The sequence below is a fragment of the Nesoenas mayeri genome, assembly GCF_963082525.1.
Source record: "Nesoenas mayeri genome assembly, chromosome: 6".
Lineage (NCBI taxonomy): Eukaryota > Metazoa > Chordata > Aves > Columbiformes > Columbidae > Nesoenas > Nesoenas mayeri.
This window is the reverse complement of record NC_137545.1, coordinates 10,531,171-10,675,349: the sequence shown is the minus strand read 5'-3', so window position 1 is coordinate 10,675,349 and position 144,179 is coordinate 10,531,171. Positions and strand designations below refer to the sequence as shown.

At 41.7% G+C, this 144,179-nt stretch overlaps 1 protein-coding gene across 1 annotated transcript; it reads left to right on the top strand.

Annotated features, from left to right (window-relative positions):
* Positions 1 to 39,249: 39,249 nt before the first annotated feature.
* DRC11 (dynein regulatory complex subunit 11) lies at positions 39,250 to 137,606 on the top strand (the record flags this gene model as incomplete). Its single annotated transcript, XM_080346695.1, has 19 exons — positions 39,250 to 39,257; positions 42,192 to 42,516; positions 45,769 to 45,882; positions 47,769 to 47,957; positions 48,674 to 48,745; positions 60,131 to 60,318; positions 83,645 to 83,732; positions 91,080 to 91,193; positions 95,929 to 96,004; positions 102,094 to 102,200; positions 102,414 to 102,509; positions 109,326 to 109,387; positions 112,156 to 112,238; positions 115,077 to 115,184; positions 118,509 to 118,708; positions 127,359 to 127,445; positions 129,749 to 129,926; positions 132,897 to 133,135; positions 137,499 to 137,606. 19 exons carry the CDS (start codon positions 39,250 to 39,252, stop codon positions 137,604 to 137,606), a joined length of 2,442 nt encoding a protein of 813 aa, XP_080202821.1.
* Positions 137,607 to 144,179: the final 6,573 nt, after the last annotated feature.

Sequence of the window (144,179 nt, the reverse complement as noted above, 5' to 3'; positions counted from 1 at the left end):
GGAGAAACACTGGTTGCACTCACTGTAGCTCAAAGATGAAATCCTGCTCCTGGCTCATGCTAAGGGAAGTTGTACCATTAACTTCACTGAAGATAGCCTTTTTCTTCTTCCAGGAGCTTTTTTTATGTTCATTGGATAAAGCAATTTTTCAACCAGCTGATACTTCCCAGGTGTGTACTGCAGGGAGCCCAAGAGATGTTCCCTACCCACGCTGCAATAAATCCTCAGAAAGAAGCAGCAGATCCCACCACCCTCGACTCTCCTCCTTCCCAGATCTCAGATCAAGAAGCAGCAGTTTGACTGACTAGCCCTTTGCCCAGACTCATAACACATACCCCATCCAATAAATTTTCCAGTCTCTCAACATGGTTGGAGCTGCTGGTTGTCCAGCAAACGCTCACGAGGATGCTCTGCCCACCCGGCAGTCAAACCACAGTCATTTGGTAACTTTACCAAAGTGAACACTTTGAGAGTGCAAAGTTGTCCTACGAGGGTCCAACACATACAATCCCAGAACAAATTTGGGATAGTAAAAATATTTACTGGTCCTTGAACATGATCTTTTATTGTTTGTGATGGGTGTCCTCAGGGCTATCCCCAGCTTGAGATTGCCTGTGTTTCCAACCTAAAACAGCTGGCTCAACTCAGGATAAATATTAAATGCAGTTCAGTCCTTTTTCCTGCATTCACTAGCCACCCCACTTTGCAATAAGGATCTGGTCAAATCCCTCTAGTCTTTCCAGTCCCTTTCCATCATGCCCTTCCCTCAAGCATGCAAAGGGACAAGACACCTTCTTGTGCACTTCTCCAGGGCAGCAGCAGAGAGGCTCAGCTCACCATGGCACTGAGATGCACAGGGCTGTGCCCAGGAGCCCTGGCAAGACAGATGGGGCAGAAACTCCACTGAGGGTACATCTACCCAAATGAGAGAAAACAGACAAATGAGACAAGTCTGGCCAGAGTAGCTGCTCACAGGAGATAGAGCCAATCTCTGTGGTAAGACATAGGCACCACATTCCCCATCCAAGTGCAACTATTTCTAAACACAGCCCAGTGAAAGCTGCATATGTATTTTATTTTTATTTCAATAAACCCCATTTTATTAACTAACTTGGGCTCTAATGTAGATGATGCCTTTGTTTATAGAATAAATTATGCTCTTTCTTCCCATCTCCCACTGTGATTTCATGATTCCTGGTCAGATTGTATAATGTTTGATCTAAGAACATATAAACTCCAGTAAACAAAACTGGAATAGAAAGCTGAATAATAAGTCAAGACTCTGACCTCTCCAGGAGAAAAAAAAAAAAAAAAGGTGGGTTTGAAAGTAACATGCTGAGAGAGCTTGGGAACCTTTCTCATGAAATAAAGTATTTTAAAAGGGACTCAATATTCAAACTCGGCATTTCACATCGGCACCCTTTAAAACTGTCAGGAACTTCACCCCTGATTCAAGTGAAATCTTTGCAAATTAGGATTCTTTTACCAGCGTGTGAAAATTAACACTTTCAATTGCAATTAGCAGTACCACAGCCTGCTCACGCTTTTGCTCCAGAAACAAGTTGCACATGAATATTCACAGCCACCCGATGCCATCTAACAGTAGCTTTTGAGTAAATGCCCTCCCAGCACACGTCTGTCCTCCAGATGAGGAATGAGAGCAGCTCCACTTCGCAGCCCAGCTTCCCTGAGACACACATTTGCAGGACCAACTTAATTCTCCTTTTGAAAAGTCATTTCCACCTAGAACAGCAAAAACATGCGGAAAAACAGTCCTGGAAATTTTCCAGCCATTGGCAGAGGTCACAGTAAGGAGACCTGCACGGTCTTTCATCTGTTACCTGCCCCTTCTCTGCTCAAGTGCATCGCAGTCAGAGTATCTGAGCCCTTTCTGCGTGGTATGACAGCTAGCACCAATCAAACTAACTGGAAGTGGGAGAGAATTATTGATTTTAATATCCTAAGTTTGATGAAGCAGGAGTTAAGTGTTGCTTTTAATGCAGCAAACAGTCTTCAATTTAAAGCTGTAGCCATTTCAATTCCATCTCTCCTGGCTGGTGTAATTAATTCTGAAGCAGAGGAAGCAGGATAAGAAATGCAAAGAAGGGAAGTCACTAAGGAGAAGAAGGCGGTATGAAAACCCCTGGTACTACCTCAGATTTCAAAGCACACGAAGAAACCCCTAGTGAGGCAGCAAAAGCCAAGCATTCCCTCTTAAAAAAATAAAAAGTTGTGAGCTCAGCTACAAGCCTTCCCAGTGCATGCTGACATGCAACCAACCAGACCTGGACCAGGAACTCTGCCTAGAGCTTTAAAAATGCAAGTAGAGTACCATCCCGTGGTGGTGTTTCATCCCCATGCCAGGCTGAAGTCACCCACAGAACCTGATGGAAGGTTGTTATGCCATTGGGAAGGAGGCCATGTGATTTATTGGGGAGCCAAAGGGGCTGCCCCTTTGCAGGCAGGATGGTCCATCCCCTCCTCCTTCTGCAGGACCTTCTGTTTCCAGGGTCTGCTCCATCACCTTTCAGCTGCACTGAATTTGTGAGGCAGAAAAGAAAAAACAGTAATTGTTTTCCAAGAGTGATATTACTGACACTTGTCAAAGAGAAAAAGCAGATTTCCCGTGGCCCCTTTCCACTCTTAAAATAACCAGAAATTGTTCTCCACCAGAATAGCTTTCAAATGAAAGGCCAGAAAGAAATTCGGAGCCAGTCTGAAGTCTATAGGTGTAAATTGGTGAAGCCCTTGACACCCTCACGGAAGCCAGGAGAGTGGAAAAGCAAAGAACCACATTCCAAGTTTAAAATATTTACTTAAAACTGGATGCCAGAAAGGTGAACAAAAAATAATGTTTGAAAGGAGAAGGTGGCTATTTAAGAGATGGAAAGATTATATTTACAGCATTATGGGATAGATTTAACATCTCATTTGAAACAAATTGAGAACCAATTAGGCACCCAAAATTAAACAAACACCTAAGCCATTTATTAACTCCTGCTTGTGCTTTCAGAGGAAATTCAGCTTTAAAAGCAAGTTGCAGATGGCTCTGGAAAATGCATTCTCTCTCGGTAGAGACTTTTATAAGGACAAACCAGGTACTAAAAAGTTCCTGACAGCAGTTGTTTTGCTTGGCTGTCTCAAAAAAGCAAACAAACAAACAAACACGCCAGTAATGCCCTTTGTTGCCTAATGGAAACTTCAGGCTAGCCCTGGAAAATTCCCTGGCCCACCAATAGAGCTGGTGGGGAGCTTTCCAACAAGCAGGCTTCGGATTTAAAAACAAAAACCAAAACACACCCAGAAGTTTTCATGTTGAGTTTCAAGGAAATATTTTGATTTTCCAGCAGGAAAAAATTGAAGGAATGACATCTTAATTTTCAGGCAAGGTTAAGTCATCATTTGGTCTGGATCAACTGCTACTCCCCACCCTTTATGGGTGAAGCTTTTTGCTGGAGCTCCGTTAGCATGAGACATCCAGCCCTCTCCCAGGAGAGACATTGCTTCCTTGGCATCCCTCCTGCATCTTGAGAAACACAGTCTGGCCAGAGCAGAACGGAGGCAGCTGCTCCAAGTGGATTACTTTTCTCTTGCATGGGTCCATCGTGTTTCTTGCACAGAAACAGGAGGAGTTTATCATGTTCTTGACACAAAAAAGATGCATTTGCTTTTGTAAGCCAGGCTCCAGTGATGAGAATGAAGATGCTGATGTCAACCAGAGTAGTGTAATTAGCACACACCCACAACCGGCTCCAGAAGCAAGGGAGGGTTATTAATGAATTATTACTTGAAGCCAGGAGACAGAGCTGGGAGCAGCAGAATTGCCACCAGGCCAGCTGCAATTTCTGCTGGTCGGTCTAAATCCTCTGGATCACTGAACAAGCTATTAAAGTCCAGACGGATAAAAGCAGGGTTCAAAAGGCATTTCCAATAGGTCTGCAAGATCTTCACCAAGCAGTTAATTGTTCAAGGCACGAGGCCCACACATCAAGGACAATTGGTCTTGCAAAACAGACATTACACACCCTTTTGGGACTCTTGTTTTTTCAAGGCAGGCTTTTTTTTATTCTTCAAAATTTGGGCATGAAGTATTTATTAGCACAGACAGGTGTTTGCTTTGTGAGGACAGCCAACCACCATGGGGCAAACATCTGGAGCCCATGACCAGTCGCTTCAGAACTACTTCTTGTGTGAGTGAGGACAAGCTGAGAGGTCATCAGCAAAATGAGAATGAATTCAGGGCAGTCAGTGTAACTCATAATTGGTCTCATAAGCATGCACAGTATGTTTGCACAGAGCAAAAAGTACCGCTTACTGTGTGCGTGCTGTAACTATCAATAACGCTTTGTGACTGCCCAGAGATCAGCGTTCCACTGTGACTGGTATTTACTTTATGCTGCAAGGGATACGACCGCTACCAGGTCTGCATCAGCTAATATAAGCAGACAGGGGGTGTGCTGATGATATCTCGACCTCTCAACATTTGTTTTGCCAAAGGACCACCATGCCCTGCCTTACTTACAAGAGTTTGCTGGCATTTCAGTAAGCACTCCTACAGCAGCAGTTAGCCAGAAATCGCAACATCAAGCCAGAAATAAAGACTATTTCTCTATGTTTATTTACTGAACAGCAATCTCTTGGCCTCCCCATTCAAGAAAAAACATGTCCTTGTAAGATTTCCACCAGCATTTACATCCCCATAACAAATCCACACAGATTAACGCAGAACTTTAACATGGAATGCAGCCAGATTAAGTAGCTATGAGTGTTTCTGAGCTCATTACAGTTAAATAATACATAATACAGATGATAAAGAGCACTGAAAAAAAGCAAAGTGACAGTTTAGAGAAATGACTGAAGACAAAACAGCACATCTGATGCTCTCATTCAAAGCCTCAGATGTCAATAACTTGAGGATCTCTAACACACGGTTGCTGAGCTCTGAGACTCTCATACAGCAAAGCCCCTTCTGGTGCCTATCATTTTAGAAGTCAAGAGCACTCTTCCAGCAAATTTCATGCAGAGCTTCTCTCAAATAATACAAAACAAAGCCATTTATTTACTCTCAAAGACAATCACAAGCCTCCTTCACCAGCAAAAAGCAATGGCAGCTTTTCATCCCTTGCATACATTTGGTCACTGAGGTCCTCTCTGACCTAAAACTTCATGCTTTGGGACAGTCACTTTCGACATCCTTTAGGACCTGATGCTACCAGTTCAACATGAAACATCCCATCAAGTACTAAACCAGAAAGAAGATAAAACGATGCTACGGAGAGTCAAAACATGCTAACATATAATAACACATATAATAACACAAGTTATTGTCCAAGCCATCCAAGGTTAGACCTTGACAAACACACTCTCATCACTGACAGTAACGCTGTATAGATTTAAAATACAAATGATCTTGCCCACAGAGAAAGATGCTCTTTGAGAAAAGGAATGGCTCACCAAACACTCCAGGGAAAAAATGAGCTGCTCTTTGCTTCTGTGGCTGAGAGTCCCCCCAGCAGCCGTTGTACTTGCAGAGACTCTCCACAAATGCCTCTACTTCTCAAAGGAGCAGCAGAGCCATTAAATCTTTCACCTTTGCCTCATCACCAGGGCACATATTAGCACAAATTGGGGGATGCAAGTACTGATGCTAATTGCTCTCAGCAGTTTGGCTTGCACCTGCCTGTATTTTCATCAAGTCAGGACAGCAGCTAAGTTCAGAGCATGAGCCACAACACAACAAGGAGAGATTTCAGTGGGGACCCCAGGAAGAGGATTCAAGAAGCAAAATTACCATGTTTATAACTTTTTCATGAGCTTCAGCAGCACACACTTGCCACATAGGCTCAGGAAACTTAAGACTTATTCGTATCTTTCTTTTCTCCTTCCAGCAGATGATAAAAGGGTTTTCATGCAAGGCTGGTGCATGTCAGTGCCATCTGTAAGGACCCTCATTCCTGAGTATTTACAAATGTTTTATTGCACAGCTGAAAAACATAAGAAGAAATAAATCACAAAGTATCCCAAGTGATCGTGCACTCCCATGAGGCATTTAGGATACTTACAGGAGTAATTTACAACTGTGTTCTAAAATCCCTTGTCCTTTAAAATGATGCTGATGCTGCAGAAAAATATAAAACAATACCGCAAAGGGCTTTCAAAACTGCTGTTTCTTAGGGTTTGAGTAGGCTATGATGTCCAAGTTAAATGTGGGGGTTGCATGCCTAGAAACCAGCTATGTTCTTCCCTTCTATGGGCTTTAGGCTGTCAAATCAAATGCAGAAATAGCTTCAAAAAGGGTTCAGAAGATGGAGGCACACCCCAAGAACCTGAGAAATTGTGCCTGCTCTTACAGACACAAAGCCATCTGAACTACTGAGGAGCAGGAAAGCTTTAACACATGGAGAGTTGCAGGCTTTTGGTGACACAGAGCTATTGGCAGCTGCCCAACTCATTATGCCCAACCATCCTTTGAAAGCTATCATCTTGTGAAACAGAAATCGATACCCCATGTGCTGCCACAAGCTGAGCCAGGGGGTCACGACATTATATCACCCACAAAGCGAAGAGCAAAGGGATGTGTCGGCAGCACCGGGTGCAGTTGGTTTCCCCTCGGCACGGGTAACGTGCAGGTAGGAAGCGCAGCGTTGGTTGATCCTGCGATTAGGAGCAAAGGAGGGAGCTCCTAACACAGCCCCTCCAGGTCACTGCTGCAGATCTGGGTAGCATCAGAGAGCCTGGACCGCTGTCCCTGTGGGCGAGCACACAGGCAGATGCTGCTGATGGGTATTTGCAATAGCTCTGCATGGCCAAGCTGACATCATCAGCCCAGCGTCAGACCGATGACTCCTACAAACGCCACCTCCACTCAAAAAACACAGTAACTTAATAAAAGAACATTCTTATATCATGAGAATATGGTTACAAAGGAAAAGCACCTTTAGTGAGCCATTTTAATACTGATTAACACAAGGCAACTGCGTTAGCAACAGATGAAAAAAAGCTTTAATCACATCTGATGGATCACTGTTGTTCAAGTCTTTGGATTTCTTTGTCACCCTATGAAGACACTGCACCAACCCGCTGGGCTCCAGCCACTCGATGCCACAGGGTGGCTTCGGCTGCTTTTTCTCACTGTCTAAGAAATTATCACAGGAGACTTTGTGCAATTAGGCCTCAAAAATGTGGATATCAGTCCTCCAGGGGAACTAAGCCTGCCTCATGAAAGCTACTTCAGCCTTTGCTTTCACTGCACAAGGCAGTGTTGGTTTTTTTTTACCCTCAGGATTTATATCAAAGCAAGACACTAGTCAAGACGCGGCAAGCCACTGTAGTTTTTACCTCTTTGTAGCTTGTCAAGGCAAATTTCAGTGGGAAAAAAATCTCAGAGGTGACCAGGCACAGAGATGGCCATCTAAAGATACATACCTCGGTACAAGAAAAATAAAAAGCCCACCCCTATGTTTTTAGTAAAAGCAAACCTGGTCTCTTTCAGCGACAGGGCACCATTTAGAAATCGGCGACGGGAGGGTAATGAGCTGCACAAAGGCAGGCATCTCATACTTCGCCATTTCTCCCCGCAGACCGAAACCTCTCTCAGGATCCACCGCCTTTTTATGACCTGGCTGAACGCTGCCCATGGGTGCTGCACCTTTCAGTCTCCATCTGCATTTTCCTCTTAGCTGGCCTGATGAAGGATTTTTTTTAAGGTGATGTTTCTCAGGGTAGCTCTAGCATCTTATGGGATTCAAGGTACATGCTGCAAAGTGCTGATCCCGCACACAAGAAATAACAGGGGGAGGATGTACAGGGATAATATTTGTACTGAATATATGTTTTTCAAGAGTGTACTTAAAAGCCAGCTGTGTAAGCAAAGCGAGTAAGGAGAACTATCTGTGGTTGAGCCCAGCTCTGCAGCACGTGGGCTGGAGGGCAGCTCAAGAACAAGGTGGATGGTGGATGAGGGAAATTTAAGGCTCTGGATCGTGTGCTCATTTTGCCTGACCCTCTCTGATCTGTGCAATTTCTCAGCTTAGCTTCTTGCAGAACAAACGAAATAAAAAGGCTGCAATGACACAACTGCTGAACCAAAAAAATAAATTAAAAACAAAAAAAGAACACTGAGTCCAAGTTGCTCTATTCTGGCATGTTTGACCTACCTGGACAGGAAGTAGTGCCCCAGAAAGATATACCATCTGAATCCAGATGATGTTTCCATTTAAGCAGACACCTCTTCCTCAGTTCATATTGAAATCCCAGGGCTGACAAGATTTGGAAGAAGAGACACCAGTTCTCACTCACCACTCCCTTTGGCATCTTTCTCAGAAAAGCCTAAGGCTTGTAACCGGGCAAAAATATATCTTGCATGTACTCTGATTATGAAAAGCAGCAACAAATTGAAAGATGGAGTAGAATGGAGGTTTTCTAAAATAATCAGCCTCATAAAACTCTCAAAAGTTGCAGCTGACACACCCACTGGACAGATCCCTGCCATTACCGAAAAAGCACCCAGAAGGCAAACAGTTCCATCTAGAAAAATGTTGCATTTTGGATGAGCTGGATGTATTTCACAGGCAATTTATGCCTATGCAACAGCCCTTCACCTGGAGCATCCATGACTCCTTCAGCTACCCAGGCATCCCACAAAATGTGGTCCAATCCCTCCTTTTTCCACCTGGATATGACTTTTCTTCTGAGCTGAAAACAAAGAAAAGCTAAATATCTACCAGCTTGAATGACTGCAGGATTTCACTACAGAAGTTTCAGTCAAAACATTTCTTAAACAACTTCACTCAGCAAAATAGGGCTGAGGTTTTAACTTCTTATTGTGCTTTAAATTTTTATTGCAGCTCTGAAATAGAGACACTGTAAAAAAGAAAAAAAATAGCCTTCCTGTGTTTCTTTCCTAACTCTATGTTTAGGGAAAACTACAAAAAGAACTAAAGCAAAAATATACAGATAAAAACCTGTATTTAGTTTTACGCAGGGATGAAGCTCTTCACTGCTGGACAACTGTTTTGACCTAGATGTTTCCTTACTGTGGCTGATCCAAAAAATATCTGCAAAATTTTGCTTTTATTTTCAGTCTGGATATGAAATGCCAGTGATAGAGAGGATATCAGAATCTGTAAAATCTCTGTCCTTTCTGACCCTCGCCAACAAGCAGAAATTGTTAGAAAACAAGAAAGAAAATGAGAAATTGATTCTTGACTGAACTACAATTAAGTTGTAGCTTTCCCTTAACTTCCAGAGCCTTATTACACAGATTTTATTTGATGAAATCAATTACATGGTACATTGGAGATAAGTCAGTGAATTAGATTTGCTTATGCTAACGCCTATCACTTTGGGGCGGGTTTTGCCCAGCAGAGAAGATGAGGAGAAGGTATAGTATTGAACGTGATTTGTTTAGGCAGGAATGTGCCTCATTATTGCAGGATGGGAAGATGGCTGCAGCGGGACAGAGCTCCTCAAGACCATCACCCATGGCATCTGGGTGCAGGTCCCTGCATACTCTAACAGCAACAGTGCTCACTGGCTAATGTATTTTTCCAAAATCCACAGTACACAGAAGTTTTTTGACATTTTCAAGCACTGGGGTGAGTGGGTGGGTGGGAAGATGTCGACATCCTGTGGGGCTTTTAGTTGATTTTGTTTCTTGGGCTGAGTTTTGGCTGATTATTTGGTTTTAATATTAACTAGAACAGGTAATTATGACTCAGAATAATACAAGCAGCACTGGAATGGGGTATCACAGAGCCAGGAAATCTGCTGGTGCAAGGAGAGGTGAATTGCTTTCCTCTCTTCTAAAAATGGTGTGTGCACCCTAATAAAACATCAAGACCTAGAAAAAAAGGAAAGGACAGATTTTCACAGTTGCTATTAACCTATCTCATCTTGAGATCCTTGGGAACTAATCCTCTCTGGACAGGAGGGAGAGCCTTACAGGACTCATTTGACACTGGACAAATCAGAGGCAAGTCCAAAGGTTTCACCTGATTTCAGAAGGTGACAATTATCTGCTAATGACTCTTGCTGCAAGGCACACAGTCACGCTGAGCTGGGTACAAAGCTTAGAAAGCACAACAGTGCTGGTGCTGGAGAAAGGTGTCACCTCTCCTTTAAACTTCATTAGTCAGAGACTGCTAATAAACTGGATACCAGGGAGAGCAGCGCTCTCATACCCCATGCTGCAAAATGCCAAGTACTGTGGTTCTGATCCAGCAAGCAGGTATGTGAAACAGCTTTCTCCTACCACTGGTGCTGGGTAAAATGATGGCCACCAGGCATGAAGTACTGCAGGATGACATTGTTGGTGACACTAAGTCCCCCAAATGCTGAATCTGTAAGAGGGTGCATTGATCTGTCCCCAGCTGGCTGGATCTGACACATGGAAATCTTTATAGAAAAAAGAAACTTCTCAAGTGTTCTATTGCAAACCAAGTTTCTGGAGGCTTCCTGCAATGCCTGATAAAACAACACATTTCCAGAAAAACAAAATGAGCAAAATCAAAACCAAGGTTTTGTTTGCTTTAGCAAACGAACCAACCCCCAGAAGTGAAACCTTATCTTGTGCCTCTGAACGGGCTGGATTCCTGTCTTCACTTTGCTCCTAGACTTTCTCCCACCAAGGCTGGCCTCTGACTGTCTCTGGAGGGTCCTTCCCCAGCCACATGAAAGGCTTTTCACACCCCTCCATGGCACCAGCCTTTAATACAGCCTAAAAGTCAGACCAAAGTTTAGATCCCTTCCTGCTAGATCCGAGCTCAGGCTGCTGAGCTTTAAGTCTCCAACACAGACATGGAGCCTAAATGTACCGTGAAGAGATGTGGAAAGAGAGGCACTTAGGGTTTTCATAAATGGAGATTTACCTAATTTGAAACTCACCATCGGATTTCTGCTGTACCTAAAGTAAATACTATGTGTTAATGGAAGAAACATGTTGGGTGGTTTTTTGTAAAAATAAACACACAAGACATTTAAAAGCTACAGCCCTTAAGCTTTCTAAGCACAGTTTCCAAAAAATAGTACATCTACATGTTTTCAGGCATGGAAATGCATTAGACTGCAAAATAATGACTGTTCCAGAGCTATGCAATTGTTTTCTCCAGCTTCATAGCAATAATGCTGAGTTTGAGTTTGATTGCCCAAACCAAGGCTCATCAGGGGAGTTCCTACAGGCTGGCACTGGTCCCTGTGCCAAGCAGGCTCACACCTACCCAGGGTGTCCTGCTGGGGCAGGTGCGAGTGGAGGAACAAGACAGACCAAGCAGGGTGTGGGGAGCAAGCCTGAGAAGGTGGTGGAAAGTTAAAAAAAAATAAAATCAAAGCTTCCTGACTGAGTTCCCAGCTGATATCAAATACCAGCAGCAGGTGGTTGCTAGTGGATATAGTCCATACAAAAACAAGAGGTCTGGTTTCTATAATTCACAGCAAGAGACTAAGCCCCACAGATGCAACGACCGAAGCTTTTCTTTGGGGAAAGCATTTGCAAGGCAAGCCGACCCTTCTTTCCACACACCAGCGAGGCACACCTGCTTATCACCAGCACTTCTGTGCTGGCCAAGGACAGCGCGTGATGGCACCGGGTGACAGAGGCTGGTGCCTGCAGACAGGGAGTAGGCACTCACGTTTCTCTGACAGCATAAAGTAACACAAATCCCCATGGAGTGCACCCACTTGCATGTGTTTTAACCTCATTTCACGCGCTGCTGCAAGTTATTCTTACATGTTTCACCTTCCCAGACTTCCCCACCATCTATAATAGCGTTTCTGACAGGTCCCATCACCATGACCTTTCTGTTGCCCTTCGCCTCCATCTGTGTATGTGAATGTCACCTGCAAAATACAATCTCAGTCAGATCTCCCTGACCTGCCTGCACCATACAAAAATTCCTCATGCTAACATTAGACATGCTTGAATTAGCAAGGAAATGTAAACAGGCCACAGGAAAGAAGCGGGTTGGGGGAAAAGATGAAGATACATTGCTAAGCAACCATGTCAAGTCTCAGCCAGCCACATCTTGTCAGCCATGCTTGAGAGTTCCTCGTGTCAAAACACTACCTCTGTTGCAAAGGAAGAATCCTGCACGCCCAGTCCTGCAGCACTTTGGGCTCTTTTGTTTGGCACAGGCTCCTTCCACGTATCGGCATCTACACATCCCATAAGCTCCACTGATTTGCACTGGGAGAACCTGGAAACCACTGAAGGCTCAGTCCTGTAAAATTAATGTTTTCATAGATGCTTTATGAAGTTACTATGCAATTCTGGGAAAGGAGATTGGATAGGAACTAATGAATTTTGTTTGGTAATAAAAAATTGGAAAGTTCTGATAAAGCTAATGAAAATTCCTGACATTTCCAACCTGTTTCCAAAACAAGTTCATTTTCCCCATTACTACTTCTAACACAAACACCAGAAAAGATTCCAGCACCAGTACAAACAACTATCTTATCCACCTCATAAAAATGGCTCAAAGTGAGAAAATAATTTTATTGTCTTCTAATATCTCCTCAGCTCCCTTTAGTACTTGAAGATCTCAGGAGACAGCACAGAGGTGAGGAGAACACTGATAACTCCCTTTTAAGGTTGATTAAATTGTGGCATTGAACAGTTTCTTTGATTTACCAAAGCAGAGCCATAATTCCAACTTATTTGCATGTGAAATACTGAATACTCCTGAATTAACCCAGGCACTTGAAAAATATGACTCTGTGGGGGGCAGAGGGAACTGTCATTTAGAATATGTATATTTATATTCCCTAGCTCAAGGGGGTGTAAAACTATTTCCAATACTCAGTATGCTCATTTCATGAATGTATTTTTAATACTGTGATGTAGTTTGGTATTTTTTTCACTGTTAATGCCCTTAATAACCCATCTCCTCCAAGCACCCCTTCAGCAAAACATGAGCTGCAGGAGTGAAAATCACTACTGGGAGAGCTGGGATCCTGAATACACAAGGTTGGGCTGCATCAGTCTTTGGCTCTTGGTAGATTAATTAACTGAGAAATAAGGAAGACTTTATCCCCTGGACAGACGATTTTCTCACTGCCACATAAACTAGAAGAGTCTCTTATGTTAGGGGACCTTCCCATCAGTTCTTCCTCAGCTCTCCAGATCTGACCATGCTGTCATGCTGTAGTCTTCAACATAATATGGAAAGAGACAAGTGAAGTGATCACCTTTAAAATTAGCTCCACAGATTATAACCTTGGGAGAAGACACTCGAGAAACATTAAAGGTCACATTTAAATCCAGAAGTACCATGAAATGTGTAGCTACAGATGAAACTCCCTTCTTAACAGACTGGACCAAATTCAGTCCTGCTACAAACCACCCAGCAGCTGATCCTGGCCCAGCCCTGGCTCACATCTCCAGTCATAATGAAAGCTTGTCCATGGTTTGAACCCAGCAACAATTAACCTTGACAGGGGGAGATAAGACTCAGGTTTCAAAGAACAAAGTTTACTGGGGTTTTGTGTGCTTTCATGAGGTTTTGATTATTATTTTAATGTAGTTGTTTGTGGTTTGATTTCCTTTTTTTTTTTTTTTTTCCTCCTTAATGGTCACATTGAGAAGATAAAAGTCCATGTACTCATGGCAGGAGCCAAAGGATGGCCCAAGTCCAACCTACCTCCACCCCACCGCGCTCATCTGATACGCTTCCAGAGAAGGGGGAAATCAGACAAATAGATGCTGTGGATAGTTTGGGACTGACTCGTCTCAGACTTTTTGGATAAGGGAGACTAAAAGAAAAGCCAAAAGTAGTTATGAAAGTACTCTTTTAGGGGACTACAACAAGAAGCCAACATATCTTTACATACTTCCCAGCAGGAAGCCTACAGCTATCCATAACACTGCTGATAGCCCTCCATGCTTGGCAAGGCTCCTGCTCAACCATCTGGAGCTCATCCACCGAGGTGCAACTTTGAGGAAGGAGACAAGAGCCTGGCAAAGGTGTTCAGAGAGCAGCTGGGAAGAGGGGTTTGGCTCCTGAGCCTCAGCACAGTTCCACTTGACAGCAACTGAAGGCCCATCTCTTCTGCAGATAGTGCAGCTGCAGGTGGCACAGACAGTCCTAAACTGGCTTGAAGATGACTAGCAACCACTGCTGACAGCAGCAGCAGAGTTCAGCGTGTGCACTGAAACCCTCCCGAGAGGCTACGCAAGTGGTTGGGCCGTTCGCCCAAGTGGCTGCTGCACTTTTATCGGTACCAAAGCTACTTAAAGCCAGTTCATCTCCTGTCTCCAGGAACCACAAAGCCACCGCAGCTTCTGCATCGTAGAGGAATACCTGCATCACTTCTCACCAGCTGACGTTTTGATCTTGCTGATGTCTTCAGCAGAGCTCCATCCGACTGAGGGCCAGCAGTTTGCTCTGCACCTCCGTCTCTCCTTTGAAGGCAGCAACGATATTCACCCTCCTCGAGGGCAGTTAATGAGAGCGTGTTCTCTAGTTAGGTGGAAGTACAGCTCTGAAGCCTCTACCAGAGCTTTTCCAGACAATGCAGCCACAGGAGGTCTTTAAATAAGAGGGAAGAATCAAAGATGGGGAGTGACCTGGTCAAATCAGCTGGGGAAGAAGATGTAGGGGGGAGGTGGGAGAGAGCAAGCGCACTGGAAACGTTGCAGTTTTCTTCCCATGTCCATTAGACAGCAAGCAGCAGCGGCGTTAGAGTTCATAAGCGCTCTTAATATTGGCAAATATCACGTGGCTTGCCACCTATGCTGCCAGAAAACATGCCCGCAGTGTAAGAAAAAAGCAAACTACAATGCAATATAATGCATATCTATATGCTATTTATAGCCTCTCCCAACACACATACACACACTTGTGTCCCCACAGTATCTTCTTGGCGGCACTTAGAAGCCCTGCTTTGCATTCACACAGCATGTCCTGAAAACAGCTATTAAGTTAAACACATAGACTTTCCTTTTCTTATCCTGAAGTTAACTCAGAGGACACCTTGCTGGAAGTGTGGGGAGCAGTGGTGACGAAAACAGAGGAATGCCAAAGGGACATGGTTTCTGCCGTGAGGGCACCACTAGAGCATGTAACCGCCACCCACTGCAGCAGTGAAAAGAAGGCTTAGGTTGAGCTGTTCCTCCTTAACACACATCTCTGTGTTAAGATGAAGTTGCCACATCCTCCCTTCCAGCCCACTTCACACCTCCTCCCCATGGAAGCCCTCAAAGGTGCAACTCACCCACCTTCAAGCAAAGCTCAGTCCTCTCGTACCCACAGCATCTCCTCAAGACTTTTTCCCCTACTTTCAGGTATTCTGTTCTTCATTGGCATACTGGAGGCACACTCAGTTCTCTCCTTGGAGCTCCTGCATCTCTCCAGCCTCATGCTAGGAGCAACCACTTACTCTTTGATGACCACACTCAGCCAGCACCTGGAAAACTCTTTTTCCGAGGGCTGTATAGAGCCCCGGACTACAACATGGCTTTTAAAGCATATTGTTTTCACTGAGACCACGAGCAAAAGGTAAAGCCTGTTTTCTAAACAGCAATCCTACAAGGATTTGCTACTACAATTTGAATCACCTGGCAGAGGAGACTGTGGGGATGAGAAGGTCAAGACCCAGGGATGCACGTGGCCAAGCTCTGTAGAAAAGACGCGCATAGAGACAGAGCTCAGCCTCCTCCCAGAGCCTGAAATGGCACCAAACCCACAGCTGAATCGTGTCTTATTTCAGATCTTCAGCCACTAAATCAAAGGACAAAGGCACAAGGGTACAGTAATGATTTGCAGTCTGACCTGCCCCAGATTTTTTGAACTACCCTGGAAAGCTACTGCAAGGGCTTCAGGGAAGAAAAAAAAGTCCCAATTACACAGAAGAGCCAGGTTTCAATATTGCGTGCATCATGGTCTAGCTCACAGCAGGTCACCAACTTTGGACAAAACCTGGTTAGACAGGAGTGCCTTTCTAGTGGTCTAGGAGCCTCTGAAAAGGGAAGCATCGCACCTCCAGAAAAAACAAGACCCACTAACAAGCTGACTGCACACAGCTCCCAAGACATAAATGAGCCATGGACAGACTTGTGTTTTATGAAGAAATCGGTAATGGTTTAGCGCAGACCTAAAGAAACAGCTCCTGGGGCCAAACCACCAAACTAGGACTACTTAAATATACCACAGCTTGTGAAACCTCGCAGAGCAGCACTCAGACCTGCTGCTGAGCATGGGATGATTCAGCCTCTGCCACATCCTCCCCTTTACGGCTTTAAAGTGCCATCCAAGCACAGCTTTTTTCCTGCTGCTTGATGCTTACAGATCCTTGACCTGGTAACAATATCACATCTGTTAGCTATTATCAGAGAAGGAAAAAGGCTCTCCCTTCCTCTCTTCCCCCCTGTATGCAAGCCGGTGTGAACCCAGCGCAGCACGGTGTTGTGTCTGTGAGAGCCGAGAGCCGTCAGGTTATAATTCAAACAAATCAGATCTAATCACAGTTATCAGAAGGGTGATAAAATCAGCAAAATTGAGAGGCTATGAAAACACGGGGAGGGGAGGTGGTATTTGGTGATGGGCACAGAAAGCCAACACTTCTGAAGAGCTGTCATCCTGTAAAGATCCCACCCCACAGAGGACATCAGATCACAGCAGGGCTTTGCTGAAGATCAGGGTCTGTACAGGTTCTCTGCCATCTTTTGCAGACCTAAAAAATGTTATTTCCCAAATTCTGCTGCTAGAAGAGGGATATGAGACACAGAGAGCTGCGTTCCACAATCCCCCATGGCTCCCAGATTTTGGACAAAACAGTCATAAAACCAGTATGTAAAACCACCACGCTGGCCAGATGCTTAATAGGTGCAACAATGTCCAAACAAAACACAGAGACCAATCCAGGTGCTGCGGAGGTGACCACAAGACTTACTTTGTTCACACACCCCCCCAGCCCAGAGTTGGACCCTGGCACATGCACACAGCTGGAGATGAGGGTTCTCTGAAACAGAGACTCCAGAGGACAATACAGTCCTAGATGTTCCGAGAAGCACAGTGGGGCATGGAGCAGTATCCCACGGCTTGCCTGGCCAGCAAGCCATCACTACCTCCACGGCACCACACCATAACGGGAACAGTCCTTGGCAGGTTTCCTACCTAGAGCTGTTTGTACTTTCCAAACCAGGGTTGCAATGCAATTTTTCTGGTTAAGGTCAGCTCCAGAGGAACCACCTGGAGTCCTTGGCCAGCTAAAGGAGAACCTCTGCCCTCGTTATGACTCACCTTCCCATTGCAGAAGAGCCTGAGAGGCATTTAGGGGAAGAGCGCTTTGCAGGATGAGGAGCATACGAGCACACAGACAGACAGGGAACTTCCTGACACCCGCCCCGTAACTGTCTGTTAGTCACGACAGCCCTGACCTCCCTCCAGTGAGCGTGACGCAAAACAAACTCCGCTTACCGATTTCAACACTAGCAGTGAATATCACAGTGATGGAAAAATAAGGGTTGGAACAGACCTTGGGAGGTCAGCCAGTCCAGTTCTGTGCCCTGTGGAAGAGTGAGCACTGTATCACCCCCATCAAGCACGCATCTAATCTAATCTGAAAGGCCTCTGGTAATAAAAGCAACATTTTCTAGGCTTTTACTATATATATCATGATTTTGAGCACTACTTGAAGAATGGAGAGCACAGAGGAAAAAAGCTGCACTAACAGCTAAACACTGCATTACAGAAATTTCGCAGGACTGGGTGGGAAGCTGCTGAATAGATAAGTTTATCTCAGCCATACATCAGTGCAAAACGAGGGCGGGACCACCAGCAAGGTAACATGGGCATGAGAGCGGAGTGCCCCAACATATCTGGCCAAGCCACCTAGCAGGGTTGTGACATCTGGCAGAGCTGGCAGGGACCAACCCTCCTTCACTGTGCAAGGTGAAGGTACAGACCTCGTCACTGCCTGGATCCTGCAACGGCTGCCTCCCACAGAAGCTGGTGCGCCATCCTCCTTGGGGATTAAAAACAGATAAATAAAAAATAAAGCCGTGTTCTCAGCTGCACGGAAGAGGATGTTTCAGCAAGATGAGGGTCTGGACATATTTACACAAACATGCAGGTTGTTGAAAAGAACAGTGGAAACGCTTTGCACAAAATCCCATTAGCAAATAACGGGATTTCTGGGAGCACCATCTGTGCACCACATTGAACACTTGCCCCAGAGCACGGAGACTAAAGCACGTTGCACATAGAAAGCCAGACAAAAGAATATACAATAATACACAAAGGTGGGGGGAGCACATATAGGATGGGGGAAGCAGCCAGAAGAGATGTTTTCCTCCCCATCCTCACAATACCCGAATCCCATTACCCACCCCAACCTCCTCACAATGGTTCCTGAGGCATCTCACGTCCCTTCTGTGCCCACTGTGAGGCCCCACGATGCTGCCACAGAAGGGAAAAAAGCCTCCTCATGAATGAGAATCAGCTGGCAAAGCAAAACTGTTCAGTGTGAGGCGATGAAGAGGTCTAATATTGGAAACATTTATTTTCCTCAAGCGTTTTCCAAGGAGGTCTCCCATATTTCCAAGCCAAGAGGTTACCTGGAAAAGGCTCTGTCTCACCTGCGAGATTCTTCAGCTCCATCCCAGCAGAAAGGGCCCTGGGAAAAGTCCAGAAGTAGCCACACTGAGATAACTCTGAAACAAAGCAAGAGAAGATTTGGTGTGAGTGGGTTTTGGAGAGCAAAACAGACCCTGCTTTACAAATCAGCAGCTTGAATGAACCATCTCCAGTGACTCAAGCACCCCTTCTCCTCCGCACTTCCAAACATCTCCCTCTTTTGTCCTCCCTCTGAAGGGCTCTTCAATAGCATCCTCCAAAATAGCTATTACAGCAATTACTGCAATTAATTGATTTGCATATCCCCAAAGCCCTGTCATTAGTGCAACACAGCCAAGCGTGTTAGTGTTTAATAATATCAAGCAACAATTATTCATAACATCCCACCCCGGCAGACCTAAATATAGAGACAAGCATTCATGTGAAAACAAAAAGGAAAAAAAAAACAAAACCAAAAACAAACAAAACCAAAAACCAGCAGCTAAACAAAAGAATTAATTTAGAGCAGAATTAGGATCATAGAAGCAAGACAGACAAGAGACAAGGTCAGATTTCTCACTCCCAGCTCATGTGCGACTCTTCCAATCTGCCTCTCTCAGTTACTTAGCTGACTGCAACTACGTAAAGTGATTTTCTCCTCAAGTTAAATAGCCAGCAAGCTGCAATGAGCGTAGACACAGCAGGGTAGAAACAACAAGAGGCGACTTTCAGAGCCTGCTGGCCTCAGTTCAGAAAAACACTTCAACAAAAGCTCGAGAGAGTCTCCATTCAGGACAACACTTAATTTAAGCAAGTGCTGAAATTTAAGTACATGCTTAAATCCTGCTCCTCCTCAGGCCAGATGCTAGCAAAAGGGAAAGGCTGCTATCCAGTTTTCCAGGCATTTTGAGCAATACAGGCTGCACGTCTTAGGGACCGTGCGCTCTTTGCTAACCTCTGGTTTTGGAGCCAAAGCCCATTTGCTTAATGTGTGAGCCCTTCAGTGGCCTTTGCATGCAGGGATGGGGAGAACCTCACACCAGCGCTGGAGCCCAGAGGGACCATCATCATGGAAATAGCGTACACCTCCACAAGCCAGTGAGAAAACTAGCACCAAGGCTGCTCATTATCAATGCATTTTAAATGGTCCAAAAGTAAACTAAGGCTCTAATTACATCTGAGACCTTGCTCATGAGACAGGTGATTTGGTGAAGGAAGCACACCTAATCCAGATGTTGTTCTGGAGAGCCAGAAACCCATGCTACCAGCACAAACCTGCTGTATTTCACACATCAAGAGGAAGACTCAGCCACCTGAGCCTGGTCTCCCTTCTCTGCAATGCAGTACCCATAATTTAGTCATTTGCCATTACTTGTGGTCTCCTCTCTTGTTATGGGACCTCCTCCCCAGAAGTGCAGGAATTAGGTGGTCCACAGCCTATTCACACACTACACATGCCCAGGGCCAAGGTATTCTACAGTGGGAGAGTGAACACCTGGACAAGGAGCCTTGTCAGATAGTACATTTCCCTCTTCCAGTCATATAAAGCAACATGAGGCTAGTGTGAGACCATCACCACTGACGTGACTGCACACTCACACAAGGACATCAGCAAGCTGATAGATCTTCACCATCAAGTGCTTTTCGCATGGCCTGGATGTCCCCAGATCCCCCATAAGCTGCTTCATCACTCACTCCCCAGTGATCATCTCCATCACCATCTTCAATAGCAGGAGAAAGTCTTTGCAAGAGCCCAGCATCAGCTTACATTAACATAATAAACAAATACATTAACACATACACTGATCTAGCAAAGGGAATGGCATCTTGCTGTGAAATAGCCACCAAGAAAAGTTCAGGCATCCAGCTCTTCCCCTGGGGTAAACTGATGGAGCACAACAGGCACCAAAGGTGTGAGTTAGTCTGCACCACTGTAGGAGCTGGCATGACCATGGTGATACAAAGCCACAGCCTTGCTGCAAGTCACAGCTTTTCAGCAAACTGGTGGAGTCCCACTCTGACATGACATCTTATTATTAAAGAAATTAGGCCAGGAGGGGCTCCATGGGTGCTGCCCACTCTCATGGATGTGGCCAGACAGCTGGTGGGGCAGTGATGTCTCTAGTCTTCATCAGTCACTGGGTCTCTTTAGTTTGGAGAAGAGGAGACTGAGGGGTGACCTTATTCATGTTTATAAATATATAAAGGGTGAGTGCCACGAGGATGGATCCAGGCTCTTCTCGGTGGCAAACAATGATAGGACAAGGGGTAATGGGATCAAGCTGGAACACAAGAGGTTCCACTTAAATTTGAGAAAAAACTTCTTCTCAGTAAGGGTGACAGACACTGGAACAGGCTGCCCAGGGAGATTGTGGAGTCTCCTTCTCTGGAGACATTGAAAACCCACCTGGACATGTTCCTGTGCGACCTCACTTAGGCGTTCCTGCTCCAGCAGGGGGATTGGACTAGGTGATCTTTTGAGGTCCCTTCCAATCCCAAACATACTGTGATACTGTGATCCCAACCATCCAGCAGCATGCTGGGCTGTGGCTTCAAAGCCATCCTGATCTTCCTTCATCCTCACTCACTACATCCCAAGGTCCTGCAGACAGCTCTGCTGGCACAGCCACCGGGTGGCAAATGGTCCAGATATTGTAGAGCACAGCAGAAAGGATAGACCTGGTCCATCAAGAAAAATGTCCCTGCAAGCGCGTGTGTGTGGGGAAGGAGCAGCTCTGCCCTCGCATCTCTCCCTCTGGCACTGAGACAAGCTCTCTGGCACACGTTTCCCTCTGCTTTGGCTCCATCCATCCCGCAGCTGTGCTACAGCTATATCCCAATGCTGTAAATCACACCAGCTCAGAGCCCAGGACTCATATAAGAGCAACCACCAGCTACCGACTGCAGACTAAACAAGGCTTGCCTTTTTTTGTTGGTTTTTTTCTTCTTTTTACACTGCCTGCAGTCTGGACCCCAAACTGGAGACTCATTCAACATGAAATCGCCTATTCCCATTTCCTTCATACCCTTCTCCCCTTCCTCCCACCATGCTGGTGCGGGGGGAGATATTGCACCTTGATGGTAGGAAGGAATAAAACGCAGTGTCTCGTTAGCAGCATTCTAAATAGAAAAAGAAATAATAAATAAGGTTTTAAAGCGCCCTTGCCTTTTGTTGGCTTTCCAACTTCCCCCACTGCCTGTAACCACACACACCACGCCGGGAGGTGTGCCCAAGAAATGAACTGCTGAAAGGGTGAGCAGGAAGCAAGGCAAACTACAATTGCAGCAAACCACTTCAGAAAGGCTTCAGTTTTGCTCAGAATCGGTTGAAAGGAAACTTGCTGCTCACGGATGTTCAGCCTTCATCTTTCACCCATTTCAAAAGAAACACTAATCTGATTGCTTTTCTTGGGAAAAAAAAAAGGTTTCTGGAAGGTAGGGTGTAAAAGCAAAACATAAATAAGAAATATAAACACTTCCTTAAAACCATATTTGGTTGGTTTGTGAAAATAACCCAGCAGCTTTCACTGCCTCCCAACAGCAACTGACAGATTTTAGGGGAAAAGACATTAGTGCCCACAATGCTATTTTGCAGAATAACATGGAAGGGGAAATCCAAAAAAACGAAGTGCACAATGCTGAAGACCTAGACAGAGATTTGCCTGGGGCAAACATCTCCTAAATGCTGTAATTACCATAAAAGGTCATCAGGGACACCTCTGCATGCAAGCTGAAAAAACCATGTAAGCATTTCATGTGGTTAGTGCAGCTTTTTTAGCAAATGTAGCCAAGCTCTGACTTTGAGCCATACAAGATGATATCAGCAAAGAGGTGTTCTCCTCAGAAAATACATGCATAAGAAAGCTGAGGACATTTAAGCACCTTCCAATTCCTTGCTATCTTGCTCTTAAACACAGTCGTTAAAAAGAAAGTTGAAACCAACCAAAATGCAAGGTAAAAAGGAAAGGCTGCACATGCAGGACTTCATGTTGACTGAGCCACATCCTGAAAGGAGTACAAAAGAGTTCAGTCTGCAAATATAATTGGATTTAAGAGCCAAATTCCTCCCAGGTGCTGGCTGCTGAGAGGTTATCATGTCCCACTCCCAGCCCAGGAGGGTTCCCCTTTGCTCCAGCAAAGGTCAGCGGGTGCCAGCTCTCCTGCCTGTGGTGCCCATGGGGTGGCATCTTCCCGCAGCCGGATAACAACATGCATGCTACGTGCTGCTTGCTCCGTGGTCCAGAGACAACACATGCTCCTCTCGGACATGGACATTGACACACACCAGCACGCTGCTCTGCAGCTTTTTTGCATGTGGCTTAATTAAAGACAGATGCAAAGGGCGGTTTGCACGAACATTTATCCTTAGGTGCTTCCCTCCCTGAGGCCAAGGACTGAGATCAGGAGGATGGATCCCCCTCCCCAACACCCCACGGGACTGTCCATGGCGTCATGCCGCATGTGGAGCAGTGTCCTGTCTTCTAAGACACTCCTAACAGCTCAGGGAGTGCTGAAGGACATGTGGGATGCTCTGAGCAAGGAGTCCTCCAAAACCTGTCCTCTGCCCTGCATGACATCTGGGGCTGCCAAGGAGCTGGCCACATGTGTTCAAGCAGGATGAAGCCATGGCGCACACAGGTCTGGCCACTAATTTTACCTGTCTCAGGCAAAATTATTATTTTGGGGCTGGACTGCTTCCTTTACAGTTCCAGATCTCATATTCAGGGGTGGGGGGGAAAAACCTTTGACCCACTAAGTGCCTTTGTAAAGGACTCGCTGTTGGCATCCGACTCTCTCGGCAACATAAATATACAGTCATTTAGGTTGGAAGGGACCTTTGGAGGCCATCTGGTGCAATTCCCCTGCTCAAAGCAACAGTAAATAAATCGTAGCTCATCTCCTCTGCTCCTGCAGCCAAAGGCACAGGTGGGGGACACATGAGGAGCGGGGAAGCACGAAAGAGACCTCAACACAAGAAAAATCCCCCTTACTCTGAACGACACTGTGGAAAACACATCTCCTATCTGAGAAGAGGCCGTTAAACCACACATTGCCCTGACTGACCACCACAATCCTCTGACCTCTCCGCTCCAGAGCCAGGGAGGGTCTCCTCTCTCCAAAAAAGCAGGTTTTAATCCTCAAGTCCCAACCAAAGAAACATTCAAGTGCGTAGAAGGTGTTTAACTGACCTGTATCTGCAGAAACAAGTGTACTTGGTGCCTTTGGTCTAAATTTTACCCCTTTCTTCAAAGGGCTGGTGACATTATTGTACACCTTGTAAAGCAGTCCTGTCCCAGCAAAATGTCTACCTGACTTCATTTACCCCGCATAACCAACCTGGGAAGAGTTGTAACTGCAGTCTCAAAGTGTTACACCACCATATGCTAGTGTCAGATTAAAAAAATACTGCAAAGCCTCTGTTTAACTGAACAAATTCACCTGTTTCATGCTTCAATCTTGATGCAGGAAGCAGAAAAACCCCACGCGACCCTTCAACTTAAACAAAATTTTCCCCTGTGCTCACTCCCAGCTACAGACCTGCAATAGTTACAAGCTGTTTCTTCTGCCTTTTTATTTCATGTATTTCATACCAAAAGCAGAGACAGGCCTGGAAACTAAACTGCAGACACCAGTTTCATTCATAAATTTGGCTGCATCCTTGCAAAGTGAACTATTGTTGTTATTTCTCACCGTTTACCACCTCAAAGCCAGAGAGTATTGTTTTTATTGCTATTGTGAGAACAAGAGCAGGGAAAAAAATAATCTTGAGCTTCCCTTTTCCTCTCAATCAAATATAATGGGGAAAAAAAATAGAGGACGGATGTCAGATACTCAAAGATTTTTTTTTGAGCTATCTACAGGAGCTCAGCCTGGTGCTGCAGGTTACAGAGTCTGAATTTTATCAATGGGCTGCACTGAGCCCATTTGAAAGGACAGCAGGTGTTTGAACAATGAACCCAGGCTGCCTCTACATCTGGGCTACAAAAGCCATCGCTGTGTTTACAAGAAACAGGATAATCAACAAAACATCCTGCCACAGGCACCTAAAAAACTACAGGCCCTTGTTATTCATTTTTCTCTCACACTGCACCGTTTATTTATAGCACAAGAAGTTGAACCGGGAGGAGAAAGAAAAGGAAAACAAAAAAATTAGGTTTCACACTCATTTCCACGCAGAAGTGACGCATGTGCAACGTGGAAGGGACGGACAGTCAGACGCTTGGCTTATATTGTTCCTCCACCTCTAGGTGGGATGTTATTAACCCTTAAGCTCTTGCTGTAACTAATGAATTAGCTCAGCATAAGTTCTTAGTTTTGCTTCATTGATGCAACCATGTCAGTCAAACTTAACTCATTCTGGGGCACTCCAGATGGAAACTGAGTCACCGCATATGCATATGATGTCCCTAGAGCCTAAACACAAAGACATGGGTAATTATGGAGGCGGGATCGGGTAAATTACTCATCCATCTTAGTCTTCAGCATTTCAGGATGGATCCCGATGGTCAGAAGATTAAGATAGGCTCTTTCAGAGCTCAGAGACAACATAGAGTGTCCCCACCCAAGACATCCTCTGGAGGAACATCTTTCCCTGCACAATGCATCAAGCTTATCTGCAGAACCAAAGGTTGCCATCAAATTTCAGCTGCTGATGGCTTGCAGCTCCCTACAAAAATCACTGTAGTTTTGGGTTACTTTCTACTGACATTTTATTCTGCTTTCTTCCTACTTTTCAGCAAAAAATAAAGCAGGATGCATCCAATTTAGTAAAAGGCTGGGGTATTTTTTGTTTGGTTGCGGGGGTGTTTGGTTTTGGTGGCTTGGATTTTGTTTGTTTGTTTTTAAATCAAATCAGTTTCATTGACGATGCATCAAACTAGAACCTCTAGAACGTTTCCCACTATCCTCAAAAATGATTTGGGAAACTCCAAGGTATCTCCCCCTTCCAGATTAACTTTTGTGACTCAGGCCATCTTTATGTGCTGTAAAATTAAGTATATCCTCTCCTTGTATCCTTCCCTGCCTGCTTTACTAGTTTCACTTCTAGAAGGCCTTCAAAAGACATAAGAGAGAACCAACCCCCCCCATAACCCTGGGGAAATGAGAGCTGAGCTGCTTGGACTCTCAATGAGTTTGACTTCCTTGTTTTTGAGTTGAATCAAAGAGGATTAAGTCAACAGGTGCTTTACTGGAGAGTGGGAGGGAAAACAAAACAAAACACAATGAAACAACAGCGTACGTGCACGAAAAACAGATGAATTCCTCCTCTTCTTGGCAATATACTGCTAAAGCAGATGGATAACCTCTCCTTCTCCTTCAGACCCAAGTCACTCTCAGTTGCTGGCTTTAAAGACATCAGGTTCTGGAGCTCAAACACTTCCCTTCAATCAGACAGTGGGTCTGGAAGAGGATCTTCCCCATCCAGACTTGACCCCTGAAGGGTTGAGCTGCCTTCCCTGCCCCTTACTCATGGTCTTCTCTACCCTGGTCATCCTCTGAAACACCAGCTCCTCAGCTGGAGAGCAAAGGACTTCAACAGTCTCTCCATCTTATGCACTGAGTAGGGCAGCCAAAGCCAAGACTGCTGCCCCATAAATTCACAATAATGCCTCATAGCTATTTTTTTCCATCAACAGAAAGCCCATCAAACAGCACACATATAAACTGGTCACATCAGAAACCGGCATCTTCATCCTCCTCCTGCCAAGCAAGTGGCACTTTGTTGTTCTGAGTTCTCACCAGCCCAGGCTGCTCCCACCAAACCTCCTGCCCATTTACAACAGCAGGAGACATGGGGGCTCATGTCAGCTAAAATCCCACTGCAATCAAAAGAAGCAGGTAGTGGCTTATCTTGTGTAGCATTTTCTCCTAATTTGTTTAAAAACATGAGAATTTTTGAAGTTTTTGGTGACTGATATGCACACGTAGCCAGTATTAACAATCAAAATTTTGTCATTTTTCCATCAAAATCATAAGAGAGAAACATATACAACGCTTAAATTGCTGACTGGTGAGCCTGTAAGTAAATATTTGGCTAGAGGTTCTGTATATCTTAAAAGAACTAAAATAAGTCTGTCCCAACGTGCCATTTCACATACGATATTTACATCTTCATATCACACAACCAAAAGAAACGTTGCTTGTTCACAATATTTGTTTTGCTGAATACTAGAGAAACAACCTTTGCCCTCCTAAGTGACTAAAGCTTGACACAGCATTTGTGTTAATTTATTAAAAATTTGCTGGCTGAAGCCATGTGTTCAAGCGAAACAGCTCTCAAAAACCTCTGCTAACAAATTACTTGGATTATTGCCAAAAGCCTGAACCTGATTCCTTTTTCTATTTCCTTCTCACAAAAGAAAAAAAAAGAAAAAAAAAAAAGAAAAAAATTCCAGTGCATGTTAATTGTCAATCTGTATCGACTGCAAGATTTATGTTGGTCGGCATCTTTAAGAACAGCATCCTAGATAATTAAGTAGCTGAGCACCAACAAACAATTTTCAATACAGAAAAAAGTCAATACGCTCCCCGATGTTTCCTAACAATAGAGAGCTAATGCTATTTGAACTGGGTTCTTTTGAAAGCTTTAATTTTATCAGACAACATTATTTCAGGAGAGATGATTTGGGGTTTTACTTTTTAACAAAGAGAGAAGTAGAGTGTGGCATGGCATTTAATACCTGGCTGAGATTTAAAAGGCACGCTCCTTATGAAGTATGACATTTTATACCTGAAACCACAGGAACATTTTACCACATTTTAAGTGACAGAGCAAAATTCTTTAAATTAGATTTGAACTTTATACCTTCTAATTCTGCTCCAATCCTCCTCCTCCATGTGCCATGCTCGGGCCTGATGAACATGCTGGTGCTATATCAAAGCCTAATAGACCTGACTACTGACAAATCCCCTTCACTTAGCCTTGAAGCCAGCAGCAAACCTCCTGTAGATCTGGTAGTTAACATTAACTGGAAAAATAGCTCAGCGACTGATGGCAAAGCTAAATGAACTGGTCAGCGCAGCCCCTTCCAGCAGAGCCGCCCTCCTGGATGTCAGCGTGAGCTGGGAGCCAGCACTAAGCCCCGAGCGCCCAAGAGTGCCCAAACTTGCATCAAAGAGCAACCCAAAGTTCCTTTACACACTTTAATCCAAGCCTAAAGGAAAACCAAACACTTACCTGGAAGGAAGCCCTGAGCAACATCTCCCCAAGCTTGTCCATCAGAGATCATACTTCTCACCTTCTCAGACTCACAGATCTGCTGTGCAATTCGATTACAACCAGATCCTCATTTGGGAACAATTGCTTTGCTGTAAGGGCTGTCATAGACACTGTCCCTGGCAGCAGTGCTCCTCTGTTGGGAGGGACACCAGTGCTCCGGGGTAGGACTACAGAGCAAGGTGATTTTTCAGAGCGAGATGAAATAAAATGCACCCTCCCGGCACTTCTTCACAACCCAGGCTTTATCCAGCTCATTAGTAGCACACAAACAGCCCCCTCCAATGACTCCTCCTGTTGGCAAGAGATGCCTCATAGAGCACATTGGACCTTACACCCCAGAGAGGTGTCCCCATGGCCAAACCAGCAACAGGACCCTTGCCTCCCAAGCATGGCCCAAAGGCTCAGCTCATCCATCCCGTGTGAGCATTGTGGGCCCTCACCCACAGCCTCACCCTTTGCACGCTTTTTGGGCCAACATACAAAAACAACCCCATTCCTCCTTCCATCCTGTGCCTTGAGGGACAATCCAGATCTTTGTAAGTGCTTTGAAATATGAGTTGCAAAGGCAGAACGTTTTTCCTATTATGTTCCTTGCCTGACTTAAGCTCCTACTCAATAAGGGACAGGTGCACTAAGCTCTTTGCCAGGGACCTGTGTTTAGAGAAACACGGCCCTCCAGTTTTATATGTTATCCCCTTGCAAGCTCACTAGTCACCTCTTAAGCTCATAATAAAAGACTTTTTTTGAAAAATGATGGCACCTAGTTTCCAAGGCAGCAGAATTTTTAAGCTTGTGTTTGCAAGAGCCTAAGGAATTACCAATGCCAAAAGGAACATGCTGTATAAAACCCATCACCTATTCCTGCTGGATAGATTAAATAACGTGGTTTTATTTTTTAATGTAACGTGACCTGAACAAGGAAATCATTATCAATGTTATTAAAAAAAAAAAATATATATATATATATGTACAAAACGTAGAATAACAACTACAAATTCCTTTAATCTCTAGTGGTACCTAGAGACCTCAGATGGCTTGGTACCTGTAGGGATTACTAGAGATGCACGAACTCAGACCAGGTCCATTGACTGACTGTCAATGGACCTCAGCTACAGTTCAGGCTCAGTGCTCCAGGGAAGGGACAAGAAGGTAGGTAAAGGAAAGGATTTGAGAAGGAAGCTAGAGATGAGGATGGAGAGTGGCCATGATGAACCTGAAGCAGAGGCACAGCCACAGCAGCAAATACACCACAGGGCATTCCTCTGAGGATAGCACTGTCCCAACAGCCCAGGGAGACCTGCCTCATCTCACTTCAAATTACTGGCAAGCTCAAGGATTCAACTGGAAACCTACAGCAAACCAGAACATCTCATGCTTCATACCTTCTGTTAATAAATATCTATTTTCTTAGTCTAAACCAATTACTTATTCTCTGTCATAAGCTACTCCCATCCCAGCTACAAAGCAGGCTCCTTTCCCATAAAAAAAAAAAAATCATAAACTCTGCTTATTTCATAATTAATTTTACTGTGTGACTTTTCCCAGCAACGCAATTCATTATTTTAGTTCCCTACAAACTGATGAAAATAAAAAGCCCCTCAGCCCATGCACAGTCTCCCTGCATGCTCTCACGCACATCATTTTTTTGTGGCTTAGTTTCTCATTTTTAAAAGGAAGATGTTTGCTTTCCTCCAACTTTTGGGGTTGGGGGTGGATAAGGTCATAGAGAAGTGAGCAGTTAGCATTACTTCATCTTTAATACAGTTCCCAGCACAATCAAGACCATCCTTTACGCTGTGGCACTAAAGCAATACTATAAAACAATAAATTCACATTAATAATTAACATCCATATCATATCAAGCAATCTTGTTGTTCTCAATTCAATTGCTCCAGAAAGCTTCTGACTTTTCCATTGCAAACGCATGTAATGGGTTGCTGAGCTATTAATTTTAGAAGCTATTTTTTGAGCAATACACTGCAAGAAAAAAAAAACTAACTGAAGCAGTTCTTTATTCTGACTCCAATTCCAGAATTTACTTATTAAACAGCAAGCCTTACTACCTTTCTCTTGGAGATTTGAGAATGGTATCTTGAGGCATATGGGAAAAGGTATATTGCTTAGGGGTTAAGGCCAAATCGGTCCTTAAAACCACATGCGCTGATGGAGGCAACACTGCTGGGACTCTGCGGGTAAAACTCTTGGCTAAAAAAATAGTTCCGCAAAAAAAGTGATATACAGATGCCTGCATTAATGGAAATAAAAACATGAGGTTCCCATCCAGGCTGTGAAGACTTGGTTAAGGCATTAGAGAATAAAACACAAGTCACTTACTGCTTCTGAGACTCCCCCGACCTGCAGATGGGCAAGAATCAGGCACTGAAAGGAAACAGACAAATTTCCCATGTAAATTGCATCAGCATGAGGAATCACTTTCAGAGTAACACAGTTAATTACGAGCTGATTTTACATGATTTTCTGACACCCCACCCTGAAACAAAAAGCAGCAGGTACTCAGCTCGCTTACTCGTATAGCTTAAACCCCCCGATCCAATACACCCAAAAGAAATCATGCAACGGGCACAGCTGCCATATGGCTTAAGAAATAAGATGCCTTCAATGCTTTTTGTTATGGTCTTGACCCTTCAAGGTTCACATTTTCAGTCTTTTTCTCCAAAACCATGGGGGCTAGGAACTTTATTTCAAAAACTCAATAGCCAAGAGTCTCACCTAATTATATGAACTCAGGCTTCAAGGGGAAAAAAAAAAGGATAGAGAGAAAAGAAAAGAAAAAAAAAAGGGGGGGAGGGCGCAAAGGAACACAGATACCCAGAGATTTATGGCAAAAAATGCAATTGTTGGCAAAACACTCACTGCCCCAACTTCTTCCTTTTTCCCTTCCTCATCCGCCCTGCAAAGGAGTGCATTTTTTTTTCCCCCGAAATACACGATGTGTTGTAATCCTGTCTTGCCAGCTTTGATTTTTCTGCTTTTAAAATAATCTTTTAATGTCCTGCAATGGATGCTTCTCACTCTACACACAGGCAATAAATTATTTTTTAAAAACTCCAGCTTCACTACCAGCTAGACGTCATTTACAAGGAGACAAAACAGCTGTATTACCCTCAAAGCCAGCCTCCCACTGAACCAGGGCTCAGAAATTATAGGTGTGATTTTACAAGCAGCATCACAACATGCTTCTATTTACCCCACTGCTGATATTTTTTTTTAAGAGGAGGGGAAAAAAAAAAAAGGTGAGGGAGAAAAGGAGAGAAAAGGAGAAGGAGAGAGAAGGAGAGAGAAGGAGAGAGAAGGAGAGAGAAGGAGAGAGAAGGAGAGAGAAGGAGAGAGGAGAGAAGGAGAGAGAAGGAGAGAGAAAGAGAGAGAAGGAGAGAAGAGAAAAGGAGAGAAGAGAAAAGGAGAGAAAAGGAGAGAAAAGGAGAGAAGAGAAAAGGAGAGAAGAGAAAAGGAGAGAAAAGGAGAGGAGAGAAAAGGAGAGGACAGAAAAGGAGAGAAAAGAAAAGGAGAGAAAAGGAGAGAAAAGAAAAGGAGAGAAAAGGAGAGAAGAGAAAAGGAGAGAAGAGAAAAGGAGAAAGGAAAGAAGGAAAGAGAAGGAAGAAGGGAAGGAAGAAGGGAAGGAAAAGAAGGAAAGGGAAGGACGAAGGGAAGGAAAAGAAGGAAAGGGAAGGAATGGAAGGCAAGAGTAAACCCTGCTAGGAATGATGAAGTGCCAACAGGTGGGATGGAGACAGATGTCCCCAGCCTCAGCAGTCGTTTCCCAGCTGCCCTTGGTATACAGATGTGCTCAGTTTGGGGATGCAACTGATAGAGGAAATGTAACACGTGGTGCAGGTTTCCAGCTGTTGGAAAGAATAAAAATTATGATAAACTGGGCTTTGAGTGGTAAGGGGAATAGAAAAGCACTAGAAACTTAGCTCAGCAGGTACTTAGGGAAAGAAAAAAAAAAGGGGAGGGGGGGAGAGGAATAGAAAGGAAAAATGTGAATGTAACTAGGACAACCCCTCGGGAAGAAAAATAAAGAATTAAAAAAAATAAAAAGAGAGAAAAAAGAGAAAATAACACTCATTTTCTTGCCGGGAGAGGTCCCGAAGCAGCAGCAGGGAGGAATTCCCCCCCCGCCCCGTCTCTGCGGTAACGGCGGGGCCGCGCAGGGCGGCCGGTTGCCCGGGGCACGGCCGAACCGCCACCAGCCGGGCCGGCTCCTTGCGGTGGCTCCGGGCCCGTGTGCGGCGGGGCAGCCCGGGCACAGGGGACGGGACGCGGGGCCTCGCCATGTCTCAGGCGTGAGTAGCGGGGGGGCCAGGTGGGGCGAGGGGCCGCGGGTGCCCGGGCGGGAAACTCGGTTAAGGGGGTAAAAATATATATATATATATAAAATAAAAGACACCGCCCCCCTCCATGTACCTCCAGAGGAAAACACCTGCCGGTGCGAACGCGCTGTAAGCGGCTGCACCGGGCGTTGCTCCCAGGGGAAGCAGCGGGAGGTCGGCAGCCAAAGAGGGGCGGGATTCAGCCCCCAAACTAACCAGAGCACGTCAAGGTTTAGACCAATGTTAATATTGTTCCTAAGAAGGCACTAGGCTATGGTTTTGCTTGCGAAACATGCTTTTTCCTCTCTTACAGATTAAAATTTACACATACTGGTTGTGTTTGTTTTGGGGGTTGTCTGCTTGAGCTTTTTTGTTTTGGGTGTGTTGTTTGTTTTTTTTTTTTCTTATTATTTTATTTGAGGTTGTTTTGTGTGTGTTTGGTTTTGTGAGTGGGGGTGTGTTGTGTTTGGTGTTTTTTTCTTTTTCCTGTAATGAACTCCTCCTGCTTTCAGAAAAACACAAAGCTGTAAGAGTTTATTTGCAATAACCAGACACTGACAATGGCATTGGATCAAAGTGCCTGCAAGGAGCCACACTCATTGCTCCAGAAATATCACTAAGATATCAAGCCCTCGTATTTAGAATGTGTTCTTATTGCTGCACTCTTAGTTGGGAACCAAACTGTGGGTACCGTTCATGACATTATCCCTCAGTGTTTTGCTGTGTGTTGCCTCCAGGTCCCCCAGTATGAGACCCTTGGCTCAACCCAGTTTCAGGCAGCTCTTATTCCCAGTTCTGAGCTGGACATGGCTTGTTCAAGTTCATTAAAATAATAGTATGTTAGGGGAAAAAAAAAAAAAAACACAACACACACACAACAACCACCACCACACACAACAACCACCACCACACACAACAACCACCACCACACACAACAACCACCACCACACACAACAACCACCACCACACACAAACCACAATTCAGGCAGTATGTGCTGCCTGCTACTGCTCCTTTCCTGCTCTGACCTGGTCAAACCTCTCAAAGCCTCCTGTTTCCAAACTCCAGCTCTTCACCAGGTAAAACCTCTCAAGGCTCTGAAACACCCTTCCAGACTCAGAAGAAGTGCAGCTCTTCTTGTCACCTCCAGCCAGATTGCGTTTGCAATCCCAGCCAGACACCACCACCAACTCCTCAGCTTTCCAGCCAGGCAGTTTCCTTGTCCTTGCTCTTTGGCTCAGGAGAGAAGGGTGAGCCAAGAGGAATAAAGAAAAACATCACCAAGGGCACAGCAGAAGCCGTTTGGGAGCTCTGACTAAGAACACAGACCCAGCACAGCCTGCAGCAGCCCTAAGTGTGAGGAAGGCTTGGTTAGATCCCCGCCTAATGTAGGGCTGGGCTTGTAGCAGCACCAATCGTGCCTTGCACTGGGCACGGTGACCCAGTTAGGGAAGTTCACAAAGTAGTGGATAGTTATATCAATTGCATTGTTTAAAGAAAAAAAAAAAAAAAAGGCAAAACAACAAAAAAACCTCACAAAAGTAGCATTTGACCTCTTCCAGGGAGAGTTCCCAGAGTCTGTCATTCCTTCTGAGTATCTCACTAACACAGTTTAATTTTAACAGAGACAGGGCTCTTCAGCACGTCCTATAGCATTGCCAGCATTGAACAGCAAATCCATATGAACACTGTACACATCTCCACATCACATGACAAAAATATCTACAGTTCTGTTTCCAGATGGGGTACCAATGCTGGTAAGGGACTCCAGTTTGTCAGTGATGCTACTTGACTTGTTTAACTATAATCACTCTATAGGTGTGCGCAGCATGACATTTATAGCTAGGCTGATACAGTCCTTATAGATGCAAGTCTGAATACACATGAGTTCATCACCTGCTGCATCTGTGGAGCTTAAGTTAAGCAAGGGGCTGTGTAGCCTTGTTAACTCTATTCTATACCTCAGTCAGTGTACCACATTTTCTGGACAGTTTGTGCTTTTCTGTATTGCCCAGCAACTCTCTTAAAAAATAAATAATATAAAAAACAACAACAACAAAAACCCCCACCCACGACAGACCAAACAGCACACCATCAGCACACAGAAAAAGTGTGATTCAAAAACACTCTCAGGAAAATAAAAAGTACTAAATTCTTACCTAAATATACATGGCCTTAGAATTTTAATTTCATTATTTTTAGATGGTTGCGGCTGAGAATGCTAATACATGGATAAAAATTTTATAGATTAATAAACATTAAAATTTTTTTATGTTATTGTTTACTATTCACAGCCTTGTGCATCCTCCCCAGCACAGAGCTGATTTCCAGCCAATGCTGGCAGTTAAATAGGAGCATGCTTTCCTTTTGTCCTAGGCTATCTTGTTTTGCAAGGTACAGCTCAGCTGGTTCTCAAGTATGTTACTGAGGCTACTGTTACGTGATTGTGTGTAGTGAGGTTATCCTGTCTGTGTAGCATAAATCATACTAAATTAGAAGTATTTTAAAAGCCACATGACAAAAATTTCTTATGACAGACTGTTACTTGAAGCAAAGAGCTAATAGTACATTGGGCTTATGAGAAAGAACTTCAGTACTTCAGGCAAAAATATTTTAGGGGACACCATGTTATTTGGCTGGAAATGGGGTGGCTGCCTGTCCTGCCAAGTACAGACTCCATTCTACAAAGAGGCAGGCACATCAGTCGCATCCGAGTCTATAATACCCATTTTTCAATACCATACAGTCACATCCTGTGTCCTGTATAGAAATGCACATAGCTTTTTTTTTTTTTTTGAGCTTGAGGTAAACAGCTGCTTTTTAGACATCTGAAAGAACAGCTGCTACACGCACAAGAGAAATTGCCTGTGCCTGGTGCATCTGGTTGGACGTGCTGGACGTACTAAGTTTGTGCGCAGGGCACTTGCCTTGTGTGCATCCCAAGTCTGAGCGGTCACACAGCACACAACAATTTACGTGGCTGGGATTTCAGTATTTGCAGTCGGTTAATGAGCCGCGTTCACCATCCTCAAGGCCCTGTGATTTTAACAGAGGTGCAGTCTAAAGCTCGCGGAAACATGTTATTCAATTGCTTTGCTATCGGAATAGAGGCAGGACACTCAGGAAGCGCTCAGCTATATTGTTTTAGGGTCAGTAAGCTCCAGCAGCCAAGCAAAAGAAAAGTCAGCGTGTCCAGACATGCGTGACATTTTCTAAGGACAGCCATAGTGCTCACGAGAGAGCGTACCCATTACATTTGCTGTAGGGTTGATTAAGAAGTGCTGGACTTATCGCACTTCCTAAAGTACTCAAACCCCAGCATTTGCATACAGATGTACATTTTGTTCCAGACATTGAACAGGAGATTTACATAGATGTTTTTGCATTTGTGTTTTCCTGCTGCGTTTCCTCCTCTTATGAATTTATTAACCATTTACTTGACCTGTAGGATCTTGACCAGTAATTTCTTAACTTGCACTAACAACCCTAGTACAGACACATTCAAAGCTCTGTCTTGGCACTGCTACCATTTGTACCAGGTTTTAATCAGCTACAAGACATTTGCCACTGCCACCAAGGAGCCTTAAACAATCAAAAAGCTTTAAAATTTAATCTCATGTCACAAATAGAACCGATATTAAGTCAGTGGCTAAATATTAATCTAAGACAAGATCTTTAATGTCTCCCCTTCTGCTTCTGACAGAAACAGCCAAAGGAGAGCTATGTATTTTATCTGATATCCCCCAACGTTCAGTTAAAGAAAGCGAGGGTTGCAAACCCAAACATAAGAAAATGTCAGTGCAACTTTTAATCCCCTCTCCTCTCCCCCACTTTATGTGGCTGCATTACTATGCAGTTTCTTATGTTTTGATCACCTCCTATTTTCTTCCCATGGGGTCACAGCCTCACTCAGCGATTGGGCTGTTGTTGAACATTTCTTTTTATCCCCTTATTCAGCATGCAGCCTCAGGCCATATTCTTCAAATTCCATCCAAACACCACAATTATTAGCTTCCTCCTGGGCATTCCTAGCATGTTCTCTCTCTCATACATCTCCCAAGCATTCGCAGATTCGTCTTTGCCCCTCTTTCCACCCCTGGTGAGCATTAGCATGTTGTCCTGCTTATGTTAAAGCAGGAAAACAGAGACAGAATCAAAATGATCACAACTCAGACTCAAAGCTGCAACTCCCTCCCATGCCTCCTCAATGAGCAGGTAGGAAAGATGTTGTGTATTACTTGTACATTGCCTCCTTTGGGAAAAAGAATTGTCAGTGGAAATATCCCAGCAGCACTTGTACTAGAAAGAAGTAGAAACAGAGGCTACATTTTTCAACTGTGTAGGCAATGTTAAATTGAAGCTTAAAGCCTCCTCATCGCAGCAGAAGTGGAGCAGCACCCAGACACAGCATTTACCCTTTATAAATGCAACTGCGGGCAGCTGGACAGGCAGTTTGCTCTTGCCTTTTCTAAAGCTGAAGCAAAAACAAGCAAACCAAGCAAAACAAACACACACATATGGTGGTTAATGCTGAAATAAACTTCATTACCACACCATGTGTGGAATAAGCAAATGCTGCTTGGAGCTTTAGTAGGTAAGGTCTTCTCAGATCTGGCTTATTTCTGGCCATCCATCTCTCAACTAAGAGCTCACTGCATTATCTGCTGCAGCAATGCTGCACACAGTAATTGGATAGCAGTTACCAAAGCTCTCCTTCCCCATCCTTTGATGCTTCCCTGGCCAGGAGGAATACTGCTAGCAAAGCAGAGGAGGCTGTTCTCCTTACCTCAAACAAAGGGCAGCCTCTAGCCCAGGGAGGAGCTACAGCCAGCCAGCCAGAAGGATGGCCCTTGGAGCATGCTACAGCAAAGTTCAGCCAAGAATAAGAGAGACATCCTCAGCCTTAAATTGCTCCACAACATCCTCCTGTAAGGAGACAGCCATTTTTCCTTCAGCCCTGTGAGTCTGGCTGGAGCAGGTGGCTCAAGACCTGCTAAGGTGCAACGCTGCAACCACTGCTTAGCAAAGCAGGCTTCCTTGCCTTCCCTCTGGTTTCCCATTACATTTCTGCCACAAAAATCTTGTATCTTCTATTCACTTTCTGTCGCAGTACCAAAGACTGCAATTGGAGGTGACAGAGGCATAGAGCCGTTCACGTTAACAATGCCAGCAGCTGAATGTTTTCTTCCCCTGTCACAACCAAAGCCTTTTGAGGTTTATCCTTTATTTTCCCCAGACACTTCAAACCCTGTAAAACATCATGGCTAGAGCAAGCACGCTTAAATCATCTGGCAGCGTTAAATTCACACCAGCTAAGAAGTTTGTCATAATTGTAAGGCTAATCTTATTTTAGGAGCAACACAGGCCTGACCAAGGTCAGACCTGCAAGTCAGCGCTGCTCCAGGCTGCAGGCTAAAGGTGTTTGGAATTGACTCCGACAACCTTGGCTGTGTCATAAGGCCACACTGATCTCCGTTTCTGTCCGCATCCCCAAAATCTTTCTGTCAAATAAGACCAAAAAAAAAAAATGAAAGAGAGGACTGCTTATATATTTAACCCAGCTATCTGCACGCAATATCTGAGCAAGTTGTGGTGAAGGAACAGGTAACTGCTGTCTTGAACAAGCCAGAAGTCATTTTAAGCCTGGTGATTTTTAGAAAGAGAGAAGAAAAAAAGAAAAGCAGCAGCATTTGTGTAAGCCCCTTTTCCTCTCGGGGCCTCACTTTCCCCTCCCAACCTTTGTCTCTTGTTTCTTTATTCGACAGAGGCTGCAGGGCAGGGTTTCCCTCCCCTGTGTCTGCCCAGGGCTCAGCACAATGGCTGACCTGCCAGGCCCCCAGTGTCTAAAGGAGACCCTGAGCACTGGCCCTTCACACACTTCCTTGTCACTAGACCCACATCTCGGTCACCTCCTGCCTGCTCCGTGACTTGATCTATTTTAAAACACACACGTTTTACTACTCATTTAATGAAACAGGAGTTTTTCTGTTAGGTGAAGAGAGTTGGGCCAAGTCAAAGTCAAATGTTTTCCCTTCCATCACGTGAGAAATACAAGTAGGGCCCATGCAATACTACACTCTGCATTCACGTGATTAGCACATAAGATATTTCTGTCCTTAGAGGACAGACAACTCAGAAAAAACGGGCCTCAAAGCAACATACATTCAGCCCATATACAAATCCAGAGATGGACGCAGGTTGGAGTGCAAACTGTGCCTTGTCCTAGAATAAAAGAAATAGTGTTCCCTTTGGCAGCTAACTGAAATCACCAAGACACTTCAGCAGAAAAAAGAAAAACCACACACACAAAGGTAACCCCAGTGAAGCCAGATTCCACTACTGGCTCAAGAGCGGCCTGAGGGTCAGTTTGCGTGCTCAGCACAAATCTTTCCAAAAAGGACATGCTGAAGTCTCAAAACCAGTTCAACACAAGTAAGCAGCCTAACCTCAGTCATACTCAAAACTGACACGTTTATTCTAAGCGCAAGAAGAGATGGGTCAAGAAAATATGTGGAGTTAGAGGGCCCTGAAATATTAAAATGAGGCGATGAATAATTTGGCAGGATTTTAAACATCTCTTTATAACTTGAGCAGAAAAATGTATTTCTAAGCTTTGCTTTAAATAAGCAGATCAGGCTTTATTTTGAATAATAAAAGTGAGATTCAAACAAGAAGTCATACTATAGCACGATAGTCATCTTAACTCCTTGTTTTAGACTCCATTTCTACTTTGTGGGAGTGAAGAGAATGGACATCAGTTAGGAGGTAAAGCTTTGACCTTCCCTCCAAGCTGTGAGCTGCCAGAAGACACTCTGGGGGCTCTGGATTTAAGTCACTTTATGTGTTTTTTCCGCATCCCATTACAGCGTTCCTTATTTTCCCCATAACACTTGTGTTTTGTAGTTGCTATGACAATTTGCAGCGTTACTTACACTGCTATACACATGCAGAGATCAAGAGGCAGACTTATTTCTTTTCCAGGATTTAATAATCTAATGTCTTGAGTAGGAAAATTATGTTTAGTCCTGCTGGTTACCTGCACTAGTAGGCTAGTTAGATGCTCTAATCCCCTCTAATTCTGATCCAATATCATCCTCAGGCATGGATACAGCTCATGACCTACCTGTTACAGAACAGGAACAAACCTACGAGATGGACCAGTAACTAAAGCGCCAGAGTGCTCAAGGCTGCATTGTAGTCCCTGTCAGTGCTTGGAAGCAATTTTGAGGGACTTTACAACTTAATGTAGAGAAAGACTGAGCACATAGGCAAAAATTAAAATAGGAGTTTAGGGGTTTCATACTGTCTGATTACCAGGTGAAGAGAATCAGTCCTGTCCTTTGCTTGTAATGTGTAACTCCTTACTCCTGACTACCCCTGAACATGTTTGTCAGCCAAAGCTGAGAGGCTCCTCAGGAATACAGCAGCTCTGCCGAGTCCCCCAGAAACACCTATAAAAACCTAGCACATCTGATCCTTCAAACTAGTCCAGAAGGGGTCCTATTTGGACACTAGTAAAACCCAAAATAATTATATTAATCCTTTTTGGGGAAAGGAAACAAATGGCTCTACATGCGTCCTCTAGTTTTTAATCATAGTGAACCAAAGAAACACTGAAATCATATTTCTGTTTGCACTGTACAATTATCATGCATCTGCTGTTCCCCATCACATGCCTAATGACTGAGCATTAGGGCCAGGTCCCCCAAGTTGTCAGTCACCCTGACCACAACAGGTACTATCAGCCTATCACAGCTGAAAATTTAGCAGTTCCACATCAATCTTTTCCTTCAATACTTCATTTCCCGGTGGACCTCTCCCTTCTTTTGCATTCAGTTACACAGAACATCACTACTACAAGCTAGAAATATACTGTAATAATCATAATCTTAACATCTGACCCACAGCAACATGCTTGCAATCATCGTAATGCTTATCTGATAAACTAATGCTTTATGGAAGCAATTATGTTCCCTCTATATTGCGTTATGTTAACATACTCTGAAGGGCTAGAGCACTCTGTCCCCCTTCTCCCTCAAAAAGTCATTCAAAATATAAAAAGAAACTAGATATTAGCTGGCTCAGCAGGAGGAACCACTTGACATTCCTCAGTCAGAGGAGGCAGAAAGGGAGATTATTGTAAATTAGAGTGGACAATCGCAGAGTTGGTTCTCTTTGGCAGTGCAGTCTGTTGTCTCTATGCAATAACCTGCATTTGAAATGCTCTAGCCTGAGGATACCCACTGGTCATAAATCACTGGTGTGGTTGGGGGGACAACCTCCAGGGCCAGGCTTCCTCCAAGATTTATAACCTCCCTATTACCAAATGGTCCTTGAGTAGGCACAGCTAAGTAAGTACAATATCGCGTTGTTTCCTTCTGTGCTGGAAAACCCCGTGAACCTCACACCAGTGTATGTTCTTCTGTGTCCTGACTTCAGAGGAAGTACACAAAACTCGCATTGATCAACCAGCAGAGCTGTTAGGTCAAAGCTAATGCTAGTCTTATTTGTGCCTATCTTCTCCCCACTCTGCTGGTTTTATTTTGTTTATCTCCTGCACCTGGGTTAATTGCTGCAATTGAGTGATGGGGGTGGTGCAATGAGATGTAAATGAAGTAGGGAAAAAGGAAGGGGAAAGACCTGGGTGGGCTGCAGAGGCATTAGGAAAAGCCAGGCCAGCTGCATCCTGCAGAAACCCAGGTCAGCTGAAAAATATAATATGCACTTTAAAAAGTTAATGGTGCAAATTCAATAGCGGGGTTCAGATTTTTGGTGTTTTTGCTGACAGCTGCGGGGAGTCTCGGCAGCCCTGTCAGCATCCTGGATATGCAGCACCCACCCCATGCTCAGGGAGTTTGTCCTGTCTATCCCCCTGGTCCCTCTTGCAGCACAAGCCTCAGGCCACTCGGTACTCCAGGACTGGGAATGATAAGATCAGCTGACAGAGCTCCAATTTAGGCTTTTATTATCAAGCACAAGCAATGTTTACAGCTGTGCAAGCTTTATTGTCAGAATTAATAGACAAGCACTCCCTCGATGCTGCTCAGAACAAGAGGTCTGCTCTGAAAGCTCATCTAATGGTGGCAGGGTCTTTTGCTGTCTTCATCCTTCTTCGAGAAGCTCTAGGAACAGCAAACAATATCTAGGTTAAGCACCTGGATGGGTCTAAATTGCACCATTGAGGCCAGTGGCATTTATTTCTAGAATATTCTCTCTGTTCTAAGAAACAAAAGTCAGCTTTCTCTATTACCTTAGCCAGCTGTCTGGACCCCATTTCTTGCTCCTGTAGGATGATTTCCCATAAAATTCTGCACTGATCTGCTTTTACCATGAAACCCAATGTCAGCAAGTCCACACTCATATCAGAGCTCCACCTATTTATACCAAAACTACCCAAGTAAACAGCATTATCACTTCTGGAAATGAAGCTGGCCTTAGGTGACATCTTCCATTGTCACATAGTCCTCTAACTACTAGACCAGACATTTAACAATTGCTTGGAGTGCAACAGTTGCTGCCATAGAAAGAAATCATTTTCCTTCCTCACTTCACATTTGAAACAGTGCCCACAGCTACACTCTAGCATTGGCACCAATACAGCCTCTTCCCTTCAGTTATCTCTGAGCAACCACTTTAGAAAGGCAGAAGAGCAACACATACTTTAGAGACATCAATTGGTCCTCATGCCAAACATGGGAAGTCCTAAAAGACACCTTCACCCATCATAAGGGCTTTGTGGGGAAGCACATTTTCTATTAAACCAACTTCTCAGCACAATTAAATGAAACTTGTGTCACTGTCAAGCATGTGAAGGATGCTTCAGGCACGTTAAAGATGAAGTTGAAAAGTGTTTAAATTCTAAGCTTCCATTAATAAAACACCATTTTAAGATTCCTATTTTTAAGACAGTCAAAAAGAGAAACTTTTGCTAATGGCTTTAAAAATACGTTGTAGTTAAAATCTCTTTATAAATATAACGGCTCACATTTCAAGGCTTGCTTTTTTGAGAAATCCACACACATAGAGTCTTGTTATCATTGTGTACTAACTCTTGCTTTCATGTCAGTTTAACATAGTCTTCTCTTTTCAATTAGCACTTACAATAAGATGTGGGCAGATGCCCAGAAAGACCTCGATATTCAACTCTGCAAAGAGAGAGGAGAATTCCTCCAGCCAGAGAAGGACCTCGTGAAAGTATTCAAGTTGTTAGCCACTTCCTACATCAAATACATACAAATCTTCCGTCACTTGGAAACAGCCCATGACCAACTTGTTCACCAGCAGAAGCAGGCAGTGATTCGGCAGGTGCTAGATGGGGTGATTGGCCGGATCCTGGAGGTGAAAAGGGAGATGGTGAAGCTGGAGAACTCAGAGTTTCATTACATTGATGATATCCTGCAAGATCTAAAGCTTCTCCCGGTACGTCTGCCTCTCTTATGAGCAAATTCATAGGAACTTTACCTATCCTGTATTTTAAGGACAGCCACATTTATTTGCAGTCTGTGGAGTTTCACCAAGTGATTTAGCTTCCTGCATGTTCACTAATGTACTGGGTGATCAGTAATTATGGCATTTTTGTTAAAGATCAGAGTATATTTGATCTATGATAAACATTAGATATTGGAGCAAGATTTTAAAAGCTGATCTGCCTGATCAATATGTTGCATTTCCACTTCTCTGTAGATCTTTCACTTGTGCGTGTCACGTGAAGTCATGTTAGCTTAAACAGCTTCACTATTAATGGCAGCAACTTGACTCTGCCTGGTTTGAGTGTGGGATTAGAGATTACAGGTAATGCTAAAAGTTGCATAGTCTGGTTTGCTAGTTCATACTACAACAAACTACGAAAGTGAGAAATCTGAGATGTGTCTCATATTGTAAAAGAGGCAGGAGCTGGAGCATCTTCAGCATCCAGGGTTCAGGAATTTCTGATGCAAAAGCAGCCCCCTAACAGACAGCTCACTGAACCAGGTGAATTTGACAATAAGGCAAAGTCTTGAAGCTGTACTCTTAAAGCAGTGAAAAAATAGCTGCAGGAAGGTGGTTACTTCTCTCGCAGACAGCTCCACCTATTGTCAAATTCAGGTACGGCTGCTTTTCTAAAGAAAAATAGTTTGAGATTTAATTACTGCTGTTTTCACGATACCATTTATAACAGGAGAAATTGCCTAAAATCATTATAGCATTATTCTGAGATTTACAAACATGTTACTGTTTGCAATTGCATGTATATTTCGCTCTTTACCTTCTATATTAGTCATAGCAGAGAGCTATTTTAAACTGTGAGAAGGCTTATTAGAGAGTATAAACACATCTCCAGGGAAATTGATCTTTCAAATCATATTTTGAAATCATTAAGCACTTTTTGTTGGACTAGATATCTCCAGAGGTCCCTTCCAACCCCAACCATTCTGTGATTCTGTGCTGTGTTCACAACTTACCCACAAGCAACAAAAAGTTTGCAAGTCTGAAAAGTCACACTTGACATCTGTTAAAAAAACAAATTCGAATTCCTGCACCACACCTTAATTTTAAGGCAGCATGACATGCCTACTACCAAAAGGGAAAAAAAAAGGGGGGGGGGGGGAGTCTGAAAATATTTCAGGCTTTTTCAAAGAAAACATTATTTTTCTCTAGTAGATAGGAATACAGATTTATGGTTTCTTTTAATAAAATAATCACATGTAATTGTTTCCAAAACAAAATTACTAGCCAGTACTTGACAAATTACTTCTGTTTCTTAAAGAATCTGCCTAGAAAAGATCTCTAGTCCTTCCTTTCACAGGATTATCATGGGCTAAAATCCAGCATGACTGTGGGCAGAGAACACAACAAAGTCTCATTTTATATCTTATGCCAAGATATTACATACTTTTTGCTATGTCACTATAAGGCCAGACTTCATCTTTCCTTAGTTGTGCGCCTCATATTTTTGTACAGTTGCCTTCCAATACTCAGTCACTTCATTTCCTGGGGTAATTATAAAGGTATTTGGATACACAAATCCCATGTGGAGCCAGGAGCGGCTAAAAAGCTGCAAATTTAACTTGAGGATAAACATCACAAGCCTAACTTTTCAGTGCTGGGCCCCAAAAAGAGATGATGAGGAGAAACAGGCTCCCTGCTCCCCATCCTTTCCAGCCCCAGTATTATGGCTTTGATCTCATCTTTATAACCAGTAAGCATCACATTCCAGAGTCACTGGTAATTAAAGCCCAGCTTAGGCTACAGTGACTGACCCACACTAGTGTGACAGTATAAAAGCTCTGTCATCCTACACCAGGGTGTCCAGACAAGCTGCTTGATTTCTTATACCTAAATACAGACATATTTGTAATCCATCCTAGACTGATTTGCAGTCTTAAAGTACAACGTATAATCATTTCCATGAGCAATCAAGGATGTTGGAAGGTGCAAACAGGGAGCTTAACAAGACAAATATTTAGAAACTTTAGCAGACCAGACCTTTGCGTCATTAACATCAAAATGGATAAACACAGTCCTACTCGGAAACTTTCTTATGCTGCCATAATAGGGAAGTCTCAGTCCACACAGTGTGCAACTGAAGGAACTAGTAATTAAATCTTTAAGTTGGCAGATCAGAGGGGCTATTTTCAGTGGCCACAGCCTTACCTGCAAATTCTTGCCCTAGAAATAGGAAGATCTTCAAGATTGTAAGCAGCACATTTGCCATGTGCCTATATCAAGGCAGAAGCGGTGACTGTTCTTTACACCCAGCACTTTTCTCTTCTGTATCCATCCAGACCAAAGCTGGCACTGATGCTGCAAAGGATCAAGTTAAAGGTTTCCCTGAGGAGGTCAAAGCCCCTCAGTTTCCATAGCAGACAGAACAGGGTGCTGATAGCACAGCATCAAGTCTCATACCTCTGTTGGGCTCCTTGGGCAAAAGGACCAAGTGTCCACATATATCTGGGGACAAATTATTGTGTAACTAAACTGTGCAGCTCCTCATGAATAACACCACAGGGTAACTACTGCTTGTCTCCCCCATCCCTCCTTCTATCCTCTGGGTAAATAATTTGCTTGAGGAGATATTCTAGATGTTCCTGAAACAGTATAAAGGGAACACAGCACCAGAGCTATGAAAACATTCCCTCTCCCCAAAGAAATATACTTACAAGTAATTATTCCTGAAGAATTGCCTCCAGTCTTCAGTACAATACCAAGAACAGGTTATGTCACTCTGCAGCAGAGTGTTCCTGTAGAGGAACAGAATTTTGCTTTGGTTCCTTACAACAGTTTAAAAAAATATACAAGACAACAGATCTGTTTTTCATGTTGATTAAACTAAAGAAGTGGGATGATCATACAACTAGTGGTATTCACTTCAGTGGAAATAGTGTTTGAATTTCCGGCAACCCTGCCAAATATTTTAACGGTTTGATAATATAATTGAGCCATTATAAAAAGAAAGATTTCTGGGCTGCCATGGTTCAGAAACCGGGTTGATTTATTTGTTTTTGTTGAATTAGGCCTTAAGTAATTGCAAAGTAAAAGCTCAGCAGTTGTTACAGAAGTGAAATTCCCCAACACTCCAAAATATTCAACAATGTCATTCCAATTTAATTGCTTTGTAAAGGTGTTCAATTAATAAGTAATGCAATTTTAATGCAGTTCTAAAAAGTATCTCATAACTATTTCTTCCTCTAGGAAGACACAGAAGTACCTATCCCAAGGTATTTCATTAAAGAAAAGCTGGAAGTCCTGCAGCAGAGGGAGAAAACCCTTGATCAGATTTTGCTCGATGCTGAATTGCAAATAGAGGTAAGGACACCACATACCTACATAATAACATGCTTAACTTTTTTAGGTTATAGCCACACATGTCTGAACACAAGCCACTGAAATTAAAAGTACTTATATAGCACTTAAGAACTAAAAGTCTGTTTACTGATAAGGCACAAATAAAAAGGAACATTAAGTTTTCCTAACAGTATCCAGTCACATCTTGAGCCTGTTTAAGACCGAAATGAATTGACTCTGTTTTACGTGTGTGAGAGTGCCAGAGAAAGGGCAGCACTTTGGCCAAGTTTAGTAGCTGCTTTGTTTGTCTAGCAAACTCTCATCACATAATCAGTCCTACTGAAATCAAGTTGGGCTTAAGTTTTACTGAACCAGGATTCCTAACTGAAACAGACAAAACTCAGAGTTCAGGTCAGCACAACTCTTAGCATTCAGTTGTTTATAACCTCTTAACAATGACTGCAGTCTCTTCTGTACAGCTATAGAGCTGCAGCTGCTAGGAGGAGTAGAAAATTGAGTTTTGGCAGAGCAAAAGTCATTACAGAGAAGTACATGAGCACTCCAGTGTTCTGGATTTGATATACTTTTGACCTTCTGGAAATGGCACATTGCCTACAAGCAGTCTTTGCTAACCTCATAAAATATTCAACTGTACCTACATGTCTGGGTGACTTGGATTCACTGACGCTGTAGCCGTCAGAGCACAAGATTACGCATATTACATCTTTAAGCCTTTTTGTTTCCCACAGCTCTGCTCTTTCCAGTATGGTATCCACTACAGATGAGGCCAGCTGGTGTGCAGCCAGCTCACCTGGGAGCACCAGGCTCTTGCAGTTGGGGCTCTGGTAGGGTGCAGGTCTCTCTTTGCCAGGATGCCACAAGGGAGCCACAGGATGGAATAAACATGAACAAAATAATCTCACCTAGTCTGAGTCAAATGCCCTGTGCTGCACTTCCAGTTCATTCCCTGCTGGGATTGCTGGAGGGTTGTCAGCACTTGTGCATGCATCGCAGCAAGCTGTGTACGCTCAGGAAATCCTAACTGCTGTATTCTTCGGTGTCTGTAGCAGTGCTGTTACAAGCTGTCTAACATAGACCAAAAACAGTGGAGTTCAGAGGAGTCTGCTTTGTAAGTCATTCGTCCTATGTCATTCTGTTAGAGAAAGCCCCGCTGAAAGTATAGTACAGTGAGCTCCATACGGTATATGTAGAAGCATTAAATTGTGAACTGTCTCTAATTGAAGGGATTAACATCAAGGACAAAAATTCAGCTTTTCCATAGGGAGCATGAGCAGGTAAGATTCCTCAGGAGAGAGAAGGGGGAGTCCCTCTCTCCAGCTGTGCTGTTTCCATACTTTTTTCCACAAGCCTCTTCTGTTTGGTCCGGATTGACCAGGCCTGGACTAGCTCAGAGCAGCATGTCTTCCCATTCAGCAAGAGAGCTGGGATCCTAGCAGCTCATCCAGAGACCCATCCCTTTGGAAAACTAAAAGGAAGATTTACCATAGCCTAAGAAATTTTCCTTTTAATAGGACAAAGCCTTATGGTTCTTCATTTCTCCTTTCTCAAATAAATCATAAAGTTCAGCAGAATACATAAGCCATATAGAGCCATTCTTGCTTCCCAACTATAGCATCAGGCTTTGCTTGTCATACATCAACACATGAGGTTCACTTTCTCCTAAAGGTGCTCAGAAAAAACACATCTCTCAAGATATCAAACTTTCAGGATATTGCAAGATAGTGCTGAGACAGGAGCCTCCACAGTTTGTGGCAGGGATTATTTTGTCTTAGAAAGTTTCTGCAAGAAGTTAATTTGTTGTTTCATTTGCTGAGGTGGGCAATCAACAAAACACATAACCCTAATAACTTTGCTTTGTCCATTCCTTTTTGGCTGTGCTATTGAAGGAACCTGTCGAAGCCATGACACCTGAAGAAGGCGTTAGAATCATCCAGGTTGCAGAACGCGCTCGCCAAGGCCGTCGTCGAGCAGCATTCATGAAGCGAATTTACCTTAAAGAGAATAAAGAAAAACAACCTAAACTTCAGGTCCAGATGGGTCCAAGTCCAGACGATGCTGCCACTTGCATTCAAAAGGTGAAATATCTGATTTAACAACAGTTCTGGCAAAACCAAATGCCAATGTCTTGTTCAGAAGAACAGCAGTAGACAGAAACACAGCTCATAGGATGGGAAACATTCTGAAGTGATGGCTTTCATGGTATTTAGCAAGGTGAAATACATCATTTAAGCCACTCCACAAAATGAGACAGGACTCTAGATGTGAGATCAATAGAAACAGTCCTACACTTGAAATGCAAGGTGACTTTATAACCTACATGTTTTTCCATTCTGATTTTTGTGACCTCAGTTGCTCTTTCTGGCATCCCCATGGAATCCAGTGCACCTTGGAGAATTCATTCCTTTTCCTGTGGTCTCCAGGAAAAGAGTTCATTCCATATCTTGAAAAGATAAAGGAGATTACTGCTAAATTCCAGAAAAAGTCCTTACACATGAATAATTCAGACAGTTCAGCCTGATGAGAACAGGAGCTCAGTCTAAATCTTCAGTCGAAACACTTTCTAAAATTCTGATTCTGTTGTGTTTGGGAGCTAGATGTACCAGTGTGAAGGGATAACAAACCTCAGAATTTGTTTTTTAAAAAAATAGCAGATAGCAACCTGTTAAAGAGTAATAGTTTCAATTGCATATTGTGCCTTTCCTTCCTCTATTTGTTTTTTCCTGTGTCTGCCACAGTAAAGGAAGCTGTAACAAGGCCCATTTATCTCATTAGAGTTTTGTTTACAATTCAGGTTTGGCGTGGATATATCCAGCGCAAGAAAACAGAGAAAATGAGAGAAGAGGAAATGATATTTCTGGGGATGGTAAGTAGTGCTGCCAAGAGAATAGAAAATGCCACAGTCTGTTTGTTCTTCAGACTTTAGTAATTTAGAAGAAGATGAAAAATTATTTTCTAAGATTCTTCCTATTTTAAAAGGAGTCTCTAAGGAATACAGAACCAAACTGAAATGATAGATGGCACGGAAGTAGCACAATTTGTCTTCTCCTGCATGCTTTCATGCTATATATACCTAGTCCTATGTATATGGTAGATGTAGAAACAGGCAGTGTAGAATTTGCCCCAGGTTCCAGGGAATTTGACCCAGACATGACAGAACAAGGAAATTTTATTAATCAATTTTTAGTTTGTAATTCCAAGACACTTGAGCTGCCTTATTCCTGGAGTAGAATTAAAGCAACAGAGTCATCTTCGCCCCCCTTTTTGCAAGCCACTGCATATGTATGTCAAGAGTAAGGTAAAGGACATTAGAACTGCCATATTAATACATTAATATTTCCATAAGCACACACAAAAATAATCAAAATATTCCTCACATCGTAGTGCAAAAGAACAGGGAAGTGAACAGCTGTCTGTGGTCAGATTGCATGGGGTGAAAAAATATTAATGAGAACACCCTTTCCAAAAGGAACCTCTTCCTCCAGCAACTAAGGATATGTCTCCTCCCACCAACATCTTCCTTCCTAGCAAGTACCTGAGAAAAAGGATCAACCCTTTACAGTTGACACCACCAATTCTTTGGGTGCCTTCATTAGGCACTAATGGGTCTTAAGTCTCACAGCTCTTCCACTCCAGCTACAGCAGCACAGCCCTCGTACCGAGTTCTAGTAAAGCTGCTTCACAGCACCACGTCACAGAAATATTCATCACCGCCTCATGTTGGGTAGGTTTATTTATAGTTCCATGTTCTGCAGTTCTTAAATGATTCATTTCTAAACTAATCTTTTCATTTTGAATTCAAACATGTTTTCTGCTTCTCCCAGACAATTTAGATTACTTTCTTACCCCAGCAATGGAATTACCTTTAGCAACATCACAGGTTTATGAAAACTAATTGTGCCTATAGCATACATCTGACAAACATGTATCATCAGTTAAAAATGACCTTAAAATCTTATATTTAGGAAGTAACATGTACATTTACTGAAGTTTGACCATGTTAAATACAGATAACACCTTCTGAATTATTTTTAACATCCACTGGTCATTAAGTAAATGCAGCCAGCATAGCTGAACAGAGCTTTGAGTGCCAATTCTGCCTCTGTTTAAGACAGAAAGTTCCCAGAGATTTTAACTAGTGTGGACCTAAAATGGTGAATATATGGGATGTACTGAAGATGAATTAGAAATTATACCTTTTGCCAAACAAGGGATTGTTTCCTATCAAATCCCCGACAGTTTCTGTCAGTTCTTAAAACTAGAGTCTTAGAAATCTAAGTCTGGTATCAGTTATTGGAGGGTTCACAGCCAAGTGTTCTTTTCATGATGGCCGATGGTAGGAGTAACTGATAACTAGAATATAAATAGCCTGGTTTATGGGGAGGAAATCTATATGATCATAGGGATGAAGGGAATTCAAACCAAACACATATAGTATATTCATTTCCTGACCTCCATTTAGGAGCAAGAGAATTGATGTTTGCAACTCTGCACTCAGACTCATTACTCTTTATCAAGTATATCATCAGAGGATGTAAGGAAAAAACTGATACCTCTAAATAAAAAAATCTGGTCATCTCTAGTGTTTTTGTATTCCCCATTTGCATTTCCCTCTTACTTTCATGCTGCATTCCCTTCCATGGTCTCCAAAGGAAGTGAGTGGTAAGCAGACATTGGTTCACACTGATAGATAGGCAGCAAGCTCCAAAGGTCAAGTCCCTTTGATGTATGATCACGTCAGCCCTCTAAAAAATGACCACAGATCTTCATGTGTAAATATGTTGAATTTGCTTTTCTAATGCTGCACGACTTAGATAAATAAGACGACCTAGCCATCCATTACTCCCAAGTCCATCCCAAAGGAGACTCGGCTTTTACTGCAATAAATAAAAACAGCTATAATTGTAAGAGAAATTATAAAATGTCTATGTTATTCTCATATAAAGATGGCTTTACAAAAGGGGCTAGTCCATTTGAAGTTCTGAATAATTATTTTTGGCAAAATTGTGTTGGCCTAAAAAAAATACAGAAATACTTATGAAGACTAAGAATTGGTTAGTTTTACTTAATTCAGTATTATTTTCTTTGCTGTCTACTTGCTTCAGAAAAATTAATGTATCTTTTCTGGAATTTGATTCTATTTCATCTTTTGCTTGATGACAGAGTAGAAGCCTATGTTACAGAGATTTTTCTTGGCTCAAAAGTAAAGCCTCATTGTTACTATTATTTATTAAATCTTAATTGCAGGAACAGCATGATTCCCTCAACACATGTTTTTCTAAATCTTTGATAAATCACAATTTGCAATACTGGTTTAATTTGTAAAGAGAAGCGATCCTTACTAAGAGCACATATATCTTGATAACTGTATCCTGACCTTCCTCACACTGCTGCCATAGTGCTGCTCGCTGGCAGCTCCAGTGTGACCACAAAAACCAATGTTCCAGGCATAGGTCTGTTTTTAAGCCACACCAACCACACTGATGTTGCAAGAAAACACATTGAATTGTCTTGAAAACACATGTGTGCTGTCCAAACAAACCTGTATTTTCCATGCTCTGAGTATTTTACTGTTACAGCACAATTATACCACTTTGCAGTTCTTAAACTGATGTGTACTTCTGCTTGTCTGTTTCTGGCATTTATAAATTCCCAGCCATAAACACCCCAGCTAGATATTGCTGTGATTGTTTCATTTTGCTGCAGTTCAAACTGATGTAACTGGATCTGTGAACTGGGTTTTGGCAACTGGGTTTTTCTCAGGGTGGTGCAAAACAGCCCAAGTCTAATAATGGCTCCACACACAGCGCTCTCGCTAACAGACCCTCCTAACAGGGAAGACCCTGCAGGGCATTATACTCTCAGAACATGGGCTACTGGAAAGAGAAAAAGCTGCTTCTAACATAAAATGTTAGGATAAACAGTTTATGTAAGGGTAGGAGGAGCCTAGGAACAAGGAATACAAAAAAGACAAAATCCATCCCAATTTAGGGGCTCAGCCTACTGTTGCAGCTTCAAGGCAGGAGTACCCTGAAGGCCTAGATCATGTTTTCACTTAATGAGCACAAGTAATCAATCCCATTGGAGCCAAGTGCTGTACATGCCTCAACAGTTTATAGGACTGAGCCCTGCATGCTTTGACCACTCATACACATAAAATGCCTTCTTGTCTCACAGAAGCATCTATTGATTTACAGTTGCACTGCTCTCACAATGCTCTATTCCATAATTTCAGCCCTTACCAAAGAGTTAGTGGCATAATACATGCCAATCTATCATTTTCTGACCTAGTATTTCCACCATTCTTCCTTCTTCTATATCCCATTCACATGAAAGTATCTACATTGTCTTAAATAAAAACATTGTCCTCCTTACCTCTTTTAAATATACCCTAATTTAGGCATGTTATCTTGGTTAATGCTTTTATTTCTATCTGAGAAAACAGTCTGCCAAACATTCCTTGTTCTTTGAATTCTTGATAAACATAATTCACTTTATCCAGTCAGGGAAAAAAAAAATAAAATGTATTTCCCAGAATAGCCTTCTGTGTAAACATTATAGGTTGTGGCTAAATAAATGCTATAGGGGATTTAGCCAACTGCAAACTTCATAAGTAAAATTTAAGACATTTCTTCAGCTCTTGAAAGTGGTCAAACAGAGTAGTGTTATATACCAGGCCTGTTTTTATCAAGTATAAGATTAACATGAGTATTGTTTTACTTGCAACCTAGATGATGTTTAGATGTCAGCACAAAGTTACATGTTATTTCACCTTGCATACATATATATCTAAGCAGTGATAACTAATCTGTTCTATTTTCAATAGAAATTTTAAACCTACTTATTCTTGAAATAAAGACACTGGGAAGCAAGAGGCCTGCTAAATAATTTGGCTTTCATTGGCTGGAGTCATACTAACAATGAAATCACTGCCTTTCAGAGTCCAAAACATACTTGCCATTTTTAGTAGAAGTTTGACAGCATGCCCAGGTATAGTATCAGAAACAAACATAACCAACATTATATAAACTTACATGGTCATGAATATATTTTCTCCACTTCAGGTTTTCTTTCATCTTATTAAAGAGTGCTACCTGCCAATATCTTTTATAAATATAAATCTATAAAACAGCCATTTTCAATATTTTTCTAACAAGGCGTCTTACTTCAAATGCTTTGTTTCAAATGCATATGACAATTACTTTAATTGGCAAAGCCATTGAAGTGAATCATATAGCAGGGAAGCTTTAATGAATGCAATATATTTTGCTTAGTTGTTCCTTTTTTGTGCCTAATTTAGGAATTCAGCCATATAATTGATGTGGCTATCACAATTTGTGTACCATGGAACCTATATAAATACAATCTTCATAAGACAAGAGACCTTTTCAAAATACATTCTTCCTGCAGCCAGACAAAACACATGGAGGAAATGAGAAAGCAAGGACATAGCTAACTCCTATATCAAACTTTTAAAGAGAATTTGGGTCACTGTTTAAAATTCAGTAGAATAACAGTCATGAGCACAAAACAGGATCACAGTTACTTAAGTAGTAAATCCCCTTAGTCTACTGGTACGGAGTTACTTGCCTGTGTAGTCCCAGTGTTTAAAACCAAACCAAAACAAAACATCTCACTTTCAGTACTGGTGAAAATAAGTGACCATTTAAAATATCTAATTTAAAAATACTTAGTTTGCGTAGGAAATAAAGTCTTCCAGAGAAGCAAGGTATACTACTACGGAAAATAAACAATCTACAGCAGAATACTACACAACTAGTACATCTATCGAAACATTACGATTAAGGACAATACTGTCCATAGCAGAACATTTACTGAGAAAGTCCCATAAAACCATTCAGCATGTTTCAGCTGTTCTGTTTCAGGTCTAACGCAAGAAGCTGTCCTAAATTAAGTACCCAGTAATAAAAGCTGCAGTAAATCTACCTTTCAGACATAAGGCAAATGTTGGCCTTAAAACATGAAATAAAATGAAATGTATTTATTTCATTGAAACAAAGACTATCTTTCCCTGTAAGTGTAGTCGTAATGGAACAATTGAAGAGCAGTTAGTTCCACAGCGTGGGGCCTCCTAGATGTAGAACTGTAGCCTTAAGCGTGTTCAGCCAGCCTTCACACCTCTAAGTGTTTTATAATGAACAATAAAGCAGTCTGTGTTGGAAAGAGTTGTTGAGCTGACTAAGCAGAAAGGCGTTTCAAGCTAGGAAAGCGAGATTTGTGCCATCGAGTCCCCAAGTCTACAAGGGAAAGCTTACAGAGACAGTCATCACATTGGCTTACCTGAGAGGTGTAAGGAACTTCATCCTTCCTTCTGCTGGTGGGTCTTCCACTTTCATAAAACCTAAAGTCTCTTTGGGGAGGAGAGAAGGAGTAAAGGACAGAAGAATCAAACAACACTCTCATCAGCATGCTTGTGACTGATGAGTTGGAATAAAATTCTCCTTTAGACAAATGTCCATTTTGCCTTATTAATTTAAACAAGGATTTTAAAGACAAAGCCCATCAAACATTAGATAAGCATTTTAAGTTAATGGACCATGTAGTCCTATTTCCCACAAACTCAGGAATCTTCATATTATGTCCTATTTTTACAGCAACATCAATTATTAATATGTATACTTTTGCTGACAGAGGACCACACTAAAAATGTGAGTTTCGTTATCCAGTTCTGGGTCATTAACTGTGAAAAGCTTGTAAATATAATGGTTTATTCACATGGGAAGCCTTCATTAAGATGCATTATTCTACAACTGATGTGGCAGCATTGCATTATCAAGTTCACTGTCTCCATCTAATATTTGTAATTTGTTTCTAAATGAGTTGCTGTTTGTAGGGCAAGTTGACAAATTTGAATTTCACATGGCCAAGGAAATTTCTTGAAGATGGGAAAATGCTTCTTCCCCTGAGGAAAAGCTATTTATTAGTGTCTTACTGTAGAATGCCTCCCTTTGATTCAGAAGCAGAAACATTAGAGACGCTGAGAGAAGTGATGTTAGAAACAAATTGGCTTTTGTCTTCCTTAACATGCACATTAAGTATAGAGGGCTATAAAAGCAGCACTCATCATATTGTCTCAGTATAGCTTTTTAGATCTCCAGAACAAGCATGTGGACACACAGAAGGTTTATCAGCAATACGGGAAGGCACAGGTCAAAGACTGGCTAGCAGGGAGACGTTCCTGCTGGAGCCATTTGAAACCATCTTCTCACACTGACCTTGGCTCTTTTTCTGCCAGTTCACTACCTATTTTCTCTTGCCTCCTCAGGTGGCCAAAGCTTTTATAGACCTACTTTCTTCTAAAGTCTTCTCCTTGACAAGAAAACAAACTGTACCAGGGCTGTCCCATAGGCTCTGTCTGCATTTGAAGACCCAAGAGTGCTCGAAGATGAATGTAAGGCCCCAGGTTTTGCAGCTACAAAGGCAGGGTTAGGAATGGCTTGAACTCTGAAGCTAGTGAGGTTTAGGATGAGACATACTTTTGTGTCAGAATGAGGACATTGTGGTCAAAAGAAAGCAAACTTAACATAGTGGCTTTCTTCAACTGCAAAGAAAGAAGATGGAAGCACTATTCTCAGATTTAGATTACCCAGGCTATTCAAAGTTTGTTGGGTTTTTTTGGTTTTTATGTTTTTTTAAGGTGTTGCAATAGCCTAAAACACTTCATACCATCCATTGGGTACCTGAGAACTGTTTTCTTTCCTCACTTGAAGTCTTTTTTTTGACAAATGAAAAGCATTTACTGTGACATGCACAACAAATGGTAGAGAACTGACAGCTAAAACTATAGTACAATTATATCATCTGGACATCTTGCTCTATGTCTTCAGCACCTCCTGCTGCCGAAGTGTCTATTTTTAGGCTATGTTGCTAAATTCACTTCAACAATCATCCTTTTATGTAATTCATCTTGCTTTCTATCTATGCTCTACCAACCAATTCCTTCTCTTGATCGTTTACACCCTTAAGTACGCATGGATCAGCTCTTATAGACCAGGGAAGCAGTTTTGAAGATGGTCTCCATTTTACTTGTTAGACTACTTACATATAAGTTCTCTTGATGTCTCCTTGTTTTCAAGTCTTAATTTATTTTTTTGTTGATGTAACCACATTGATTTCAAAGTAACAGAACAGAAAGTCACATCAGCTGTAATTTTTTTACTTTAAAAAAAAAAAAAAAAAAATAAAATAAAACAAAACTGTGGCATGATTTCCATACTGCTGTTCAGTGCTTACCTCCTCCCCCAGACCAGAAACTGGCCTCAGTTCATGACATGTTGGCCTCCTGGTCTTCACTTGTAATGAGGGCACCCTGCGTAGGTTACACATCAGACAGCCACAAATCTTTCAGGACTTCTCACAACTAGCTCTATTCTTCATTTCACGTTCTCCGTCACCCATCTGAGCTGGAGTGTGCTATTGCCAGGGCTTTGCACTACAAGAGGAGCCCCTGGTTTGCCAACTGTCTGTCCAGTGCTGGGCCAACTTCAAAGCACTTCATTATCTATTAACCTATCTCTCTGCTACTCATCTCAATATCTTGCCCGACAGTGTCAACTCCTGCTCAAATCAATTATCTTTTCATACCTGACATGTCATCCTCTCGTGTTGGCTTCTCTCCAACACCTACTGTCCTTCTCCAGCTTATCTGGCTGTCTAGGTCTGAGCCAGCTCCATTTTCCCTGCGATGGAAGCAATCAAGCAACTGCACATTTCACATCAGCAACAGCCTTTTCCTCTGTGTAAACAAACCCTTTTCCATATGCCTTAATTTAGAAAATATTAATAACAATAAATCAATAAGATTGGGGAAAAAAAAAGCAGTCAAATGAGAATATGGTCTTACCAACTTTCCCTGTTCTCTTTCCTTCCTTTCTTTAGTGGGTTAGCAAAGGCGAATAGCTAGACTCTTGTATGTTGTTCCTTTATCTTTTGTTTTTCTTGTAGTAAAACAGGCTTCGGAAAAAAAAATTAAAAGTATGAAATATTAGAAAAAAAATAAAGCTTCTTTTCATAAGCTGTTCTACAAGGTTATGCCTGTACTTTAGCCTTAGGAGTTTAAGTGCAGCTCAAACTAGTATCAGCAGATATATTGATAACCGTATGGTGCTAAGACAGGTAGCTGCACAAATATTTACTCAAGGCTTGGCTAGATTTTGCCAACCAGAGTGTGTTCTGTAGCCTTGTTGCTATCAGCATTTGAGCCAGCTGGTTTAGAGCTGCCTGGACCGTGTCCACACCAGCTTCGTTGACTCTGGACTCAAGTGTAGATATGGTCTGTATTAATTCACTTAGAGATAAGAATCTTCTGCTTCTGGTCTTGCTCACATGGGAATGTTCTTGCCAGTTCAAACAGTTCTTACCTCATCTGGCTTTGGTACTGATAAAAGATATGCCAATAGTAAATTTGCAGTGACAAGCAGCTGGTCAAAGGTTCCCTCAGGACTTGGTGGAGAGCAGTACAGAGGAGGAGCAGAGCACAGGAAAGGTGCAGAGATAGCAAAAAAAAGCTCTCCTATCTTTGCTGCATATACCATCTCGCTCTCCATGTTGTCCTAGTCCCATGCTCACCCACCACTTCCCTTGCTATGGGTCTACCCCTTTACTACCACCTCTGCTAGCTTATTCACCTCCTCTTTATACCAGGAGACAGTTAACCTGAAGAGGCAGAAAAGACAAAAGGGATTATTTTCTGCTTCTCAGAGAGCTGAACTGGTTCATTGCAGGGCCAGGTGAGTGGCAGAGCCTGTGCAGATGTGAGGGACCACACATGCAGCAGCTACGGTGAGGGGGATCTGCCCCTTCCCAGCACCAATAAGCTATTCATCTGGTCAGCCATCTCACAACATTTCACCATTAAACATTCAGATGTGTCCTGTAGAGGAGCCTGTTTCTCCATGTGGGCCACAGATCAGCGTCACTAAAGCTGGAGATATCCTTGTGCGCCTCATGCCAAGTTGCCCAGGCTTGAGTATGGATTCTGTCACTTCCCGAAGGAGACGGGATGGGGAGGCCTTTTGCCCACCCAGGAAGACATCTTCAACACTCACCACAAACACCTTTGCTCATGGAAATACTTGTTTGGTCCCTTTCTTGCACTCCCAAAGTCCTTTCCATTATCACTTCTCAGATATATTTAACATGAAATGCTAGAAAACATATTTCAAGATGAAACAGCCCTTCCCCAGGTTCACCTGGTGAGCACCTAGTTAGGAAACCTCACAAGTTGTCCTATGTGCTACAGTAGCATACAAAGACATGGAAGAGTCATGCTGGGTCATCTCTTCAGTAGTAGCCCTAATACCAGTACCTCTGGGTGGTCAGACTCTGGTGGGAACTTCTCAGCAAAGCAGCCATTACTATAGTGAAGCAAATAGTTGAGTGGGAAACTGGCCAAGGGAAGTGGATCTTGTTTCTAGATCGCAATCTGAGAAGCAAGACTTGTGGGTCTTCCTCTGGTTTCCAGATGAGCACTGAGAAAACAGCATCACATCTGACTATTCTGAGGTTCACTTAATATTAGTAAGGCAGACAACAGTGAAATTCAGGTGAAATACAAATAAATAGTGTTAATATTAGCTGTCCCATACTTAAAAATAGGTGTCATTGAAGATTAAGATTGGAAACAGTCGACTGCTGTGGAAAGCGAAGCACGAGTGAACATCTCAGGATGAAAGGCAACATTTTGGGTCATATATTCAGGAAGAGAACATATGCAGCTGCTTTTAAAAAGCATGCTGCTCATTTTGTTTCCTCCTGAATATTTTCTCACTGGTGGCCTTGACTAATTCCTTTTGCATAGTGCGAGTCACACATCACAGATGCAGGGAAGGCAGTAAATTGCTTTCCTGAACAGGGCCTCTGCGCTTACTTTGGATAGTGTGCAATCCCGCTGAGTACTTTCTGAAACAAAATTTGCTTGGCACTTGTTAGTGATTTTTGGAACCTGGTCGAAGCACAGAAGAACACCAAATAACAGATCTTAAATATAAGCTGGCCAAACCTTTGATAGAAGTTTTTTTGTCTTCGCGGGAGAGCTCTGAAATTCGGACTTGGAGCACACTAGAAAATACATCACCAGAGTAGGAAGAGTGTATTACTAAATTAGTCTGAGATGTGCTGATTTAGGGACAATTTCTATACATTCTGAAGGCAGAAAGCCAGAGCAGAATAGTATATTTTATTTTCATACAACCAACAGTCCTAGGCTTTTGTTCACATATGCTGCCACCTATATGTCAGATAGCCACTAAGTTTGAGGAGTAAAACACACCATATTACAAAACCAGATTATCATATTTTCTCCTCTTTTATATTCCTAAATCTGATATACACTATCAGACAATATGATTACTACTTCCCAAGTGTGTGGAAAATATTTTGTTCTAAAATTGCAAACAAAACAAAGCTAATTTCCAAGTTAATTTTTAGGATATGCTTTACACTCTCAAAGCAGTAATAGCTCATAAAGCATTGGAAACACCTTAACTTTTTCGACTGTTGCAAACTAAAAAATGCAAAGTTTGAGACCACCCACACAGATGGTATTTTTCATGCTTCTGTATTTGCATACCAGAAAGACTTTCCTTTTTCTCAAAGTACATATGTAAAATCAATCACAAAGCAGAAATTATTGTAAGACTTAGAAGTCCTTCTTGCCAAGGTTATTAAATCATGGGAAACTTGGGGAGCTATGATTTTTTTTTCAAGTGTTTGGGGGTTTGTTTATTCTTTTTTGTTGTTGTTGTTCCTCAAGGGAAGTTACTTTCCTAACAGAATATGACCAGCTGCAACAAAATACCAGGAAACCAGTGACCAAGCGGTGCATATAAAAATTTAAGTGAACAAATTAAAAACAATACTAGCTAATTAAAAAGCACCAATGGGAAGTCCAAACATTTGAAAATTCAATTAAAAAAAACTCTGGCACCCTTCTGACATGGATAAAGTTGGCATTTGCAGAACAGCAGCTTTCTCACCTGTCTCATTGAGATCTCAGGATCCCACGCTGGAAGGGTTGTTTTTGTACATTGCAGTGTGCTTAATTAATACTGAAACACTAACAATAGACCATTGTGTGCATCCAAGCACTTTTTATGAGCACAGGGTTTGTTCCTGGTTTCCTGCAAATAAATTAAGGCTTAAGCTCAGATTCACTGTCAACCTGGCATGCCAGTTTGTATTAAGTTTATTTTAATTTGTACCTTTTGTTTTCTCCTCTTGTCATTTTCAGAGCCTACCTCCTCACTTAGAGACAATGAGCGTTTTGCAGATGCACGCTAGGCAAGTCAATACCCCACAAGATGAGGTCCAGGAGACACACGAGGAGGTATCCATCAAGGACAAGCTGAGAGAAACAGAAGGGCTCTACATCAAGAAAAATTTCCAGGATGAGATCAGCCAGTGTTTCATTGAGTGCCGGTGAGCAGAGATAAACACTTACCCCTTAGTAAGTCCATTTAACCCAAAGAGCTTGATTCTTACAAATTGCAAAATCCATCTTACAGTGGTGATCCCAGTCTCAGCTGGTGATCACTGAGCAGCAGGACCCCTAACTGGGGAAATCAGAATAGTGTATCACTCCTTCCGAGTCCAGGGGGAGTCAGAGGTGCACCCTGAAAGGCTGACTGCAGCATCAGATTGCTTATTAGCTTGGGCTCTGGCTCTGGAATTAAAAGACACATAGTTAAAGTTTAGGCACACTGACTTTCTTCTCTGTGTGAATACATAAGGTTTACGAGAGAACGCAGTCTTCCATGAGATAGAAGTATAATTATTTGCTATAACAAATAATACCACGTCACCAGGACTGCAGTCCAGGTGCCTGCTGCTGGTATTATCCAGCAGCCACAGGAATCTGAAGTACATTTGTACTTGAGGCCTGACCTTCAAGACACTCCTCCAAATGCAACTTTACTGAAGTAGTGCTGCTGATCTCAGTGAAACTTCGCATCTCAGTAGAGTTAAGCATGTACTTACACATTTTTAAACTGAATGCTGACACCTATAGTTCTCTCAGGAAGTTTACTTGAGGTGAAGAAGTTTTGAGGCTGGCAATAGGGCAATTAATACTGTAAAGCCTTGTAGAAAGGAATATAGACTGGTTTTATGATAAAAGTGTGGTGGTTGGGCTGGGAACCTTGGTGTGTTTTGGTTTTTTTTTCCCCAGGATTTACCCCATCCAGTGGCTTAGCTTGTAAAAGTAAATTGGGAAGCAGCACCCAAAAGTTCCAGGATTTAGCAGCAAGGTTTCAGGTGCTCTGCATAAAACTGCTCTGCAAAAACCCTTCCAGTGTTTTTGTCTTGAGCTGCTTAGTGATGTTACAAGGCTCGTATTTGTCTTGTAGATCTCTGTCATTGTCCATTGATCATTCAGTGTTTTTTCAGTGTACCTGCCTTCAGCATGCAGTTTCCAGTTGGAAACAGCAAATGCATTCTGATGAAATCCTGTTGTATTTATTCCTTGACTACTTTAATTGCATTTTGGTAGCTACACAACAGGTAGTGCTTGTTTAAAAAAAAAGCAATAATAAAAACAGCACTCTCACAGGTTTGCCACAATCTGTTTCTCTTCCTTTTCATATTTTTGCCTCTTACAGACACTTGAGACTCTAGTATATTTTTACCCCCTCTAGCTCTTCTTTAGGAAGAACTAATTGTTTTGCAAAGCTCAGTTATTACAATGCACTCCCCCGTTCCCTAAATCCACCCCATTCCCAGGGCCTGATCTGCACACCTCTTCAGCTGCCTTTCCTGCCACTCCCTGCAACTCCCAGCACGTTCTGTGGTACAAAATGATCTTGTTTCCTTAGCTTAATATTACTCATCTAATAGTAATTCTCTAACATAGGTCAATCGTGTCCAATTAACTTGACTTCAGAGCTCGAGGAGAAATAACTGAAGGACTGCGTAAACCAATAACTGTTTCTGTAGGAGATTAGCAGAGAACAGTCAGTCTCACAGAGAATAAGACTGAGCCATAAACCTCTTTAAAGACAGTTATAAGACGTTATGAAAAGTAAAATCCATTCCATGGAGACACTTAACAGCAGAGCCGAGCAAGAGCCTAACCAATCCAAAGGGTCATTTGGAGGAAGCTGAAGCCATCGTTCGATCAAGGGAGGTGGAGAGGAATGGCTGAATGAGCAGTTCATTAAAACCCTCACTATCTAATGCATAAGCAACCTCAGTCTCATGTATCTATTAAATACTCTGAAGATGTAAGGTGGAGTGTAAATTGCTGAGCTTTCTTATTCAGTAGCCCTTAGAAGTGAAATGGGACCTTGTTGCTACATTTATATCCCAGATGTGCCCAGGGGCCCAACTGTAGGTGAGACTTCAAGGCTATAGGCAGACTTAGTCAGTATCCCAGCATACAAATGTGTGGTTAAACATGCTATAAGGAGTTATTTAGTTAACCTTTAAGTTGTCTGATCTAGTCAGGTTCAGTAGTCTTGAATCTCATCTAGACTTGAAAATCAGCAAAGATTAAAACAGAAGTTTGAATATAGGCACCACATTAATTGGTCTTGGATAGCTTCATAGATATGCTTTTGCCAAGAAAGTGATTATATTAAATGTGACTAAGATATACCCACACACGGTGTTATTTGATGACACTACTGCTTATAGACAAGCCTTTAAGTCAGACACCTTGTTCTGCTGCAGCTGTGATAGCCTGAGAAAACAGATCCCCTCCAACCTTGTGGAATAACCACAGAGCGAGCTGCTTCTCCATCCACCCATCTGAAATGATCAGATATTAAAAACATTAACCAAAAAGCAATTTTATGCTCAATCAGACCGTTTTGATAGAGAACAGCTAAAGACACTGCACTGCATGTGCAGTTATAGGGCATGCCTGAGAGCAAGGTCACCTCTGGTGGCAGAGGGACAGTGACAGACTTGTTGCAGTCAGAGCACCATGTTTGATCGTACTCCCTGTTACTCTCTTTTAAATTAATGTGTAGCATCATCTCCAAAAAACCAGTAAGGCACATTTCAGCAAAAGCTGGACAGATTTCATTGATAAAAGCTATTCTGATGATTTAGCATACATAAAATTCTGCCCCCCAGTGAAGCCAGTGGGAGAGCTGCCATCAGCTTCAGCAAAGGCTGGACACCACCCAATATTATAGTTCATTTGAATCTGGCTGAGTGATGCAGTGATTTATGGGACTGAGAGGAGTCAGAGTGAGCTGCCTGCCATCCTGCTCTTCACAGGAGGCCTCTGTTTAAGTGACCAAAATATTTTTTCCTGCAGACACATTCACTTTCATCCAAAATAGGTTCTAAAAAAATAAAAAAAAAGGCAGCGAATTCCTACACATGGGGAGCACGTGTGTCATGCAGAGCCAAGCTTTCTGTGTGGTGCATGCCAGAGACAGGGCAGAACTAGCAGGAGTTGTGTGCTGCTCCTGCCTGGCCTGCTGAACAGTGAGCCGGATCCAAAGCGTCAAGGTTTACATTAATTATTACCTGCCAGGATATATTTTGGCTCTCTGCTAAGCCAGTCTATGAGATGAACACCTAAATGTAGCTTATAAATTATTCTTTAACTAGGCTTTTTGACAGAGTTTACCATTTTCCATAGTCTATTAAATAAACAGATAGCTAAAGGGAAACAGAAATTCTTTTGAATAAATTTTGCTGTATGTACTAAAAAAAAATAAAACCAAGCTTCCATATGTTATCCTTCAATTGGAAAAGGATGTGATAGCAAATACAATTAGCAGGTATTATCTTTCAGCACAGCTGCTGCTAGATTACAAAAGCAATAAATAGAGAAATTTAATATGTGCTTATAACAGTTCTTACAAGTATTTACCACTTTCTTTGCACAAGGGAACACAGGCATAGCTTCAGTCATTTAAAGATTTGAAACAGCTTCTTTATAAAGGTACGTGCTAAAAAAAAAAAAAGGCAAAATAAAGCAAAACCCAAAGGAATAGATTAAATGTCAGTGTTCCAGTTTCTTATAGCAAACCCACTGCAGAGAAGACAAAATATTTTTGATATAACACTATGCATTTTGCAACCTTACCATCCATCGTTCTGTTTATCTGTATTGGCTTTTGTGGAGCTGTTCTTATCTGTCTTGCAAATCATTCATAGAATGCTTTCTAAATTTCTGCTTGGCCTTGTCCCTATGCACCATGCTGGAAAAATTAAAGCTTTTTTTGAAAAGCATCATGCAGTATACCTAAAGGCCTCCCTATTTTTCAAGATAGCTAAAAGATTCGGAAAGCAGGAGTATGAATGTTCCAAAATTAACAGTTGCTATGATTATATACATCTGAGTCTGGATTTTAATCCCTTCACTCCCACAGATTACATCCATTACATTAACAACAGAGCTTTACATTAAATATAGCAATTACATAGCTGGGGTTTTAATTTCAATTTCCTGTACTATTCCAGACCAGTGATATTTTTCTCTAATTTCATGTTTAGGGGTTTGGAGTGCATATGCAAAAACTGTCCTCAGTGTCTCCTCCTGTTTGCTCAATGTACATAACTACAGTTCACAAATTATGAGTCTTCCTCATGGTCATCGCTGAAATAAATTTTAAAAAGGGACAGGGAGAAGAGGGGAGAAGAATCCTCTTATTATACAGAGAAATATAGTAGTATCTTTGTCTAAGAAAAGTCATCTTTGACAGAAATCAATACAAAGGATGAGAAATCAAGATGAGGTTTTTATTACCAGAGATAGCCTCAAGAATCACAGGGGAGAGCCTAATACACAGGCTCTGCTGTAATGTATCTTATGCCCTCTAGCTGTAACAAATTACGCTGTGAATTTCTTGCAGGATTTATATGCCACTGCTCCGTGCTCTGGGGAGCATTTCATCAGTTGCATTGCTGACCTAATAACAGGGGATCTAAGTAATAGCAACTTTTATGTACATTATGTGTTATTCCCACAGATTTGGGGATTGGTTTTCTGGAGGAAGGAGGCGGCAAGGGGTAAATGTGCTTTCCTAATAGGTTTACACTTTACTGATTAGCTTTGAATGATCTTCTTGCTCTGCCTGCTGACTTGAGTACTGTCAGAAAACGAATTGGCCAAGCTTCGTGGTGAGTGAATGAGACTCCTTCTGAAGCGGGGGGTTCCTGTGCTTTATTTATTCATTTTGAACGTTCCTGACAGCCAGCCCAGACTTTGATGCAAAGGAAAAGAGGAAGAAATAGGAAGTGATCATGTAATATTTCCCTTTTTCACAAGACTGTTTTGTGGAGCTGAGTTTACTGCCAACACGCCTGTTCTTGGGGCTCCCAAGGTAGCAGGGGGTGGGGAAGGAGGAGGCAGGAGGAAGATGAATGGAGAGAGAGGTTTTGCACTGAAACTCTGCAGAATAGGGAAAGTATTCATTTGTGTCAGGCGCTGCCCGTATCGCATTTCACACTCAGTACACACTGCTTTTTATGAAGTTAATGTTAACGTGCGTGAAAGCTGCCAGGCAATCCATCAGCAGCTGGAGTCTTGCCAACAGGACAGAGACAGATGACACGTCAGCAGCACCGAGCTGTGGCACCCCCTCACCTCTGGTTTGAGGAATTGTTGCTCCAAGACCATCCAAATCTGTGTTGTTTTTCAGTCCTGTCTGGCTCGTCGTATGTGCCCTCAGCCTGCCAGAAGCACTTTTCCAAGTAACCAAGGAGTATGGTCTCTACACAATATGGCAACAGTTCACAAAACACCTGATAGGAAAATTGCTTAATAACCAGTTTTAGTGCAATGAACCTCTATGGCAGACAGTTCTCTCAAAGACCAAGCTCCAGTCTTGGAAATCTTTGGAACACCACCAGCCTTTTAATGACAATCCTCTTTTTCCATACAATGCCCTATTATTCTGGAAAATGCATTCCTTTCTTCCCTAACAGCCCTTCAATGGCATTTCTCCTGTAGGAACCTACCAAAAATTGCCTCTCTGGTATCTGGTACTTTATATTCAGCACAGACAGGAGTTACTGCCCACAGGATCCATTTATAGGTGGGTGATGAACGGCTTTCTTTCACCTAATCCATATTGTCAGTACCTGCTTACCCTGTCATCGTTAAAGGATTGTCACACACTCAAAAGCCACTTGTACGCAATATTCCACTTGAGAGCAAAAATCATCAGCCAGAAGCAACCATGAGTTCAATGTAAAAATCAGGATATTATGCAAATGAGGATAAATAAGTGGTTTCCTGCTAATTCCACCATATGAGGATGAGGTGAACTAAATCAGAAGGTGATCTGTATCTGCACCACAGTTTTCTTCTGTCCTTACCTGTTTCGCTGGAGTTGAATGTATCTTCTGTTAAGATTCTTGTACTTAGAGCTGAAAGCCTACCCAAACCAAACTCTTTAGGAAATAGCAGAAAACCAGTAGAAGCTTTTTCTGAATCACTCTGCAGCCAGTCTGGGTTGTGCCTCTTCTGAGTCTTCTCATTTTCCTCAGGAGAGCGAAGACAAGCTCTGGATTGTGGAAATGAAGCTCTGAAAGATGATGGCACTGGCTTGAGTGTCCTCCTCTGCCCAAACACTTAGTCTTCCTGCAAAACTACAGAAACATTATAGAAGAGACAACATCCTTTTTCTCTATCAACAGTTTCATCTCTTTTCTGACAGAGCTAACAACTTCATATTTTGCAAAGGCAGTAATCTCTGTGTCCTAACAATTATTGCTGGTGCAAAGTGCTCTCTGAATGCCTTTCTCCCATAGCAAAAGGCCGTTCTGCAGAAACAGCTCACAATTAATATCAGTCTCGCTGGACGTGGCTCAGCCTGCTCCCAGATGTTTGGCTGTACCGCATGGAGATAGTCAAAGCTAGCTTCAAAATCCAACAGGAACAGAGCTCTGACAGCAAAACCTGTCCAGGCCCGGCATAAATACCCTGGCAGCCAGACCACGCTGAGCTGCTCGCTGCAAGCAGCCATGGCACAGAGTCTGAACCAGTTAAAGCACATCTGTGGGAACTAAAATCCTGCCTTTGGGCTCCCAAGTGAGACAACCTCAAAGACTGATTAATTAACGTAATTAGGAGCTGTAAACATTAATGGGTAATGTTCGAGCCTTGCCTAACACATTTGTAAAGCTTCTACTGAGTAGTTATCTACTGACTAATTTTGGCAGATATCTTCAGGGCTGGAGGGAGCAAGGGAATGGAATGAAAATGCATCACTGGCTTACTGGAGGAGTACCAGAGCAAATAGCCCACTGGGTTTCTTTGAACAGAGGGAAAATAAGTTATCATAAACAAGAGGATTGTTTGTGTATGATGGGAGAGAGCAGAGCCCACGGTTCTGCAACCTGTTTTCCCATTGATTGGAACCAACTACCTAGCTCTGACAGCCATTACAAAAACAAACAAACAAAACAACAACAAAACCACACACAAAACAAAACTACCAAACAAAAAAAACACCACACACCACAAACCTTCATTCTTTCTTTCTTGCTTATGAGAACACCACACTGTCCACTTTTAAAAAGTGTGAACCCCTCTAATTCCAAAGGAGGAACAACTGCTATTAAGTCCATCTGCAGTTAATCTACTTTACTGGGTGTCTGTGGATTTACAAGAGGCAGGGGACACCTTGGGAAGCTTCTGTGCGGTGGCAGAAGTTGCCTACTTCAGTGTGTGCTAAAAATTTATGAGTGTGCTGACATTAATATAGGCAGCTTGATGGCTTTTGGGGGGATCAGTCGGAAGCCCCTGGATTCATATATTTCTCATACTTGGTGAAACACAGATAAATCTTGGTGGCGGGTATCTGAAACTGTAAGACCAGTTGAACCCTGGTGTCACGCCTCCAGAGAGACATTGATAACATCACTAGTTCTGCATTCTAAATCACCACAAACTCAGAAATACGTTGCTTTTCCAGTTTTGTAAAGTTCTGTGAATGTACAGGTCAATTTATGATTGCCACCTCTATACAGTGATTAAAAACATGTGCAAAGGACTCTGCTGTTGATCTAGAATTTTGTTCATTGATCTATCAAAAGTTTGAAATAATTAAGGAACAAAAACAAGATTCTTGAAATATTGCAGGTACAAATCAAGCTTCCTAAGGGGTTTTCAACATAACAAGTCATCCTCATGAACAACAATTTAATCACTAAGTGCATCAACACTGTACATAAGCACATCTTCACCAGCTTTCCAAATGCTACTGTTCCCCCTACAGATAGATATTCAGATATCTTAAACCACAAAGTCATTAGCAATCTTCCCTGAATAAAGTCTCCTTTCTGTGATATTTTGCTTACTGACTTAGTTACTGAAAACAAAGTCAAGTCCTGATATTATTTCACAGAGCTAAGTCCTCATTGTAAGTAGACTCTCATCAACTTCCAAGGAGATTCAGTGTTGTTTCTAAGCAAGTTTATCAATATCTGGGCTTTTTCAAGGGTGTTACAGGCAGGAGCACATACTCTTGCTCTCCAAAGCAGTTCACCACCAGTGCAAGATCAGGGAAAACTGTTTCAGTGCTGTAGCACTTTGGGCTTTTCCACTGAAAAGCTCCTCCATAGGCTTTCTGCCTGTGATGAGGCCTTTCCTCAGCATCTTGCAGGAATGCTCAGAACTTCAAGCATCTGCAAGCACATATTCATCTCTTCATCAGGCATGATTTGCATTGCACACCTCTTGCCACGCTTTCATATAAATTATGCATTAGCAACATTAAAAGCTCATTCAGATCTGAACAGTCACACATTAGCAAAGGCATAATGAGCATGGTTCTTCTTCACACCAGTCTCTTCTCCTCCACTTTTCTCCTCAGCCTGCTTGCTTCTAAATCACTTTGCCCAGCAAGACTTTTCCCCACACCATCTCATTCCCAGCTTCTGCCTCTGCAGTTTTCAACCATAAAGCTCTAAATGCTCTGCTGACTGTAGACCAAAGGCAAAATTATCCAGAGCCTGCCAGCTCAGCCTGTGGAGGTAGGATTTTTATAGGGACAGCAAAGACATTTCTGTTCCAAAGGGCAAGATGAAACTCCTTGTTCTAAATGTTGGGAGCAAAAAGATGGGTCCAATTAGACATTTTCATTTAGTTAGCGTAAGTAAAGTTATGTCTTGAACTAGTCTCCATCTTGGAAAAAAAGAGAATCATTTCAGCCAGTATTTTCAGACCTATATATTGTAATTTTAATGCTCAACTTCTACATTTCCAGTACAAATGGCTTGACAAACCTGCGATCAGCTGACAAACAGAGTTTTGTAACAGATAGTGTCAGGCAGTGACACTGGGAAAATGCTAAAACCAAAAGTGGAAAATTAATACAGCTGTTTTGGCGCTGCCAATCCCTGCCCAGTGCACTGCAGCGAGTGCACAGCTGTTCACACAAGACAAGAACTGAGATAACGTTAATCGTCAGAGGTTAGAACGCAAGAGGGATGAGAATGGTCAGATACTTGAGCTCGCACAGGAGAGACATCCCCCATGAAGCCCCAGATCAGGCATCGACAGACAAGAAGAATCACACTGTGCTGCCAATGACTGGGCTTTCCGAGTCCCCTTTTCAGTGCATAACTTTTTCCAGATATTTTACAGGGGTCCATGGCCTCCCCATTACAGACCCAGTTCCAGGGAGTCAGGCAATGCAGTGTGGAGACAGCCATAGGCGTAGTTCTGTACATACACACAGGACACCTCTTTACTCTCACTCACTCAACTTCTAAGAACACAGTATGGGACATGGGAGTAAAATGGATGGAATGAGTTAAGGCCAAAGCAATAAGCCTCAGTGTGCATATTTGGGGTACAGCTGCTGTTCAACAAGGAAAAATTAGAGGACCAAAAACAGTCTTAGCACAAGGGCAAGTTGCTCTTTGTCCTATCCTGCTCTTCACTTCTAGCCCTGTTCTTACAGACATGCCCATCCTGCACACTATTCTGTAGGATCAATTCCTGGTTTCATTTGCTTTTTGATTTGTAGCACTACAGAAGCAACGCAGACCATTACAACAAATCTAGGTTAGATTACCTTTTCTACCTTCCTCAAATGGCTGAAAGTGACCCACAGACACCCACAGTCCATTGACCTTGAGACTGAGCCTCCCGCTTAGTATTAAAGCTCCTAAAATTATTCACTCCTTTCTATGTCTAGAAGTCTGGAATAAGCTAAAGTAAATAGCATTAGTCTGAGCTGGTGCCATTTGCAAACAAGGAAAAAGATCTTGTAACTAATTAGTTCATTTTCCTAAAGTACTCATACCGATCTATAGTAATACTTAGGAATTAAAAGTCTGAAAATGCTAAGTGTTACTGACATAATGCAACAAACCCCCCACTGATATTCTCAAGGACACTTCCCAAACATTAGATTTATTTGTTGTCATAGATACTCACAAAAATTACATTCAGGGACTCACACTTGCCAGCAGCTTATTGTAAGACAGCTCTACATGTTTTAAAAACTGATCGGATTTTTCTGGAAAATGCTGCAGTAGTGTGCCCTGTTCAATGGGTGTGCTAGGTTGCAGTTCTCACACACTGCATTTTCTTTATTCTTTTCTCAAACAGAGTCCTAACAGCAGACAGGATTTCTGCTGGGTATTTAACACTGATAACTGATTTTCACCTCAGAGCTGGTTTCTGTTCTAGTAATCCAGCTTGACACCTAGCTTGACCCAGTGGGGTCCACTCTGCCATCTGATTTTTCTCTTGGTTTGGCTATCATAGCACAGCCCTAATCAATGAGAAAATAAGAAGGGCATGAATCCCAAGGGAAAGAGGAAAAGACCCAGCACAGCTATTTTTTCACTCCACTGTGACAGGGAGAGGTATCTTCCCCAGCAAGTTAATATACAGGGCAGGTAGAAGAACCAATTTGCCAACAGCAAAGTGAATGAAGATATGCTGGGATACACGAACAAGAAACAGGCAGAGAAAAAAGAATCAGGAGTCCCACTGGTGCCTGGTGGAAGGACAGAGAGGCACTGAAGTGTGAGTGGCTGGCAGAGGAGAGGTGTTTGACAGATATTCTGGGAAGAGAAAGTCTAAGGAAAAGCTTAGAAGTAAGGAGAACAAAAATCAACATGAAGCATAGAGCAGTGGCTCCCAAGCTACAGCCCTTGCTCCACAGTATGATCTCTTTGGAAAAGCAAGCGGAAGAGGTAGAAAAGACATTTTCAGCATTGTCTCTGTAAAATGCAGATAAGAAAGGGGGCAAGTGGGGGGGAAAAAAGAAACATGGAATGGACTGACACAAGCACAGCAAAGGGGTAGCAGAAACAGTCACCAGGAGCTGGAGAGGCAAGAATCAGAAGAGGGATGAGAGAGATGTATAAGTGGAAAAATAAATCCTGTAAGCTACCAATTTGAAAATTAGGGACAGTTAGAACTACAAACTGATAGAAAATATTAAGTGTGTCCAACGCAAACACAAAAGAGCAGTCCTCAAACCCATATGCCACCAAGCAAGCTGAGATAGATAGATAGATAATAAAAGACTTGATTGTCAGGAAGTCAGGTTTGACTATAGAGAGAATGAAGACATGCAAGTTACGGCTGGGAATGTAGCTGTAAATGACAACCTGTTAGTCTTTCTCACAAGAGAAAAGGAGGATATATTTAATTTTGAAATACAGTTGTTTCACTGTTTTCACTGGCAGCGGGGTTTTTTGGAGTTTACACACTGGGGACTGTAGCAGCAGAGTGTCTGATGGAAAATAAGGCTGATTCAGGGCATTGTGGCTTCATTTCCATTTAATAAATTGTTGAAGTTACTTAAGTGCTGAATTTCAAATGAATTCCACATCCAGGAGACTTGCATCATCTGACACAGAAAATCCAGGCTTCTGCTGGAAATCTGTGCAATGTTAACCACACTGCTGAGAGCTCTTCCCCTCCAGTTCCATTTCTCCTTGCCCTTCCTCACCTTGGAAAAAATAGCCCATCTCTATTTTTTTTAAACAGATTTCAAATATGCAATGAGACTCAAACTCAACTGCCATAAGATACCACTAAGGCTGAGACCACAACTTCAGTAAAAGTAGGTTCTTCAGAATGTCCCAATTCCAGAAGGGTTAAGCAGAAGTGATGGGCAGTTGAAGGAAGGGAAAGAACACAGGCACAGAAGCAGGTTAATCCCATCAGCCTCTAGATCTCCATAGTGGACCAGCTGCTACAGGCTCCAGGTGACAGCCATACACTGACTACAAGCCCAGGGATGGCAAGCATGTCAAGGGCAAGTGAGGCATTTTTTTTCTTCTTTGTATTTTTTCTTCTTTGAGGTAATTTCCCTTGAAAGCACCAGATTACTTACTAACTTACTTTAAGTGAACAGTGTGCTGCTGTGTTTGGTAAGCATCTAGGTAAACTCTTCCCAGTGCAAAGTTAAAGTTGATCAATCCAAATCCTATACTTGGATTGGATCTCACCTTAACTCTGAAAAGGTTTGAAGGTATTATTTCTCTGGGCGGAACAAGAACGTGCCTGAAGCCCGAGTCTCACCACTCCTTCCCGAGTCAATATGTTTCAGTTTTACTGAGAATTTCAGTGCACAGGAGATTAGTCAGACTCCATCAAGCAGGTTGTTTTTATTATCCAGGTCAGGTTCAAGGGCTTTTAAGTCAAGCTGCATTTCAGTCCTGTGCAGATACAACAGAAGATCTAATTATTTATAGTAATTTACTTCAAATACACCCAGCTATTAACATCACAAACTACCCAATTTTTGTCTGCTATGTCAGGCATCCTTAGGTCTTAAGCAAGAGCAATAGTCAGAGTTACTATCCCAGGTTAAATAAGAGATTTAACAGTGCATAAGGAGGGTTGCTAGTTCTCTTTAGGATCCATACGTACTAAATAATTTTATCAGCATAGTGCCATTCAGTAAGATACCGTACAAAATACAATATTGTTTGACTTGGGAAAAGAGCATAGCAGCATAAAAGAGCTGATACAATATTTACTGAGATATTTATGTAATACTAGGAAAGTGCATTAGCCTTAACTAAATTCTGTTCAAATATTCCCCTCCCTCTTTTACTGACACAATAATCCTTTGGTGGCTTGGAAAGGAAGATTACTCTCCTGTTTTGTATTGCTCATAACACTGGGAGACTGGCTCTTTCCTGCAGATTTTTCTGGAAAGCATCTCATCCAGCAACCAATTTTTAACGTACCGGTTTAAAGCATGGCTACAAGTTAAAGGCCGCAGTCTCCATAGCTGCAGGAATCCTTGAAGTATTCCAAGTCAAAATTCAATTGCTCAAAGAGAGCAAATTCCAGAGCCAGAGCTCTGCCATCTTTCATATTGCGTACATGTGCTTCCCATCATTGGCTTCACTCTCAGAGCTGCTACAGAGGGGGTAACACTATGCCCAAAATATCATTTCACCTTCATCCTCCTATGGGAACTAGTGTATAATACATGATTCTTTTCTTTATGTATTGCAAGGTTTGCAATTGCAGGAGGCCTGGGAACTAGTGGGAGCAGCCGATTACAGCCTCTCCCACGTATGTGCCTATATTTCATTCCTGTCCAAACCTAATCTTTACATTCTTTGCCCTGGGAAGCTCTGCTATCCTGTAATAAGGCCGTTCCAGACAACTGATCTCTGTACAGTCCTGTGAAGCAGTACATTTAGATCTCCAGCACTACAAACAAACAAACAAAAAACACCACACACAAAACACCACCAAATACAAAAGAACCCCAAGATTGATTTTAGTGAATAAACCTGCACTTCAAGTCTGAGCCTTCAAACTGCACATCCCACACCACCTTACCTGTTATACAATTTTGTTAGGAGAAAATTACTGATGTTTGGGCACTTTGCTTCCACCAAGAGTGGACTGCAGGTCCAGTTCCAAATTCCTGGAGGACATGCCTCTCCCTGGGTCTCCAACCAGGTGTCTGCTTCTTCTGCCACATCGCCAGCAACTCACTGCAACGCTGGCCCCATCTACCAAGGAGATGCTTAAAAAGCATATTAAGCCACCATATAAATGAACAAAAATAAAAAGCCTTCCATTTTTTGCTTATAATTGATTAAATTTGAGAGTATCTCACTGTGAGTAACACATGCAGAAGAATTCAGTCATTTGGAGAGGCAATACCAGAGTTCTACAAAAGGCATTTGATTTGTTGTCCGTCTTGAAGACTGCCCATGTTTTTAGGCAATTTAAGGAGACTATAGATCATACACCAGAAACACACCAAACAGGTACAGAAATTCAGCACCCCAGTTTTTCATTCACAAAACTACAAGGTTAGAGTTAATGAACGTGGCATGTCAGGGCATTACTATGTGTTTCTTGGACTGCAGAGATGACCGAGTTGTTAACATTGTTGATAAATGGATGCTCTTAATACCAGCCTGACAGTGGCTTCTAATTGAGCTCATCCGAAACATTCATCTTTGTCTTTTCCTCACAGTTTTTAAAATTGTCACAGCAGAGGTTTGAAATTATTTTTCTTACTACTGAGCTGTTTGGGTATTAGCATTGACCAAGAGTCTCTAAGTATCTCTAACTTTATATGCAGATTCTCCGCAACATTCTTCAATATCAGTCTCAGTTTTTTCCTGGTTTTATACTTTGTGTACACCTGATTGTGATTTATTCAAATAAGTGTGCACAAGCCAATTGGGAAAAACATTGAAAACTCAAGTACTGTGGCTGCTTTCATATGCATGAAATTGCCTCAGATTTATCATTAGATAGATAGTTTGAGCGCTCATACAAACCACTGAGAACCAGACCTCTTGAAGTGGACGAGAACATTAGCAGCAGTGAAATAGAGAGCAGCATATTTGGTTGCCTTCTTTAAAATTTAGGAACACACTATGTGCCATTTTCATCTTCTCATTGCCCACTGAAGTTTTTCTGCCAGAAAGGCTTCTCAAGGAATCACAGTCTTAGCTACAAGTATCACCTTTAGCACAGCACTATGATTTCAGTCTTAAATGAACTAGCAAGGCACTCTCCCAAGCAGTAATGGGATGCCTGACAGATCCTGATTACACATTGTCCTTTACAAACGCTTAAAGTCAGATGGGCAGGCAGCAGGTCAGAGGCACAGTGATCCATGAATGGGACAGCCATGATATAGTGGTTGAAGAGGACAACATGCACATACAGATCATTTTAATCCAGGGAGTCGAAAAAAAATGATGCAAGTTATGCCAGACTGGACCATGTTTCTGCATTGATACCATAGACATAATGCAGAGATCTGAGCTACCGAAACATGTCTGAAACATCACTTCAGATTTACTCATCATCTTCACATGAAGTGACACAAGCAGTTACAAACCAGATAAAAACCACATTGTTTTACCATGCTTAAGTTTTAAATACTGCTTGTTTTAAATACTGAGACAAAAGGCTTCTCTTGTGTGCCATTATTGTATTTATTCCAGTGTTTAAATAAGGGTAGATCAAAGCACAAAGCTTCTCCACTCATGTTCAGGCTCTTAGTCCATTTTTCTGTACAGATATAAAGGGTGCATATGCTGCATAGCACGGGTGTTTGACATGCCCCAAGTGCATTGAATTTGTTATGCACACACAAAACTATCCACCCAGCATACGAGCAATAGGTTCAGGTAGAGAGCAGTTGCTTCAGGGAGTTTTTAATCAGCTAATACCTCTAATACCCTTGAAATACTTCAAGTACCTTTCACAGTCAGCTGGTGGCAGAAGAAATACAGCATATGTGAAACTATTTCAGAACAAAGAGGACAGCAAAGTCCTGAGAGAGGTGACACAGAGCTTGGGTGCTAGTGGCACTTTTCCAGATGGGCGACCTGTCCAGGGCACCATTTCTCAACCCTCCCCAAAGCATTATCTTCAGGTTAAAGTGATGGGCCATGGCAAAACAATTTAAAGCAGCCGTGCCCAGTTTGCAGCCTTCTTTTGCTTCTGTAGAGATGCATTTTGTTTTAGTAACACCTTGACCTCTAGAAGCAAAAGTGATTGCTCAAATTTCTCATAAACAAATCCGATAAGACAAAATGCTCTCTGTACTGCATTTCACTCCAAATCCCAAAGAAACTTGTGATGTTGGAGGGCAAGTTATTTCTTTTGGCTGGCCTTGCTACAAAAATCACATGCTTTATTTTCCTCTTTACAAAATTCATATTGTGTTAATAAAGTACTGTTGATTCCCTCTGGCTGACTCTGCAGGAAAGCTATTCTCGCAAAGCTTCTAGTCTGAGTTAAAGTAATCTTGCTTAAAACTGGCCATAATTGTTTCAGTCTCTTAAGTTTAATACTAAACACAGGAAATATTGCCAATTTGAGTCAGGATTCAGCATTCTGTGAAGGCAGGATAAGCTGAGCAAAGGTAAGGAATTCAGTAAATGCGAGGGGGAATTTGACCTGGCCTTTCTCTGAGCCAGCTTCTGTATTGTTGACCTTGCTCTAAAGAGAATGGAAAGATAGAAGGAAAAATCAAACCAGATGAGAGTTTAATGAGAGTTTTAAGTTCCAGAATTGTCATTAGTCCGTCAGCCAAGTCCCCCAGACCTGTTGTTGGGCCCTGGGGGGAGTTCTTCCTCCATAGGAAGGATTGCTCAACCTAATTCTCCTACAGACAGGTTGACAGTATCACATTCCTCTAAAGGCTGTAGACAGTCAACAGGAAGCTGACACTGGAAATAAGCCCAGGCACAGTCCAACTGTGAAAAAGAGGAGCAGCCCTTCACCTTTTGAGATGGGCCCTTAAGGAAAATAGCCTTCTTCAGAGCTCTGGTAAACATGGGGTGATGAACAAGCCCAAAAGAGAAGGACAAGCACTAAAGGAAGGGTGGACGTAGGAAACGAAGCACAGGTGCAAGTGTTAGATGTCAGTAGGTGCTCTGGAGCTTTCAGAGAAGCAAAAAGGCAGGAATTTGTTTCTCTCAGCAACATTTTACCCCAACACAAATTCATACAGTCAATTTGATTAATTCCTCACAGACAAGGCAGTTACAGGTGTGATACCGTGACGTGCCCTGCTCCTAGCTCAGAAACAATTCCCTCTAAGGGCAAGGATGGGACATCCCAGTGTCCTTGTGTCCACCAAGAGATGTTGCCACTGTTACTGCAGAGAGCCTCACACCAGGCTTAGCAGCAGCTCTGCCCAACACTGTTCCATATTGCAAGAGCCAAGCCAAAACCCCTAAATAACCCTGTAGAAAACTGTGTTCCAGTCCCTTTAATCTTATTTCTGTTTCTGTGCCACAATGGCTAAACATAATGCTCATCTTCTCTAGGTCTGCCTAAGCCTTCAGAATGGGCTGGGTGTTACTAACTGTTGCAAATTAGATCATTTGCTTCGGTCAGGATATGACTTCTCCCAGTCCTGAAGTAATTCAGATTTGAGTACTAAGAAAATGTTTTGCAATCTTTTCTAAGGAAGGGGACATGCAAAATCAGAAATACCACAACGTTCTGTGAGCGTTGATATTGCCAGATTTTTATTCTGATTTTCCTTTTTTTTTTTTTTCTCCAATTTAAGTTATTCATGGAACCATAAATTAAACCTTTTTGTTTCTCCTTTGTGTTATTCATGCCCATATCGCCTTTTATTGCTATTCAAAAACTTAGCGGTAATTTGCAGTGCTACCTTCCCATGTGTCCATTTCCCTTCAAAGAGAAAACCTCTCGCCATTTTAAACCAGGAATAATTTTTGAAGTAAATGACAGGTCAAAAAAAAAGATCCTTTTCCCCTGTAGTTTACTGCAGGAGGCAGGATAACCAGGAGTCCTGGCACAGAAAGCTCATGCCCAAATCTATCTGAAGGGAAACAGAAATTCCCTTTTTTCCAGTGTGATAATTATCTATTACTATTCTTAAAAGACCAGGACAATTCTTGAAAAGGTAGAATAAGTTTATGACAAAGCAGAACAGACTGTTTCGCTGGAAGAACTCAAGAGGCTTAAGAACAACTGTACTGGGTCAGCCAAAGGTCTACCTTTCCTGGCCAATAATACTACATGTAATAAAACTATCAGAGAGATTTACCACATTCCACATTTAAGTCTGTCCCCTCCAACAACTGTTCCCAACTTTTACTTGACTTTGAAGCTCACTTCTGTCATTACAGATCTTCAGGCTTTAGGTACCCAAAATACTGTATATTGTTTCTAATTATGGTCATTACAATAATAAAGAATATCACCTTTCCCCACAAACCTTTCACACTAATTCCTCCTTGGGAATGTTTCTTCTTGCACATTGTTGGCCTCACAACACTTGATCTTAAATTTTTAAAGCCGAATATTTGTCCAGAACAATAAAGTTTCTAATCCTCCAAACGCTTCTCCCTGCAAGTCACTCCACTGAATTACTTCCATGCATAACGATCATACATACAAGCAAATGCTTGGAGGATCAGGACCTTAGATAAAACACCAGTTGTAACATGCCTGTGTCCAAACCCATTAAGGATGACAAGAAGCCTATGGAAATTGATCTTGCTTTATGAGTAATTCTTTATTTGCATAGGTTATTTTTCCTGGACGTGATTATCAAAGAGCTAAAGCAAGCACACACAAAAGGAAAGAAAATGCCACAGCAGAGACGCCTAAAATAAACCAACACTGCTATTTAAGTAGTTTGAGAGAACCCATACCAGCTGGTATTACAGAAACAGGCAAGAACTACAAAACAACAAGGGATTTATTTCTTTAAAAGGTTTCCCCCTTCTGTTTTTGTTCCTATTCTGCACAGAACACTCTGCTGGCCCTCTGAGTAGAGCATACAGCCATCATTCATGCCTTTTCTTCTGCGCACAGCCCACATCCTTTCTTATTCTGAAAAGAGTTAAACCCTCTTTTTCCTCCAAAGAACAATTTTTTATTTTTCCTGACAACGCCTTTTATACAATTAGCTAGAGAAGCCATGGCCAAAAAGAAAGAACAACACATGTAAAATCATGCCAGAAAACAGAGTAGGTAGTAACTTATTGAGTCTATTACCAGACAAAATGTTTAAATCAATGGTGTGTTCTCATAAATCAAAAGCCATATTTAGCCTTAACTATATCCATCCCTGAGAAGTGTGAAATAGAGACAAAACACTTAAGAAAAAAGGGTGATGCTGCTGAAATGAGGAGGGGAGGAAGCAGCTTATGAGTCAAGCACAGCACAGTGTCATCACAGAGACAGGGAATTTATTTTATAGGTCAGAATTGAGGTGCTGCAGAATTTAGTCCTGAGCCAGTCACATTAACTCATACCGAGTCTGATGGTGATTTGAGATGTTAAAGAACCATTTGAACCTAGTTAAAACCTGGACACTTATGTGGGTTGTGCAGTAGAACAAAAATCGAGCCCAGAAGAGCCAGGACTTTATGCTACATAACCAGAGACAAAAGGGTCCATGTTGCAGACCACAAAATATGGTTATTTTTCAATTACACTGGACATATCTAAGTTATTGTAAGAGGAATACATTTGGAAAAGGGGAGAGCAGTAACAGTGAAGCAGAGAACAGAATGTAACTCGAGAAACAGTGCAAGAATCTCATTGGATCCTTTTCTTTCTTAGCTGGGAGTGGAAGATCATTTCTTTTCACTCCTCCATCTTTGTTCATCCTCTCAACTCTTCCAGTTGAGCTGGTTTGATTCAGATTTAGGACTCCCATTCATTCCAATTAGATGGCTTTTCTGTAAAGCTGTTTACTAAACCCATGCTATGCTCCTGTTGACAGGATTTCACTGCTTTCCAGAAAAGTAATGGATTTCTCACATACCAGTTTCTAAAGATCCCTTCAGCAATGTCCTCCGCAGCACAGAAACATTTAGTAGTTTTGTTAAAGCGGTGGCTCTGACTCAAAGAAAGATACTTTGCCTGCTGTGAACTCTGTTTGGCACTCAGTTTGATTTGCAGCAGTGCGAGCAAGGCTCCTAAATGCAGGTTTCTGTTCAGTGGCCTGTGAACACGCAGCGGGGAGCAGGTCACCCCCAAAAACCATCCTCAGCTCCTTGCCTGAGGGCTGTGAAGCAGCAGACTTCGGATCTTTAGTCTATAAGGGCTTCCCTAGGGCACTGCTGTAGTTTCTCACAAGGTGGAGGTCTCCTAACCCTAACCCTTCCATTTCACATTATTTGATTTCTTTGCAGCCACCGAGTCCAGTCCTCCCAAGCAGCCATACTCTTTTTTACAAATTCCATTTGTTCGTTTAGACAGACAGTTTTATTAGCACTGTGTCCTCCGTATGAAATCCAATGGTTACAGTAGAAATTGCTTCTGATTTTGCTTGCAGTCCTTTAACACATTTTCAGCACTCCCACTGAAGCAATCGTGTTGAAAGTAAGAGTTGCTTCTTCCCGTTCTGGCATTTACACGTTTTTATGAGATGCTAGGAAAGCACAATCGGATATTTTCCCCCCTTACAAACTTTGAGACAATAATGAATAACAGACCCATTGAGTTTTGACTTGCCTCAAAACCAGGTGTTTCTGACATGTATCATGTCTCTCAAATATATTACACACTCCAATACTTTTCTTATCAAGAGCTTGGACTTTTTACAGTCTCCGCTCCCCATCAACATGCAACAAGACTTTCAGGCTTTCCTGACCACCAGTTTTTGCATAGTGCTGCCATTTTAGTGACATGCACAGAAAGCATCAGGGCGTGTGAACTTGGTGAGTAATCTGTCACCTTCATATAGTGACTAACATGCAAAGGAAGCATCAAAGAACTATGAATATTGAAAATAAAAGCTGGGCAGATTAGAGAAAATACAGACCAAATAGTTTTTCTCACTGAACTAAGAGAGCAATCAAACACCAGCCTGAAATACACATTCTGTAATTTCTCATGGGCTAAAGTCTTACAATGACTGTAGTTGTGATTCAGCTTTTGGAGTCAACAAACAACGGAGATGCAGGTGTAATGCCCTTGCACTCCTCAGTTCGATTTTCAGCCTAGTTGCTGACTTTTTGAACTTGTGCAGCTCCACCTTCTGCAAGTCTTGGTTTACAGCGTGGTTGTGCCATTAGTGCCACACAAGCGGAGCCAAGGATTCCCACCATAAAACGCTCCTCTCTGCTTCCAGCAAAACAAATCAGCATGCTAGGCTCAAGTTTGGAGCAAGTTCTTACGTCATCTGGATTAATTTTCTTTCAGTATTGCCTTAGAACTGGCTCTAATAATGAATATGTCATTATTTCTAGGAAGTTTCAAAAAGGGAGGGCAGCTTAGGATCATTTGAACGATTATTATTGTAAAGCAAGCTCTAAATCATACTGCGTATTTGGAAGATCCTCCTAATTCAAGAGCTCTTCACTGTTCAATGTGGGACATGCCTGGTGGGACCCTCTTGAGCCATAGATGAAGTGTAGTTTATCTGATGGAACGAAGATTTAGGAATATCCTTGGCTGTTCACAGAGTGCATGCTGTCTGCTCATTTTATCCTTGTGTTTTGTCATTATCAACAACTGTAAAACAAGCTTATACAAAATAGTTTGGGTTCAGTTGAATCCAAATTAACATTGTGGAATGAATGCATGAGACAGCCCGCTGTGATGGTTCTGACTAGAATGCTGCCAAGAAGTGAATGGAGAATGAAAACTGAGATTCATTACATTTTAAATGGACTTGTGACCAGGAAGATCAATGGCTGCATTTTTCTGTGCAGATTTACAGGCCAAATGAATCCCTGGTTTAACCTCTGAACTCAGAGGGTTTCATAAAGAGAGGAATTTGTCTATAAGGGTCATGCATGTGCATGCTTTCCAGGCATTACAAGATTGAAGTTGTAGTCATTTAAACCTAGAAGAGAAAGAGGAGGTCGGGTTGTAAAATGAGACTTAAGAATACTGCTCTTTGGCCATCAGACAACAATTGATATGCTAAACAACAGTGGACAAGAAACGATAAGGTCCAGAAAGAAAAAAACAGATGCCCCTGAGGAATTAGCACAACTGAAACGTGGGGTATCTGTCTGCTCTCGGGTCACTGATGACCATGGGAACTCACATTCTGCATTACCCTCAACTGAAGACCCAGTCCCCAGACAGCTGACTGGTTAATAAATGGCTGACGCTTTACTTCCACTTGTGTGAAAAGAATGGCTTTACCTTCTCTTCACCTTATTTTTCAACTTAAGCACTTGCTGTGGGAGTTACGAAAAGATGAGTTGAGCCACGTCATCCCAAACAGCCACACCGGCTGTGAGCAGAATCACACAAAATGAAAATTATAAACAAACTGGAACCAACTTCCAAATGTGAGAATTTGACAGAATTTCTACAGCACTCACTTATACTCATCATAGATGTTCAAATGGTAAATATTTCTATCTCCAAGAGCCCTAAATGATTTTAAAATGAAAAGCTAATACAAATACCAAATGTAACACTAATAAATAATGAAAGCTGGCACTGATATCACAGTCAGTGGGTGGTGGACTCCAAACTGATTCTTCACCCGCAGTGCATATTGCCTTTCCTTCCTCCCAGCTGGCATTAGTAAAGCAGCAACAGCCTTAATATCAGATTTTGAGAGATGTGTTGCTGTAAGCCCGACCTGAAGCAGCATTTAAAACAAGGTTGCATTTCACATAAAATTGAGCTATTTTCTGGCTGTTTGTAAAAAGTGAAACATGATCTAACGTTAAATAAACACGATGATGCAGGGTTTTGAGGCCAAAATACCATCATAACTGGATTATTTTTTTTTAATACACTAACAATGACATCCCTTTGTTCACATAGAATGGCTTCTGGAAATGCAGTGACCAAATTTTTGCATCTTTTTCCATATAGAAGTTGTAATTATTGACCATGCAAGTCAGAGCTTAGAATTACAGATGAATGTTTATTCTTTTGTAATTTGTATTGTATTAATACTAGCTAGGGATCCAAACTGTACACATGGTACTATAGAAACATAACTTATGCTCTGTTCCAAAGACCTCAGTTTAAAATTGAGTCTACTAAACAGTAGCCTAGGGAAATCCCTTAAGGTACCAGTTTTTTAAAAATGAAAGCATTTTTTATTAATCACATTGACCTTGCTGAGCTATTTTCTTCTCGAGGAAAATTTCATTTCAATTAAAGGAAACATTACTATTGTATTTGAAAGTAAAACAAGGATTTTTCTGCAGTGGTATAATTTTTTTGTGGAACAGAACATCTTCCTGATATTACCAAAGAAACAGAAAATCTTACCGATAAAACCCAAAAAGCTACAAAAATGAAAGAAGTAAGAGTCTTATAAATGTAATAACTACAGTCCATAGACCATTTATATTGACATCTTTTAATCTCTTTCTGAAAGGTCTGAAAGCAGCCTGCATTATCCATACCATCCAAGAAACCTTATTATAAAGCCCTTCATCCCTCCTCCCCATCTTCTATCACCACCAAATTGTGCAATTACAGTGGGAATTTTTGAGGGTGAAGAACCTCAAACAAATATAATCCGGAATTTGTAAATCAAAATCTATTTAAATAGAAGTGTCCTTTTAAAAGGAGCTGGATGTTGAAAGCAGATAACAGATCTATAAACATATGTACTTCAACTTAAAATCTCTTGAAGTTATTTGCAGTCTTAAAAAAAAAGTTCCTTAAGGACTTTCAATGTTTGATGGGCCATTGGACAAGAGACATAGGCTGGTAACTGTTTTAATTAATTTCCTGGACAAAAAAGCCACTGTCATAGGAAGTGATCCAGCTTTCTGTTTTTGAGTAGGAGGTAAAGGAGGATATGCTTCCCCATCATCTAACGTCTTTGTCAAACAGATTTTAAAAAATCATGGATATTAATTAGTTTTCTATCTTCTGTTTCTCACACAGGCATATCGTAGGCAAGTTTCCCGACTATCCTAGTGAAGAGGCAGGAGGTTCAATGACTGTTTTTGATTCTCAAAAAACTGCAGAGCAGGTACTGTCAACTCCTCTAATGCAAAAGGTTAATGGAATTGGGGGTGGAATCTCCACAAAACATCTGTTTAGTTAATTTTTCATAACCATGGCCTCTAGCACTCCAGGAGGCTTATTGTTAAAGAGCTTTTTGCTGCAAGTGAAAGGATAGTTTTCTTCCAGGGTATACCACAAAACTCACGTACCAAAATTTGTTCCCTTATTTGTTCCCTTGCAAGATGTGCAGGCACTCAAGGAAAAGGTGCTCAGGCATGCAGGTTACACATAGGTAAATGTCTGAGGGAGCTACGAGGAAGGGGCTCAGCTACAAACAGTTGCTCTCCATTTGCTTAGACTGGTGCTAGCTACTAGTAGAAATATATATTAAACAGTTTAAAGAACCTTTGTTTGAAAACGGCCTCCAAAACTATCTCAGAGGCTGAAATCGGTTCCCGTGTGATTGCATTCAGTATCAGCAATGTCTAGCAATAATTGTTAATACTTTAAGCATAGAAGAGTTCCTTATGCAGTCAGACCTAAGCCTTGATTTACTGCCAATGGTCATTAGCAAGCCTGAACATTCAGGTGAAGGAAGTATCTTAGTTTATCTTAGATATTGTTGTAGCGAACTCAGTTGTTTTGTCAGATAAAATCCCTCTTCTGAGTTCTCTTGCTAATAGAAGTGACTGATAGTCTCTTCCTCTGATCATCTGGGTGTCACACAGAGAAAGTGATTAAGACCAATTGAGACAGTGGTTGGCACTCAGAGCCATTTCCACCCACCAGAATGGTCTTAGCAGGAAGATGAGTCTTCTGAAAGAAGTTATAAACTGGAAACCCTGCACACAGGAGCAGGATTTGGCCCCTGAGTGAACCAGGTGTGGTGGCTACTTGTGGGCTAAGAAAATTAAACAGTCAAAACTAAAACTCACCTGTTGAGACAGACTGCTGTCTTCATCAGCTGCCTGCAATGGATCATCTATTATAAAACAGGTGTGGTAAAACAATATTTTGGATTCAGTCCTTCCTGATAATCATGGGGAAAAGCCTGGGGCAGTCGCTATTGTTTGAGGGGATGTAAAGACAGACTAGCCCAGCGTAAAACTCAGTACTCTATCCATTAGTTACTTTGCTTACAAAACTAAGCAAGAAAACTGCTGCAAACGGCTCTCCATGCCTCACTAAAACTGAGCTCAGGGCATGCTCCTGGTTTTAGCCAAGTTCAGAGTGTGCTAAGGTCAACCCTGCTGGCCTCTGTGTCTAAGCCACTCTATTGTTCAGTCCTGTCCGGAGTAAAGGAGACCTGTTGGTTAAGTTTTCAGCTTCTAAAGTAGAAACACATGCCGGAGTCAAGAAGGCTTTGCTGGCTGCTCCGAGCAGCAGCGGAGCCACCTGGCAAGCGTGAATTATTGCTGGAGAAGGCTTTAGGGAACGTGATAATAATTAGACCTGCTATCAGCAAGGATAAACACAATTCAGGAAGAAAATATTACAAGAAATTATACTGACCAAAACTGGATATGGTATTAGATTCTGGAGTAATATATTTTTCCAACTTTGAATTCCCACCTTCAGCTGTTTTACTGTCTTTCCTGGGCACTTGCTTTCTCTTCGCTTAAAAAAAGATAAAGGAAGATGAGAGTCTAGAGAGATTGTTTAACTGCCTGTTTCCCCTGGATAAAATAAAAATATCTGGAAGAAAAACCTACATGTATTTCTCCAAATTTTCACTAGTGACTACCTAATTTTCAAATATTTTCAGGCCCATTTATTCCTCCCTTTTTAGCCAGCACAACCAAGAGCAGAATGTTACATAACCTTAACAAATACCCAGAAAGCAGCTGGCAAAAGAAAGTGCAGTACGGCCATGATTTTATCTGAATGTCAGACAAGTAAAACATTTTTTGTTCAACTAAGTCAGCTGCATATTAAAAATCCCTGAGGCAACTGGTTTTGTTCCACACTGGTCTACTGGGCAACATAGTAAATGAAATCCTGGCCCCATTGAAGTTAATGAGAGCTTTGTCCTTGACTTTAGGGGAGACAAGATTTCACCTCTTGTATATATTAGCTTCTGTGAATGGGTTGGTTACTCCCAAGTTAAACTCCATGAAAAATCAAGACCGAACTGTATTTAAAAAGTGAGCATTTTATAAGACTTGGTAAAGACACTTTGGGGAAAATAAAATACAAATTAATCACTTCACGAACCATTGCTGCATTATTATACATTCTATATTTCTTTATCCTTTGACAACTCTGACCTTACTTGACTTTGTAATGTAGCTGGCCTTCTGCACAAGCTGCTTTCGTGACATTTTACAAATACCTTTCAAAAAGACATGCAAAAGAGATCCCAATGCAAAGTAATTGGTGGTTTAGTCAGAAAAATATATACTGTCTTCTTGACTGAAAAGCAGCTTTTCTCTACTTTCCATACTTTCAAGAGAAATTTAAGATTCTGAGACATCAGTGTAATCTCCCTGCATCTGTTCCAGATGTCTAACCCTAATGGCTTTTATGTTTTGCTCCAAAGATAATCATCAGATGTGACAATTTTTAGCTTTACCCTTATACTGCTGCCAACAAAATTATGATCTCTTCCTGTAGTTCATTAAGTCTCATCACCATGAAAATAAGCCAAGAGAGTTGCCATTTAGTAGGCACATCCCCCACTTTCTCAACTCCCCCTCATTTCCAATATTAAATAACTTATCAGAAAAAAGATGCTTACTTATGAAGATTTTGGTTGTAAATTCAATTGCTGCCTGGAGGACAAAGTCATTTCCACATTACGGTAATCACAGTATCTGACCCAGCAGCATCTAGAGAAGGGATGAGAAAATGTACGTGTGAGCTGCTGTGCAAACACATACTGATCCTCACTTGGCACTCCATGCAATACTATGCTGCTAATTAGTATTCATTATTACCAACAGCTAAAGATCCCCATGAATCCCAGTAATCATTTTGATTGTAAGTGGCAGTACACAAGATCCCCAGTAGTAAGTTAATATTTAATTAGTAACTCTGACTATTTCTCAGGTAGGGACAAGTAAAATGCTATTAGGAAATCAAATACTGCAATATTCACACACATCCCCAAACATAATATCTCACTTTTACCAAATTAATGCATCACAAGTAGCTTTGAAGTGTCAGAGAAGGACTCGAGGTTCTATGGGATTGTACTTTTTTGTACCCAGCATTTTGCAAATATACCAGATGTCCTTTTCAATAGAAGTAGATGCCCACAGTTATGCTCACCTTTATTTCCACTGTTTCACATGCTCCTTTTAGAAATTAGAAGGCTGGATTTTCACAAGTGCTAAACACACAGTGACATCAGCTGAAGCTGGGCACCTCAAAACCTTAAAATATTTTGATTATTTCAAGTTAACCATGCAGGAGAGCAGTAATGATATTCAGTCTCTGTTAAACTACACAACTGGCATTCACCTCCAGACAGCAATTCACTGCAATGAAACCATTCGGACTCCTGGTCCAGCAGCTCTTCATTGCCTATGACCCTCACCTCTGTTGGCTGAAATCAGTAGTCTAGCTTGTATGCCTACAGCTTTTCACCTCTACCACTCACCTTCCCCTCAAAAAAAAAAAATCAAAAAAAAACCCCCACAAAAATGAAAGAAAACAGCCCACACAAAACACGTTCAGTGGAGACTGAAATTTTGAAGTGTTTGCCAGAAAATGAGCAGAAGAGTGAGGGAATTTAACTGATGAGCGACATTTGGGTGACATCTGCCAGGTGGATAAAAAAATCCCCATAAACTTAGCGTATGGACTGAAATGCGTGACTGTCTGTTAAAGCCAAACCAGGAGATTTTGCGAGATCCCATAAAGCTATGAAATCACACCCAATATTTTGAATTAATTTCTGCAAGAAACAGATCACTGAGGTTGTTTTTTACAGTTTAAGCTTTGCTTGCAGGTGCACACCCAAAAGCAAACGATGCTCAGAAATGCCTTGCCAGGACAATGCTACCTTATTAAAAGCTGAACAAAAGGATTTGCCTGTGAGGAAATGAGTCGAGAACACTGACCCTCACACCTTGCTAGATAGGACAGAGTCCCAGGCCACCATGATGAAAATAACATCCCCAACTGACAAAAAATAATACCTTATGAGTATAATCAGCTTGTAGAAAGAGTTGTAATAAAGTGTCCTCAAGCCAGGGGGACTTGACAGGGGGAAGCATGTTTACAGAATACTGCATGTTACATACAAGTGATAAAAATGGGCAGTCCCATGTCTGGCACGTTTCTCTGGGACGCAGGGATGGCATCTCTTCCCATCTTAAACACTCCCATTTTCTTGAAAACGAAGAATTTCTTAAATTCCAAAATAGCTTCTTCCTGAAGAGTTAATATGCAAAGAGAACATTTTTTCTCTTCAGGAATGCTAGACTATGTGTGTATAAAGTGTTACTGTTCAAAACAGCTTTAGAGCCAGGCTCTGAGGCCAGCTTTCACCTGCCACCACTGGAGATCCAGAGGTCCCAAACTCAATCCCTGCTTTTCATTTACGCCCACAACACTAAAAGCTATGGTCTTTTACAAGGGATGAGGGAAGGGCTTTTTCTCGAGGAAGAACATTTACCTCACATATCAGCTTGCCTGAGCCAAGACCAAGCATTCTATGGCTAAGGATGCCAGAACATAAGTGGCAGCTGGGGATTTTTGCATACTTGGCTCATATAAACCAGCATTATGCATTTCCATTCACAGACTGCATTCTGTTTTAGTGCCCCTCTCCTGGAAAAAAAAAAGGGGGATTTGGACTGCAAGAGTTTGGAAACACACTTTAACTGATGTATGAATAAGAAAAGTCAGTTTTACTTTTGTGGGATATCAGTTTAGAGGAAAATGTCTTTTCAGCTTTGGAAGAAAATGTTATTGAGAAGAGTCATCGCTAGCACAACAGGAGTCCTACATTGATAGTAAGGAAAAAAAGAAGGCCAAAATTCATCTGCTTTTACTGGTGCACATTCCCTTCCTCAATATTAAGAGTTTTCTAAGTGCTTTCAGCATCATTTCAAAGAGAGGCAACCTAGCAAAGAAAAGGGCAATCTAAAATAATTTAAGACGACATCTGGTTTTATATCTACTATGAAGTTTTCTTCAGGGGAAAAAACTGTATTATAATGTGGGTGAATTGCCTAATATCTCAAACTAACCTTTTCTTGCCCTTCCCTTTCTTTCCTCCTCTTTTGTCAGATTCTTCAGGCATCTTCTTGTAGCTGGAAGGGAAATTGTTCTGTATAGAAGAGTACAAGCCATTCAAGTTTAGATACACAGCCAGCTTCACCCCAGCTCCCAGTCCTCTATAATTATGGAGCTGCTTAGAGCAGAGGTGAAAACAGAGCTGGAGAAGCTGGACCAAAGAGCTATAGAGGAGAGGGTGTATCTGAAACGGAAAAGGAAAAATTATATTTGCTCTGACATTCCCTTTCGGAAAGCAGAGAGCCACTTCAGAAAAGTCAGGCTCTGCATGCTGACGGCATTGCCAGCTGCGTGGTTTTGGAGCATTTCACCAAAACTACTTGGCATCTCAGACTACATGTATGTAGGACAGACTGTACAGGTGTTACATGGATGCACGCAACTCTGTCCACAGCCACTGTGCACATTTCTAGACATAGCTTCTTGTGATACTGTGCATTTCGGTCAGTGCTGACTGCAAGCACCATTTTTCTGTTCCCTATAAGAGCGGTTGGTTCAAGACTTAGCGCCATAGCTCATACTGCTGTTCTGAAAACAGTACACACAAACATTTTCTTGCCACCTTACAAAACAGATGAAGGCAAAACAGAAGTATAAGGGCAGTCCAACAATTCAGTCCCATTATTGCAGGTCCATGAGAACAGAAGCTCTATACAACCCCTTTAGTATAATTCAACTGTATAAAAACATGAAAGTGAATCTTTCCAATCAGAGTCTAGATGTACGCAAAATATCACCAGTGGAACTCATAAACACTGGTTAAAATTAAAACCTTTTGTCAATCGCATGTGTGCTTACAGGTATCCTGCTGGATAAACCCACCCCCAAGATGCTGGAAGTGGTTATGGTTACCCTTTGGTAGGCAGTCACAGCAGAGGGTGGTGGTGACAAGGCTGGATTTCGGGCAGAGTACTGGCACTAGAATAAAGGGTACACTTTGGCTAGTTCTGTTGGTTTTGGATACAACAGGCCTGCTGGGACACTAAAAACCTATTTTGAACTCTAGTCAATCTGTTAATCTATCCTAGGGAATGAAATGCTTGACTGCTTATCACCGCAAGATATGACTGAATGGTGCTTGGGGTTTCAATTACCATATTTAATTAAATGTAAGATACTGAAATGCTTGAGGAAGTCCACTAATGAAATTTCACTGACTGCAAAGCATAGCCCTTGCCATTTTCCCCTTCCACTGTCCAATCTTCAATGCATTAAAAGGTATTCTTTAGAAAACAAATATTTTTACTGTTACAGGAAACTTGTCTTACAATTGAAACTGCTGCATTTTCTACACTTTCATGGTACCACCAATATTAATGGTCCATTAATAAACTTCAACAGCCACAGATTTTCTGATTTACACTTATCAGTAAGTGATCTTAGAATTCCTCTCAGGGACAAGAGAACACAATGAAAGGTGCCTGGGAACAAGAGAATGGTAGAAAAAGTGAATTTCACTCTCTGCCTTTTTCAGATAATAAAGTATAAATGGCCAGGAAATAAAGTTATGCAAATTGAAATAGCTGTACCCAGTTACCAGCTGCAGGGATGAAGAAGCTGAGCTATCCATGTATATCTGTCAGAGTTTGTCACAATATCTCTATTAAATCTCCCTCACCCACTAGAACCATTTCAGTCTTTAGCCACATATTGAAATTAGACATGCCTCAGGGCAATCTCTCAAAAACCTATATCTGTAAAATCAATCTACCTTAGAAATGCTAAGACAAATTCATAATCTGAGTCCAAGTCCAGAGGGAACTTTAAGTTGTATGTCATTAGGATATTGTGCTTCTGGGTGATTTCAGGAATTGGTCTTATTCCATGAAAGCCCTGACAGTTTGGGACATAAAAATAACCTTTTTTCCAATGGTATATTAGGACAGTTGGCTGAAGTTTGCAGGTGTGAGTACCCTCAGCATAAATTTAAAGGACTTCTCTGTAATGATTAGCCACTCCGGAGTTCCTAGGCAGGTACCAAGCAATATATTGGATATTGGGATGCCCTAGTATTAGAAAGCTGAAAGCAAGGGAGTAGAAATACACACTGTTTCATAACTCTTACGTGTCTAACACCTTGTATGTGAAAACCTTTGACTTTCTTCACATTCCTTTCTGTCTCTTGCAGATCGCTGAGGAACTGGCTGCCCAGAGGGAGATGGCTTTGCAGAAAAAAGACCAAAAAGGGAAAAAAGAAAACGAATCCCAAAAAAAGAAAGAAAAAGAGAAAGCTGGAAAGAAAGTAAGACTTCCTGGAGTAAAAACAGCAGTTTGTGAAAATAGAGCCAAAGTCCAGCCTTTTCAGCCATGTGTGGGCAAGAGACTCTAAGTTTATATCAGACTGGTCACCAGAGTTTCAGGTTTGTGTTCAAAAGACAGGGGAACTACCTGAGGCCAGTCCCTCTCAGCCTGTCCATCACCTTGATGGTTCTGGGAAACCGAATTTTACCACTTGGGAACAGCTGTTAGCATGACAAGGACTCAGCTCAGTAGGAAGAGCTGGTGTAAGTGGACAGACTAACAGACACAGATGAAGGGAAAGATACACTTGAGGGCTTTGGCATTATTGCTAAGGTAGCATGCATATGCTTTTCAAAGCATGGGTGCCATTTTTTGTGTAGGTAACAAAGCGGCACCCAGCTATCTAACCAAGCATTGCCACTTTTAAGGTGGGCTAGTATGGAGAAGTTAGTTACTGTCACCACCTTGCACAGCTGGGAAACAAGAACCTCAGTCTCACTCAGATACCCAACTCCATGCTTGTGAGGGTTTCAAACTCATTTATAAGTACAGTTCCATATTGGCCAGTTTCGTCTTTTGTAGTGCAAACCTGTATTTTATAAGCCAGTAAATAGCAGTCACGCATTTTCAGTTCACATTCTTAGGATATGAACTCTGGTTTTGCTTCAAGTCACAAAGGGCACCGCTTAATGGGATATTCTCCTTTAAATCTTTGGTATGATAAGGGCTGGTTTCACAGAAGGAATGCTTCCAATTTATTTCAGGAGCAACTCCACTGAGGAAAACACCTGTGAAACAGTGCAGTGACCAGAGGGTATCTTCAAAAGAGAGCTGTGCAACAAAAACTGCAGGCTTTTGCTGAAGCGGCAACTTTTGTTTCTCATTTACTTTATAGTATAAACAACCCAACCATTCTTTGAAACAAAGTTGGAACAATATATATATTTTTTAATAAGGGTCATTAATCTCTCTCCAAGAATGTGGAGGAGCAGGGTGAGATTTTTGGGGCAAAGCTTACCCTTCACTGCAAGTTTTACACAAATTAATTTTAAGTCCTAACCCTAGAACAACCATATAGCAAAAAAGATGCTTTTCTTGGACAACATCCATTAATCTGGCCAAAGCTCTTATAATACCTAGACAGGAACTTAAACTACCTTAAGTTAGGAAGCATCAGCCTATCTAATTGGGAGGTAGATATCCAAGTGTAAACTTGGATAGTGCTTGTAACTTGGATAGCATCTTTGCTGGATGAAAACACTGTTTTGGACATACAAAACAAGGTTTGAGGGTTTCGGGGGTGTCTTTTTTCCCTTTGTAAATGAAGATGCACAGCAGGCTGAAGGAGCAGCATGAATAAAGGTGTTTTCCAAGCTCTTTAAGCCTGACCTTGCATTGCCAACTAGGGAAGGTGATGACTGCTCCTGTGAAAACAGAATCGTTTCAAGTTCTGATCACGTCTTCACATGGTTGTTTGCCATCAGGGTGACACTATCACAGAGTGCACTGTCACATTATCGCAGTGTTAGTGAAAGCATCATATTGCAAAAGCAGTGGAAGGTGGTACCACTTTGTAGTATCTTAGTGGCAGAGCAGACCCAGCCTGAGGGAGCAGAGGAGAAATGAGAGTGTAATGCCTGCAAAACTAAGCCAAATAGTAATTATACCAAGTTGTTTGTTGCCCATAAGACTTCTGGTGACTTGCGTTAGTGCTAAATTCAGCACTATAGGATCGCTTCATGCTGTGACTCCTTAAATCAGCACATGCACTGAAGAAGTCCATGGGAAAGATCAGATAAAAACACATGTACGAAGGCAATTGCTTAGAAAAGCTTTTGGAATTAGAATCTTTACAGAACATTGTCATTCACAGAACCCTGTAGCATCTCAAGCAGACCAGGTCTTTTGGGGAGGATTCACAAGGGTGTCCTCTAATGGCTTTGCCCTTGTCCTCACTCATTCCCAGCTCAGCTGGCCCAGAACAAACACCCAGGATGTCTTTTGTCTCACACAAGCACAAAACCGGTTGTTCCAGACACCGGAGTCTAAGTCAAAGTAAGATGTTAATGTTCAAGCACACTAAAAAACACCAAACCCAACCCAGGCTTTTGAAACTGGATGGCAAGTCACTCATCTGCTTAAAAATGTGACTTTCACACGATAAATTTGATTCCTTGTTGTTTTTGCATTTCACTAGATAAGAACCAACAATACCAAATATGAATCTCAATCCCCTCAGTCTCAGCAAGGTTTTTTTGAAACAGGGTGAAATAACAATATAGAGCTCTGGGGCTTTATAACTTTATGCCATTCTCATCTCTTCAGCCATCACAAGTCCTGTCAAGTAAAATTCTGAGCCATTATATCAGGTTCTCTATGGTTCATTGAGAAAGAACAAAGGGAATATTCTCTCCAAGGTTATAATGCTGACAGGGGAAAAAAAAAAATAGTATCTAAGACCAGCTGAGAAGTATTTGGAAAAGTTCTAACAGCAGGACTCTTATTAAAATAAGTATAGGCTATAAGTCATAGCGATGCAGGCAGAAAAAAGCCCTGCTCCTAACTTCAGTTCTTAAAGAAAACAAGAGTTTGATCCCAGAAGGAGATTTAAATATTTCTGAGAAGCCAGATAGCAATCTTTTAAAAAGGCATATTTGATATCAAAGTAACTTCATTTTCTTTTCCCTGTAAGGTGTTGATTTGATTTCCCATTGGGCCCCTAAGGAAAAATAAAAAAGTCTTTAGCACTGTATGATCCCTCATTTTAATAGCTGAACACATTGGACCAGTCTGGGCTGCTTCTCCCAGCAATGCGCTGCAACCTGTCTCACCAGATGGGAGCAAGGCTGCTCATTCCCAAGTTTCATCTAGAGACGTTTAAGAGTGACATATATTCTGTCCTTAGCAAATTGCCCGTTAGCGAAAGCACACAAGTGAGCCAGTTCAAAATTTTCCCTGCTGTTGAATGAGAATCATCTACTGTGGGATAGGCTTTAGAAAACTTCAAATATATTCAAACTGTTATTTCCATATTTCTGCTTAGGTTGAAATGTATATTGTTGGTTCAAGGTGCCTTGGTGCACTTAACACAGAACAAGCATGGAATCAATCAGCTGAACACAGAAAAATACATCAACTGACTTCAAAGGAAAAGAAGTTCTTTATATTACATTGACTCTTACACTGTTAATTAGAGGCAAGAAGGAATACAGAGCAGGATTCTACAGCTGTCCTTTAGATACACAACGGTTTTGATTAAAATCAATGAAACTGACACAACAATATTATTTACATCAGTGTATAAAAATCATTGAAGCTAGTAATTAAAATGATTTGTTGGCTTATTTGTAACAATAAAAGAAACATTAATGTGTCTTATGCTATTAAGAGGGTAAAAATGGATAGCCCAATTTTAGACTGTTCCAGGGTGGGGTGGGGTTGGGGTATTTTCTTTTTCCTTTTTTATTTTTAAATATTCTGCAATTATCAGTATTTTCCTTCTAGAACATAATTTAATCATTTTCTATAGAATGTTATGGGAGAGTGTTAAAATGAATATATTCTGCCTACTGCAAAAGAACCGAGGATGAATCTCAAAATGCCACACTGCAAAAACTGAGAATACACTAGGGGAAACTAGGAATTTGAGCTCTGGGTATGAAATCCTCGAACACTTGGTTATGCTTTACCAAAACAGTTCTTGATGTTTAGTGAAGAAACTCCTGAATCTTTCAAATATATCTACAGAGCATGGAATAGAAGGGATAAATATGTTTACATTTTGCATGTCCTTCTGGGCCCAAACTTTAATTACTGTTATAACATTTTAAAACAGATACTCCATAGTTCTCGTGACCTGGCTGAAACTGTATCTGCTGATAGCAGCTCTACAATGGCACCTAATTACAGAGGCATATTTAGGGGGGTTGTTTCATTTTAAGTTATTCCAAGAGCTGCACTTTATATCTTACTGATATCCAGTGGCTCACAGACTACACATCGGTCAGCAAAGGCTGATTCAACTTGTACTGTCTCAGAAATCCACATTCACCTCCTCCCCAAACAGTGATCTAATTTCCCACAAATAAGTATTACCTTACTAGCATTTTGATTGAGGACTTCTGACTGATGCAAAATGAAGAAACTTCCATCATTTTCTGACAAATTTTTTCCATCACAAATACTGGTTCAATGAAATTCAGCTATTTCAGAAACATGTCAATGTCATTTACTTTAGACAAGAAAATGTCTAAATGTTTTGTTAAAGCCGAAACAAAATATTTTAGTTTGCAAGTTACACCAAGATCATTATTTTTCTTTCTGATTACAGATTAAAATGAGGTTTCAATATCTTGGAATTACCCACAAGTTGGGAATTCCTTTTGGGAGAGGGGGAGCAACCACAGTATAAGAGTAACTGAAAAAAATAGCAACGTAATGTACGGATTGCAAGTCTCCTACCTATATTACGTGTTCAAGAAAGCCTAAGTTTAATTCTTGTAACATCCATAGTTCAAATGATTAACCGATACGCCTTCTCTTCAACTCAAGGTGATAAAACTTCCTTACAGCCTACCAGAAAGATTTTACTTGTCGAACAATGCAGTCTTATTCCTCAAATTAAAACAGAACTTTAAAAACACAATTAAAATTATGCCACTTCCATACTTGCAAAGTTGCTATGTATTAATATTCTGATTTTTTTCTTTTCACAACACGTCCCCTCTTCAATCTAGGAAGAGGAAGAAGGCTGGAAAATGGGTCCCAGTAATTTCCTTTCAATAATGGAGGAGGGAAGCAGTCGATACAAAGGTCAGTATAAAAAGATAACAATTACAGCTGGAATGTTCTGCTAATTCAGCTTCATCTGAATGCCATTACTATAAGGTCAAGCTGGGCAGCTGCCCAAACTAGGGAATGTTATAGAAATTAGGGCATTAGGTAAAACTATATTTAGGAAGTGAATCTTTTAATACCTCATGTCTCTCAATAATCATTGAGCTTATCATACAGGAAGGTATGTTTCTACATAAATGAAAGTGGCCAAGTTAGAACCATAGTGCTTTAATATATGTGCAGGGACTTTCTTGGATTTTCTCAAGTCAAAGTGATATCTGAATAGCAAATAATTCAAAAGCACTGTAGTGTAGAGATCAGGCTTCAACATCAATGTTTTCATGCTTCTGTAACTCTCAGTCTTCCTCTTGTTCATGAGAAGTATCCTTGGATTCATTCACCTACAGCCTAAAGCTAGTTAATTTACTTTTGATTACATGTTTTAATAGAAATATGATCTTTTCAAGCAGAGACATGAGAAATGCTGCTGGACAGTCAATATACTTGCTTCATGCTATGTGCAGCTTAGTAAGCATACCTTGAACATACAGCTGGGGGACTGGGTGGTGTGTTTTCTTTCTCCCCTACACACACACACACACTTTGAGAAAAGCATCCAGAAATTGAGTGTTTTCAATTGAAAAGAAAAAGAGTTTCCCACGAAAAGACATCTTGCTTTTCTCCAGATCTCTTCTACTCTCTCCTCTGCACTCTATGTCTTTGTCTTTTTCCTAACCACTTGTCTTCGGTAGGCATCCTAGATACATAAGTGAGTTATCAATTGCTTGTGCTGGGCCTGGCAGTGAGCACAGAAGCCGTGCACTTGTCAGGCATGGAAAGGAGCATCTGTCCCATGAGCTGTGAGTGAATGGCATGATAGGACTCCAAAGGTCAGAAAAGCCAAATCAAAGTCCTCTGTCACTAAAGTGTGCCCAGTCAATGCTTCCAGGGGTTATTTTTGCTGTATTTCAATGCAGATGCTATTCTCAAACAATTATTAAATATATCATTTTTGCTCTCCACTCTGCAGAGTTAGTGACTTACTAAAATTTCTCACATGTAAAAATGTCCATTATTCCCTCCTGCTAACTAATTACTGGCATCAAGTTTTCTGCCTGATTTGGCTTGACCAACAAAAAATAAGTATACGCTTACGTGCTAAATACACATCAGTACAGTTTTGCTCACCCTCCAACTTGTAGCAATTAGGATATTCCTAGACTTTATGAGTCATAGAACAGTTTTATGGCTAAAAGGGGGGTTTTTTAGTTCCAGACTCTACTATTAACACTACACCATAACCACGTTGAAGTCAGCAGGAGTTTTAGATAAGGATCAGATTCATCTACGCTACCTTCTCCAACCAGCCAAGAATATTTCTTGTGCTTTTCTATGCACTCAGGACAAAATAGCACCTTGCAACTGGAGACCAGCAATAGCAAGACCAATGTTTCCCATCCAGCAAGTCCCAAGAAAAATAAAGGAGTGGTGTAGAGGCAAAGCAACAATAACGGGGCAGGAGGGTTTCACATTGTGACACAGGCTTGGCAATGTGCTCATCCAGTGCTCTGCTAATGAGCAGGTGATGCAGTAAGTGCTTTCCAGTGCTCCCACAGGGCTGCTTGCATCCCCTGCTGAGGCTTCACAGTTTAAGTCTTCAATGCAATGCTGAACTGCAAATTTACAAACATCTGTGCAAATTAACCATCCTCCAGGTTGTAGAAAAGAACATTTGGTTGAAACCTCAGGCAGAGGCTTTAAGCAGGGCTTCCCAGCATGGCAGTGGATGCCAGCATTAGGGATAAAAACAGCACAGACTTCAATAGGTAGTTTAATAGGAACAGAAACTCCTAAACTTCACAACTATCTCAAGTAATAACAAGTCAGGGGGTTTATGAGAAAGGATGAGGGAGACATTTGTGACCCAGACTGTATCTGAACACCAGTATTGCAACTCCTAACCAGAAACCTGCTTTGAGCTCTGCAATACATAGCTTTTTGGGGTTATTCATGCTAACTTTTTACATGAAGATGAACACCTTGTTGTGTTCCTCTGTATCTCACAAGGCCTCCCAAGGGCAACTCAACAGCCTATTAACTGTCTGCAGAGGTTGTGTTCCTACTTGGGCACCTGAACTGGATGCCTGAAGCCAGTCATTGCGAGTACCACCGTCTTCCTATTATGTACTGGCAGCACTTGCAGGGACACTGCAACCGTGTGCTTCGGTAGGTCAGGCACAGATAGCATCCTTCTGTGGCAGGTAAAGACTCCAGCCTGGCATTCAGAGTCAAACACAGATGCTCATCTCCAGCTCACCCTGCCGGAGCTGACAGATACTCCCCTGGCTCTAAAAGCACATAAGAAGGAACCATTTTCTACACAGAGCACAGCCACTAATCCTTGGAGTGGAAAGAGTTCTTGCAAGCTTCACAGATAGCTGCAGTTCTGTCTTATGCACAATAAGAGTCTATAGCTGTTCTGTTAAACTTCAGTGGTTCCCCCCACACCCAGTAAACCAAGTCTATTTGACATCATATTTATTTTTAGTAAACAGCTGTTAATTCCTCCGTGCAGCACAGTCCCGTGCCTCATTCACAAGCACTTAGTGCTTTTTATAGCAGGACACACTCTGTCACAATACTACCTGGTGGTTGTTCAGAACAATTTTACTTTTAATCTGGCCATAGATAAGGTTCCTTTTTTCAAGGCCTCCAAAATTAAATCTAAAACAACTTCCGACCAGAACATTGTAAGCAGTTTCTTGCATTTTTAGTTTTAGCTTGCTTTCATTTCCGTAGCAGAAATGTTTAGAAAAAAATAAAAAGGAGGTTTGAGTTTGGTATTTCTGTACTGGAAACTGTTTTCTGTTCTCATGTAAGAAAAGCTCAATTACTATCACAATGTGCGCAGAAGTTCAGATTTATTAGTGCATAAACCTTGAAAACATCAGTGAAGTAAGGGAGCTTGGTTAAGAAAGCTTTCTATCAGATACCCACAATGGAATCCTTGAAGGACCCTTACAAGTGTGACTAAAGTTTACCTAAATGATAGCTGACCAAATAATATTTTTGTTTTGTCACACACACATTCCTCCTCAACACTTCCCATCCCCTGAAACTGGTTACTTAAGTATTTAGAAAGATGTAGATCTATTTTCAGAGATCCCAAGTATTTCATTTACAGATTTTTCCACTTCAACTTTTTCCCACTCCTCTGTCAAGCTAGATCTACTACCTAAAGCTCACTGTAAGTCGTGAAGACTTTTATTCTCTTAAAACTGTATTTGGCAGTTCTGCTAGATCCTAAATTACATTTGCCAAGCTCTATCTAAATACTTGTTTTATAAAATGTTGTTGGAAACAGCCAGTTTCTCTCTGACATCTACTTTTAGATTGGAATACCAAGAGTTTATGTGGAACAAACAGAAGCAGCCTGAATCATTACCTCCATCTTCCCAGGTTTTTTTTTTGCAGTACCTTGTGCTATGAGGCAGCAACATGCTATTTCCCCATTATAGAGACAGCCAATTGATACTTGACTTGCTCAGTGTTGCAGTTGATATCTGAATTCATCTTAAATACCCTATGGCCCAAGCTTTAAGGTATGGTAATGTTAGGTATCTTTAACCAGACTCCAGAAGATTCAAAATCATTTTTCCAGGAGGCCATTTTAAGAAAAGCTTCATGCTTCAGATAATTATATTTCAATTATTAGTTAGAAGCTGTTCTCTGAAATTCAGGGATATTGGGATGACCTACTAGTCTGCGAAGTGAAAACTGACACTGCTGTGATGGTGGTGTTGGCAGTCATGTTAGTGGATTGGGCTGTCTTGAGTTCCGAGCTAGGGAGATATGCATATAAAATAATCCAAAAATAAGCATGCACTGTTCTAAAAGAGGTGATATAAATTGCACTGTATACACACACGCGCAAAAATAGCTCCTGTAGCTGGATGACCCTGTCTGTAACAAAATACCAGACACTTTTGACCAGCCAGTGAAAACATAACATCCTTGGCCTCCTGACTTTCCTCTAAAAATAACTTTGAAACATTTTGTTGATCTATAAAAGAACAACATAGCATCTAACACCTATCAGTTATTGATCTCTTCTAAAATTAGGGACCTCTAACCTAGATGGCTAATATAGCACTTGGATAACTCCTTGCCAGGTAATATCAAAGGCAGCTGCCTAAGCTGCAGTGACTGTCACTGGTTTGCCTGCAGTGGATATTAACCACTAATCAATTTACAAAATGACAATAAACAATTATGGAAAAAAAACCCCACACAATAAAAATCTGTGGATCCCTCTATGAAAAATAAATATCTAAAACCTAGTACTCCTGTGAAAACATAGCACTTGCAACCTGTTGACCCAGTCAGAAGAGTGTTTAAAAATTCACATAACTCCCATGTAATATCCCCTTTCCCCAAGGCTGAAATTCCAGGCTGGTAACCCTGAAGGAGGTACCTTTTAACTAGGGCAAATCTGCTTTCTCTCTTGAAATATTATGTGACATCCATCATGCCATCTGATGACTTGTGAGTAATTTAAACAAATTAATGTCTCTGCCTTGGAATTTCTTTCCTCCTTCCCAAAAAATCCACTGTTCTTCTCTACCTCTACCATTTTCAGTTATGAAATTAAGACTACTCACCTGCAAAAACTGTTTCCTATATGGAAAGCCACAAATAATTTGCACATAGTTGGACTGGGAACATTTACAGGGGACAGAAATAGCAACCAGTATTATATTAACTGGGCTAAAACGTGAATGATCTCCTATGGGTGCTGTGAAAACCTTCTTGAATTTATAGTGCCTTAGAAATGGCAACGGGTACAGGAAAGAGTACCCTGTACAAAACAGATTCACAAAGTAGCCTGTCTTAAAGTAGAAACCTGTCATTTTAAATCATCTGGAAATTGAATTAGCACACGCTACTGGAGATCAGCTGTCATTTATAAAGGTACTATGAGGCTTAAAATGCAAGGAAATGAAATATATTAATTGTCCTCCTTTAAATGAGCTCAAACATGTTGAATGAAGAGAGGCATTTCCACTAAAAAAAAAGAAATACCTTTGCTAATAGCAGAGAATTCAGATATGCACTGAGCTTGCCAGACTTTATTTAGTTTTCTTTCTAAAGAGCAAATTGCAATTTGTCTCAAAAATAAAGAGCTGCACTTCATGATCATTAGCTACTCTTAAATTAAAAAAACCCTGTTCATGATATCATCAGTTTGCACAAGATTATTTTCTTCCTGAAGCTGGGTCTCCTTATTGCCCACCCTTTGCACAACACTAAGAAATAAAGGTGTTGTATCAGGTGGACCTTGTCTCTTTTTGGAAAAGACTCCATCTGCTTCTCAGTTACTTCATCAAGCTTAAAACTCCTTCCATGTTCTCCCTGCAGGCTTTTGTGTGTATTCCAGTGCTCCTGGCCCATATTTCAGCATCACGTGAATTACTAACTCATGAGGCTGCAGCAGCTTTAATTTAGCATTAGATAACTGAGCAGGAGAGAACAAGGAAAACTCCCTGCTTTAAATTGAACACCTTCTTCTGGTCCTCAAGCCTGTATTACACCAGTGAAGAGACATGCACAGAGAGCACACTTCTCAGGACAGGAGTCATCTTCATGACTTCTTCATGGTAAAGATTTAAGTATGATGCTGTGAGGTAGAAAGAAAAAGAATGCCAACATCGGGCACGAGGTGGTTTGGCTGATACTGTAACTGCCTGCTCTTGAAGATGAACAACACTCCAGGCATTCAAGCTTTACAACCAGAAAATTACAACCTCCATTTCCCATTAATCTCCTGAAATCTGATACCCATTTGCAGCTCACGGCAAAAAAAAAAGTTAACCTCAAGATTTACAGATCCTAACACAACAGGGCTCTAAACTTGGTAAGGGTCCCTGGAGCCTGCTACTTTCATACAACTAATAATTTAATAAAAGCTGCCTACAACTACCTGGTTTTTTTGCCTCCAGAAGCAGTTGGAAAAACCAGTGGCTTCTGTAACTTTTTTCCCCTTTCTTCTTTCTTTTGGATAACAGACATCTGGCAGAACAGAGATGAGCAATGGGATTTTCTCCACGATCATGACCCGGAGCTGATCAAAGAAGAGAATCGGAAAGATGTGGAGGAGGAGATCAGAGTGCAGGTGTGCTGACAATAGTAAGAGGACACTAATAATGTGCATCGCCTGTGTATATTTCTCTACAGCTGTAAGAACTGGCCTTGGCATGGACCCTACCTCCTTCCAGAGTCTCTACTATCTGTTCTTTGCTTTAACACTTGTTTAGCTGAACGTTTGTCTGAGGTGTGATGGCAGAACAGAAAGCTTAGAAAAATTCAACTGTATGTGTCTGGACAGGTTGACAAAGTGATGCAACAGGAACTGGAGAATCTCAGACTGGCTGTGGATGGAGAGAGGAGCGGCAAACAGAAAAAAGGGAAAAAAAGTGAAAAGGTAAGAGCAGCAAGCGTGAGAATTCAGAGTAAAGATCAGTTCTCTGCCCAGATACATCTGTAGTCAGTGCAAATCCTAGTCCCACAGATACCAATATCAAAAACGTCCACCCTAAACAATTACTGAATCTTAAGTCAGAAGCTGTTTAAAAATCTGTTCACCTTTGACTTTTTTCAGGGCTTTTTCTTTAGCTATTATTATTCCTTAACCTTTACAAATATTGCTTAGGACAAGTAGAACTTTTCCAGAGGTAAATCATTACAAGATAGATGAGATTTTCAAGAGGGATACACACCCTGTTGAAGTCCTCTGATCCAGTCAAACAGGAAAAGCCAGGGAGTCCCCCTCTTTAAGGTGACAGGTTCAGATTAATACAGTTTTCCAGCTGCTTGCTGTTTTCCTTCTAAATGAGGACTGATTAATGTGTTTCAAAACCATACACACACACAAAAAAAATTCACTTTGAATGTCTTGCTATAACCTTTCATTTCTCTGTAAAAACACAGATCACGTACAGTCAGGTACACGTTGTTTAACTATGGTACTACTTTACTGTTGAAGGGTTTGGGAACTCACAAGTTTATTTAAGCATATAAAGTAGATTAAACAAGTACATTATTTTAATGTGTGTTGCCCACTGAAACACAGCACACATGTTCATATCTAGTTTCAGACCATTACCATATGCAGAATTCCACAGCTCACAGTCCTCCAAATTCCTTACCCAAGCATTTAAACTATAGATCATGTCAGTGCAAAATAACTCAAAGCTTACAGACCCTACCATTCAATCAGCAAATCCATTTAAAATCCTCAGGGCAAATAGCCAACTCTAATCTCATGTTATACTTCATTTCTATAATCCCTTTAGCATGCAAATACTTGCTATTGCAGTCCTTCTACTCAAATTATCTTTAAAAATGCTCTTTCACCTGACAAAGGTGCAGGGGCAATTTACTAATGCAAGACTGATACCAATTGTGTTGCTAAGTCTGTTTCAAAAATAGGGAGAGGCTTCAGATACACAGAAAAGATTGCAACCATCTTCCCAAAGTTGTCATGGGCAGATGCATTTAGGTCAGCTGGTCAAAACTGATTCCAAATGTCACAATGGAATTGTAAAGCTTTATGTTAGGGTAATTGGTTTTTTTGTTTTGGGGTTTTGTTTGGTTTGTTTTGTTTTCTTCAATATAGTGCTGAAATGGGTTTGGGTGTGAGAGGTTAAGTCTTGTTTTCCCAAGTTGTGCCAGTAGCCTGAGAGAATGAGGGAGGGGAGAAGGCAGGAAGAAGTACTAATTAAATAATACATGTTCCCTAAAGATTTTTCTTGTAGGGAAAAACAAAAAGTAAAAAAACCCCATAGTTCTATTTTATGGACAGGGAACAGAAAGAAATATGCAGTTTTAGTAAAAAAAGCATCTTTCCCTCTGCAAAGCTTTTTGAATTGTGCAATCAGCATCGGCAAAGGCTTTTTCTAATTAGTATTTGCATAATATCTCAGACTGTAAACCAATACAGTGTGTGCAGACCTGTGCACACAAGAAAACTGATCTTGTACAAGAAGGATAAAGTGGTCTGGAAAGTTTTGGAAGCAACTTATTGATTTGTTATTCAGCAAAACTCCTCTAGTTTTTCAAGGCTTGTGTTACCACATCCTGGGTCCCATATGTCCGCCCTCTGAACTATTAAATGTGAAGTAATGATAGGTTTGGATTCGCATTGTGCCCATAAACACATCTGGAGCTCAATGTGGAACATTTTCTTTTTCTCCCAAGAGGGATATTCTGCAAAGGAAATCATTCTCGGGAGGATTCAGCATTCTTGAGAGAATACACACCTTTTTCTGCACTCTGTCAGGGGGAGAATAGGCAGCAAGGGTAATTACTTTAAGTGAAATCTTACAAGTGGAGTTTTCTGTCTAGGGCACTTGCCGCAACTCAAAATGCCACATTTGGCCTCCTCTGTTTTAAGAATGGATTTCTTTTGCTCTCTCTGCAAGAAGATACCACAGTAGAACTAGGGAATAGTCACTACCAGGGGTAGATGTCATCCACCTTTTCAAGCACAGCTTAGGATAAGTAGTTTACAACTCAAAGAGGAAAAAAAAAATTAAAAATTACACAAAAACCCCCAAACCAAACAAACAAAAAAATCAAAACCCCAAAGAAAACCAACAAAGCACAACACCACACATAAACACCCACACCAGACCTCCCTGACCCATAGGAAATAATTTGTATTTGAAGTCGTGTTTGGAAGTCCCTTCCGTGGGGAATTCATTGAGGACATTTGGGAACTGGACTGCAAAGGGAAAGGATAAGCAAGGTAATTGCTCCTTCGCAGTCAGTGTTTCATATGGCTCAGGTCTTAAAATTTAAGAGCTCCAGGCATATGTGTAGGGCACTCTTATTTCCATATACCATTCTTTCTAGGCTGAACTTTGTCACTTGCTCCCAAACCTTAAAATATGACTTAATACTAAAAGCTGACACTTAACCCTATCAAAAATTGCTCTTACTGCCCCCTGAGATAAAAACCCTATTTGCCACCTTTGTGGAAGAATCACTGTGGGTGGAAGGACAAATTGCTTTTCTCATTACAAATGAGTGTCCAGACCATTAGGCTGGTCTGGAAACAGCTAAACTAATTAGATTGCACCTAATACGCAACAAGCCACACCACTATCATTTGAGGCACAGATGTCATATGCCTCTGTCTGTGTTGGAAGCATCTCACCACACAGACTCTCCCACTATTATTTGTCCTTATGGTCCAGCATTGACAGAGTATAGAGCACAAGTGTCCTTGTTCAGAGATGCTGTGCTGGGCTTCAATTGCTCCCAATCTGATGACTGTCACAGGGAGGGAATGAGGACACAACAGAAACAAAAGAATGCGGTTCAGCTCTGCTGCAAATTGCATTTTTTCTTCACTATGCACCGTGGCAGCTTGTCAGCTGCCCAGCCATGGATCAGCAAGCTGGGATTGTAAGCACCTGGGTAAAGACAGTGAGATTGCCTCCTAGTGAGGGATATGGCATTGATGTCTATAAAGGCTAGTAAAAAGATATCAGAAGGTCCAAGTCCTCATGCAGCCTAGCAGAGCCTGTTATAAAGCACCCGAAGTAAAAGATAAAGAGCAAGCTTTTCCCAAAGTGCTTTCTAGAAAGTTTGTGGCATCCTTGTGCCAGCATAAATGTTTAGTGAAATGTTTTTCTTCCAAGTCCACCCCTTTCTGCTGACAGCCCAAGCTTCTGGTTTGGGTGGCTCAACACTAGCCACCAGCTTTACAAGCATTTCTTCTAAATGGATGTCATGTACCTAATCGTGGCATCCAGAGGGCTTAGCAGCCAAAGGAGTTTCTCTTGGGAATCTGCAGCCAAGTAAACCACGACACACCTAGCTTCTTTAAACTGGCTTTCCACCCCACATAAGAGCTGACAGATGAGCTCTCTGCAGTTACTGACCTGGAAGTTACATTTAAGTGCTTATCAAGGTGGTTTTTATCAAGTCCATTGTGCTGCTTTTCCTGCTCTGCTCCCCCAAGGGTTAGTTTTGGATCTAACTGCAGGTAAAGCAACCCATTGCAAGTCAACACACCCACATATAGACAAAGACATGGCCAGAATTTAGAAAAAGGAGACATGAGAACCTAAGTGTGTAAAAATTGCTTCTGAGATAGGCCTTGCTAACATCTCAGTGCAGCTTTGAATATCCCTTTTGATGCAGCTGAGCAGAAGCAAAGAAAACAACAAGAGGTTAACTAAAGCAATGGCTATAACAGGAATATTGACATCAGCTGGGAGGCTTAATAAAGGCAAAATCATACTGTATAAGGCCACAAGACAGGCTGGGTCAGAACAGAGAAAAGACTGGATTTGAGGACAGTGATTGACAATCCCTGTTGGATTCTCTGGAGCTAATGGTGATTAGCACCCAGAGCTCTCAGCCAGCTGTGGGGCTGTAACCTCTAGGGATGCTGTAGCTAAATCCAACAGGGATTACAGATCAGTGCCCCTCATTTAGGTAAGAACTTAATCATCAGTGCAAACATCTTTGTCTAAGAGCTTTTTCAGTACAAGTATCAGAAGCTGCTCTCTATATCCTGATATTGCCAGAAAAGACTTCTCAATCCAGAGCAGATGCACACAAATCTGCACTTGCTCCATCTCCCACCCAAGCATCATGTTGCAAGGAATCCACTCAAACATTGTGTAGACCGCTGCTTATACACTGTTCTTTCCCTTAAACTACAGGAGTACTTTCCTCTCATTACTTTTCCACATACTTGGTGGCAGTAGCTGCAGACAGCCAGTGGCAGCAGGACTCGTATGATCACAGCCAGAGGGTGACACAGATCCTGCAGTTCCAAAATGGAACAGTTCCCTCAATGAGACATTTTGGCTGCCCTCTCCCTTCTGGTGCCAGAGAATCTCTGATCTGGAATCTGGTCTGAAATCAGGTCTGCGTTCACTTGTAGCAACCTCTGAGCTACTCAAAACATTTTATGAGCCCACACAATAAGACAAGACAGCACACTGAGCATGGAAGACAGTCTTCTGTCATCTGCCAACTAATAACTAATGCAGTTCACTACATGTGACTTATCAAAGCAGAAAATAACCAAGTAAATGGATGGCTACACAGAAGCTAGACTGACATTTCAGAGATAGAAACAAGGAGATATCCATTATAAATTATGAGCATGTTCACATTCATTAAACATTATCATTTTCTAAATAAAAGCAGTTCCCAGTAAGACATTTTGGAGAGAAGCCATTGTCTACATTTCATATTTCCCCTTATCGCATATCTCAGTGTTTGCCAAATTTCCCATAAATGCTGATGTTAATTAGGAAAACACATTTTCCCCCCTGCATAGTTCATTTTTGTTTTGCTCTGGAGTTATTTTATTGGTGAAGCTGCCTTGAGGACAATACCAGTTGGCCAATAAATTCAGCATATGCTTAGTGTCTTTACATAGGTGGAAATGAGCTTTTCTTCCCAGTCAGACCCCATGATATGCAATTTCTAGCTTGTTAGAAGAAAGGTTAAAGAGACAAAGCTGAAGGAACACCAGAAATAAACCACTGACAGTCTCAATATTTCCTCAGTTGTTAGGACAGCATGGCACATGCTTTGTTCTTCCCATTCCTTTTCTTTAAAACAAAACCCCACTGGCACATTCTAATGAGCATTTACTGCCAAGCTTATTTATGTAAAGAAACCTAAGGTGTAGTTCTGCAGAAACAGAGTTGTTTGCATTATTCTATCCCAAAACTTAAACACATCACCGTTTCCTCGTTAGCTTATCCATATAGCTCTGGGTTTAGTTTGCATTTTCAACTAGATTATCTTTTTGCTTTGTAAACAGTGATTCAACTATAGGTTATTTACATTGCAGCTGTCCCTGAGAACTTAAAATTAATGTATTTCTGAATACTGCTGATCCGATTTTAGGAAAAAACCAGCATTTTCCAGCTAATTGGATAAGATTTTTTTTTATCTCAACAGCACAGCCTCTAGAGCTCTGCAGAAGTATTCACTATTAAAAAAATAAAGTAAATGACTGTATTCCCAAGGAAGGGAACATAAACTTTTGGAAATAACCTGTCTTGATCAACTAAACATTTAAGCACATGCCTAAATGTAAGCCATTGAAATCCCAGGGTACATAAACGCTGCTGTGTAAATAGTTCCACTGAAGTAATTCTGAAGTGCTTTGCAGAACTTACATATTGACACCAGTGGTGGGCACTAACATGGATTAATGATGTCTTCTCCACTGCTAATTATCCCTAACTGTATTTATGGCTTGTGAGCTATAACTAATGGAGAGGGCTTGAGATATACTGATTCACATCTTTCTTATTTATGATTTCCATAGGCGTTTTGCAGTAGGTAAAGAAACTGGTCTCATAAGATATAAAATCTTCCCATAGTGAGAGTGGTGAAAATATCAAGAGAAGAGCGGGTCATGTTTTTCTGACCTCTTCAAGCTTCTTCCCTGAGGCATGAAGAAAGAGAACGCAGAAAGGACGTCTGATGGTTAGGAGGCTAGCCAGAGACTCAGGAGGGTTGGTTTCAGGTCCCGGTCCAGCTATAAGCACCCTGGTGTGACCTTAGGGAAGCTGCTTATATATTTTGCCCCAATGTAAAAACAACATGAACTCTCTCTGGAGCAACTACTTGGACCCCATGCCCTTTTTCCTTCCTGCTTCTCTCTCAGGTAAGGGCCATGTTCCTTCAACCAGACTCATGCCCCAAAAAGGAGGGATAAAAGAATTTTGCCTTGGAGCAAATAGCCCTGAGTTTCTTTTGTATGCAGCCACACCAGAAGGAGCGGGACTGATTGCTACTGAGTATGGTGCTCAGGGGCGCTCCTCAGCGAGGTGACAGCTGCAGTTGAGGTATACATGCTCCCCGAGCAGCTATATCCTAGAAGGGAGCAACACCCACCAGGTTACTTCATGTAAAGTCAAGCTCAAGAGCACATGCCACAGGATCTGCATGTGATTCATGGTGTGGACACAGCTTCTCAGCTCAGGGCTGCTTCACCTCTCCCATGCCTTGGTGAGGCACTTAGGAATGGGAACATCTACCATGCTTTTATATAATAAATACGGACATGACTTCTTCCCTCAGCACATTCAGGGATATGCTTTTTCTTTTTTGGGTTCCTTCAGTAACAAGAGCCACATTCAAACACTGAAACATTTGCTGTTCTGGCCCTCACTTTGCTTCTATACATTCATATATGTATATATATATGTCTGTACTAAAGTCAGTAATTCCTTCCTGTTTTTGTGGTCCTCAGAAAAAAGCAACAACTGGGAGGAAAAAGATACCTGAGCTGGAGCAAGATCTAACTCCTGACAGGTAAAGAGACCATCTGTTTACCCAAGATTCAGGCAACAAGAGGCTGCATCCTCTTTGCCACCAACCTTTTTAGCTTCTAATCACTCAAGGAGAATCTCAACATTGCTATGCTTACCAGCATCAGGCACTCTACAATAAAATCTCTTAACAGCTATAAATATCCATTAAAAAGCTTAGATGATTTTTTAAAAAAAATAAATCTACAAACTTGAAGCACACACACTTCAGCTAAACCATTTTTTGCATTCCCACTGAACACCACAAACCTGCCACTGCTCCTCCCCAGATGATGGCTTTGCAACACTAGAAATAGCAGAGCAACAAAACTACTTTAAAGCTACACAATACAGACCTTGTTTTTCCCCCATCTTCGACAACACGTATAAATTAAGATCACCATTCTGCAACACACACCACTGGGGCCAGTCTCCATTAAGTTCGCTCAGGTTAATTCTAGTATGTAAAGCTTGGCACATGTAACATTTAGGCAGGATATTGACCCCATTTGCCTCTTTCCCATCCTCCCTGCAGGTGCAAAAGCACCTGGCAGTTTTGTTGACTGTCAGATTATCCATCCCAACTGAAACCTGATAAGGGAGGCTGCAGACCAGCCCCTCTACTCCATAAATCACCCTTCATGTCCACGGTATAATGTACATGTCATAAATCAGCCTTGTTTATCAACAAGAGTTCTAGCAGACCTGGCAATTTCTTGTGTACCCTTGCTCTTTTAAGCACCCTTATTTTGTTTGTAGGATTTGAGAAGATTTCTTCCTTTGACGTTGCATTTTCAGTGAGCTCATGATGCATTCACTCATAATCTGACCATTTTTCAGCTGTAAACATAACACAGACACCTATACGTAGAGTTATCGCCACTGGGACCAGTGCAGGGCAGGACCCAGGAGAGCAGGGCTGGAGAACAGCATGAAGACAAACACACTCAATCACTGCAGGGGGAAGCACACAGGATTCACCCCACAAATTTGTTTGTACAAGACATGCACAGAAAGACCTGGACTAGATCATTTGGCTGCTAGCCCTACACAATCAATGATCTCTTTACCTGCTTTAAAATAAGAAAAACTCTCCAAGAAAATATTTAAAATACATGTGTCATGGATTATAACAGAGCATGACCTCTCTTACAAGAACAGTGCCAAGCTAACAAGTATGCATATATTCTGTGCTTTTAAAATTACTCTTGCACATACCTGCTTCTTATAAACAAGCTTAATACAATGTACAACCATTTAAGAACACAAGCTTTTTAGTAGCTGGCTTTTAATCAGAGTTTATATGGCATTTTTGGCTCTAATGTTTTGTTCTTCCCTGCTGAGCAAGGAAGGGTGAAGCGTTTCAGAAATAACCGAGAAAAGCTCAGGTTCATCTCATTTCTGACATGGTGGAGGGGGCACAGGGGGTTTTAGTCAGAGACTGATCACATCACACTTACTTGGAGGAGACTCAGGGCATGCATCATTAAGCTTGTACAGTAAAAATAATAAGACAGGAAAAGTAGAAGTCATGCTCCCAACAGAACTGTCAGATTAGTCCTGTTCTACCTTCTGCTTGTTTTATGATGCATACTCCAACATAAAATCACTGAGAATAAAAGCAAGAGTCAGAGCGGCAAAAATCAACGTTGTTGAAGGTGTGTTAAGTTTGGTATTTCCTTATTACTACTCCTGTATTAGTTGTGCCACTAACACTGCATAAACATAAAACTCCTCAGCTGAAATGAAAAAGGGCTGCAGACTTCAAATTACAGATATGATTTTATTACCCAGCTGAGACTTATTATTAAATATTTTTATTGTAGCAATACCAGAATGTCCCAATTAAGATAGGCGACAAAGACAAAAAAAGCTCAGATATTGAAGGGAAAGGATGTTAAAAGTGCATAAACAGCAAAAGATCTAAAAAGGTTCAAATCAATATTGTTTACACTAACAATATAAGAAAAATTTCCAACAGGGTTATTCATTTTATGTAATTCTTGAAGCAGTATCAACCTGTAGAACATAGTGTCAAAAGTATCATTGAAATTAGTATTTAGACAGAATTCTCAAAGAGAGACGGAGGAGAACATCCCCACAGTAGTAGAAAACTGGATACAAATATAAGCATATTAAATCCTCTATTACTGGGAGCTATTTCCAACCACTAACAGAGATAGGAAGAAATGGTTCCACTGGAGAAGTTACACTATGGTTTCCACTGTACGTTTTTCTCCCAATCCTCCTTTGGCCAGCATCACCCTAACCCTGCAGTACAAGGACCACTGGTTGCTCTGATGGAGTCATTCCCAGTGTGTTCCTGAGAAGATGAGGCTGTCTATTGCAAACAGACTAAATTCCAGGAAGAATTAATGAATTACTGCTAATTGGAGAGCTAAGTGAATAGGCATAGTAGTGTTAGGATTGCTATTATTATATAATTTAAAAATAATTCCCCAGTAATTGATATTAATGAATGAGTCTATTACACAAGTCATAACTGATCTTGCATCACCTGGAAATGGGTATATGGAATTAGTGTGAGAGGGAGCCATGTGGTGTATGAAGTAATAAAAGGGATTCCTCGCCATAACATAGAAAGCTATACTTATTGATTTCATATTTATGGAGCTAGTCACCTTCTGATCTAAATAATACATTTATAAAGCTAAGAAAGCATAAATAATTCTCAAGCTAGTCCAGTTATTGAAGGACTGAACTTTTACTTATGGTTCCCTCGAATTTCTGAGTGATGTCTCTTGTCCATAGGACCATCGATTCTCTGTACAGAGAGCTAGTGGAAGAAGAATTATTAATAAAAGCCAAGACTGTGAATCTCTCCGATTATGTTGGTAAAGTACACATTTTACAGATAATATGGTTTTTAGTCTAACCAAACCGCCAACTACTCAATGTTCAGTGACCCCTATTTCCAGTCAAGAATGACTTCAAGAGTAATTGCGCTTTCAGGAGTTTCCAACTTTAATATCTAAAGCCATGTATGCAAATCAAGTCTGTCTCTGCAGGGTGCTTAATTCCTTTCACTTCTGCTGCTGAAACCAGGGCCTGTTTGTAGAGCTGGATGCTCTACAGCTCTGTAGAGCCTTGGATGTTTTTGGATGCCACAAGCCACTCTGAGGTGAAGCATCCTTTAAGGAGCACTGGCCAGGCATTGGCAAGACAATGCAAACCTATCAGACTAGGCATCGTAATCCATTCAGAATATTTCCCAGAGGACAGCAAAAATCATAACTTCAGCATTTGTCCATTCAGGAAAGAAGACTCACCATTTTACCTCCCGCTCTCTGACTGGCCCTGAACTCTGAGCAGTGCTTTGAGGCATATCTGGTCCTCGATTTGAGTAAGATGTATTTCTGCCTAGTTCTGCATTTCATAGTCCTCTTGCCCAGTTTCTGTTACCTGCAGCTACAGCAAGACATGCTTGCCCTTGCTGTGCAGAGAAAAATAAGAACAAACAACGCACTTGCAGGCTGCACTGGTATCTGACCCCATCTCCAAAAACAGTAAAATCACAGCAACCTTAGCAGGAAGAAGAAAAAACAAAAAAGCAACCAAACAAACAGTTGTTTTAAAGGCCACCATTATTTGAATTTGCAGACATCCAGAAGTCACAATGCCTCTGACTGTTAGTATAGTATGTATCTGCACCAGAAAAATCTGCGTTGTCATACAATCATCTCTAAATGCCACGTTTATATAAACTCCTAGGAGCAGCAATTACTGCCTTCAGAGTCTTTACCTACTCTGTTGAAGAATGAATTAACAAGTATTCCACCCATTTTATGCTTATTAAAGATCACAAAGTAAAGTAATTAAATATTTTCACTATTCCTTCATTCATCCAACCAGTACCATCAAGGTCACTTTTGTCCAACAAACATTCCCTACCACAGATGTTTTGAAAGCATGTCTTAGCCTGTAGATAATAATTAACAGCTGGTAACATCAAACATGGAAGCAGGCTGAGATTGCTTTGGGCCATCTCACCTTGACCCTGAGGTTTGAAGCCTTGGCTCCTCTGCAGCATAGAGCATCACAAGGGCTGCTCCAAATTATGCTGGGAACATTCACTTCCCAGCAGAAGAAGATGTTGGGCACAAAAGTGCAGAGTCTGGTGACATTCACCTGGCTGCCTACAGCCATGCCAGGTCCCCCCCGTGTCCCAGCATGGCTGCTGGCCCTTGAAGACCAGGCAGCAAGGAGGTGGCTCAGACTGGCAAATCCAGCATTTTCTCACTCAAAACTCAGTCATTCTTCTTGAGGTGCCAGAACAAGACACAAGGGGAATTTAAAATTGGCCTAGGATTTGGACCTAACTTCTTTTTTCCTCCTATCAAACACCCAAAACCCTCCCTCTTTAAGGTTCACAAGCAAAGTGTGCAGAAAAATAAGCCCTCATCTACTCAGCTTCTACAGGGCTGAAGTCTAAGGAAGGTCACTCACTCCCAGGTCCTGGGGAAAGGACAAAGAGCAAAATTGTGCTACACAGTGAGCAAAGGCACCAAAATGTCCCCCCTCTATGACAAACCGACATCACAGAACTAATTTTCTTGGTGACCTTATCTAAATTAGTCAGAGAATATCCACTGTGATTTATGTTCAGTTGCAATTAAACCCTTTGATGCCTTCTAATTAAATCTGTGAAGATTAATTCCTATCCAGTTCTTCTGATTTCTCCTTAAATAAAAGATAAAACCTGAAATGAATTTTATTCTTCAGAAGGGAGGGGGCAGTTGCATCAGGGCTTGTCTGCCTTTTTGCCCCCAAATCACAACTCCACTGTCTCTTTCAACCATTGCTCATTTACCTCTGCTCCAGAGAGCTCTTGTGCTGTCCTTTTATATCTCCCATAAAATAATATATGATTGTTTTTCAATAATATTCACTCTGACATGTATTTTATGCTAAAAAATAATCATTGACTACATTGTCACAACTAGTTTTCCTGCTTGTGGCCCATCCTTCTGAATCTTGGTTCTCTAATGTGCCTTGCATACGGACTTTGACAGGGCAAGGAGTGTGATTATGGCTCTGCAACAAGAGCTGAGGCAAGATTAGATAATTAGACCATTTGAGTTCATGTTGGGGATTTGTAGTTTTCTTAGCATGTTTTGTGGAGTGTTTTTTTGAAGAAAAATGGTGAACTGCAAAGCAGGAGCCCCACTAAATTAAGTGACATGCTTAAATGTCTAACATAGCAAGAACCTGAGGTGTGATGCAGCCAGAAGAAATGCTTGTTAAAATCTTTTTTATCCTTTTTTGAAATGCTTTTGATAGAGTGTGGTTCACTGGGATTGCATTCCTGCAAAATCCCAAATCTAGAAATCGTTTGCCAGCAGTGTGATTTAAGGTGCTACTAATGATTCTCCTCCACAAAGTTTCTTTGAAAGGTCACTGGAGCACCTGGTGACCACTGAACACGTTACACAGTCTGGAAGGGAAAGTCCAGAGTGTGTGTAACTTCATTTGCCTTTGCAGTTCACCTTTCAAATTTCTCAGGGCTACATTCCACAACAATATTGCCCTGTGTGAGTCCCTGTCCCTTGACACTACTGGGTTTGCTGACAGCACATTATATTGGTATTCTGTGGTAGTTTTTCATTACTTGAGTTATGCATTTTATAACAATGCAGTGTCACATTTATTAAGCCCACGCTTCCTCCCTACAGGCGAGTACAACTACGTGGGGACCGCACTTCTTCAGGCAGGTGTAGAGCCAATGCCCTCTCTTGCACATGTCAGACAGCTAATAGCGCTGTATGGAATATTGCCATTAGGTAAGAGCACAGCAGAAATTACTAGAGGGCAAAACACAATGGCTTTGCTTCCTGTCAGTAACATGCATTTTTACTGGCTTTGACAGGACTTGATTAATCGTAATCTAAAACATTTTGCAGTATAATTGTTTTTCAATTAAGCCTTCTGAGTGAAGACCGTATCATTTTAATAGTGCATAAAGGAGCTTGCACATGCAATTGTCAGGTATTGCATTTCCATACCGTCTCTGTTTGCATGTTAACAGTTAGTGAATGGCAGCACATAAAAGGAAATCACTTGGGAAAGATAATAGCTAAAACAAGCTCCAGTGATCAAAATTAATCAAGTTAAAGGAAGGGCTAAGGTTGCAATTTACCTTTTACAAGCTGGCTAATGTTACTCAGTACTACACAATACAATCATTTAAGGAATTAGTCTGAATACATTTTGTACATCAGAGAGAACACTTTTAAAATGCCCTTGCAGTTTTAATGCCAGACCTAGCCAATATCTAACAAGGCTTTGCTGGGTCAGGTTGTTTGCTTTTAACATAAAATCTATCCCGTATTTTACTTGGGAATGGCACTGAGCCAAACTCTAGTGATTGCAAGAAGTGCCTGCCTCAAGGGCCTCTACTCTTGCATCCTTTTCCATTCCCGATTGTATTTCAGGGAGATTTTAACTAGGCTTATCCTCCCCCAGGCTGTATCATCGCCTGCTGATCCCCTTTATAGGGCAAAGAGCTGATGTCTCCCTACATTACATGCTGGCAAATGGAGCAGAGATGACACAAAGCTGCTTTTCTATCCTCTTTGCACACCCTCCAGAATGACCAGTGCTCAGGCTATTCCGTGCATACATGCCTTGGGCTTTCCTGAGGCACTTCCCAGCTCCTCCTGTCCCAAAAGTGGGCTCCATGTATTGTAGAAAGCTTGGTGCAGTAGTGCACAAGTCTGCTTGATCTGGATTTCAGGAAAACTGCTCCTTCTACCCTACAGTTCCATCTGAAGAGTCAGGTTAACAAATAGGGTGCTGGCAGCACCCCTGCCTTCAGCCTAGGTAGGGCTCTTCCCATCTAAAACGCCCTCAGCTGGTTTTGGGTAAACTCAAGTGTTGGCTGCAAGTTTGACCCCAATTAGCTGAGAGAGTTACCTCTGTTACTCTGCACTGACCACAGTGTGGTGTTTCACATATAACTCCAAGGTTATGTTTTAACACCATCTAGTCTGGTGAAATCAAGCCCCAAGACACCCCCAAGGCAAGAAGAAAGAGAATCCATTAAATTTCTGCCATTTATACAATTACCTAAAAATCTAGGGAGAAGAGAATCTGGACTAGTTAAACAAACAGAACATGTTTGCAATAGCGGTTTGAAAAATGCCTCCGAGTTTAAAAAAAACAAACAAACATACATCTTGCATAAGCCAAAAAAAAAGGCACAGGGATGGTTTCACCTTTTGGGTGATATGTTATGGGTGACATTTTACCTAACTGGTCTCAGAACTAATTAATCATTATGTAATTGTGTATGCGTAGAAGCGAAAGTTTTCCTCAAAATAGTCACCTGATGGTGAGGAAAGGTCCAGTTTAAATGCCATTGAGGAAATTGTAAGCAGCTGAAAGGAGAAATAATAGTAGAAGATATACTTCATCTTTAACCACAGAGGAGTCTGCTGCTCCCCTCATAATAAATCTATGTGTAATAGTAATAGATTGGTATGGAACGACCAAACATTAATAAAACCTGGGTGGCTGACAACTTCACTACATCCTGCACAGTGCCGAAATAATGGCTTTCATCTTAACACTCAGTTCCTTGTCATTTATTTGGGACATTAAGCCATTAGGACACAGGCAGCCTTATTTGATTTGTTTTTAAATACCATTCTTACCTAGCTACCCCTCTTAACCCCCAGAACTTTTCCAGGCTAAGCCATGGGCTCCCTCCACAGCCCATCACTTTTGGGGCTGGTCTCCCCATGAGTCCCATAGTCTGACAGACACCTGTCTCAAAGAACTTCAGAAGCAGTGGATGCTAACACAGATTTTTCCAATCTGGCTTTGTAACAACCACCACAACTGACACAGGACATTTTAAGGTATCAAGGCAGTGTTGTTACTGGACTACCAGTGTGTGTAGATAAAGCATTTGACATTTCCTGCTACTTCCATCTCTGGAGGTTCACCTGTACTCATACAGCAACAGAGCTGCAGGGAAGACAAATTCTATCACCATCAACCAACTAAAACTCCCTCTGTGGTTCTGTTTTCACTGTGCAGATGTTTCTGCTGGGCTTTCCCAGGTGATGGAGCATATTTCTTAGAGCCCAGAATTAATTTACCTGGAGCAGCCATAGGGACAGATTGAGAAATAACAAGTAGTCAGCGCTGCTGGCAGAGCAAGTGAAACATAGCAACCCTCGCATTTGCTCACTTGAATAAAATGAAGGGAACAGAAAAAGATCCCCTCCTCCTGACAGATAGATCATACCTGCTCTGCGACATGCAGCTGCCATGTTCCAGACTGAGGAATAACATGAGCTCCTCTATATGTGCTAACACCACACTTGGCAAGCATGGGTAGAAGGGATATAAGTAGCAAAGGATTTTGGAGCAGAACAAGCCTAAGTGACCACAGTCAGAGTCTCCAGTGCTCATCAAGCAGCAGTAACATTTAAGAGGAAAAATGACCCAAAAAGGGAAATGCAGGCAGAAGTTAAAAGGAGATAAAACACAACACATGGTAACATCTGGTTTCAAAATCACTGACAAACACTGCTCCAACAGATAGTCCTGTTAGTTTGTTTTCTGAGGAAGCTGGAAAGTGTCATTTCAGACAGCAGAAGGAATTCTGTTAGCCCTACATGCAACATGAACCCTTGTCCTGTTGCAGAAAGCGAGGACCTGCTCTGATAACAAATGCAAAGCTTAAAGCCAAGGGTACGTCCTTAACTCTGCCTCTGCCTGACAGCGAAGGAAAGGCAATTGTCCCTGGGCCAAACACCAGGCTTGTCTGTCCACTTAGGCACCAGCAGAAGTTCCATTTCAGTGCTCTTATTCTGTGTCCATCCTCACAAATTTACCAATTAACTACCTTTCTTTTAGCTAACATAGGTTTAGAGCCAAAGTTTGCCCATCAGAAGGTACAAATAAGGATTTAAATGTGCTACGATCACAAGTCTGGTTATACAGAATTGAACTCAAGAACACTTGTACCATATTAAGGAAGCCATGAATTCAAACTGTAAATTATTTACAGTGAAGAAAAAAAAAAAAGAATAATTCCATTACCTTTATGACAGACTTAAATGAAAGCAATAATAGTGTCTTATGACTTTTTACAGGTTCTCAAACAGTCCATGAAAAGGCTCCTTTGGTGAAAGCCTTGTTACTTGCTGGACCCGGTGGTGTTGGAAAGAAAATGTTGGTCCATGCCATCTGCACAGAAACAGGAGCCAACCTCTTCAACTTATCCGCTTCCAACATCACTGGGAAATATCCAGGCAAGAGTGGCCTACTAATGATGCTTCACATGGTTCTCAAGGTACTGTGTTTTGTGTATTTCCCTACAAGGCTGGTTCAGTGCATCACATCTTTTGTGGAACAAATAGGGAATTGAGTTGTATGTCCTCTGTACCAAGGAACGTAGGTACCAATCATATGAGGGAAAAGCTGCCCAAAGTCCAAAGAACTGCCAACCCAATTTGGAATTCCCTCCTTGCTTTTGAGTTTCCAAAACCACTTGTTGACAGCCAGTGTGTGCACCACTGCAAAGGATATAATGCCCCTTGAGAAATCACTCGTAGTAGCCATATTTTTTACATTAACATTTGTGCAAGTTTTGTGTTACCTTGAATATGAAAAGCATCACAGAGAAAAAATTCTGTTCTCTGTTTATATGTGCATTAGTCAGGAATGCTTGCCATGCAGCATTTAATCAAATACTACACGGGGGGTGGTAAAAAATTTCCTCTCTGGGACCGTTGCTGTAAAACAGCTCTCCCCTATGCAGCTCTCTGTTTACCTATCAGCAAGTTTTTCAAAAGAGGGAATCCTAGTTCAGGATTACATTAGCAGAAATGTATGAGAAGTCTGGAAATGAAAGAAGGCATATGAACTGTGAAGAACATATCCCAAATCCTCTTTAGAAAAAAAATACACTATCCTGGCAGGATTTCTTCCACATTTTATGTCCTCAGCATTTCTGCTGAGGAAGGAAGCTGGTAAACATTTCCAGACAAAATACTCTTAGAAAGAAAAAACACGGCACATACACTAGAAAAAGCCAAATACAGTATTTTTCCAGTGCCAGAGACCTACTAAAAGACTGAATTCAAATTGGCCTTCCCTGGTATTTATCAGCTGTATTTTATTAAATCCAGTATTACAACAGGTTCCGTGACAGGTGCCTCCATCCCACAAAAAAGACAGGTTTTGCAGTTCAAAGCAAAGCAGTCCCCGAAGACCCCATTTCTCACTGGTCAGAGCAGCACCTGAGGAAAAGCCACAGTGTCGTGATCACGTGCCTTTGATGCTGTAACACTAACACTGGGTCTAGCGCTCCCTAAGACAAGCTCCTGCCATTAGACCGAGCTCATACTCCCTCCACTTGGCACATTTCACCCTTCTCCACTTAGTTTCTCTGCCCTCATCAATAGCAAAACACATGTCTGGCTGCAGGCACAGCACACACCAGCCTTTCCATCATCCAGTGCCTGCTAGAGCACAAGGCCTTTAAACATAGGAGAAAGAAGGGCAGCTTTTGTGCTCCTATAGAACGTTCCAGCTGAAGATATCAATATTTTTGGTATACACACATATATAATATATACAATAACTGGAAAATACATAAAACGTGTGCCTACACATTAGATGAATGTATATATACACATACTATGTATATATGTACATAACTCTACATATAGGTATATAAAAAACTTCACATTTTTCCACATTACTTAAAAACAAGTGGAAACACTATCCAACACCTCTCCAGAATTACAGGGAGCAGTCCAAGCTTACTTCTCTACCATAGCTCTTACAAAAGAAGCAATGACACTTTGGTGAACCTCCATGAATTACCAGTATGGCAGTTGCTTGCAGCCAATCACATGGACTAAGGGCTGTCCAGACACTTGCTTATCAAAAGGTGACTTGTTCCAACTGCAACAGCAGTACTGCTTCAAACTCTGCTCTCCTAATAACAGAGCAAACAGCACATAGAGTCTCTTTCCAAGGGATACTTTATCTACATACTCATTTCTCTGCAAACTCATATTGACAGATCACTGGCCTTGTCTTAGCATCATTCAAATCAACTGTGTTTGATTTTCTTTCCCAATTCCTTCAGCTGTTTCACCTCTGTCCATGCCACCTTTTGTCCCCATGGTCAAGTCACTGATTTATCCAATCTGCTGATGATTTTGACCTGGATTCTGTAGGTTCTCAGAGCCATGCTGGAAGCAATTCCTCACCCACACAGACTCTCACCTCTGCCATTACCACCCCTCTTTATTTGGTCTTGACAGCACTGAATGTGTTTTATTTTCCCTGTCTCTCCAAACTCTCAAGTCCCTGCCACAGCCACCCACTCCATTCGCTCTGCCATCCATTGCTGCTTCTTTACAACACCCAACGCTCCCATCCAGTGTCATGGTCCTGCACATGGGGTAGAATAACTCCGTGCAACAGCACTAAGAGGTCCAAGGCTGTAGCCCACTGACTAGACAGCAGCTTTGCAGGAAATGACCGGGGGATTGTAAAGGACAGCAAGTTGAACAAGAATCAATGGCGTGTCCATGCAAAGAGTCAGCCACATACTCGCCAGCCACTTAAAGCTTTTAATTATTTCCCTCTGTCTGGCACTTATGAGACCACAAATGGACACTGTGTCCAGTATTGGGCTACCCTGTTACAGGATGGGCATTGACAAGCCAGCAGGTCCAGTGAACAAATTCAGTTGTTTCAGCTCAATAGAAGGCTGGAGTGAGAGGAAGATCTAACTGCTGTTTTCAGGGGCTTCATGGGACAATACAGAGAGCAGAGGCAGACTTCTCCCAGAGATGCACAGCAATAGGACAAGAGGCAACAGACACAAGTTGCAGCAAGGGAAATTGTTTATATGTTAGGAAAAAAAGTCTGATGAGGAATCAAAGGATAAGGAATCTTTTATATCCTGATTTGCAGGAATCTACTGTTACCCAAGGTGAAGCAAACACAAGAGCAACACACATTGAAAACAAATTCCTTGACAAGGGGGAACTGAACAGTAGTATTTGCCCCCCAAAAAGTTTACTTTTCACCATGGTAAAAAAGAATCTGGGCTAAACATTTGGATTATTCTAAGACCACAATATACAGTGGCACATAATAGCAGACAAGCTATGAAAGCAAATAGTATCCTGCAGCTGAGATGCAGTATTTAATATTCACAGCTCTCACCATAGTACACCTTGTTAAAGTGCCTTGCATGCAGATGATCACTGAAAGATTCACCACATCTCTTTAATCAAACACTTCTGGCCATATTTTTTTTTACAAAGAGTAACCTTGGTCATTGTCCAGCAAGTTTTCTACTGCAGTTTTCTAGAAGTGCCTTTATACAGAGTTAGTCGAGCAGAATACAGACCTTCCACTTAGAGTAGTAAGTGAATGACAGGAAACATGACAGTTCTTTTTCTGTTATCTCGTGATCCATGTAACCATCGTTAAATACAAAGACTTAATGAGGAAGGATTAATGGTGCTCTGTGATAAAGGTGAGTTAACCTTGTACTTTTGATTACTTACAACAACTGCAAACAGAGTTTCTGTAAGGACTAGAAACTCTGGAGAGCATAAAATGACCGTTAGGAAACTTTCTGTCCCATAACTGAGTGTTGGCTGCTGGCAGTTGTTTCATGGGAGACACCCTAAACAAGTGAATAGCACTGGAAAAAATGAAACTTTAATTTGTTTCAGATGCAAGAGCCAAATTCTTTTTTTCTCCTCCCTTATTTCAGGGAGGAGACTTGAAAGAGACATACCAGCCGTGATCCAAAAGAGAGGCTTGTGTGTTACTCAAAGCAGGCACTTTAAATGTCATACAGAGGAAACGACTTCTCATACCAGAACAGGAAAACACCAACATTTCAAACTGCCTATTCAAAGGAAATGTAAAGAAGATTAATATTGAATGGGAAAACTATTGAAAGAGGCCCCAAACACCAAGCCTGAGGACTTGTGTTCGCCACAAAGACACAGAAAAGCCTGCCAGGTCAGCTCTGCTTTGGAGTGAAAAGAGAGGATCTGTCTCTAATATAGAAGCACTTCCCAGCAGTCCCCAAAACAAAACTCATCCTTCAAGCATGAAAAAGAACATGCCAGGATATTTCAGTTAAGCCACATTTTCCGTGTATTGATCCAGCCTGAACTCAGTGGAGCTCCTTGCTAGCTTGTACCGACCGATGGCTTGGCTCTCCCATGTTCCCATGAGGGCAACTGCTGCAGTGCAACAGCTGGTGTAAAAGATGCAAAGGATAGTGAAGAATGCATAGAAACAGATCCAGAAAGGACTGAGGAGAAAAGATAGAATGCATGACTCTGTGACACAGAAGTGTAAAAATGCAGGTAGTTCAAGAGGCTTAACTCAGAGGGTATAAAAGTGACAAGCACTGGCCTTCCATTAGCAGCCATAAGGCAGCCATCAGGTTAATCACTACCAGAGCGAGACAACCTCTCTCGGGTCCTTTACCAGGGCTACAGCAGCACACAGAAAGCACATTATACAAAAAGCCACACATGGGAAAAGTGTTATTAGTGCAGCACTGACCAGGCTAAAAGGTTGGGGAAGAGGTGGCCAGGAGGAAATGCCAATGGAGGAGTCATGTGTGTGTATCAACAGCTCAGTGTGCACAGTGCAGCCACCTCTACTGAACAAGAAGTTTCACAGAGCAGCAAGCTGCTGAAACATTTCAACACCGTCATTGTTAAGGGACTTATCAGACTGTTTGGTTATGCTATGTAGCAAGTCAGAGGTGACTATCAAAGTGTTATACCAAAAAAGGAATCCTATGGAGTTTAAGATTAAATTTTATAATCCCAGCATTTAGAGGCAACATAATTTTGAAGTCCGTCATTAATTTTTCTCCACTGAATCAGGTCCCTTTATTTATAACAACTGCTGTATTGTCATTTTTCTGGCAGGCACAGTTTACCCTGGTACACTGACAGAAGTCTCTGTATTTAGCATGTCCATGCCATACCAGACTCTTCCATTACAGTTGAAAATTGGGAACAGTAGAGTCAGCTTTTCTTCCAGGCATCCCAGAGTAATTATTTTCTCTTAACACAGTTCAGCCTGCTAGAAGCCTCAACCTTTGAAGTATTAAATATCACCAGTGCTCAAATACACAGTGTTATTTCTGTGACCAAGCAGCTTTACGCTATATTGCTCTAATGTCTGAAACCAAAACTCATCCTATTGGAAGTCAGTATTTATAGTTAGTTTCTCTCTAACAAACCAGAATACAGTGGCATCATCACTGTAGCACAGGAATATTTCCCTGGTGAGGCTCCCACAGATAAGGTCTAATTACAGATTTCAGCATCTTGCTGCTTCAGAGCATTTCTGTGAATCTAATCTATAGAGAATTGAGTACTTCTCAGCAATGAATTGAGGTTCCAGAAAAATCTTAGTCTTGAGCCTTTTAAATTCCATCAAAGCCTTCAAGTTTGAAGGAGCCTTGTGCACATCTCCCCTGCAAGAATCAAGTTTCTGCATTTTCAAGTGTAGCAATTTAACTGTTAAACTCTGGCTCTCAAGTTTGGAAAGTTTAACCCAAAGCTTTCAAAAAATGCTGTTTGATCTTTGATTAATGTTGATAGACAGCAAGACAAGGAGCCTTTTTTTCATAGTGACTTTCCTGAAGAGGAAATCAAGCCTCTGGGACCCATGAGAGAGGGATTTCCAACACAGGCAGCTGCTGGCTCCATGTGGTATTAGAAGGGTTAAGGAGCCATCTGCTGGCAGCTCCAACAAATTGTTGAACGCAAAGCTAATAAAATTTCAATTACAAATTAATTATGTACAGTGCATTTAATTATCCATGGATTCAAACTGTCCATGGATAATTCAAATGAAGCACTTTCACAGGGGATATACAGTCTGCTACATATCTGCCAACAATTTAAATTAGATGCCAATGGATTCTGGGTGTCTGATCTGTCTTTAAAAAACAGAAAATAAACAGATAACCCCAAATACAGTGTGTTGAATTTCATCATGTTGATGTGTGTCAACACCAGAAAAATATATGCAGGCCACCTTATACATTTATATCATTGCCATAAAACAGAAAACACAGGAAAGTATCTCTTTGAAAAAGAGCCAGAACTGAGGTTATTTATCATATTTCCACTTACCCAGTAGGGAAATGAAGTGGACTAAAGAGACAACAGGTGTGACAACAGTGAGCATTCTTTCTTAAGAGTTTAAATGAAAAGTATAAGCTGATTAAAAACCTGAGGCTCTGTTTTAGAGGGCTGCTAAGCACAGAAGCCATCTCTGAGCCAAATGGGGAAGACCTGACACATTCCCAGCTGCAGTGGCCCCACTGAAGGGACAACACAGTTCCCTTTGAAGTACACAAGCAGAGTTCAATCATTGCCAGCAGCTTTTATAGCCTCCATAACCTCCCCCTATCCCTTATTCCCCATCACATCACACTGCATCAGACACACAGGTGTGGAGAATATATTGCAGAACAGCTCCATGACTCCCCAAACTTCATACAGCTGCATTACCTTGCAAAGCAAAAATACCAGAAGAGGACTGTTCTCCTTAGGAAGCAAAGGCACAGCACCTCTTTGCATTAACATTAGAGTGTGCATTAGCAGAGAAGTACCCCTTGTCAGCAGCTGAGACATTAACAGGGTCATAAACACCAGCAAAGTGGGGAGAAAGCACCACAACACAACAGCAGATCCCACAGAGTCTGTTGGGGTGGTCACGTGTGCTCAGGTCTGTAAACCTGAGCAGTCAGCATGCCACCAGCCCAGCCATCACTTGGGGGAAATGCAGGCTTCAAGGGGAAAGATCTCCCACTGCCTCATCTCCCACTTCATGTCCTATCTAGCCATGCACAAAGCACGTTGTTATCTTACATTTCAGAAGGTAAAAATCATCTTTAGAAATAGAAAGCCCCAGCTGATAATCCAGTTATTAGCGGTGCTGAGTTCAGGAAGGGTCTCTGAGTCAGAGCTCCCCCATGTCACAATAGATTTCATAGTGGGTGCACAAAATGCAGATGCAGTTCTTGAAGAAGCTGTAGGTTTCTTTTAGTAACTTAAACTACAACCTATATTTTTTCCTTTCTGAGCCTTAATTTTACAAAGAATGCCAGTTATCCCATCTCTGCTGTACGACCATGCTACCACGTTACACTTCTTTCACCACTTGTTTCCAAGCCTGTTTGCAGATATCCAGGAGCTAACCAAGTTCACCTGCAAAGTGCAAATCACTGGGACTGATTTGCATTTCCTGCAGGTGTCTAAGCCCTTGACTAGCAGGATATTCAGCAGAAAATACCTGAGTCTAAGGCTGCTGCACAACTCTGTTCAATGACAGTCACAAACGTGCCCTCTCAAATGTACTTTGCAGGGTCTGTGCAGGCTTAGGAATATGCCAAGCATAACTCTGAAAATAGATAAAGAGGAGATAGACAAAAAAATAATCTGGCCTTAATATCTGACAATAATATAATCAGATAATAATATCTGGCAGATATTATTGCTGTACAATTTTAATCAGTCATTTCATTCCAGCTTGTGTGCTCTATACACTGCTGGACTGAGTTACCTCTGAAGTTGTACATGCAGATAATCATTCACATAACTGCCTACATCCACACGTCAGTTTCTGCAGGATTTTCATATTATCTTTCATGATATATTTTTATTTTAAAATCCTTATTTTTAATGCTGAACATTGGAGTTCTTGCCTTCCAACAAAGGAAAAAGCTCAGTTTTCCTCAGTGGAACTGTTCAGAACTTGGAGGTACCACTTGACATATTCTAAGACTGATGAGTTACTGCAAATAAAGTGTCACATGCCAAAGATGGCATTGTTTCCACTTCACCTCATCAGCAGCACAGCAAACAAGTTTAGCAGCCCTCATCTACAATTGTTTTCTGCTCTCTTCAATCCATTTTTATCGTACAGACACACACACACTTGGTGCTTTTGAAATGCATCCATAAAAATGAACTGTGGTGCTTTGAAGAAAGATGTTCATGACTTAATTCTTCCTGCACTGGCTGTCAATCAGACACCGAGCTTATGCTGTGTATAACCTATCAATGTTGTTAGCTCCTTTCCTGGAAACAGCAGTTTCAACTGGGGGTGGCAGAAAGCAGGACAGAAGAATGTTCTCTATCTCTCATTACCCGTGGACTCCTCGAGCCATCACTTTTGTTGCTGAGCAAACTAGCACGGCTCTGAGAGCCACTGGAAAGTGATTAAAATTTGTCAGAAGAATCTCTAAACCACTGGCGTTTCTATAGCAATGGGGAGAGCGCAAGATGTGAAAAAGCCTGTAGCATTGCTGCCATCCTGCTGTGAACCAGAGGTATAGTGCCTCTGACTCTGGAGCCAGAAAGCCCATTTGTATTGACCTCCCCCTTCAAATTTAGCAGCTTCTGTTTTAAATCTTGGACTAACCACAGATAAAATGCTATTTTGTAATCCAGAAGATTGCATACCAGCCTGTTTTGCTTAAAGATGAGTACCCTTGCTTCTCATGCAATAGCCTTGTCTTGCCTGACACCCCATCGGTATTGCCCTCAGAAAACCAGAGAGGGATCCTATGGGCTGGGGCAGCCAGTCTAAAGCTGCTGCTGGTCTATCTTGTGCCATTGAACTCAAAGTCCAGGCTACCTTTCACAGAACTGCAGGTGAATTTGAGTTGAGAAATGAAAGATAAGCGCAGCAATCAAAAATTATCCAATTTGGGTTGGGGTCTTAATGTTAGATCCCAAACTAGAAACTGTTTCATTTGCCAAGGCTGCTGATCAGACACAGCTTTAGCTGGAAAAAAATAAACCAGGCTAGTTTTAACTGCTGAAATATGGATCTAAAAGCATAATTATAGGCACCCGGGTGTGGAATTGTAGCCATTTTAATCAAGTTCTTGCCTTCTCTCCCCTGCCTTCTCTTAGGTGGCTAAGCAATTGCAGCCTTCAGTTGTGTGGATTGGGGAGACAGAAAAAATATTTGCCAAAGGAGGGCGGAAGACTGATGACGAGGTGAGTTGCTCTTTTTTTATTTCAGTGCAGATAATTTCTCCTGTCACATTACAACCGCCACAAAGGAACAAGTGTATTTCTCAGCTTAGCACATACCAGAATGACCATATCTGCCATAGTTTGCTTTATAATAGCTTGTCTCACATTTTTTTTTTCCCTAAGAAAGTCTTGTGACTTCTTAAGAGCCCCCAAGAGGTCACATTTCTCTCCTACACCTATACTTGCTTTATTTAAAAATAGTCCAGTCACTGCTCGTCAGTGCACTGAAAAGTAAAAGAGAATAATGGAGAATTTCAAAATACAAGGCAAGAAACTAAAAGTTAAGATGAGCTTAAATCGTTCAGCTCTATTAATTTGAGCAACTGGATGGAGCCAAAGTGAACAACAAACTAACAAGGATAAATTTCCACTGTGAAAACAAAGAACCTGTGTTAAGTAGTTATGTTTACAGATTATTTTCTCTGGGCTCCCAGGAGTCCTACTGCCATTGCTTCCATTCCCTCCTGTCTTGTGTAGCTTCCCCACTAGAAAGAAAATTAAAACACTGCCCAATAGGCACAGCAACTCAACCACCACAGCAGAGAGCAATTCACCTGAAATCCTGATTAGATTCACGCTGCTTGCAAAATATTTTACTTTTAGAGCTCCATGTGAAAAATTAAGCCTTATTCTTAAAGTGGGTCCTGTACACTTAGACTGTAGGATGGACACAAGTCTGTATCTTGGAAGACCAATGAAATATCACCTGGGATGAGTCTGTTACTTCTATGAGGGCTGTACAAGCTGATGGTTGTGCAGTTATCCATTTCATCTAGTGGTCCCAACACCAAAAAGGGACCTTTCTCTTGGGCTTAAACCTTGACAGCAAGTGCAGGTGGAGATTAAAAGTAAGACTAGGAGCCAAAGATTGCCTGGAGTAACAATCATGTTTATCTACTTTGATAGCCACCAATAAGGGAAAATTTCTCCCCATGCCCACAGACTCAAGGGTATCACCTCTACCCCTGCTCCACAATGGGACCTGAGCCCTACTGCCAAGACATACTCAACTCATTATCATGATCAAGCAATTAGCAAAGTTAGGAAGATGCATAGTATGACCATGAGAATAAAAAAACACTCACATGTATAATTAAGACAAATTTAAGCTAGAAAATACTTTAGGGAGTTCGTATTGATTTCCCAATTTCCTCTCCTCTGTAGCTTTCAATCCAAATAACAGAGTTTTGTCTCCTTTCTTTCAGCTGTCTGCTACTGCAGACAACAGAAAAATTGGATCACAAAGATTATACTAGCAATGTAGATTCACAGGTGTTTATTATTGCCTTTCAGCTGAGAAGGTTCACAGGACATAGTTTCTTCCATATTGACATTAAGGAAGGCTGATTTGAAATTGAAGCTCAAGTTTCTCAGGGAACTGCCTACTATATAGTAAAAAAAAAAATCATAAGGAGATCTAGAGAGTCAAGTTTTCAAGTGAGTGCTGGTGACTTGAATGTTAAGTCTCAATCATTTCTGAAAAGAAGCTTCCAAGTCATTGGATTTCTCTGGTACACTATCCTAACCCAGTTATTCACTTATAGCTTTATTAACAGTAGAGTTAATAAACAGTGATTTGATTAAGCTTCTCCAACCAATATTAACTTGAATATAACTATTCAATAACAGATTTTGCTCAACACTCATCTGTTTTGTTAGCAGTAGTTAAATATTTGTTCTAAAGTCAAATACTAAATCTACTGTAAAGGAGTGGATCCTGAATTCGAAGAGCTTGTTTTCCCAGGTTAGAGCCTCAGCAAGCTAGAAATTACAGCAATTAGGGAGTGTGTTTTTCACATTTAAACCATGGGTAGGAGTTGGTAGATCATAACCTCCAGAAGCTGGGAGGATTCCACCCCAGGTGACATACCCTGGCAATTTTTCTTATCTGTTAAGGTTCATCAAATACACAGGTCCAAGCAATATTTCTTCTTGAACTGGAAATAAGAATTTCCTTTTTTAAATGAGTTGTTTCCTTCCTGCTTTTCAATAGCAGGACCAGCAAATTCAATAAGGAAAGGCACTAGCACAAACCCACAAATACATAAGCAGAAATCAAGTGTTTACCTGACTTTCAGAAGACAAGAGGCTTTCTGCTTAAGTTGACCACCTAGTCTGCTTATTCTAAATGCAACTAGACTACTTTAAAAAGCACAAAATCCTGTTGTTTCTAGTGTGTGTACATATAGCTTCACCTCATTAACTGTACTATCAGCATTCAATAAATACTCTTTCTTCCTTGTTTTCACATGTACATGCTGAAGATGAACCCAAAACGCCTGGAAAAGATGCTCCCCAAATTCCTACAGGCTGTGAAAGCACAAGACAGAGTGCTGCTAGTGGGAACCACCACCCGTCCCTTCGATGCTAACCTTAAACCCTTCTGCCAAGTCTACCAAAAAATTATTCTGATTCCTAGGCCTGACTACAGTTCAAGATTAGGCAAGTATTTCAAGCGATTCTTCTGATTACTGCTGTTTAAAATCCATGTGTATTGTCTGGTTATCCTCAGAACTGACTTTAACCTCAAAATTTGTACCCCAGGTGTGAATTTTCAGTTAATTTCTGTATGGCCTAAATTTTCAGTTCCTGAAAGTTTAGGTAATACTGATACAGGCTATCCCAAAAATCAGATCATAAAAGTGGAAGTTGGGAGAAGGGTTTAAAAAAATACTGTTCTGCAATGATTAGCATTTCTTCATGAGTTGTTTAGCGTGCACTGAGTTTGTTACAAGCTGGTTTTTGACTGTAGGAAGGATAAGATCCTATTTCAATACACACTTTCTATTTTAAGCTTTTCTTTTTACACAAGGATTCTGAATTTGTTATTCCTATCTGGTTTCCATACTCTAAACAATACACTTCAGACATCTCCATAAACAGAACCATGTCTGAAGGACTGAGTTTTGTTACTATCAAATACTATTTTTGTACATACAGTTCTTGAGAAATTGCAGAAGCATCTGTGATTTTGCATGTCTAATCTATCAACTGGTGGTATGGATAGGCCCCCCTGAAGTCTGACAAATACATTAAGGACCCCGTATTCTTGGAACCAAAGCTTGTAACAAAAAACTTAACTTTTAATAGGCTAACTTGCATGGGTAGGATAAAAAGGAAAAAGGGTTTGAGCTATTCAGAACGGCACCAAACACTCCAAGTTAAGACTCTCAAGGATGCGTTTCTTCTACCAGCGGCTCCTAGCATGAGTATCCCTATTGATCACCATATAAAGGAAAACAGAATCCAATCATACCACTAGTCTCTGATGGATCATATCCCAGAAGAATACAATAGTGGAGGAAACCAGATTCAGCTCAGGGACCTTGCTACATAATTGTATCCTGACTACAATATTGTTCCGCATAGTCACGTTATTACAAAAATCACGCAACTGTATTGTGAAGTCCAGTTTATACTGCTTTGTGTGGAGGCAGCCAAGGTCCTGCAATGATCCACATTTGGGCAAGCTCAAGACAGGTTTTGACTACCCAGCACGTTGCAAATCTCTCCCACATTCAATAATTTTCATAGTGTGGCTGGGGAATGGTCTCTAAGCAAGCAACCATGTGTTTCATGTTATGTTACAGCTCTGATAAATCGCTAACAGATAAGGGACATGAATAAAGCCTAGAGAAAGGAGGTGATGGCTGCTGAATTTAGCTCTGTTCACTTCTGGGGATTGAGTTGTCACATTCTGGGATTCTCACCACCAATCAAAAAGAAAAATAAAAAAATAAAAATTAAAAAAAGAAAAAACACCACACAAACACAAACAGGGTCAACTAAAGGGATTTCAGTTGCAAATTCAAGAATGCCCCAAAAAGTAAACTCTTAACATTTTAAAGCAAATTAAGCTTGCAGCTTTACTACTTTGACATTGTCCCATTTAAGACAGTGTTTGGCTTGTTCTTTAGCTCTGACCTTCCCTGAAGTTCAATGGAAATATGATCTTTACAGTACAGAGAACTCACCTTCCAATCTTGACAATTTTCAGTGCCTGACACCCAATTTGAGAACTAAAACTTGTTTTGACAGAAAAGCCGTGACATAACAAATATTCGTAGCCACAGTGCTCAGCTACCTGTCTGCTACAACCCTTTTGTTACAAACCAGAACGTTCCCATCTTTGCATGATGGAAGCAGTAAACATGCAAAGGAAATCACTAAACTGGAAAATCTGTGGTCATATACTGGTTTCTTGCTATTAATCACCCAGCAAGTCAGTACCTTACATTATGCATGATCCTACCTGCAACAGAAGCTGCAGCACACAATATATGGCTGTGCAGAAGTAGCGCTCACTGTTGTGTGCATCAATTCCTCTTTTATGAATTAGTGATTCAGCCAATAATTATTGAGCATAGATATAATTCAAGTGGAAGATCACAATTTGCCAGAGTGAAAAATGTAGTACAAAGCTGTCAATAGTTATGGGCACAAGTCCCTAGTATTGACGTTGCAATCTAAGAGAGAATAAAGCAGGTTTTTTTCTATTACATGGCTGCCCCAACATCCAGTACCATTAACTGTCCACTCAACATTTTCATACTACATACAAGCATTCAAACACACAATATTCAAATCACAAATTGTCTTATTCAAGAACCTTTTTAATCTCTCTGCGTAATACTTATTTTTTCCAGATGTTTTCACAAGGCTTTAATGGAAAGTATGGTGAGATGACATTAAAGTTTTACTAAGTTCCTCTGAGGCAGACTTACTTTCCAAAAACATTTATTATCCTATTAAATTGTCTTTTTGGAAGCAAAATCTCAGTCCCTTCAAACATTAAAAAAGAAAAAAAACCCTTAATGTCACAGAAGTTCACAGCTCAAAGATAGAAACAGGTTCACCATTTAACTAACAAGCAAAATGCCAATCACAGAAATTTACACCTGGCCTTGGCAACATGTGCCTGCATAGCTGGAAGCCTTTGGCTTCCAATCCAGACATTGAGTCCTCATAGCAGCCCTCAGTTCAGCAGGAGCAACCTGTGATCAGGGTCACAGAAATAAAAACAGGCTGTTAATATAGGTACTTAACTCTGCACACCCAAATGGGAACATTCTGGACAGATTCTGTGTATGCACACAGGCATACTTAAGTAGCTCTTTCCATTTTTACACACATATCCACCTCACGTCATGTGCCTCTAATGACTTTCTGAAAAAGTACTGACTGGTAGCCAACAAATTATAACTAATAGTTAAGGAACAGATGTGCCTAAAGGCTTCTATGCTACAAATATGTAGATGAAAGGAACAGCAAACAAGGGAAATTTGGATCTTGGCTTTCCTGACTGATATCCCTTATTTTCCTGTTTCAGTTTCAAAGTGCAAAAATATTTCTCCTGCTGTCATTAATGCATGTCTTTGGCATTCTCTGTGTTGTTTTTTTTCTCATGAACAGTGTTATGGAAACACATCATCCTGCAGAATGGTGGAGTGATCACCAACTTGTTGAACATAAGCTGCCTAGCAAACCTGTCTGATGGTTTCACCCAGGGACACATCGTCCAGGTGGTACAAGATGTCCTGACGGAGCTACGTCTCCTGCAGATGACCAGGAAGCCACTGAAGACTGAGGAGTTTGTGACACCTCTGGCCAGACAGGACCCAGTGTACAAAGAGGAGGAAGAATCATTTAAGGTGACATTAAGAGCTATGTTAACTGGTTCTCTTTTATCATCCCTGCCACATCCTTCTTTGGGCACATTTGATCTAGAGACCTGCTAACTCTACTGATGGGTTGGCACATCATTATTTGAAGGATAATGTATGGCTCAACAGCACCCAACACCATCTCTTCCATTTTGGGATGTTTGCCAGCCCAGGCCTGTCATTTGCCAGGCAAATGGTCATTATTACAGGCAGCATCTCTGCATGGGCAACACGCCCAGCACACTGCTTTGCTGAATCTACTGCCCTCACCCAGCTAATGTTGAGCAGAGTGGCCTTCACATGCACAGATAAATGATGCAGGTGCCATTAGTGAAGTGCATCAGTCCTCTTTCTTTCAGAGCTGGTGTGTTTGGCTGGCCTAGCTATATTTGCTTGAGAAGGCAGCAAACTTGGACATGTGGGGTCTGCAGGGTGGAGATGTGGTTTTAAGTCCTTATTTAAAATTATTTCAAACAAGAATTTTCTTCATTTCTGGGTTTAAAAACATTAGTTTCTGCCTCCAACTCCATCCCTCACCCTACCCACAGGGACCGTAAAATTGTGAAGACAAAACCCTAGTGCATTTGGGACGCATTACATATACCTTAAACATAAATGCATCTCCCTGCAAGCAACTTCTTTTTCCACATGTAGCTCAGTAATAATTACTCTTTATTTCCCTAGACCAGGCTTATCTTTGTGTAGTGGTTAATTCTGCTTTCACTGTATTGCTTTTGGTTTTACTATTGATGGGAACAGTTTGTTAGGCTTAAGTACAGGTCTGTAATTTATTTACTGTAGTGACTTCAGCGTAGCTTAGGAACAGCTGAACTGGACCTTGAACTAGCTAGTTGAATGCAACACTACAACTTAGCAGCACTAGCACCCCAGAAAAATGTCACAGCACTTGACTAAGGCACTTCAGGTCTACCAGACACTAATAAAACCCTTGGCCACTCAAAAGGGAAACTCCTCCATGTACTAAGGAGCTGCAGGCAAACCAGACCAGGGGCTCCAAATGGGATAGAGGACTTCCATACTGAAGCCAAGAGACCCCAGAACTTTCTCAGGCCCATGCCCCCTCCAGCTTCTACTCAGACCCATTTATAAACCATCCAAGTTCTCCCAGCTGAAAGGCGTCCTTCTCATACTGCTCTTTGAATCCCCACAGTGCCTCACATAATGAGCAGGATGCAGTTTCTGACAACTTTGTCCAAGTCTTCTTCCACTGCTAACCTAATGACAGTGCATATTTCTCCCAGCCCTGTTGAATACTTTCCAATTTCCATTTAGAGCCATTTGGCTCTACTCAACATAGGCAGCATTTGTGATATTTGGCAAATTACTCTTTTTCCTCATGCTTCCTATTTAAACCAATATCTTTCCTCAGAGGAAGGCTAATAGTTCAGTGTTGCAGCAAGGAAAAAAAAACCTATCATTCCCACCTCCAAATAGTAATCCATTTGTACCCTGAAACATGAGAGCTAGTATTTAGTGTGAGGTTAACTTGAAAATATTATTCCACTTACTATAAATATGCCTGTTTTGTACAGCACAAAGTATGTGGGCAGCACTTCATGGTGAACATGGCTAAAATGATACTGTCCTCAGCATCCCATGGCAATCATTTCCTTGCATTAATTATAGCCCTCAAGAAAGTATTTCCTTTTATCTGTTTCAAATTTGTTCCCCTTAAATGTCATGGAACCTTGCTCCAGCACCTGTAACACAGCACAGGGGAAGAGGATTGTCAAAATGGCCTCATGCATTAATTAACTCTGATATCTTCATCTCTTCTTGCACAGAAGCCCCTCCTCGTGAGCCTCTAATCATTGCCATCGCTGAACCTCTTCTGTTGCTTTGTCCTTTTTGAAGTGGGGCAGCTAAAAGTGAAGATTAGCACTGTGATGAATCTTTGATTTCTATTCACTGGAAGCATGAATCTCCCTGTTTGACATTTATATTCTGCCAGTGTTCCAAAATGAATATAAATAATGCAAGATTTGCAATAATATGATTTCTTCATTCAATTTACTCAAATTTCTGCCCCAATTATACATCCACATTTTTGAAATCATAAATTATTTCACCAATGCAATTGATAGAAATCCTTACACAAAAGTAATGTTAGTCCTAGAGGAGCAAAGGGCAGTCCAACTAGCACGCTAGTTCTGTCTGGCAGCAACTGCTACAAAATATTTACAAGACATAAGAAAATCCATTCTGAAGAACTGCAAACATAATTCCTCCAGCAAGCAAAGATATTTCAACTCTGATCAGTCACTTACTGTCAGTAACTTAGAATCCCAGTTCAGATGCTAGCGCATCAGTGGTAAATCTACATTTATTTTAACCATATCTGAGGAGTCAGCTTTGTTAATCCAGTACAGCAGCTCTGCTAGCTAAAGAGTCAAAAGCAGAGGTCATCCCATGCAAACAGGTAATTTACTGTGTTGAAACATGCAGAAAGAAATGGGAAGGGAACAAGAGAAGACAATGCAAGTCAATCAGCTCCTCCTGCTGCATGCGGAGTACCCTACCAGCAACTCAGAATAAGCAACAAGATGACCTCCCAACTTGCACCCACCAAACAGCACTTTCCATCCTGCCAAGTTCCCAGTGAGCCTTTGGCAGGGGTTTGTTATTCTTTCCATTTCCCACTGAAGGTGGACAACAGACACGGGGCCAGGGGGAGGAAATAGGATTTCTATGGCCTCATGGCCTGTCACATATGGAAGGTCAGAGACATTGCTTCATCACTAGATATTGCCAGGGAAATAAATTCCTCCCACAGTGACAACCACCATCTTGTCTTTTATGTTCCACTCAAGTGAAAGACCATCAAGAGCCATCTCCAGGCCTCTCCCTGCCCCATGTTGTCCCAGCTGCATCTGTTCTCCCCAAGACAGGAATAGCTTGGCCTGAGACCATCTTCAGGACAGCAAAATACAGTTGCCCAGGCCACTTCTCCAGGAGCCCAGAGGTTCCTCCCAAACGCCTCCCATGACACCATCTAGACGTCAATACATGAGAGATTGCATGATGTTTTAATAAGTGGAGTCAGGCTTCTTGGAGGAGGAGTGCTCAGCTAATTTGGGCAATTAGAGCAGAGATCACAATGTTAGGGCTGCTCAGCAGCCAGCTGGACATTTGACAGCTGTCAGACTTCATTGACCTGCTGACAGTATTTAATCTGCAAGACAAGAGGTCCAAATAGAGTACCTGTCATCAGCCCAGAGGAAACCTTTAAGAAGCGTGACACCAAGAAGGACCATCTGAGGCCAGGAAAGGAACATCAGGGGTTTTTCTTCCCTATACACTTCCAAAATATCTCTTCTCCCAGCTAAGTCTCTTGCTGCTGCCTGTCACATATTGGGGAAACCAGACAAGGCAAATTCCCAGGGGCAGCCTTACCAGGCTCAAGCTGGAGGCAGCATTATGGATGAATCGTATGGAAAAGGCAGACTTAACAGGATGCCACATTGGTAGGAAAGTTGACAGGCTACCCAAGTGAAAGGCAGAGGAGATGCAGTTGTGGCATTAAATAGCAGTCTGTGGTCAGAGGAAAGACATTCACTCCTAGTGCAGTGCAGGAATGAATATGGTCAAGAGGGAAAGCATTTTATCATCATCAGCACCTAGCGCATTTTATGTCTGGTGTAGGCAGGACTTTGTTGATAAAGGTTCCTATATGTACATAAGGAGAAGACTAATTCCTACACACTACTGACTTGAAAGCACTACCTTCTCCTTCATTTTACATTATTTTCACATGGCCTAGAACTGCCTTGTTGACATTACAGTCCAGGAGCTTGGCAAGTTCTCAGAGAGACTATACCAAAATCATTTACAAGTCACGGGACTGTGAACAGGCATCTGAAAGCAATAAACAGGTTTTTAATGTTCAGGGTTTGTTTTGCTTCTTAAGCTCTCTCAATGAAATAAAAACTGTCTGGACTGATTTGCAGGACCATGAGAAGTATATGCTTTGTCTGTTGCCAAGTTTCAGACCAGAGGGAGTTTTGACAAGAGCTATATACCTCGGAAATAGGGTTGATCATGGAAGTTCTAACGTTTCCATAACTATAGCAACAGAAATGGCCCAGCTAAGTATTCCTGTTAATGAGACACACTTCAAGCAAGCAATTGCTGTGCTTCTTGTTATAATAATGTACTCAAGAGATCTGAGGATTTAATTTCTGCTTCTCCACAAGCCAGCTAGGATTTTAAGAGGTTTGGGGTTTTTTTTTAAAGAATGCTCCATTTACTAGTAAAACGTTTAAGCGTTCTCTTTTTTTATTTTTTCTTTTTCAATTTTAATAAAACATAAACACACTTTCTGATTCTGCAGGCTTGGTATGACAAGACACCGCTGGGTAGAGCACGAATCAGAGCACTGGCAGACAAGGAGAAAGAAGGAAAGGGAAAATCAAAAGGAGGAAATAAAAAGAAAAAATAACTTCCTCAAGAATTTTGCATCTGGCAACGTCAGTCACCGCTCTACTCCACTGAAAAACTAGAGACATTAGGAAAGTAAAAACATCAGAATAATGCACCCTCAAGTTATAGATATTCCATGAAAGATAATTCCTTTCTGAATGAGTTTTTAAAAGTTTAAAAAAAACCCACACAGATGACTCATCAATGTGACATGTAGCTCTCAGAGGATGAAGAGTTAATGACCACTGACGTGCTCAAGCATTATTTATTCTACAAGCTTTTAGGGGGCAGAGAGGTTCATTACTCAGGACTGTAACATGCCATCAACTTTTAGGCTATACTCATTTATTTCAGCAAGTAACTCTCCTTAAAAATTGATGTCACGTTAATGTCTTTCATTACTTTAATATCCTATATGCTTTATAAAACTAACTGCTTTATATATCTGTAAGTCTAATGTGTTACAGTTCTCAATAAAACTATTACAGCTATAAAGACTGCTTTTTAATTGGGATGGATTGTAAGACACTTAATGCGATCTACCACAAGCTGAATATTTACATAGCCACACAAGGACCAGCACTGTTTCACCTTTTGATGTCTCAACACAAACAAACTCAGATGTGTGGATGTTAAAACATTAATAAGCAAAACAAAAGCAAAAAAAAGTTGTCAGATAGTGTTCATCCTGGTGGATGTCCTGAGAATCTACTTTGCAATAGAAAACAGTGCCCAGTTACCTGTTTACACAAATACCAACGTATCTGTTGCCTGAAAAAGCCCATGTGTAGCAGAACAGCAGCTGTAGTGGCAATCTGGAACAGGCCTGTTGAGCTTCCTAAAAGGTTGTTTCATGTTGTGTTAAACCAAATCTACCTAGACCTGCTTCTAAACCCAGTCCTGCAAGCTCCGTTTAAGTAGCCCACTAGTGGAGTCTGCCCCATCACATTCAGGCCCCACGCATGAAGCAACGCAGAGATGTAACCCATGGGATCCCAGTGGCTGTTCTTATGTGCTTGAGCAGCAAAATGTGAAGCGCTGTGGAAGAAGTCTTCTGCACAGAAGGACCTAAGACACTGGGAGGCAGAGATTTCCCAGTCTTGTGACTCCTACTCAATAGAGAACATCAGGCCAAATATCACAAACAGCAAGTGCTGAGAAATAAACCTTCTCAAAAACAGAGTGCACCGAGCAGTCTATGATGGCATTTGAGATCATTTCAGTTGACATGTAATCAGTTTTCTTTGCTCGCAAGTCAGCAATTCTGGGGACATGGTAACTATAAACAGCAGTTAGAACACCCCAAAGCTTTGGGACATCCTACATGACACGGAAGGTGCAAGCACCACCTTTATGTCAAATACAGGATCTCATTCACTGGGGTCTTCTACAGATAAAAGCCACAAGCACCTGCTTTCACCTCTAACTGCAGCATGCCTATATCAACATGAGGACAAGTAACTCAAAATACCTGTTCAAGTGGAAACACAAGGCACACCATTCCCAGGGAGCCAAAGGATCTCTCTACACATTCACTATAGACAGGTTTGGAGGCACAAGAGGGGCTGCATTGCTGTAGGGAGCTGCTCAGGTTTCCTCCAACATAGACCAGGCCAATCTGCTTTTGGGGGAAGACAGGCTGAGGACAGCACATCACGCATACGCTGCCAGTTACAATTCACACAGTTTAGCACTGATCACTGGTTATTAAGATCTTATTGGTATGTCTTCTATTTAAAATGAAATGATCCTGTTTTAAACATTTCTGTGTCTGAAAAAAGATGCTCCTGGAAATGGCAAGGTCTGAACAAAAGCCCAGGAACATTCTTACAGGCAACTAACTGCACAGAAAACTATCCAAGTAATCCTATAATTGAGCACAGCAGAGGGAACTGTCTAGCTCTGATTAATGAAGTGAAATTTCCTCCTGAGAGAAGAACAGGCTGCCATGCTATCACAGCAGATAGGACAGAGAGTCACCCCAGCCCAGGCTTTTTGTGGTCTTCTTGGGCTACATTTTGCTGTCTGGTCCAGGGCTCCTGGGGATTTCAGCTTTCCAACCTTGAGGCTGCATCTCCAGCCCTGCCAAGAGGATCCAAATGACAGGAGTGGACATGCTTGCTGCAGCTCCTCTGTGCAACACCTCAGGACATTTCTGGTGGCAACAAGCAGCCATCCCAGCAGTAATGCAGCTGCTGAAGCCCCATTGTGACCCGCACAAGGGACCCCACGAGTGTGAGTTGCCAGCCCCTGGATTTTATCACTTGCAACAGAGCAGCTAAGAACTTTGGCTTTCCTTTCTTCATTCTTTCTTTGCAGATGCTTGCTTGCAGCAGGCTGCTGCCTTCACAAATTTGGCAACACATACCAGTTAAAAATTATTCTTCAACTTCATCCTCAGTAAGAAGAGCCAGACTCTCCTAAGAGGCAGCAGGGTTTGTGTTAAAAACCTCATCTCTGCTCTCATCTGCAAGAAAACTAATTTGGATAATTCTGTCCTCAATCTTGCCGACAGTGGAATACTCCTCTCCACAACAGGTTTGACAGCAGAAAGTGATGTGATGAAAAGACCACATTTAGTTTAGACGTAAGCAAGCCCATTAGCTAATATTTCAGCAGGTTCCGTGCAACCTCAACAGCAAAGTAACACACTGACTGGAAACATCCATCTCCAGGGCACAACTCTGACCCCATGCAGAAAGGATGCACAAACCTTCCACCTTTCCAGGTATGCTTGGCAGGGCAGAAGCCTGTGGTTTTTCTCCACTATTCACTGGTTTATTGGAAAAAAAGCACAGGGGCAATTTAACCTCTAGGTGTAGGTTGCAATGGTGGCTGTTTTCACTGCAAACTGCCTTTTGTTTTTTTCCTTTCAATGGGGATCTGGAATCTACAGCTGGTGTATCTACTAGCAGCTCTGTGGCTGCATGGTGTGATGAAGAGGTGATAAAGCAAACTCTGTCCTGTGTAGCTGCCAAACCCTCACTCTCCTTTAGAGAGTCCTCGCAGGGGGATGGGGAGGAAAAAACAAGGAGCAACTTTAACGCTGTATATAATTATTATTACAGAACGCAGCTACTTGAAAATGAAGCTGCTGCATCAAGCAGAGCCATCACACAGTGATTTCAGTGTCAATGGCTGAACTATTCAATTAAGTGGCCCTGGCTGGATTTCCAACACCCATCCCACTGTGAGGCTAATAGTGCTGTCACAAGGAACACCACTAGAGATGCTCTACCAGGCCTGGGTAGAACACCTGAGAGACCTTTCACCACACACACACACAAAAAGTGGCTTTGCTAAGCCCAGCCACAGGGCTTTTGTGCTCTGATTTCCAGCCACAGCAATCCCAAAATCTGTTGAGGAGGAAAAATCCCCTTGGTTACACCCTGTCCCCTACTTAGTTTCCAACAAGAGGTGAGTTTTGGGGGATGATGGAGAGGGGTGCCAGGCTGCTTTGCCTCCTGGTGTGGTGGTGGGAGGTAATCCAGCAGCACCAGCAAAGTTGGGGAAAAAAAGCTGTCATGCTCATTTATATATGTAAGTGATTTAGAGAATTATCGGCTAAATTATTTAAATGTCCCATTACTATTAAATTACTGGGCATTCATTGTAAGAACAGTCATAATACAGTAACTAATTTGGTATTAATGTGAATGTCAGCGTTTCATTGCAGTTATTTTGTACTTCATCATAAGATAATTTACCAATAAATTAATTGGCTTAATTGCTTCCTCCAAACCCAGGAGAACTGCATATGACATGACTTTTAAAAAAAGTGTTCATGCTCACTCCCCAGCTTTCTGCTTTAACCACCCCAAGTGGGAACCTCCCTTTGAAACACTTGGGGAGATACAGCTGAGAAAGAGGGAATAAAGTGTGACTTCACTCTCACAGGAAGTCTTGACATAACCCTACCCTGTGGATTTTCGTGTGCTTTAAATAAAGATTCCGAGGCCATGCTTGGAGCAGAAGCCCAGGTTTCAGTGCCAGCTTTGCAGGGTCCTGGGCAAGGAGCACAACCTCAGCACTCAGCCTCCATCCAAGCAAGGGAAGCACCTGAGAGCTGTTCTTGCCCACCTCCCTGTTGTACAAATTGCCCACAGCACATTTGCCTCCCCAAAATACCAGTAACCCCCAACCCTCATCAGCTGGGCATCAGCCAGAGCAGAGACTCAAGCTGCAGCTGATCTACTAATGTTGGAAATAAGTTGCTATGAATTTGCCATCAGGAAAAAAATAAAAGTGCCATTATCAGGATTTCAGGTGTGCAGCAAATGCCCTGCCTCAAATGAGATGTCTGCCAACTGATTTAAACCCTATGAATAAGCCTGAGAAACACAGGCAGTTCACCATAACACTTGGAACAGGATAAGTAAGAAACCAAAACCAAGGGGAGGCTTAAGTCACAAGGCATCACCTCCACATGCTGCTCTGTAGCACCCACCAATCACCCAAGGAAGAGCCCCCCAGTCAGTGCAGGAGAAGCCTTTGCCTGTCAGCAAGCTCTCCCAGGCAGGAAGGCTGCATCCTCACAGTAAGGAAGAACAGCCCTGGCTGGGTAAAAGGCAGCAGCCACCATAAAGTCACGCTCTTGCAATGCGCCACGGGTATTATTAGGTCCCTGGCTTATGTCAAGCGCTCAGGTTATGCTGCTGCAGCCAAAGCCCTTTAATCAGACACTGTAACTCCTGTTAAAAGCAGTGCCAGCCCTTGTCTCTGGTCCCTGCCAGTTTTGCATGAGCTACTTTGCCATGCTAGCCTGCACGGACCAATTTAGATACGGGGATACGGGGAGTGCTGCTGCCTTGCCAACAGCAAACTCCTCCAGCCCGGGGATTTTTACAGCCGGTGCTGAAGTTCTCTGGCAACAACAGCAAGTCTCCCAGTGCTCCCACCCCTCCGTTCCCCAGGAGCTTAGGAAAAGTTTACTGCTGTTTTTTTCTCCAGGAGATGGAAAAAAGCTCCACTGAAAGCCCAGCGGGTAAGGACAGCTGCACTTTCCAGTTTCTTGGGTTAGATGTTTTCTAATAAATTAACAAGACGCTCTTGCAAAGCTCTGGGAACAGACTGCAAAGGACTCAGCACTTTGGCATGTGCTCCTCCACCATCAGGGAGAGATCAGCCCAAGTGTAAAATGCTGCTAAATCTTTATTTATGATGATTTACCCTGGTCCTGGGCAGTTTGCATCATTCCAGGCTGGCAAATGGTCTGACTCCAGGTGTATTCCCAGCCCAAGGGAATACATCTCCTTCCAACACAAGCCCCAACCACACTGTTCCTGTTGTAGCTTGTTGTTTAAGTTGACATTGGAATTGAAAAAAAAACCACACACGACATTTCTCAGCAAAACTCCCCAAATCTGGTAATGTAAAGTGAAGCTGACTGTTCTATTAACTCCCATCCTGCATCAGCAATTTTCTAAAGAGTAGAAACGTTATAATTGACTTTTCTGCTAGTAGCAAAATGTCATTTTTTCTTAATACTTCCTAAGTCAGTAATGCATTTCAAAAGCCTCTGATGCCACTACCACAACAGGACTTACAAATTAGCACATTTTTAGCTTTTCATTAAACACAATACCAAAAAAAACTCTCATCGTATTAGGGTTTCTCTCCTCATTATTGAAAGTACTGAGACTTTGGAACTTCGCGCAGCAAATTATAATGCACTCAGCCTGGGTCCATTGTAAATCAGGGCTTCAAAAAAGGTGTCACGTAGTTGGGCCCTCTTTAAGCACTGAAAATATTGGAGTCTATTTGAAAACGCCTTATGTAGTCTCTCACTAGCCTTGCAAATCATCACAGCACCAGGTAGAGCTTCCTTTTATTTTTTGCCTCATGGCATCAAGCCATTTCTATTCCGACCAGAAAAAGAAGATTATTTCTTGCTGGGATTAAAAAAAAAAAAAAAAAAAGAAAGAAACCTACACCAAGGATAACAAGGTGCATAAAATCCCCAAATCATTTAGTGCTCTTGTTCAGCTTTGTGGGGCTGTTCTCTCCAAAGGAGAGGGGGGTTCTCCAGCCAGACCCCCAGCTCGCTGCCCTAGGATGTCCCTGTCTATGGATGCTTTTCAGAGGCCACCACTACAACATCACCATGGTGTAATGAAAGGTACCATCCCTACGTGGGTCTGGCTAATTCCAGAGCTCTGTGCTCAAATGCCACTGCTCTGGGAGGACACTGCAGAAAAGGAGCAGTTTCTTTTGCAGAGCAAATGAGCACTAGCCCATTTTTGTGTGCAGTTGCCTCCTGCAAAAGCAATGAATAGATTAGTTGGGCTTTGGCAATATAGCCCTTGGCTAGAGTCACCTTTCTTGGCAGAAGGGGGAAAATAACAGGGGTTGTGCCAATCCAGGAGAGGCTTGCATCCCACTCCTGGACTCCCTAAACCGGGTGTCATCCCAGGGCACAGCACTGCCAGGCTCTGCTCCCACCTGCCCACCAGCCTGGAAGTTAAAGGATTGGAAATGCAAACTCCACACCCTTTCCTATCTTCCTAGTCCTCTGAAAAAAGGCTAAACACACCCCTAATCTCTCTGCACAACTTCAAACAACACCACCACTGCACAGTTTCCCATAAGTGAG